Source organism: Dermochelys coriacea, chromosome 27 (genome assembly GCF_009764565.3).
Source record: "Dermochelys coriacea isolate rDerCor1 chromosome 27, rDerCor1.pri.v4, whole genome shotgun sequence".
Classification (NCBI taxonomy): Eukaryota; Metazoa; Chordata; order Testudines; family Dermochelyidae; genus Dermochelys; species Dermochelys coriacea.
Genome location: NC_050094.1, coordinates 2,559,674 through 2,678,834, shown reverse-complemented (window position 1 = coordinate 2,678,834; position 119,161 = coordinate 2,559,674). Strand labels below are relative to the sequence as shown.

General features: G+C 53.7%; 1 protein-coding gene and 1 pseudogene across 5 annotated transcripts; one reads left to right on the top strand and one right to left on the bottom strand.

Moving 5' to 3' along the window:
* Window positions 1-11,331: 11,331 nt before the first annotated feature.
* Window positions 11,332-61,815, top strand: ADAM11 (ADAM metallopeptidase domain 11). Of its 5 annotated transcripts, none has more exons than XM_038385905.2 (27): window positions 11,335-11,877; window positions 12,346-12,539; window positions 31,758-31,834; window positions 33,623-33,689; window positions 39,076-39,161; window positions 39,525-39,591; window positions 41,586-41,652; window positions 42,785-42,852; window positions 43,218-43,292; window positions 43,592-43,663; window positions 43,869-44,035; window positions 47,448-47,532; window positions 48,129-48,219; window positions 49,417-49,468; window positions 50,038-50,137; window positions 50,802-50,873; window positions 51,412-51,504; window positions 51,954-52,034; window positions 52,363-52,413; window positions 52,781-52,844; window positions 54,300-54,399; window positions 54,822-54,941; window positions 56,203-56,371; window positions 56,993-57,107; window positions 58,242-58,332; window positions 60,123-60,140; window positions 61,683-61,815. In XM_038385905.2, exons 1-27 carry the CDS (start codon window positions 11,820-11,822, stop codon window positions 61,696-61,698), a joined length of 2,316 nt encoding a protein of 771 aa, XP_038241833.1. In that variant the 5' UTR covers window positions 11,335-11,819; the 3' UTR covers window positions 61,699-61,815. The 5 variants fall into 5 exon arrangements, with proteins under 5 accessions (XP_038241840.1, XP_038241833.1, XP_043359386.1 ...); XM_043503451.1 differs by having other exon boundaries at window positions 11,336-11,877; window positions 12,349-12,451; XM_038385904.2 differs by having other exon boundaries at window positions 11,336-11,877; window positions 12,349-12,539.
* On the bottom strand, window positions 37,194-37,312 carry LOC119849195 (annotated as a pseudogene).
* Window positions 61,816-119,161: the final 57,346 nt, after the last annotated feature.

Here is a 119,161-nt window from a genome sequence, read left to right as displayed (position 1 = left end):
TCAGTGAATGGACTCCGGGAACAATGCCCCAACCCATTCCATGCTGCCACCTCCGCGTGGGCGTGTGTGGGGACATGAGCTGGTGTTCCTGGGGCCTGCGAAGCTGGGTGGGGCCCGAGGGGGCTGACCCAGGTGTGGGACCAGCATGTTCTCTGTGTGGCTCCCAGGCCAGCGCCTGCACCATTGCCCAGGTGTTACACACGACTGCTGCGGGGGCAGAGGGGCCTCATTCCTGTGGAGGCTAGAATACCTCCCCCCACCCCCTTAGCACGGTGGGTAAGTGACCCCAGCAGGGGGAAATAGCAGCCGAGGAGCCCAGCCAGTGGGTGGGCTGGGGGCGGCTGGGCTGGGGGAGCACAGAAGAGGCCCACAGGAGTTGCTAGGCCACATCTCATCAGGTGTGGTGTCCTGTGCCCTGCCGTGCTGCAGGAGGTCGCTGGGCCCCCTTTCAGTGACCCACACTGCTGGGTCCCAGGGTGGGAGCAAGCACCCCCCCCAATGTGTTGGGCCAGCTGGAGGATTCCTTCCTGAGCCCTCAATGCCCCCTCAGCTTATTGGAGCCTGGCCCTGCTCACCTTTGTCTGCTGGAGTCACAGGCTGTGTTGCAGCAGCTGGAGTGGGAGGTGCAGTTCTAGCAATAAGGGGGAGCTGGGGGTGCACAAGCTGCTGCCACCAGCAGGCCCTATGGAGCCCCCCATGGGGATTCAAATGGCTGTAGTGCTAATGGAGAGGGCCCCTGCTGTGCACCCCTCCAGAACAGTAGCCAGCCTCTGAGGGGGGCTTGGCCCAGCACCGCTGCTGTGGGCTTTGTACCCCTGGTTCTGCAGCACCTGGCCCTGCCCCGCCCAAGATGGGATGCTGGGCTCGCTGGGCCTTTTGTCTGCCCAGGCTTGTGTGCCCAGTGGGGCTCCGGTGCCAGGGGCCAGGCAGGAGAGAGCAATGAAGCCGCATTCCCCCGTAGATAGAGCGAGCGGAGCAGGGTGTGGCTGCAGCAAAGCATCCTCTCCCAGAGGGGCTAGTGCAGCCATGACGTAACCTTGGAGTGGGGGCTGGCATCGGGCTCAGTGGGGCTGACCCAGCATGCGGGGTTGCTGGGCCTGGTGCTGGGGGCCTTGACGAGCAGCTGGCCCCTGAGAATCCCCTTCTCCTGCTGGCCCCACTCCACCCCACGTGGACAGTGTCTTCCCAGGCAGGGCTACTGGTGCTGCAGCCGGTTGAGATGGGGGAGCTGACAGTTTCCATGTTCAATGAGCCTCCGCTCCAGCCCAGCCTGCAGCCAGGATGTTCCGTGTCCAAAGGGCAGACGCAAGGCAGCTGCTGCTGCTCGTTGTGAGGCTTTGAACTGACCCACGTGTGCTGCACGCTCCGGAGATGCTGGGGGAGGGGCGCGCTGGGAGAGACTGGCACAGAACAGGGCTTTTATCATCACACTGGCTGGCGGGAGCCAGGGCTGAGGCACTCACCCTCATCCCGGTGCACCCCTGCTCTGCTACTCTCTGACCCCACAAAGGCCCTTTGCCACCATCCCGTTCCCTACTCTTCCCCACAGGAGTCTGGCGCTGGAGCGCTGCTCCCCACGGAGTCATGGCAGCAGCCGGCCCTCCTCCTGCATGGCCAGTTGGGTAAAGGTACCCAGCACATCCTTGCAAAGCACCATGCAGACGCTGACAAGTCGCCTTGGGAGATACGCACGGAAGAGCTAAGGATTGCCTGCAATGCAGCCATGTCTGGGGTGGAACGCAGCAGCTGGTTAACAGTGCACAGTAACACTGCTCGCCAGTCAGGAAGTGAAGGAGGATGCTGTATCCAGCTGACGCTGCCATAAGGAGGAGTGTAGTTACCTGAGCTGGCGTGTGGCCAAACTCTCAGGGTCCTGAATGACCACCCGGGCTCAGCTCAGCACCTGTTTTTCATGCCCTTGGAAAGCTGGCACTGCCAGCAGCACAGCGTCCCCTAGCTCCATGCTGTGGCTTTGGCTCCACGCTGATCCAGTGGGAACAGCGCCAGCTATCAAGTCATGGCCCCCACCTGCTTCCTGGGTATTCTCTGGGCATCTCCCAACCAACAGGACCTGGCCCAACCCTCCTTTCATCTAGTTAGATTTCATGTTGTAAAAACCACCTGTTCAGGAGCTGGGAGTGTCCTGGGAATACGGAGACTAACCATCGCCGCCTGCAGCATCCTGCTGAGACCCCAGCCGGCAGCATCAGCTATTCAATGGCCAAGCCAAACGCCAGAAAGCTTTGTGGCCCCACGTGCCCTGGAACGCACCCTCATTGCCCCTCCAACACCAACATCCCAGGGGCCTTTCCAGCATGCCCAGCCAGCTAGCCAGGGAGCCTGTTCACCCAGGGCAGCGTCACAGCTCCTGGGGGTCGTGTCCCATTCACCCCTCCTCAAGGGCTCCTGGACTCCAGTTGGAATTTGGGGGTAGAATTTTCTGGGTTTATTTTTGATGCTGAAAACGAGCCACAGTGTTTGTAGTTGAACAACTCCTAGTGCTTCAATGGGACAGCAGCCTGCCTCCGAGGGCAGGAGCCTGGCTCAGCCACTTGCTGCCCTGGGCCTACTGCGCTGGTCCCGCTGCAGAGAGGAGGGATCCCAGGCGCACTGGAAAAGATTGGCTCAGACTTTTTAAGAAACCTTTGATGAAGCCTGAGCAGCTGGAAAGCGGGGTGTTGCTCGCCTTTCCCCTTTCTTTCCAGCCACGCTCCTCCCAGGCCTTCCCTTCTCTGTTCTGTTCTTTGCTCACCCCTTACATTTGTTACAAAATATTTGTCAGTAAAATAGCAATAAATGTTGTAAAAAGACCTTGGATTAAAATAATAAAGAAGAGCCTTGAATCCCTGCTATTCATATTTTAAAAAGTCCTGTGTGATCTACCTCTCTGCGGTACTTCTCTGCCTCCAGCACCAGCGTACCTCAGAATCGTTCAGGTGTTTGTCCTCACTCAGCCCTGGGAGGCAGGGCTGTGCTATTAACCACATTGTACAGATGGGAAACTGAGGCACAGAGCAACTAGGTGACTGCCCAAGGTCACACAGGACTATACCAATAAGCTACCAAATGCTCTCCTACCAGTGATACACCACCATCACACCAGTCCACCGCCCCAGCCCTTCAGTCAAGGCTGAGCTGTCTCCCGGCTCTCCAGGAAAAATAAGGAGGACACAACATTTCTAGGATTACACGCTCACAACCCCCAAAAAACTCATTGTAAAGAAGCCCCCATGGAGGCCCCTGCAAGGTGCCAGCACCTGATGTTGAAGAGGAACGTGCACACATGGATGGGGGCAGAGGGATTGACAGGGTTTGGGTTTGGGATGTTCAAAGGACCCCAGGGGATTTAGGCACCCAACACCGGTTGCATCCCAATGGAATTCCTAACACCCCATGGCTCCTTCAGACCGCCCAGCCTGGCCCTCCTGCTCCCACTATGGTGGCACCAGCCTCAACATCTCAACAATCCTGAGGCAGACTCCAAAATCATGAGATCGGCCCCAAATCATGAGATTGTTTGTTTTGTAAAAGAGACTCTTGTGGTTTTGATCGGTCTTGACTGGTGAACTCCACACACGTGCCCCTGCCTCAGTGGGCATCCTGCCAGCAGCCCCAGAGCACGGGGGGTTCTGGCCCATGGCAGCGCAGAACTGCCACCTTCTTCCCAACCCAACAACCTCATTAATCATTTCTGCTGCCCCAGCCCCACAGCCCCGCATCTGTCCCCCTGCCTGCCCCCAATCTGCCCCCACAGCCCCACATCTGCCCCCACCTTACACCTTTCCCACACAGCTCCACAGCTCCCCCACAGCCCTGTCTGTCCCACAGCCCCACATCTGCCCCCCTGGCTCTAGGTGCTCTTCACCCCACCCATCCCCCTGGATGCAGCAGGGACAGGGCAGAGGCACTGTCCTGTCCCCACTGCTCACAGGAGGGGTTGGGGAGGAAGGGGCAGAGCAGCTGGGGTCTTTCTGCTCCCCCATCCCCTACCCCAAAGCTCCACTCCTGGGGGAGGGGATCTGCCTGCCCCATGCAGTCACCCTGATTGGCTGCTCTCCCCCCAGAGGCAGGCCAGTGGGGAAGCAGCCAGATGGACGGGGGTCCCTGGCAGAGGTGGAGCGTCTCCTGTCCTTGTGCTTGGGTCACTGCACTGAGGCCAGTGGGGCAGGGGCCTGAGCCAAAGCTCACTGCAGTCAGTGACTGTCACGGAGTGTGGGGGAGTCTGGGGCCTGCACCCCTCTTCCTGGGATTCACTGTGAATCTCAGCCAGCCAGTAAAACGGAAGGTTTATTGGACAATAGGAACACAGTCTAAAACAGAGCTTTGGGGTACAACCAGGACCCCTCAGTCAAGTCCTTCTGGGGGGCAGGGAGCTTAGATCCCAGCCCTGGGGTTCCCTGCGTTCCACCACCCAGCCCCAAACTGAAACTAACCCCCCCCCCCTCGCAGGCTCTCTCCTGCAGCCTTTGTCCACATTCCCAGGGCAGAGGTGTTACCTCCCCCGCCCCCTCCTGGCTCAGGTTACAGGCTCTCAGGTCTCCCATCCCCAATGAAACTCCCCTGCCACATTCCCAGGTCAACACTCCCCCTCCCTGCTGCTTCACATCTCTCCCCCCTTCGAGACTGAGACTGAACTAATGGGCGTCACTCTGACCAGTGACCTGGGGAATTCAGGGCCCCCTCTCCGGGACAACACATCCGCTATCATGTTGGCACTTCCCTTCACATGGACCACGTCCATGTCATAGTCCTGCAGGAGCAGGCTCCACCTCAGGAGCTTGGTGTTCGCTCCTTTCATCTGGTGCAGCCAGGTCAGGGGAGAGTGGTTGGTTACACGGTGAAGTGTGGCCCGAAGAGATACGGCTCTAGTTTCTTGAGGGCCCACACCATGGCCAGGCACTCCTTCTCAATGGCCGCGTAGTGTTGCTCCCGGGGTAGCAACTTCTTGCTCAGGTAGACGATGGGGTGTCTCTCCCCCTTTTCATCCTCCTGCATTAACACCACCCCCAGTCCCGTGTCTGAGGCGTCTGTGAACACCATAAAGAGCTTGTCAAAGTCTGGGTTTGCCAGAACTGGACCACTGACCAGAGCCTCCTTCAGTGCCCGGAGAGCCTCCTGGCACTGCTCGGTCCAGACCACCTTGTCTGGCTTCCCCTTCTTGAATAGCTCAGTGATGAGGGTGGCTGTGGCGCTAAAGCAGGGCACAAACCTTTGGTAGTATCCTGCCAATCCAATAAAGGCTTGGACCTGTTTTTTGGTGTGGGGAGCGGGCCAGCCTCTGATCACCTCCACCTTAGCTGGTTCTGGCTTTAGGCGGCCGCTCCCCACCCGATGGCCCAGGTAAGATACTTCAGCCATCCCCACCTTGCACTTCTCCGCTTTTACAGTCAGCCCAGCCTCCTGGATTTGGTCCAGCACTTGTCTAACCTGGGACACGTGGTCCTCCCAGGTCCGGCTAAAGACACGGATGTCATCAATATACACCACAGCAAAACTCTCCATCCCCCTCAGTAGCTGATCCACCAGGCGCTGGAAGGTGGCCGGTGCTCCCTTAAGGCCGAAAGGCAGGAACTCATAGATCCCCAGAGGGGTGATAAAGGCTGATTTCATCTGCATCCAGTGGCACTTGCCAGTAGCCCTTTGTAAGGTCCATGGTGGTAAGATATCGAGCTGCTCCCAATTAGTCTAAGAGCTCATCAGGCCTGGGCACCGGGTAGGCATCAGATACAGTGATGGCATTGAGCTTCCAATAGTCCACACAGAACCGGATCGACCCGTCCTTTCTGGGGATCAGCACCACCGGCAAGGCCCAAGGGCTGGCAGATGGCTGGATCACCCCCAAAGCCAGCATGTCCCTGACCTCTCTTTCCAGGTCCTCAGCCGTTTTCCCTGTGACTCGGAAGGGGGAGCATCTTATCGGCGGGTGCGATCCCGTCTGCACCCGGTGGACAGTCAGATTAGTGTGTCCAGGCTGGTTGGAAAACAGCTGTCAGTATGGATGCAGCTTGCTCTCAGCTTGCTGGGCAGGGGTTAGCTGATCCGAGAGGGGAATTGTTTCCAGGGGTGAACCAGCTCTGGTCCCAGGGAATAGATCTACTAAAGGGTCATCTCCCTGCTCCTCCCAATGTCCACACACGGCCAACACCACATTCCCCCTGGCATAATATGACTTCATCATATTCACACGGTACACCCGGCGGTGGTACGCCCGGTTCGACAGCTCCACCGCATAGTTTACCTCATTTAGCTGCTTGACAACCTTGAAAGGGCCCTTCCAGGTGGCCTGTAGTTTGTTTTTTCTCATGGGGATGAGAACCATCACCGGATCCCCGGTGGCGTAGGCGCGAGCCCACGCCGTGCGGTCATACCAGACCTTCTGCTTCTTCTGGGCTCTGGCCAGATTCTCCCTGGCCAGGCCCATGAGTTCAGCAAGTCTCTCTCGGAAGATCAGGACATACTCCACCACTGACTCTCCATTGGGAGTGGCCTTCCCCTCCCATTCGTCTCTCATCAGGTCCAGGGGGCCCCTCACCCTCCTTCCATATAACAGTTCGAAAGGTGAAAATCTGGTAGACTCCTGGGGTACCTCCCTGTATGCGAACAGCAGGTGAGGTAAGTACTTGTCCCAGTCCTGCGGGTGCTGGTTCTTAAAGGTTTTCAGCATCATCTTTAGCGTCCCATTGAACCTCTCCACCAGCCCATTGGACTGGGGGTGATATGCTGAGGACCCCACATTTCTCCCACAAGCACCAGAGCAGGGCCGACATGAAGTTGGATCCTTGGTCTGTCAAGACTTCCTTGGGGAACCCCACTCGGCTGAAAATGGTCAGCAGCGCATCTGCCACGGTGTCTGCTTCAGTGGAAGCTCAGGGCACTGCCTAGGGGTAGCGGGTGGCAAAATCTACCATCACCAGAATGTATTTCTTCCCCAACCGGGTCGTCTTGCTGAGAGGTCCCACTATGTCCATGGCCACCTTCTGGAAAGGTTCCTCTATGATGAGCAAAGGTCTCAAAGCTGCTCTCCCCTTGTCCTGGGCCTTCCCCACCCTCTGACAAGGGGTCACAGGATCGGCAATACTGCCGGACAGTGGTAAAGACCCCAGGCCAGTAAAAGTTCTGTAGCAGCCTCTGCCGGGTGTGCCGGATTCCCTGGTGCCCTGAGCGGGGGATGTCATGGGCCAGGTACAGGAGCTTGCAGCGATACTTCTGGGGGACCACCAGCTGCCTCCTGACCCCACAGGACTCCACTTCCCCTGGGGGAGCCCATTCTCGGTACAGGAACCCCTTCTCCCACAGGAACCTCTCCTGGCAACCTCTCCTCATGGTCCGTACCACACTGAGATCGGCCAGGTCCCTGAGCTTCTGCAAGGAGGGATCTTTCTGCAACTCGGCCTGGAGCTCAGCGGCTGGGGAAGGGATGGGGCCCGGTTCCCTCTCATTGGCCGGGTTTGAGGCCACAGCCTCTCTGAGCTGTGCCCCTTGGTGCTCCCTTCCTACCAGGGTAGGGTCCTGCATCTCCGGTGTGGCACCCTCCCCAAGGTCAGGGTGCAGTGCCCCTCACCGGCTCTGGCTACGGGTCACAACCAGGGCGGTCTGGGGGTTGCTTGGCCAGTCCTCTAGGTCCCCCCATCAAAACCTCAGTGAGCAAATGGTGGTGCACCCCCACGTCCTTGGGGCCCTCTTTGGCCCCCCATTTCATGTGTACCCTTGCCACAGGCACCTTGAATGTGGTCCCACCCCACCCTACTGTCAGGGTCAGGTAGGTGTTGGGTACCATCCGATCTGGGGCCACCACCTTGGGCTGGGCTAGCGTCACCTCCGCGCCCGTATCCCAGTATCCATTGACCTTCCTCCCATCCACCTCCAGGGAAACAAGGCCCTCTCTCCAGAGGGACAGCCCCGCGCCCACCCTGTAAACCGAGAACTCTAATTCCAGAGCCTCCAGCCCTCTGGCGGAGCTGGCCGGGGGTATTCATCCCTCCTGAGCAGATGGTAAGCTTGCAGCCCCCCTTGCCTGGGCCATCTGCCCCTCATCCAGCTGGATCCTTACCCATTTAACCCTGGGTAGGTTGGGTCTGCTCAGTCTGTCTCTGAGCCTGGGGCACTGGGTCCATACGTGGCCTCTCTGGCCACAGTGATAGCAGCTCAGGTCACCTTGGTCCCCTCTAGCTGGTCAGAGGGTCCCGACGCCAGGCATTCCCCTTGGGAGGGGGTTCTCCATATTTCCCCTCTGGGAGGTCCCATGGTGACTCTCTCTCTGCATCGTGGGGGGCCTGTTCTTTTGGGACTCCTCCCTGCTACCCCCTGACCGAACTCGTCCCTGTTCACAAACTCGTTGGCCAGCTGCCCTGCGTGCTGTGGGTTCTCTAGCTTTTTGTCCACCAACCATAGCCTCAGGTCTGAAGGACACTGTTCATAGAGTTGCTCCAGTACAATTAGGTCAAGCAGGTCCTCTTTAGCTTGGGCCCCAGCTGTCCACTTGCGGGCATATCCCTGCATTCGGTTGACCAGTTGTAGGTATGTGACCTCAGGTGTTTTACGCTGACTCCGGAACCTTTTCCAGTACATCTCAGGGGTCAGCCCAAACTCACGGAGCAGGGCCTTTTTGAACAGTTCTTAGTCCCCTGCCTCCACCCTGTCATTCGGCTGTACACCTCCACGGCTTTGGGGTCCAGTAAGGGGGTGAGAAACTGGAACCTGTCTACAGTGTCAATCCCGTGCATCTCGCAGGCTTTCTCAAAGGCCATCAGGAAGCTATCTATGTCCTCCCCCTCCTTACGTTGGGCCAGGAAGCACTTATCAAAGCTCCTTGCAGTCTTGGGTCCCCCCTCACTCACCGCAGCTGGGGCCCCACTGCTCCTCAGCCTGGCCAGCTCCAGTTCATGCTGTCTCTGCTTCTCTTCATGCTGCCTCTGTTTCTCCTCCTCCTCCTGCTCATGCTGGCGTTGCCCCTCCTTCTCTTCCCGCTCATGCTGACGCTGCTTTTCATGGTCCTCCAGCTCCCTCATTTTTCTCTCCCTCTCCCATTCCAGCCACCTCCACTCCAGGGACGGGGGTTCCGCCGGGAGGATCCCCTGCTGGCTGCCGGGGTCAGGGTGCCCTCGGTATTCGCTCGGCTTCCCCCAACCCCTCCCCCAGGCATAGGCAGGAAGGGTCTCGGGATGTCCTCAGCAGCAGTCTGACGCCTCCCAGCCCAGTCAAGCTCCAGGGCCCACGCTGCATCCACCGGGCGCCTTCCCTCAGGGACAGGGATCGGGTCATCCAAGCGATCCCTCTCCTCCAACTGGGCAATCAGCTGTTCCTTGGTGGACCTCCCAATGCGCAGCCCCCTCTGCCTGCACAGCTCCACCAGGTCGCTCTTAAGGCGTTTAGCAAACTTCTCCCTGCTGGCCACTCGCAGACCTGGACAGCTTTCCATGGTTTCCAGGAAGAACCCCTAGGTTGCCAGTCCTTCTTGAAGTCACCCTCTCTTTGCCAGGGTCAAGCTGCAGACTCCTCCGCCCTTGGGACCGCTCGCTGCAATCCCCCGGGGGACCTTGTTACTGCAAAAGTTCTTCTCTCTGGTCACACATTCCCAGGGATTAACTGCCCCCGGAAACCGTCTCTCTCTGAATCTTCAGCACGCCTGGTCCCCGTCAATTCCCCTTCCTTTTACTGTTCCCCAGTCACTTACTGCAGGAAGTGCCGTTCACGGGGTGCAGTAGATCCCACTACTACCACCAGTTGTCATGGAGTGTGGGGGAGTCTGGGGCCTGCACCCCTCTTTCTGGGATTCATTGTGACTCTCAGCCAGCCAGTAAAACGGAAGGTTTATTGGACAATAGGAACACAGTCTAAAACAGAGCTTTGGGGTACAACCAGGACCCCTCAGTCAAGTCCTTCTGGGGGGCAGGGAGCTTAGATCCCAGCCCTGGGTTCCCTGCGTTCCACCACCCAGCCCCAAACTGAAACTAACCCCCCCCCCCCCCTCGCAGGCTCTCTCCTGCAGCCTTTGTCCACATTCCCAGGGCAGAGGTGTTACCTCCCCCTCCCCCTCCTGGCTCAGGTTACAGGCTCTCAGGTCTCCCATCCCCAATGAAACTCCCCTGCCACATTCCCAGGTCAACACTCCCCCTCCCTGCTGCTTCACAGTGACGGGAGCCCTATTCTGGACCAGGCCCTTGGCGCTGGTGTCCCCGACCCAGCCTGGGCCTGCTGCAAGCTCACTGGCTCGGACAGCAGCAGAGCCCTGCCGCCAGGCAGCCCTGGGCTGCTGCCCCGCTTATTAGCAAGTCAGTGACACAGTCTATGGCTATGTGCATGGCTGCTGGATTCCTCCCGGGCCCCTCTGGGCTCAGGCTACCTGCTGCAGCATCCCCCACCTACCCTACCCTCTGCCACACAGGCAGAGCCAGCTTCCACCCTGTGGGGCTGGGGCCAGCTCCCCTGTGTGCAGCCATCCCTGTCCCTCCACAGTAGGCCTGGGGTGTGCCACAATAACAGCACAGAGTGGCTGTGCCATGGCCAGGAGCCCGCTCCCCCAGCACTCCCTCGGGCGGCCTGAGCCATAGCTGAGCAGTGTCCTAGCACTGGGCACTTGGGCGGGACACTGGTTCGCTGGAGGGGGAGCTCAGTGGTTTGAGCTGCAGGTCAGTTATGCCCCCTCTCCCTGGAGCCCTAGGCTCAGATCCCGGCAGAGTGGGTCTAGGAGCCCTAGGAGCACTTTGTGGCTCTAACGAGAGCAGTCCTACATGGAGACACAGCTCCCCGAGTGAGACAAGCCATGGCCCAGGGGCTTCTGCCAGAACAGCTCTGTTGGTCAGAGATTGCACCTCGTCACACTTCTCCGACAGGGTCTGCCATGCAGCCCTAGCCGGTACATGCAGGGGGTCTTCAAAATCCCCAGCCTACATCATGCAGGCTGAGCTGTGGGCAGCAGGTGTGTAGGGTCGGGGGCGTCCTCTGGTGAGACCTGGGCCCTGCGCAGCTGCTAATGATTCCCTTGGCGCTTTTCCTAAGAGCAGGGCTTTGCTCTGTTGCATCTCTTGGCCAGCATGTCCAGTGGGCTGCTGCTCTCCACCCCAGAGTTGGCTGTTTTCAGCAGGGTTGAATGTTTCAAGTGGGCACAGGGCTTTGGGCTAGGTGTGGAGCAGTATTGTTAGAGATGTGCCTGGAGATGGTGTGTTAGAGGCATGAGTACAGCTCCCCACACAAACCAGGGTGCTGGCAGCAGAGATCCCTCTCAAACAGCTGGCACAGGACCCAGCGCGGGGGAGACCCATCTCTGTTTGGGGAGGGGGAAAGCCCCTGGCAGAGGTGGTCTGCGTGCGTGAGACTGTTCTTCCCGCCCTGCAGAGCAGCAGGGAAGGTGCAGGCTGCCTCGTAGCAGCTGTGGTTGCCTGCACTGGTGCATTGTGCATGTAGGTTGGAGCAGGTGCTTGTGAGAGCTCAGAGGATGCTGGCAGGCAGGGAGGGAGGGATCTGAGCAGCTCACGTGTCTCCTCTGCCTTTTTCCTCCTCTCGCCCTGATAATGTTGAGCTTTTCTCTCTGTCACTGCAGGCTCAGGATGGAGAACTAGCAGCCTCTGGGCACTGCAGCCTAGAACCCCCTGCCCCAGTTGCTGCTCCTCTCCCACACCCTCCATTTGAGCTGGTTTTCAAAGATCCATTTTCTCCCTCCCTCCTCATCTGGCAAAAGAAAGCAAAGGAAGAGCGCGCCCGCCTCTCAATGAGAAGCCACAAGAAGAAGAAAGGGCACGAAGGTCTCTCTCCAGAGCAGCGTGAGCCCAGCCAGGGCAGATCCCAGCACACGCTGAGCCTGGGGGGATTATGAGGCAAACATGAGCCTCCTGCAGAAATGGGTGTTAGCAGCTTTCATCTCCCTCGTGCCTCAGTCAGGTAAGTGCTGCCCAAGGCAGCCTCTCAACTTTGGGCTCCCCCTTCCCTCCAGGGATGTGTTTTGGTCCTGGCGCATGCAGGCTGGGGTTGCAGGTCAGGAGCTGACCTCCAGCACACCCCCAGACCCACTCCCCACATGCCTTCCCTGCTGGCAGTGAGCAGGGCCCGGCTGCCATCCCCCACCCCTTTTCTTTCCCTGCTCGGTTTTCCCCAGCCGTGACAGCAGTTCTCTTCTGCTGCATCCACATGCTTTTCTGCAGTGCCTCCCCCGACACCAAGGTGTGGGAGCAGGGAGTTCTTGAAGGACCTGTTTGGGGGCACAGGGGGGATTCCCCCAGGCTTGGCAGGCTCCGATTCCCTCGCTAGCTGAGCCCGGCCAGTCCACTCACCCCACTCCGCTGGCTAACGCCCAACCGCCCCTTGGTGAACCCTAATTCCGCTGCAGCGTCTGCTCTCCTTTGCACTCAGCAGGTCGCGCCAAGGCGGAGACGCAGCCTGGTGCTTTGCAGGGGAGGTTTCCCAGCCCCAGATGGGACACAAGGCCGGTCGCTTCAGAACTCACCCACCCCAGCAGGTTAGTGGGGCAGAGCGCGGGAGGAGAAGTCCAGAAGCATCAGCTGGACACCAGGGTCAGGAATGAGCCTCAAGGAGGAGGCAGCCCTGTAAGTGAATCTGTACAAGCATCCCCCTTCCACTCTGTCAGCGCCTTGCACCCAGGACTGCAAGTGCTCCCCGGGCCCCCCAAGCAGGGGTGGAGGAGAGGCATTCCCAGCTGGGGGCTGGGCTGGGGAGCCAGAGGGCCCACGGCCTACGCGCTGGGGTGGGTGGATGGCAAAGACCTCTTCAGAGAGGGGGCAAAAGCTGCTTCATGGCTCAGCTGCTAGAAATGCCCCAGGGAAGAGATGGTTGCTGTAGCCAGGTTCGGTGTAGCAGCGCCTTGCACCATCACTGCTCAGGGCCTAGTGCCGCGCCTCTCCTCAAGCATGTCCTGGGGACGGGGGCACCCTGCCCCTGCCCACGCTGTGCCCATCCTGGGCTTCCCCAGAGCTCTCAGGCCACTGGGGCTGCCTGGCACCTCCCACCAGCTGCCGAACCCCTAGCATAGCCCATTACAATCTGGGGCCTGCAGGTCTGGGGCGGGTTGGAGGGTTAAAGGGGAGCCCGCGGGCAGGGCTCATGCATAATGAATGGGAGACTCATTCCGGCACAGGAGAAGGAAGCACATTTGCTGTAACCAGGAGCAAGTTATCAACTCTCCCTGGTTAACTCCCTGGCCTTGCCGTGTGGGTGGACGCCGCCATGGGACCATGCTGAAACCCCACCTGCCTGCATTGCTTGGGAGCTGGGATCCAGCCCTGTGCAGAGACCTGCAGCCTGGGCCCATTTCACTCTGTTCCAGCAAACAGCCAGCCTTGAACCCTTTCCTGCGGCTGGATCCCACCCCTGCAGCAAGACAGATCCCCCCATGGGTCGCCCTGGCTGGAGCACACGGTGCCTAGGCGGGGGTGGGGTGGGGGCCGTGGTGCCCGAGCTCCAGCAAATTCAGAGGCTGGGGGGGGTGTATGTGTCGGGGGAGGACTTGGTCATGTTCTGGGCACCACCAAAAATTATACAAACCTGCCACCCCTGTTAGGGGCCCCCGCCACGCTCTGGGCCCTACCCTGTGAGCACACAGGCTGCTGGGTAGGATGTGCCTTGGCCTGCAGCACTTACCACACCCATCCGGTGCCTCGTCCTGGGGCTGACGGATCCGTTGAAGGGGGAACAGACCTGACAGGCTCTGGGAGAGCCCCGGGACCGTGGCAATCCACTGGCCAGTCATGGGCAGTTCCTGCTCGGGCATACTCAGTCCATACAGACTCTGGGCCCAGGAGGCTGCAGCCTGTGATGGAGCGATCCAGTGAGCCCAGCTCTGAATGCAGGCATCCAAGCTCCAGAACCCCACCAGGCCTCCCCCCAGCCCCACGCGTTTATCCCACTCCGCCCACGGCGCGCCCACAGGTTCCCCCTGCCCGCTGCCAATACAGCCCCACTACGCCAGTCTGCTCAAAACAGACCCAGCCAGCCCTTGGCTCTGGATCTCGGCCAGGAATCTGGGGGGCTCCCAGGGTAGAGGGCTTATGGGAGTAGGCTCCAAAATGGCTTTTCAATCTCCCAGCACGGGAGTCTCGGTGTCCCCTACTGGCTGATTCACTGAAGAATAATAACCTATTTTTGTGAACAGCTAATGGAGCTGCTCCTTTAGTGTGAGGGGTGGAGTCTATGGTGCAGGGTTGGAGGCCCCAGGTTCAAACCCTGCTGGCGACCCCGTAGGGGTTTCGTTAGAGCAGCTTCCCTGGCATTTAGGAAGCCAAGCAGGTTCTTTCTCTCTGACCCTCCCCGTGGGTAGCAAAGAGCTGCTGAGGTGCCAGGCAAAGTGCTCTGGAATCAGCCACCGGCTGAAAAAGGCCAGGCGTGTCCATGCCAGCTGGGGCTGCTTCTCTCTGCCTCAGCGAGGATCGGGGATGGACTCTGAGGGCAGCAGGCCTTGGAGCATGAGGGTGTCACCCAATTGGCACCTCCCACTGGCTGCAGCCCCTGGGGAAGGGGGGTTGCGGATTCCAGGTGCCACTAAATCACCAGGCAGGCTCAAGCCCTGGGACTGTGCCTACACCACCCCCAGCTGCACGCTGCCTACAATCTAGTCTGTGGCTGCTGCTGTCCCATGGTGCAGGGGCTGGATGCGGCACCACTGACGTCTGTGGAAAGACTCCCCGTGACCCCAGACCCCTGTTGGGAAGCTGCAGATCTGGAGGAGCCCTTCTTCTCTGCAGAGCATGGAGCAGGGCCTGGTGAGGGTCCCTGCTGTGTGATGGTGCAGATGCTGCATCCGAAGGACCCCCACGCTGCACAGCTGCAGACCTGCCCAAAGCTGGTTTCCAGGAGCCCAGACAACGCCCACCCTGCCCTGACTCACTCCGCTGGCTCAGGGGAGTCTTTCACTTCATGCTAGTGTTTTTACATCGCTTAGTAGCCCCCTTTTCCTTATGCTTATGACCCCTCTCCTGTCCACCCTCAGCCCCTGAGCTGGGTGCAGTTACACCACGCAGGCGCCTGACCCTGCTGCTTTATACGCTAGCCAGGGCTGTTTGGCCCAAAGGTCATTCAGTGCGGGAGCGGGCTGGGAATGGGACCGAGGCCAGTGTTATTGGCAATATCCTGCACTCCTCGAGCACCCCCATCCCAGTTGCTCCTTTAATTTTGCTGGCATTAGTGAGTCAATCCTTGAAACCCCCTCGGGCGGTGCGACAGGTCACGCTCCCCATTAGCCATCTGAGCAGACAGCGGTCGCACAGCTCAGTGGTGTCGTGCCAAGCCTAGCACCAAAATACCCTGACTCTCTGCCCCATCCACATCATCTGACCAGCTGCTCTTGCCGTGACCTTTGCCACTCAGCTGGATGTGCTGGTTTATTCTTGCCGGGTTGCTGAGAAGCACAGGGCTAGCCAGACTGGTTGTTAGCGTAGGGCTGCTCGTGACTTTGCAGCTTCCCACACTGATTAGCTACTGGGAAAGTAGCTCATGACTGCTGGGCTGCCCTCAATAAGTATTGTGGGACTGCTCAGGCACTCGGGGCTGACCTGGCTGGTTTGGTGTCGTGGGGTTGCTCAAGCGCTCGGGGCTGATCTGGCTGGTTTGGTGTCATCGGGTTGCTCATACATTTCTATTTTGCTGGCACCTTGTTTTAGAAAAAGTAGTGACCTATACAGGTCTAATTTGGGATCATCCCAATGCGACAAGACCAGGCACATGCTATATACTTAGACTTTTGTAATGCATTTGTTTGAGACCACATGGATTTTGATTAAAAATTTAGAATGATATAAAATGAACATGGCACACATTAAATAGATTAAAAAACTGGCTAACTGATAGATCTCGAAATGTAACTGTAAATGGGGAATTGTCACCAAACAGGTCGGCTTCCAGTAGGGTCCTGCAGGGATTGGTTCTTGGCCCTACGCTCTTTTCAATTACATTTGCAGATGACACAAAAATTGGGGGAGTGGTAAATAATGCACAGAACTGGTCAGTGATCCAGAGCAAGCTGGATCGCTTGGTAAGCTGGGCACAAGCAAACGATATGCGTTTTAATACAGCTAAATGTAAATATGTACCTGTAGGTAGAAGGACTAATTGCCATACTGCCACAGTGGGGGATTCTGGCCTGGGAAGCAGCGGCTCTGAACAAGATTTGGGTTTGGCGCTGGATAATCAGCTGAACATGAGCTCCCTGCCACACGCTGGACGAGAGGGCTAATGCCATCCTGGGATGTATAAACGGGAATCTCAGGGAGAGTAGAGAGGTTTATTTTTACCTGTGTATTTGATGCAATCGCTGCTGGAATCTGGTGCCCAGTTCCGGTGCCCACAATTCAAGGAGGATGTTGAAAAATTGCTGATGGTTCAGAGAAGAGCCACGAGAATGATTGGAAAACCTGCCTTCTAGCAATAGACTTGAGGAGCTCAATCTATTTAGCTTAACAAAGAGAAGGTTAAGGGAAGACTTGGTCACAGTCTGTAAGTAGCTACATGGGGAACAAAGGGGCTCTTCAGTCGAGCAGTGACAGGCATAACACTATCCAACGGCTGGAGGCTGACGCTGGCCAGATCCAGACTGGAAAGAAGGTGTATATTTTTTAAGAGTGAGGGTAGTTAACCACTGGAACAATTTCCCAAGGGCCAGGCTGGGTTCTCCGTCACTGACCGGTTTTAACTCAAGATGGGCTGGTTTTCTAGCTCTGCTCTAGGGATTACTGTGGGGCAGGTCTCCAGCCTGTGCTATGCAGGGGGTCAGACTGGATGATCACATGCTCCTTCTGGCCATGGGACCTAGGAATAGCCAACATTACTGGGAGCTGCTTACATCAAGGTCCTAAGACTTGATAGCCAGGGTCAGAGCCTCTATTGACCCAGACTGCCCTGCCCCGCATCCATCCAGCACTTCCCAAACCACCCCCAAGTCCTGCCCAGGCTGAGTGTAAAAGCTGGCCTGGATTCTCGGGGGCAGGGGTGCTGTCTCTTCCTTGCTTGTTCCAAAGCCCTGAAGGGAGCTGTTTCCAGGACATCACAGGTGCTTCTCCCACAGCAGCAAGGTTCTTTTACTGTAACAAGAATCAGAGTGGTAGCTGTGTTAGTTTGTATCAGCAAAAAAGAACACAGAGTCCTTGTGGCACCTTAGACACTAACAAATTTATTTATGCTCAAATAAATTTGTTAGTCTCTAAGGTGCCACAAGTACTCCTCGTTCTTGTAACAAGAATGTTACACGCCATAGGTAATCTGCTCCTGAGAGAGGACGTGTGATGGGTTGGACAGAGCAGAGGGACTGTGAGTCAGGACTCCCGGGTTCAATTCCCAGCTCTGCTACTAAGTCACTGTGTGATTTTGGGCAAGTACTTTGGCTCTTTGCCTTGGTTTCCCCATCTGCAAAGTGGGGAGAATATTGAACTACTCCACAGGAGGGTTCACTGTTGCACTCCCACCTATCTCTGTCCTTGAGCCTGGGTATAAGGCATGGTGGGCATGAAGGGCCTAGAGATGCCACAGAGCAAGAGCCACCCTGTGGCTCCCAGTCCTGGCAGCAGGGCCCTGTGGGGTCGGGGAGAATGTTTGTTCATGGGGAGAAGGCTGGGAATGGAAGGGGCTCATGGCTTCTTTGGGTCTCATGTTCAGAGCTTTGTCTTGTCAGTGTCCATTAGAAGTCAAGAGTCATGTGCTTCTGGAGGGGGAGACTGAAGGGCTGATGGCCCTTGGCCTGTGTCCCAAGTTATAGAATCATAGAATATTGGGGTTGGAAGGGAACTCAGGAGGTATCTAGTCCAACCCCCTGCTCAAAGCAGGACCAACCCTAACTAAATCATCCCAGCCAGGGCTTTGTCAAGCATGACCTCAAAGGAAGGAGATTCCACCATCTCCCTAGGTAACCCATTCCAGTGCTTCACCACCCTCCTAGTGAAAAAGTTTTTCCTAATATCCAACCTAAACCTCCCCCACTGCAACTTGAGACCATTACTCCTTGTTCTGTCATCTGCTACCACTGAGAACAGTCTAGATCCATCCTCTTTGGAACCCCCTTGCAGGTAGTTGAAAGCAGCTTTCAAATTTCCCCTCATTCTTCTCTTCCGCAGACTAAACAATCCCAGTTCCCTCAGCCTCTCCTCATAAGTCATGTGTTCCAGTCCCCTAATCATTTCTGTTGCCTTCCGCTGGACATTTTCCAATTTTTCCACATCCTTCTTGTAGTGTGGGGCCCAAAACTGGACACAGTACTCCAGACTAGGCCTCACCCACATCGAATAGAGGAGAACGATCACATCCTCGATCTGCTGGCAATGCCCCTACTTATACAGCCCAAAATGCCATTAGCCTTCTTGGCAACAAGGGCACACTTGTTGACTCAACAAGGTCCCAGAGTGCTGTGCACAGGCACCATTCACTCCGGTGTGGCGCAACCTGCTCCTGGGGGAGAGCTGCTTCCTCCTTGTGCCCCTTCAAACAAGCAATAGGAGGAATCAGGTCCCAAGAGCTGGAAAAGGTCGGCTAGAGTTCCTAGGGGATTTCCTGGGGGAGAGAAGAGGGCTGAACTGTACCAGGGATCATACCAGTTAGCTTCTGGGGAGGAGAAGGAGCACAGAAATAGAACAGCGCCTCATTCATTCATTCATTCATGCAGCAGCCAGCCCTTTACTCACTGGGCAAGCCTCCGCCAGCCATCTGCATACTAACCCCCTGATCCTTGGCCTCCGGCCTCACCTAGCTGCTCCCGCAAGCTGCAGGCAGATCATATGCTTGGCTCCCCCTCCTGACCCCGCCCGAGATAGCCCTATTGCTGTAACTCAGCACACGGAGGGTTTCGGTTTCCGAATCATCCAGGGATGGAATTGGATTCTCCGGTTCCTCTCATTAGTTGGCTGCTGACCTGGAATCTCTGCCTCTGACAGCGAAACACCTGACCCTGCATCCCTAAATCCAGTGCACAGCCCTGCCTCCTCTGTTCTGCTTGATTGGTGTGGCTAGCGCAGCTCTTCACTACTCTCATGGGGGCCTGGGCACTGCTAGGGGGCCAGAAGCATTGCAGACCAGCGTCTCCCACTAGCCAGCACCAGAGGCTGCAAGGGAAGGTTTGACCCTCTCCCTGAGTTCTGTAACAGGGCAGCCGTCCAAGGGCTCAGCACAGAGCGAGGTGACTCAGGCAGGGTTTGGCTCAGGGGACAAACTGAAAAACAACAATAAACTAAATTGTATAAAACGTGTTTCGTTTGAACTGAAGCTCAGGGGTTTCGTTTTTTCTTCTTCTGTTGACACAAACAAAACATTAAAAAAAATTTATTCCAGGTCAATTGAAACATTTTGTTTGACCTGAAAATAATTTGTGATTTTTTTTTGTTTTGGGTCATTTTCAGGTTTTTTTTATAAAAAACCCTTTTTAAAAAAATTAGCTAAATTTCAAAAAGAAACACAATTTCAAAGCAAACCCCCAAATAAACTGATTCAACTTTGGGGATTTTTCCCCCCATTTTATTTTTTGGGGCCAAAACAATTTGCTGAATTTGACCTGCGTTCCACCTGTCTTGGTAAATAGCTCGGGTGTCCCACCCCGCCCGATGACGTTTTGGGGTGAAAATTTGCTGAAAACATTTTGCTCGAATCTACTCATCACCCCCACCTTCAGAGTGCTGGGCTCTTTGGAAAACCTGGCCCTAGGGTTTGGGCTGAAGTTAGGGAAGCTGGGGGAGTCTTTCCAGTTTTCAGCAGGTGCTGGCTCAGGTCCTACCATGCCTCTGGGGGAAATAAGCCCAGGATGTCACTGATTGGTTTTTGCCAGGAGCATGAGACATGCCAGTACAGCCAGCCAGTGCATGGGCAGGTGCCATACTTATCACTCACGTCTGGGGCTGGCCCTTTCCTGGAGCCTGGTGAGCTGTTGGCCTCAGTGAGATCTTGGAGCTGAGAGTTCCACAGATCAACAAATTCCTTCTAGGAGAATTAACTGGTTTGATCTTGGTGTTGTTGCCATGTCTTTATGCCCCCACCCCCACCCCAGCTACAGACAAGTTGGCACAATTGTTGTGCTGCGTGTGTGTTGCAGGTCAGGACTCGGGTGTATTAACAGACTAGTGTGTGGGCCCAGGCGATCCTAGAATAACTAGACAGGGAGGTGTATGCTATTGTGTGGGACAAGGGTTTTGCTCCTCAGACATTACAGAATGGGGATAAATAGGGTTGGGAACAAATTTATTTACCCTCTGGAAGCTGGAGGTGTCGGGTTTTGTGAGCAGCAGCAATTCTGCTGACAACTCTCTTCCAATGAAGAGACTTTGATCCTTTTTCCCAAAGCCATGAGAGCCAGGTCTCTTAACCAGTAATGCATCATGCAGTTCCTCAGGTAATTATCACCCATCAAAGCACACAAATGATCTCTCCCATACAGCACTTGACGGAGGAATACTCACACTCATCACACAGAGTTTATGCAGATAGTGAGGGAAGTTTTGTATTTATTCGGAAAAGTTAGCAGCTGCAGCAAACTTTGTCTTGGACCTCTGCTCATCTTCCTAGCCTCCAATTCGTTTTGGCAAGTGTTTTACTGCAGCCTGCACACTGTCTCTGTCACCTCCCTACTGCTCTGCAAGTGGAGTCCCTAGTTGCAGAGGGTCAACTATTGACCAGCACAGCTTTCCAAGCATCCCTAGGGGCTGCAGACACTGCTGTTAGATCCGTCTCCACCACGGTACTTATGGAACCACAGGGTGTCCTGACTCCAACTTTCGGGGTTTCTGAAAGAACTTCAGAACACGGTAGAGCATCTCCCCTTTGATAGTCAGCTTTTCATGACCACAAATGACTCCCTGGACATGTTGAAGGACTCCCAGGTTTCCCTGGGCACTTATGCACCTATGAGCAAGACATGTTTTAATAGGTCTTGCCCAGAGGTCATACTCTGCTCAGTTCTTGAGGTACCATAGACCCATGGAACCCCCCAGAAAGAATAATAGAACTGGAAGGGACCTCGAGAGGTCCAGTCTCCTGCACTCATGGCAGGACTAAGTATTATCTAGACCAGAGGTGGGCAAACTACGGCCCGCGGGACCCTTCTGCCCGTCCCCTGAGCTCCTGGCCGGAGAGGCTAGCCCCTGGCCCCTCCCTCGCTGTTCCCCCCTCACCTGCAGCCTCAGCGCACTGCTGTTGCAGAGCTGCGGCCTGAGCCGGTGCTCCAGGCAGTGCGGTAAGGAGGCTGGGGGGGGGGGGGTTGGACGGTCAGAGGGCGGGGAGCCGGGGTGTTGGATGAGGCAGGGGTCCCGGGGGGGCAGTCAGGAATGAGGGGGGGTTGGATGGGGCAGCAGGGGATAGTCAGGGATGGGGGTCAGGGGATGGAGCGATGGATGGGGCAGGAGTCCTGAGGGGGGGCTGTCAGTGGACAGGGGGGTCAGATAGGAGGCAGGGGCCGGGCCACCCCTGCTGTTTGGGGAGACACAGCCTCCCCTAACCAGCCCTCCATACAATTTTGGAAACCTGATGTGGCCCTCAAGCCAAAAAGTTTGCCCTCCCCTGATCTAGACCATCCCTGACAGGTGTTTGTCTAACCTGCTCTTAAAAATCCCCGATGATGGGGTTCCACAACCTCCCTAGGCAATTTATTCCAGTGCTTCACCACCCTGACAGTTAGGAAGCTTTTCCTAATGTCCAACCTAAACCTCCCTTGCTGCAATTTAAGCCTATTGCTTCTTGTCCTAGCCTCAGAGGTTAAGAAGAATCTTCCCTCATAGGCCATGTTTTCTAGACCTTTAATCATTTTTGATGCTCTTCTCTGGACTCTCTCGTTTGTCCACATCTTTCCTGAAATGTGGCGCTCACAACTGCTATAGACCTCCGGGATCTAATTTGGATATGGATAGAGCCCTTTTTAATGTCTTTAATAAGTAAATACTAATGGAAACTGCGTGATCATGGGAGACTTTAACTTCCCAGATATAGACTGGAGGACCAGTGCTAGTAATAATAATAGGGCTCAGATTTTCCTACATGCGATAGCTGATGGATTCCTTCATCAAGTAGTTGCTGAACCGACTAGAGGGGATGCCATTTTAGATTTAATTTTGGTGAGTAGCGAGGACCTCATAGAAGAAATGGCTGTAGGGGATAATCTTGGCTCAAGTGATCATGAGCTAATTCAGTTCAAACTGAACAGAAGGATTAACAAAAATAAATCTGCAACTAGGGTTTTTGATTTCAAAAGGGCTGACTTTCAAAAATTAAGGAAATTAGTTAGGGAAGTGGATTGGACTGAAGAATTTATGTATCTAAAGGTAGAGGAGGCCTGGGATTACTTTAAATCAAAGCTGCAGAAGCTATTGGAAGCCTGTATCCCAAGAAAGGGGAAAAAATTAATAGGAAGGAGTTGCAGACCAAGCATCTTAGAGAGGTGATTAAGAAGAAGCAGAAAGCATACAGGGAGTGGAAGATGGGAGGGATCAGCAAGGAAAGCTACCTAATTGAGGTCAGAACATGTAGGGATAAAGTGAGACAGGCTAAAAGTCGAGTAGAGTTGGACCTTGCAAAGGGAATTAAAAGCAATAGTAAAAGGTTCTATAGCCATATAAATAAGAAGAAAACTAAGAAAGAAGAAGTGGGGCCGCTTAACACTGAGGATGGAGTGGAGGTTAAAGATAATCTAGGCATGGCCCAATATCTAAACAAATACTTTGCCTCAGTCTTTAATAAGGCTAAAGAGGATCTTAGGGATAATGGTAGCATGACAAATGGGAATGAGAATATGGAGGTAGATATTACCATATCTGAGGTAGAAGCGAAACTGAAACAGCTTAATGGGACTAAATCGGGGGGCCCAGATAATCTTCATCCAAGAATATTAAAGGAATTGGCACCTGAAATTGCAAACCCATTAGCAAGAATTTTTAAATGAATCTGTAAACTCAGGAGCTGTACCGAATGATTGGAGAATTGCTAATATAGTTCCTATTTTTAAGAAGAGAAAAAAAAGTGATCCAGGTAACTACAGGCCAGTTAGTTTGACATCTGTAGTATGCAAGGTCCTGGAAAAAATTTTGAAGGAGAAATTAGTTAAGGACATTGAAGTCAATGGTGAATGGGACAAAATACAACATGGTTTTACAAAAGGTAGATCGTGCCAAACCAACCTAATCTCCTTTTTTGAAAAAGTAACAGATTTTTAGATAAAGGAAATGCAGTGGATCTAATTTACCTAGATTTCAGTAAAGCATTTGATACCATGCCACATGGGGAATTAGTTAAATTGGAGAAGATGGGGATCAATATGAACATCAAAAGGTGGATAAGGAATTGGTTAAAGGGGAGACTGCAACGGGTCCTACTGAAAGGCGAACTGTCAGGTTGGAGGGAGGTTACCAGTGGAGTTCCTTAGGGATCGGTTTTGGGACCAATCTTATTTAATCTTTTTATTATTGACCCCCTTGGCACAAAAAGTGGGAGTGTGTATCATCTGCAAACTTTATTAGCAAAGCTGGGAGGTATTGCCAATTCGGAGAAGGATCGGGATATTATACAGGAGGATCTGGATGACCTTGTAAACTGGAGTAATAGTAATAGGATGAAATTTAATAGTGAGAAGTGTAAGGTTATGCATTTAGGGATTAACAACAAGAATTTTAGTTATAAGCTGGGGACGCATCAATTAGAAGTAACGGAAGAGGAGAAGGACCTTGGAGTATTGGTTGATCATAGGATGACTATGAGCTGCCAATGTGATATGGCTGTGAAAAAAGCTAATGCGGTCTTGGGATGCATCAGGAGAGGCATTTCCAGTAGGGATAAGGAGATTTTAGTACCATTATACAAGGTGAGACCTCACCTGGAATACTGTGTGCGGTTCTGGTCTCCCATGTTTAAAAAGGATGAATTCAAACTGGAGCAGGTACAGAGAAGGGCTACTAGGATGATCCGAGGAATGGAAAACTTGTCTTATGAAAGGAGACTTAAGGAGCTTGGCTTGTTTAGCCTAACTAAAAGAAGGTTGAGGGGAGATCTGATTGCTCTATAAATATATCAGAGGGATAAATACAGGAAAGGGAGAGGAATTATTTCAGCTCAGCACCAATGTGGACACAAGAACAAATGGGTATAAACTGGCCATCAGGAAGTTTAGACTTGAAATTAGACGAAGGTTTCTAACCATCAGAGGAGTGAAGTTTTGGAATAGCCTTCCAAGGGAAGCAGTGGGGGCAAAAGATCTATCTGGTTTTAAGATTCTACTCGATAAGTTTATGGAGGAGATGGTATGATGGGATAATGGGATTTTGGTAAGTAATTGATCTTTAAATATTCAGGGTAAATAGGCCTAATCCCCTGAGATGGGATATTAGATGGATGGGATCTGAGTTACCCAGGAAAGAATTTTCTGCAGTATCTGGCTGGTGAATCTTGCCCATATGCTCAGGGTTTAGCTGATCGCCATATTTGGGGTCAGGAAGGAATTTTCCTCCAGGGCAGATTGGAGAGGCCCTGGAGGTTTTTCGCCTTCCTCTCTAGCATGGGGCATGGTTGACTTGAGGGAGGCTTCTCTGCTCCTTGAAGTCTTTGAACCATGATTTAAGGACTTCAATAGCTCAGACATGGGTGAGGTTTTTCATAGGAGTGGGTGGGTGAGATTCTGTGGCCTGCGCTGTGCAGGAGGTCGGACTAGATGATCAGAATGGTCCCTTCTGACCTTAGTATCTATGAATCTATGAAACTGGACATAAACTGCAGTTGAGGCCTAATCAGCACGGAGAACAGCACAAGAATTACTTCTCATGTCTTGCTTACAACGCTCCTGCCAATACATCCCAGAATGATGTTTGCTTTCTTTGGAACAGCATTACATTGTTGACTCATATTTAGCTTATGATCCACTATGACCCCCAGATCCCTTTCCACAGGACTCCTTCCTAGGCAGTCATTTCCCATTTTGTATGTGTGCAACTGATTGTTCCTTCCTAAGTGGAGTACTTTGCATTTGTCTGTATTGAATTTCATCCTATTTACTTCAGACCATTCTCCAGATCATTTTGATTTTTAATCCTATCCTCTAAAGCACTTGCAGCCTCTCCCATCTTGGTATCATCCTGCAAACTTTATAAGTGTACTCTCTATGCCATTATCTAAATCATTGAGGAGACTGCTTAATCAAGAGACAGCTTTCAGAGGAAGAGGGCCACCCAACCACCCTCCACAACCGCTCAAGCATCATCTAAACAGCAGTTTTGATGGGTTGGTCAAGGGTTCGAATCCTCCCACTCCTCTGGATTTACAGATGCATCTTTAGCCCCCCCTCACTCCCTTTGGGGACTGCCTTGCCCATTTACACTAGGCTGGGGAATGGATCACCATGGAGCAGTGGGTCTCAGAGGTCATAATGTCGGGCTATACCATCCATTTTCTGTCTCTTCCCTCCCTCTCTCCTCTGACTAGGAACAATAGAATTGGTCCTTTCCCCTCACAGAGGCAGGGGGTTCTCCTCAATATATTTCCTACTGGCAAAGACAGACGGAGGTTGGAGACCCATCTTAGATAGCTGAACATGTTCGTAAAGCCTCAAAAGTTCCTAATGGTGACTCTGGCGACTATATTTCTTTTACTGGAGGAAGAAAATTGGTTTTTGTCCCTCAATCTAGAAGATTCCTACTTCCATGTAACGATACACCCTTCACATCAGAAATACCTATGCTTCACCATAGGCCAAGACCATTTCCAGTACCAAGTGCTCTGCTGCAGCCTATCCTCAGCCCCAGTGGTATTTTCAAAGGTCCTAGTGGTAGCGGCAGCTTACCTTTGGGAGGAAGCGATCCTGATCTTCTCATCCCTCAATGACACTCTCACGATTCAGGGCAGCTGGACGGCCTGCAAAACTAGGTTCCAGTTCAACCCATTGGAGCTCAGGGCAACCAGGAACACTTGTCTCAATTCCTGCCCTTCATCCTGGCAAGGCAAACTGGGTCATGAAAGGCAACGTGTCCTGCATCTTCTACATCAACAAGCAGGGAGCAGGAAGATCCCCCTCCTTGTGCCCCACAGCCTTAAAAGCTCTGGAGCTGGTGGATAGCCCACCATATCCAGAGCTCAGCAGCCTACCTCCCAGGCATGCAGAACACCACAGCCATTGCCTTCAGCTGACACTTCTCCCACAACTACGAATGGGAGCCAGACACGCAGGTTCTCCGCAGCATATTCCAGAGATGGGGATGGCCAGAAATCCATCTTTTCACCATCTCCAGGAACAGGAAGTGCCTTAGCTTCTGTTCAAGGGTGGGCCTAGGTCACCCCACCCCTCACCCTTCCTTCTGCCATGGAAGAAGAGTCTGGTCTATGCCTTTCCCCAACACCCTTAATTCGAAGGGTGCCGAACAGGTCAGGCAGGACAAGGCCAAAGTCATTCTCATAGCACCTCCCTGGCCAGGGCAAGCTTGGTACCCTGACCTGCTTCAGCTCTGTGTCCAGCGGCCAGTTCAGTTCAGTTCCCGACCATCCCTCGTCTTCTGTCTCAGGATGCGGGTCGCACGTGTCATCCAGCCCAAGTAGTACTTCACCTCAGAGCCCGGCTCCTGGATGGTTCTCAGGGACAGAGGCTTCCTGCTCTATGGATGGGAAGTTGGTGCTATTAAACAGTAGGAAAACATCAACCTGCATTACTTACTTGCAGAATTGGTTCCCCTTTCCCTCATCCTAGATTACCTGCTGGAGCTGAAGTCATCTGGGTTATCCATCAGCTCAGTCAAGGTACACCTGGCCGCCATATCAGCCTTTCATTCCCTGGTCAAGAGAGTCTCCATTTTTGCTCAGCCCCCTTTCATGTCAGGTGTAAGCCTGCTTTCCTTTCAGTTCTTACAACAGGGTGGCACCCGCCTCTCGCGAGCGCTCCCCTGGCTGATGGTTCTTTCAGTGGGTCTTCAGTGACACAGCCCTCCCACCAAGTCACACACACCGTCCCCCCTTCTAGGTATACAGTCTTTACTTCTTTCTGATGGCCCTGATATGGGGCCATAGCACCAAGGCTCCCTTCCTGGAGACACTGCTTTCCTTAACAGCCCAACAGGGGCCCATCTCGATACCCTTTCAGCAGCCCTCACTTGGGCTCAGTCTTCAACCAGCCCAGCAGGGCCCATTATGGTAGCCTTGCTTGGTCTGGCTAGGTTCTGGGCTCTGCCTGCCCACACTGATCTGTCCATCAGCCTGCTGCTCTCCCACCCAGCTAGGCACCCAGCTCCCGCTCTTCCAGCTCCAGGCAGCAACTGACTGCTCTGCCTCTGTTGCCTCCTTTTATATGGCCCTTCTGGCTCCTGATAGGTCACTCCAATAGCTCCTCTGATTGGCTGCTCCCCTGCAGCCACTCTAGGCTGCCTGGAAGACTTCTCTTCTGCTCTTTTCTGGGGCAGGGTGAGTCAGGGCCGCGAAGCCTCTATCAGGGGGCCTCCAGATCTACTCCACCTCATCACAGACTGTGTAAACTCTTCCCTCACATTATATACTGCATTCCATGTTGGGATCTTAACCTGGTTCTCAACCACCTTATGAGACCTCCATTCAAACCAATGGTGACCTGATCCCTACTGTTTATCTATGAAGACGGACTTCTTAGTTGCCATAACTTTGGCCCATAGGGTTGGGGAGATTGGAGTCTTGATGGCAGATCCCCTCCTTTACGATGCTCTTCAACAAGGTCTCTTTACATCCACATCCTAAATTCCCATCAAAGGCTACAAAGGAAGACAATAAAGTCAAATACTGAGCTAAGACCTTGTATACCTACTGCCCTGTCACCTCTGTGATTGTCACAAGAATGCATGAAATTGTCTTTTCATAGCATTACAAGCAGAAACTTGGCATGCCCATCAAATGTCACAGAGCTTCTTCAATGCCAAGACTTTATTTTTGGGATGTGCTTTCTTTTGAATGGCTGTGAATTTAGTATGTGCAGCTGACCCAGAGAGAAAAGTGTACATAAATTTCTCCAGGACGGTGAAAAAAATTCAGTGCATGTTTGTTTCCTTTGCACACATCAACAAAAGCTAAATTATACCTGTGCTTGAAACAGTGAACATACAATGCTTGAGGTACCACTTCCTGCAAGAGAGCTTGCACACCATGAAGATTTCTACTCATAACATTGGCACTATGAGAACTCTGGGTACTACCGATCTGTATATCAGTACCACACCATAGCGATATGGTCTTCATGTACTGAAGGAGAGGGTTTGCAGCAAGTGACTTGGCGGGATGGAAACCAACATCCTTCACTGCTGGAGAACACTGGCTATTGTCCCATTGACTGCAGCCGACCATCCCAGTGGCTGGAAACAAGCAGATTCCAGGATCTTCCTTGCCCCACATGCTCCTCCTGCGACCCCCTCAGAACCCAGCACCCCTAGCCTGCTGTCTGGGACTGACTTGCTGGGTGCCCTGGGGCAAGCCTCTTCCTCTCTGTGCTGGTGGCCCATCTGCACTGTGGGGCCTCACTGCTCTGCAGGGGGAGGGGAGGGAGTGGTGAGCTTCACTCCTTAGTGTTTATAAAGGGCTTTGGGGTCAGGCAGGAAGGGCTGGCCTAGCCTGGGACTCTGGAGAGCCGGGTTCAGGTCCCAGCTCTGCTACAGGCTCCCTGTGAAACACGGAGATGCTTTGGAAATTCCCATCCAGCTCTATGCCTCAGTTTCCTCACCTGTATCATGGGGACAATGGTCCTTCGACTTCCCCACCCTTTGTTTGTCTTATCTAGTTGGACTGAGAGCTCTTAGGGGCAGGGCTGTCCCTCACTCTGTGTGGACACTTAATTGTGGGCATAAGGCTCCAGGGCCAACCCTCCACTGCAATGAATGAGGGCAGTTTACTTCTCTCTGAGCTGTGGTTTCAGGCTGTCTGCAGACTCAGGCACTATTGCTCAGCTCACATTTGGGCTTTTTCTGCACAACCATAAGAACTAGAATTTGTTTCTAGGAACATGGGACTCACCAGACTGGATGAGTCCAGGGTCTGTCTAGCACAGGTGACTGTCTCCAGCCGTGGCCAGCACCAGCTGCTCCAGGAAGAGGTGCAAGAATCTTCCCTCCAGTGAACAGCTGCAGAATAACTTCCTGATCAATTAGTGTTTTTCCTGAAGCAGGAGGGTCAATATCCCTTATAAGAAAATGGGATCAGCTCTACTACAACTTCAGACTTCCTCATTAACCATAGCCACACCAAGTCCTGCTAAGCTGTCAGCCTCAATCAGACCTTGTGGCAGTGAGTTCCTCAGGCTAATTGTGTGTTGTTCATTGACTGTCCCTATTTTATTAGCAGACAGGGTGAAATGTGGCACCTGATCCCCCTGCTCTGTCCCACTCATGTTTTGAGTCCTTCTATCATGGACCCTCTTCTTTGTCTGCTTCCAAAACCAAACAGTCCTGACTGTTTCGGTCTCTCCAGACCTCCCACTCTGAACCCCATCATTCTGATTTGCCCATTCTGGAGAGGGGGAGGGACCAGCACTGAGCAGTGTGGGGGGTGGGACCCACTGAGGGTGACAGTACAGTGTTTCCAGGGGTGGTAAATGGGTGCTGAGACTTGGAGCTAGGCGCGGATTCTGTGGGGCATTGCATGCAGCAGAGCGTGGCTTGCAGCATGGGAGCCTGAGCATTTGCTCTCTTTTTATGGCGTCTGGGAGAAAACTGGTGTTTTCCTGCCGTCTGACCTGGGATGGGTTTGGCTCAGTCGAGGGTGTGCAGCAGCCTGGCCCCGGTGGCCGCGTCGTGGGCTAGCCATGCTTGGCTGGCCTTGCGGGGGTCTCTGGCGGCTCCCCAAGCAGGAGTCACCATTTTTGCGGGACTAGGGTTGGCAACTTTCTAATTGCACAAAACCGAACACCCCTGTCCCACCCCTTCCCCAAGGCCCCGCCCCTGCTCACTCCATCCCCCCTCCCTCCGTCGCTCGCTCTCCCTCACCCTCACTCACTTTCACCGGGCTGGGGTGGGGGTTATGTGTGTGGGGGGGTGAGGGCTCTTGCTGTGGGTGCAGGCTCTGGTGTGGGCCAAAAATGAGGGGCTCAGGGTACGGGCTGGGGCAGGGGTTTGGGATGCAGAGCAGGGGAGATATCCTGCTGAGGGTGTGGGCTCTAGGATGGGGCCAGGGATGAGGAGTTTGGGGTGCACTAGGGGGCTGGGCAGGGAGTTGAGATGTTGGGGGGGGTTCAGGCTCTGGGAGGGAGGTTGGGTGCAGGAGAGGACTCTGGGCTGGGGCAGGGGGTTGGGATGCGGGAGGGGGTTGGGATGTGGGGTCCCAGCGGCACTTACCACGGCTCCTGGGAAGCGGCCGCCAGGTCCCTGCAGCCCCAGGCCCATGGGCGGCCGGGGAGGCTCCGCACACTGCCCTCGTTCCCGCAGGCGCCACCCTCGCAGCTCCCACTGGTCGTGGTTCCCAGCCAATGGGAGCTGCAGAGCTGGCATTCGGAGCAAGGGCAGCACCTCCCTGGCTGCCCATGCGTCTAGGGACCACTAGGACCTGGCGGCCGCTTCCGGGAACTGCATGGAGCTAAAGCAGTCAGGGAGCCTGCCTTAGCCCTGGACCCCTCTGCACCGCTGACCGGACTTTTAACAGAGCCGCCAGGGTCCCTTTTCAACTGGGCGTTCCACTCAAAAACAGATGCCTGGCAACCCTAAGCAGGACCCACAGGAAAGGGCGCAATGCTTTGTACTCTCTCTCCAGCTGCAGCACTGCCACCGCAGTCAGAGCTCCCCAGCTGGCTCTGCAGTGACCCCAGCCTGCATGAGTGAATCTATCGGGGCATGGCTCTTGCCGCCATGGCTCGCTGTGCAGAGAGAAACCGTTAGCGTCTAAACGTGTTGACCCAGACAGTGCCTTGTGTCAGCACAGACACCACTCATCTCCCCCGAGAGGGCAGTGGCATAGCGATGCCCCCTCCAGCCCCTCTCTGCAGATGGGGGGGCTGCAGTACTGGGGATAGGGAGGTTATAGTGTTGGGGTGATGCAGTGGTGGGGCAGTGCAGTGCCAGGAGTTTGCAGTGATTGGGGGGTTGCTGTGCATGGGGCATGAATTGTGGGGCATGCAGTGCTGGGGTGCAGTGTCAGACGTCTACATTGTGGGGTGTGCAATGCCAGGAGAGTGCTTTGTTGGGGGTTTCAGTGCCAGGGGGGTATAATGCCAGGTGCATCATTGCCAGGGGATGCAGTGTAAGGGGGTGGATTGCCAGGAGGGTACTTTGTTGGGGTTACAGTGACAAGGGGTGATGGGGTTAGAGTGCCAGGGACATGCATTGTGGGGGGTTCAGTGCCAGGGGCATGCAGTGCCAGGGGGTGCATTGCAGGACTTGCAGTGCCAGGAGGGTGCTTTGTTAGGGGTTGCAGTGCCAGGGTGTGCAGTGCCAGGGAGTGCATTGTGGGGGTTGCAGTGCCAGGAAGGTGCTTTTGGGGGGGTTGCAATGCTAAGGGGTACAGTGCCAGGGCTGTGCATTGCAAGGAGTGCAGTGCCAGGGGGTGCATTGAAAGGCGTGTAGTGCCAGGAGGGTACTTAGTTGGGGGTTGCGATGACAGGGGGTAAAGTGCCAGGGTCATGCCTTGCTGGGGACGCAGTGCCAGGGTTGTGCATTGCTGGGGAACCCATTGTCAAGGGCGTGCATTGCCGGGGACGCAGTGCCAGGGGCGTGCATTGCTGGGGATGCAGTGCTGGGGTGTGCAATGCTGGGGGACCCAGTGTCAAGGGTGTGCATTGCTGGGGATGCAGTGCCAGGGGTGTGCATTGCTCGGGGACCCAGTGTCAGGGCCGTGCATTGCTGGACAGAGTGTGTTTTAACTCTGCTTCTCTCCGGTTCTTGCAGTTTGTGCACCTGGCCCAGGTGAGCTTCCTCATTCATGCCTTTGGTTCGGCCTTCACCTTGGACCTGGAGCTGAACCAGTAAGTGCTTCCCTGGGGCTGTGGGTGCGCTGGCTCAGTGCCCCAAGGGCTGGCCCCCATGAGTCAGAACTGAGGCCCAGGGCAGGCTGGGGTGGAAGCAGGTGACGCGTGGCCTGTTGCTGCCTGTGAGACAGCTCCACCAGCCGGGGATCCACCCCGCAGTGCTGGAACTTGTGGGTCATGAGTTTGGTGGGGCTCAGCCCAGGTGCCAGCAATCAGGGATCCACAGCATAAAGGGCACAATAGCCCCCACTACTGATTGCAGCAGAGGAGCTGTGGGCTCCGTGGTGTCAGCCTGGACCCACGGCAGTACGAGGCCACGTGTGTGGGGGAGGCTCTGAGCACGTGTGCAGGAGACGCTCGGGGGGGGGGGGGTGCCGCGTGCCCTGGCACCGTACTGGGCTGGCTCCAAGCTCTGGCATCGGGTGAAAGCTGCCCCCTTCATATTTCATGGAGCCCTCTGGAGCCACCCAGCTCTGACACTGAAGCCCAAGGCCCAGGTGAGCTCCAGAGCTTGGGTGTAACGGGAGCCGGCGAGATCAGCCCGAGTGGCTGGCGATTGGGTTTCTGTGCCGCGGAGTGAACCTGCAGAGCTCCCGGGGGGTCCCCGACAGCCCAGCCCCACCCTGACCTCACTCCAATGTGCCTCCCAGTGAGCCCAGCCCATTGCAAGGGCCCCCAGTGAAGAGCAGGTGCAGCGTGGACAGCGTGTACTCTGTGTGTGCAGTGAGAGCGCAGCTGTGGACATTGTGTGTGTGTGTGTATGTGTGTGTGTAGTGAGAGCACAGCTGTGTACAGTGCGCAATGTGTGTGTGTGTGGCAAGAGCGCAGCAGTGGACTCTGTGTGTGTGTGTGTGTAGCAAGAGTGCACCTGTGGACAGTGCGCAGTGTGTGTGTGTATGTGTGTGTGTGTGTGGGGTGAGAGCGCAGCTGTGGACAGTGCGCAGTATGTGTGTGTGTGTGTGTATGTGTGTAGCGAGAGAGCAGCTGTGGACAGTATGTGTGTGTGTGTGTGTGTGTGTGTAGTGAGAGCGCAGCTGTGGACAGTGTGTGTGTATGTGTGTGTAGAGAGAGTGCAGTTGTGAACAGTGCACAGTGTGTGTGTGTATGTGTGTGTAGTGAGAGCACACCGGTGGACAGTGCGCAGTGTGTGTGTGTGTGTGGTGAGAGCGCAGCTGTTGACAGTGTGTGTATGTGTATGTGTAGTGAGAGCGCAGCTGTGGACAGTGTCTGTGTGTGTATGTGTGTGTAGTGAGAGCACACCGGTGGACAGTGCGCAGTGTGTGTGTGTGTGTGGTGAGAGCGCAGCTGTTGACAGTGTGTGTATGTGTATGTGTAGTGAGAGCGCAGCTGTGGACAGTGTCTGTGTGTGTATGTGTGTGTAGTGAGAGCACACCGGTGGACAGTGCGCAGTGTGTGTGTGTGTGTGGTGAGAGCACAGGTGTTGACAGTGTGTGTATGTGTGTGTGTAGTGAGAGCGCAGCTGTGGACAGTGTCTGTGTGTGTGTGTGTGTGTGTGTGTGTGTGTGTAGCGAGAGCGCACCTGTGGACAGTGCGCACTGTGTCTTTTTGTGGGTACGGGAGTGGGAGCGGAAGGGGAGCAGGGCTGGTTGGGTACAAGGTCTGGGCGGCTGAGCCTGCAGTCACAGGGGAAAGGCCAGTGGATGCTCTGCCACATGGATGGCACCAGCCCAGCACATCAGGGGACTGGTTAGTCTGACCCCCTCGCCCCCCACCTGCCCCAGCCAGCAGCAGCTCCTCATCTGCCCCCCCTCATTTCCCCGGCAGCCACCTGCTCTCCTCGCGCTATGTGGAGCGGCACTTTGGCCAGGATGGGAACAGCAGCCACAGTCCGGTGAGTGGGAGCGGCACAGGGTGGGTGGGCTTTGCTGGGTGCTGCTGGAGAGCAAGCTTGGAGAAGGCCCCTGCCATCAGGACTGAGGGGCCAGGCAGAGTCTTTCAGGAGGCAGATGTAGAGCTGCAGGATGAGACTGGCCAGGAGCAGGTGTTGGGGTGGCCCAGCCCCACCGTGCTGCAGCATGGGCTGGGCAAGAGCAGCCCTTGTGAGAGCTGCAGTAGCAAAGCAGGTGTGGCCAGGCTGCTGCCGAGAGTCAGGTGAGCGGGCGGGTCCTGGCTGCCTGGTGTCTAGAATGGGAATGAAATTAGCAAAATTAAATGAATGATGAAACGTCTCATGAAATGAATAGGTGGCAAATTTAAAACTCAGCTAAGAAAATACTTTTACACCCCGTGATATTTAGCCGGTGGAACTCACTGCCACAGGGTGGCCTTGAGACCAAGAACGTAGCAAGATTCAAACAGGGACCAGGCATTTCTACAGTACAAGAGTATCTTAATGAATGAATTGTGGCAGGATAGGTTTCAGAGTAGCAGCCATGTTAGTCTGTATTTGCAAAAAGAAAAGGAGGACTTGTGGCACCTTAGAGACTAACCAATTTATTTGAGCATAAGCTTTCGTGAGCTACAGCTCACTTCATGAAACCGTAGCTCACAAAAGCTTATGCTCAAATAAATTGGTTAGTCTCTAAGGTGCCACAAGTCCTCCTTTTCTTTTTGTGGCAGGATAGTAACCCTGGTGCTTCGGGTCTTGAGCCCATCTCTGACTAGGATGAGACCTATTGTGGGGCAGATTATCCCTTTCCCGCTGTGTGGAGTTCCTCCAACTTCTTCTGCAGCGTCTGGTTCTGGCCCCTGCCGGAGACAGGGCACCAGGCTAGCTGGGCCTGGGGCTGACCCAGCTCGGTGCTGCCGGTGCTGCTGGGCGAGTCGCTGCCAGGCCAGGAAGCTGGTGCCGGGAGGGGAAGCGGAGCGGCACTCCCATCAGGGTAGAAATCAAAGCGAGTTTTGCATGCTGTGACACACAAGGCCAGAGAGTAGCAGGTCATGGCGACGCCACACTTCTGCCTGGCTCAGCGACGTGGAGCTGGCAGGGAGCTGGGGAAAGGGGACCCAGTGCAAATGCAGCCAGCAGCCTCTCGATGTCAAGGGGAGGGGGATGGGAGCACAGGCCCGACGGAACAATGCGGGGTCATTTTGGCTGGAAGGATCCCCAGAGCCCCCTGCGTCCAGGCCTGAAATGGCCAGCACCAGAGGCAGCTCTGTTCAGAGGAGCCTGGCTCAGTGCAGCCCCAGACCAGCGGAGGGGACCTGCCGTAGGCAGGGCTCCAGCCAGAGCCCAGCTAAGGTGGGCATGGAGATCCAGGCCAGGTCTTCCTCCTCCCCTGTAGCTGTGGCCACTCCAGGCCATGGGCTCAGCAGCTGGGGGGCTGGTGATGGTGAACTGGGTTGTGGTGTGATCACACCAATATTAAGAGCACCGGCTGTTAGTACCAGTCAGCAGAACAAATGAGGCCCTGTCCCTTTAACTGCACGCCACCTGAGCTACCCTGGCACCAGCCACTGTGGTACAGTCTGGGTCCTGGGCCCTTGTCTCCAAAAGGGTCAATGGCTGTGAGTGCCCACTCCCCACCCTGGCCTTGTGCCGCTCAGGGGTATGGCCCATGGCAGCTTCTTCAGCAAACATGCAACATGAAAGGTTAATGTCACAGTCCAGTTGGCCCAAGTACCAGGTCCGCGCCCCCCCTCCCCTGCCCTGGCCCCGCCACCCCATGACTTGCCTTCCCCCATCCTGCCTGCTACAGCTCAGAGGCATCTGGACCAGTACCACCCTCACCTGCTCTGGCCCAAGCCCCCTGTGACTGAGGGACGGGAATTGCCTGCTGCTTGGCACCCTCTACCACTGACCAGCCTGTGTCCTCCCCTGGGGTTATAGGTGGGGGGCTGCAGCTTGGCCACCCCAGTATGAGCCCCCCTGGTGCAGAGGCTAGTAAATGAGGGGGGGCAGGACAGGACCGCTCTCCTGTGCTCACATCTCCTGGCCAGGCTTTGGGGGAGGAGAGGGATGTTTTCTGGCCCAGCCCCTGCCTTTCCTGGAGGTGCAGGAACGTGGCTGGGCTGGGCCTCCTGACCTTGGCTGTGATCCATCTTCTGCCATGATCCATCTCTTCCTCCTTCCGTTTGGAGTCATGCGTGTCGTGGTTCTGACTTTCCTCTTGTTTCCTGCGGCTCCCTGTGTTTAGAGCTCTCCAGGGTGGGTTTGTGGCATGCTAAGTCCCAAACAGGTGGGCCCCCGAGTCGGACCGTGCCTGCATTCCCAGCAGAGCAATACCCCATGGCAAGCCTGGCTCCATTGGTGCTGAAGGCCCAGCATGGAGCACAGCGAGTCACTGCTGCAGACAGGGCGCAGCTGGGCTACAGATCCCTCCTCCCCACCTGCCGCTCCAGCCCAGAGCACTAGTCAGAGCCACAGATGGTCAGACAGACAGACAGCCGCGGGCATGCAATCCAGCAGGCTACGAAACAGCCTCACTCCCAAGCTGCTCCCTCTGGCTCCTTACTGAGAAACTCCCGGGCTTCTCCTCTTATGGAGGATGCAGGGATGCCCCAGAAGATCACCAAAGGAGAGCAGTGACCAGAGAGGTTTGCAGCCTGTGGTTGGGCACATGAGGGGTTTTCTGAGATGGGGTGGTGGGGATGGGGGTTGGGGGGCAGGGAGCTAGATGGGACCTGCCATGGTCAATCCCAAGCAGGCTGGGAACGTTGGTTAGCTTTGGCACGTCTGAGAAGTAGAGATTTGTGCAGACGTGTACTCTATTGAAGTGAAACGACTGGCCGTTCCGAGCGGGGCGGGGAGTTCTCCTTCTCTTGGTGTCTGCGGCTCCAGACCTTTCTGGAAGATGCGTTAATCAAGCACAAGCCGTTGGGCTCCGCACAGCGAGAACGGGGTAAAGTAATGACCTGTGCTACCCCGGAAGTCACTAGATGATCTAATGGCCCCGTCTGACTTCGAACGCTGTGAATCTACAAATCCACACCAGGCGGGTGAGGTGGCTCTGGCCTGCCCGGGCACCACCTCTACAGATCAGCTCACCTGGGCTCTTTAGTGTCCTAGTGCAGTGGTGCCTGCAGACCCCAATCGGGGATCAAGGCCATTGTGCTGGGTGCTGCACAGACACATGACACAGACCCCTCCCCAGAGAGCTCAGGGGGGAGCGAGCTAGTCCCGACAGTAGCACCACGGCCACATGGCTCAGCCGTCGATTAATGCCAGCCAACACCGGGGCAGTCAGCACAGGGGGTTCAACTGAGTTAGAATCCTAGAATATCAGGGTTGGAAGGGATCTCAGGAGGTATCTAGTCCAACCCCCTGCTCAAAGCAGGACCAATCCCCAATTTTTGCCCCAGATTCCTAAACCCCTCAACGATTGAGCTCACATCAAACTTGCATGGGTTGAGCAGGCCAGTGCTCAAACTACTGAGCTATCCCTCCTGCCATTAAAGCCTACAGCACCCAGCAGTCCCAGTAGGTCTCCCATCCAAGTACTAACCAGGCCCAACCCTGCTTAGCTTCTGAGATCAGATGAGATTGGGCGTGTTTAGGGTGGTCTGGCCAAAGACACATGGCCACAGAGTTCCAGCTGTCAGTAATCGAGACCCACCAAGCAATCAGAGAGGACTGAGTGCAAGGGTCCGTCTCTACTTAGGAAAGCCCCAGGGGCTGGGGTAACAGGGGGCTGTGGGTCAGGATTGAGGGGCCCTGGCTGAGCTGTGTGGAGGGGAGGCCACGCCTGGGATAGCCGATGGGAGGTGTCCTGATGCATCTGGACTTTGCCCCCAGAATAGATCAGCAGGGCTGTAAAGATATTTCCCTTCCAGGAGGTTGTGTGTATTGGGGGTGGGGGTCACGCAGGCTGCTCCTATTGCTCTGGCCCGCTGGCAGAGAGATCACAGCACACTTCCCCAGCCTGGGGCAGGAGGGCAGCCCCCTTAATGCACGTGGGAGGGAAGCAGAATGACACCAGGTTGCTGGGACTCTTGCCTACAGCCAGCGGAGGGGCGGGGGAGCGGGCCACGGCAGGCGCTGCCAGGTTAAAAAGATGAATGGGTCCTTCCATAAATAGCCTGGCAGGTCTCTCGCCCGGCAACCCCGCCTGTCATGCAGATTTCATGGTGTCGCTCAGCACAAAGCCGGCCCTGGAAGTGGAGCAGCAGTAATGCTGAGGGAATGTGAAACAAAGGACAGGCGGGGAGGGGCTGGGCTGCCTGCTCCACCCTGCCCCGCCAGGGCCTCCTCTGCCCTCCCCCTCTCCCTGCCCTTCTGGGCCGCCCTGCTCATGCCCGGCCTCTCCTCAAGTCCTCTGAGTGCTCTGTGCCAGCCTGCGGCTGTGGTGACTGGGGACCCCATCTGCCCCTGGATGCCCAAGGCTGGGGCTCTGTAACCTGTGCAGGGATGGTTCCTATAAATAGACACAATGGAGCAATGCTGCTGTTAGTGCGTCATGCCAGCCTGTGGAGATGGAGCTGCACACACGTGCACAGGCATCTGGAGAAGAAGGGCGCTGTACACACAGACAAGGGCATCTGTGCACTGCTATTGGCAAACATGGACTTTCACATAAGTGTGAACACGGCGCACATGCAGACAGGTGCACGCACACATCTGGGCAAACATGCATGCATGCCTACATGCAAGGACATGCATGCACATGCAGACAGGTGTGCAGGTAGGGGAAAGCCTATCTAGGAATGCACAGGGACATTGACGTGGGAATGAAAATGAGAGCAAAGGACCCACCCTCTCTAGGACACGCATACAGGCAGCTACATGCAAAGACCAGACAAACAACCACACGGAGGATAAAAGACCCTGCCCCCACACAGACACAGCACAGCATACACGCAGATTGGTACGTACCCAGACATAGAGACTCACACTTGCACATGCATGGGCACACACATGGAGTACAAGCACATGTGGGTACACGTGCAGATGGGCTTGTCCATCTGACAGAAGCTGTCGTTACAATCTGAGAGGTGTGCACGGGGACCCCAATACCGGTGCAGCGAATGTTGGTGTGTGTAAACACATGGCACCCTAAACCAAGAAGTGGCTGCAAGATGTTATCCCATGTTCCAAGTTGGGGGGAACTGAGGCACAGAAAAGGGCTGGGACTTGCCCAAGATCAGAGCCAGGAATAGCACCATGAGTCCTGACTCCCAGTCTCTTGCTCTCTTCACTAGACTGTGTTCCCTCCCAGAGCTGGGGACTAGAACCCAGGAGTCCTGGCTCCCAATCTCCTCCTCCAGTCATTAGCCCATGCTCCCTCTCTGCTGCAGTCCTGGTGGCTGATGACTCTCCTTGCCCCATTGTTCTGTTGCAGGGAGCGGGGGAGCACTGTTACTATCAGGGCAAACTCCGAGGGGACAAGAGGTCCTTGGCAGCTCTGTCCAGCTGCCGTGGTCTGCAGTAAGTACCACCGTGGGCACAGGGTGGGAGCGGATTGAGCCGGTACAGGGACAGAGCCCCCAGGAGGCTCTGATGCTGGAGTGGCAGTGGGGAGGGAGGGAGCACTCTTGCAAGGCTGCTCACCCTAGGGGGTTTCGGATGAGGGTGGGTGTCATGGCCCTGCCCTGCTGGGCAGTCCAGAGTGCTGCATTGGCTTTGGGTACAGGGACTGGGAGAGGTGCTTCTCTTCTGCAGGGCAGCAAACTGGCTGGGGAATTGTGTTGCAGGTCCCTCGCTGCCCAGTGGTGCTGGAAGGTTCGGGGGGGGGGGCGGGGAGTGGATCTGCATCCATCTGTGACAAAGGGGTGTCTGCTTTCCCTGCAGCGGTGTCTTCTCAGACGGGAGGGATATGTACCTGATTGAGCCCCGCAGAGCAGCCGAGCGTTGGCAGGTAAGGGCTGGGCTGGAATTCCATCACCCCCTGTGCTGCCTACTTGGGTTCCCGCTCACCCGGCTCCTGTTCCCCGGGGAGGTGAAGGGGAGGCTTAGGGTCACAGCACGGCCAGACACCAGGGCACAAGCCCAGCCTTTCTGGGGCTCAGACTCTGGTGCTGGTTCTGGGCACTCGGACACCAGTGCTGCTGGGTTCTGGGTGCTCAGACGCAGGCGCCAGGTTCTGGGCGCTCGGATGGGTGCTCAGACGCTGGCGCCAGGTTCTGGGCGCTCGGATGGGTGCTCAGATTTTGACGCCAGGTTCTGGTATCGCCCGCACTGGCCCATTTAAATCCAAAGCCCTGCAGCTGAGGCTGCAGCCAGAGGGATTTCCCAGAGTGCTTCCTTTCCCCTTGTTGCCATGGCAGCAAATGGAAGGAGATTCCATTGACATCTGCTCCCCATCCGGTCATTAGCTTCCCCCTCCCTCCCGCTCCTTCAGTCCATGGAGTGTCTCCCCGCCCCCAGCCTTGCCTCAGTTTCCCCAGCCCCACACCATCCCCGCAGGATGGGCAGGCTGTGCCTACAAGGGCTGCTGGGGTGAGAGCCCCTGGGGGGTCCATGAGGCCCTCAAGCACCGGTGGGTGGGGTAATGGTGTGGGGCCATGAGGGGCCGCCCCCACTCCTTCCCCTGCTCTCACCCGCATGTGTCCCGAGGCTGATAACCCAGCAGCCTGGCAGCATGGAATGGCTGAAACCCTAACCCTGCTACCCTGCTGCCGGCCCAGCCGGAAACTGGCCCCTCCAGCTGCAGGTCATCAATTAATGATCCCCGGTGTCAGTGTGGAGGCAAGGGCTGAAACACAGCGGGTTGGCCTGGTGTTGCCTCCTCTGGCTTGGGAGATGGATTCTGTCCCTGGGACTCGCACTTCTGGGTGTGGATAATGGGCCTTGGTGCTGGGACCCCGGTCCCTGGGTGGGGCAGCTCCCATCGAGCTGGTGCTGGGACTCCAGGCCCTGGGCTGGAGGGGATGCTGGTGTCATGGGAGGCACAACCAGTGTGGATTGTGTTGGACACACACACAGTCTGCAGAGACCTTGCTACACATCCTCTCTGGTGGTGAAGCCCTCGCTCCCAGGGTTCCCATGGGCATGGCTCCCCAGTACAGGCTAGGGATCCCCCAGCCAATAGGCAAGGGCAGCTGGTGCTGGGGACCCACTCCCTGGGGCAGTCGGGGCTGGGGAGCCCTCTCTCCCCCCCTTGTTCCTGTCTCCCTTGCAGAGAGCCTCTGTGGGCAAGTTCACCCAGGGGAACTCCAGGGCCGTGCTCATCCTCCTGTTGCCTGGGGCTGGGGTCTGTGTGGGGGGTGGGGCTGTAAAACCTGGAGCTGGAACCTGTTTCTCTGACTCCTCCTTATAGTCCAGAGCTCCGGCCCTCTGCTCAGCTCCTCGGCCAGGTGGGCAGAGCCTAAGAAGGGTCTCCCTCCTCTGCTCCTTGGCTCCTGGATGACACAGTAGGGACCTTTTCTGAAAGGCTCAGATGAAAACCTGAACTCATTGTCCCAGATCCAGGACCACCCCCATGGTGCCACCCTCAGGAGAGAGAACTGGGCAGGGAGGCATTCCTCATACCTCATTCTGGGAGCCTCTGTCACACTGAAGGATCCCACAGATGCAGCCCCTCTGGGGTGGAGCAGAGTGGAGAACAATCCCACTCCACTGGAGTTGTCCCCTATTCTGCACCCAAGGCCCCAGTGATAAACAGGAAGCAATCCTGCAGTGCAGGCAAGTCCCGGGAGGCAGGGTGGAATTACCTGAGCAGTAGTTGGCCCGTGCACTGGCGTTACCCACCCGTCCATGGGGGCATCCTCCCCCTCCTGCCACACACTCAGGAAACCAAGGCGCGGTAGCTTCTAGCCCCAGCCTGCCCTGCGAAGGGGGCTGTGGCCCAGGCTGGAGGTTGGAGCTGGGAAAGCCACCGGTGACCTTCCTGCTCTCTTGTTCCCTGCGCAGGGGCCCCTGCCTCACCTGATCCAGCGCATGCCTGCTCCCCACCCCCCTCAGGGGTGCACAGAGCCAGGTGAGTGGTGCATGCGAGCCCCGCTCCCCATGACACAGTGGCCCTTAGGTTGTGTTAGGGCCATTGAGCCGAGAAGCCGGTGGGAAGCAGATCTACAGAAGCTGCTTCGGCCCCATGCCCATTCTATGGCTTCCCTCAAGGTGGGTTTGCCTCCCCGGCACGCCCAGCCGTCTGCCTGTGTTGAGAGCTAGCTGCTGTCTCACCTGGTGTCGGATCCACAGCTATGCCCCAGCTTTGGAACCCGCTCTGGGAGGAGCCCTTCAGTGTGCCAGACCCCATGGGTCTCATTCTTCCTTCAGGTGGGGCACACGGCCTCACCACCTCCTGAGCCTGGTCCTCTGGGGGGTCACCCCGGGCACTCTGCTCAGCTAATCCCACTGCCCTGGACTCTGGTTAGGGACTTGCCCCTCAGCAGGGACTGATATACCTCCCCAGGTATTCCCAGTGGGGCTCGCAGCCTTGCCAGAGCAGGCAGGGTGATTAGTCAGCTGGAACCCAGCACAGGGAGCCCTTAGGGAAGCCCAGAGAACAGCAGATTAAAGCATTGTCCCTTCTGACCAGCCCAGAGCCCTGCCAAGATGCAGTGACCTTCACTTTCAGCCTTTGTCTCTCTGACTCCTTCCTTGGTCAGTTCCCAGGGGAGAGGGCCCCCAAGTGCCTTGCAGAGCCCCCACCTCCCAGCCCTTTGTTCTGGAGCAGGAGTCTCTGCTCCGCTTCCCTGCTGAGAGGCAGGAAAAGCCCCCTCCCTCTGGGCGGTGGGCTGCTGAGTGTCAATGTCTTGGTGACTGGGTTTTCCGTGGTCGTCTTGGATTTTCCACTGATATGGGTCAGCCGTGGCCAGTCCTTTTTAAGGACCGGTCAGTCCGCTCAAGGCGACCCCCCCGCACATGTCTCTGAGCCTGCCTGGAGGGCAAACCTGTTCCCAGCCAGGCACACGCAGGAGTCACACAAAGTATTGCAAAAAGTTCCCACTTCATCACACCTGGTCACTTCCACCCCGCCCAGCAGCAGCCCTGGCTCTGCCTCCCACTGGATCCTGGCTGGAGGATCCAGCCCTGTGACCGTCTGCCTTGGCCCTGCCTGTCAGCCCCATCATCACCCCCACCTGACCCCACTGCGCTTCTGCCCCTAGGCTGCCTGTTCGCTGCCCTGAGTCAGCAGGGCCCAGACACCCGTCCCAGACTGAGGAGAAGGCGGCAGGTAGGGCTCTGCTCAGCCAGCGGGCGGGGGGGGAGGAACTGAGGGCTCGGGGGTGGGCTGGGGAGCTGAGCACTTGGGGTGGGCTGGGGGGGAGCTGAATGCTCAGGCTGGTGGAGGGAGGGGAGCTGAGAGTCCAGCAGTGGGGGGAGGCGAGCAGGGGGCTCTGGGGCCAGGGGAGGGGTGCTGAGCTTTCCAGGGCCAGCCGTGCAGGGCCCAGACTGGCCAAGAACCAAAGGCTGTTCAGTCCCAGCGAGAGGCCCAGGCCAGTGTCCCCAGAGGGGACCGTGGGCCCTGTCCGTGCCCCGCAGCCCAGAGGGTTCCCTCGGCCCCGTGCTCTCGCTCACGTCTCTCTCTGCGTCCCCCAGGTGCGGCGAGCCCAGCGCACCGTGCACAGCGAGACCAAGTACATCGAGCTGGTGGTGGTCAACGACCATCAGCTGGTGAGTGCGTGGCCCGGGGCCCTCTCCCCTGCAGAGACGGGACGGCCCGGCCCTGGGGCCAGCCAGGGTCTCCGCTGTGCTCAGGGTAAGAGGCAGGCTGAACACAACAGCCTACCCAGGGCACAGCACCTGCCTGTCCCAGCAGGGGGCGCTGTGGGGAGCGGGGCAGGAGCGCTGGCTGGGGGGAGGGGGGGTGGAACTCCTGGCTGCTCCAGCCCCGGCCTCTCCCAGCAGGGGGCACTGTGGCGGGTGGGGTGAGAGCCACCCTGCATTGCTCTCCTGTGTGTCTTCTTTTCCAGTTCGAACAGTTGCGCCGGTCTGTGGTCCTCACCAGCAACTTTGCCAAGTCCGTGGTGAACCTGGCGGACATGGTGAGTGCTGGCTGTGCTGGGACGTCCGGCTCGCTGCCTCTCCCGCTGCCGGCTGACCTGCTTGGATGAGTGCGTGGGGGGGTCCCGCTGAGAGAGCAGGGGTGCCTGGGGAGGGCCATGCACCACCCTCATGTCACAGGAGCCTGGGGAGGTTGCAAAGGCAGCTGGGATTGTAATGGCCTGCCCCCTTCCTCTGCCACTGCAGATATACAAGGAGCAGCTGAACACGCGCATCGTGCTGGTGGCCATGGAAACATGGGCCTCCAAGGACAAGATCCACGTGGAGGAGGATTCGTTGCAGACGCTGAGCGAGTTCATGAGATACCGGACGGAGGCGCTGCCGGAGCAGAGCGATGCTGTCCACCTCTTCTCGTGAGAGCTGGGACGGCCATGCAGCCCTCCTAACTCCCCCGCAGCCGGCACTCCTGCCCTGCTGCCCACAGTGCCCCCTTCTGGGAGGGGCCGGGAGTGGAGTAGCCGAGAGCTCCCCCGCAGCCGGCACTCCTGCCCTCCTGCCCACAGTGCCCCCTGCTGGGAGGGGCCGGGAGTGGAGTAGCCGAGAGCTCCCCCGCAGCCGGCACTCCTGCCCTGCTGCCCACAGTGCCCCCTGCTGGGAGGGGCCGGGACTGGAGTAGCCGAGAGCTCCCCCACAACCAATGCCCCTACCCTGCTCCCTGCAGCGCCCCTTCCTGGAGAGGCTCATGTTGAGAATACACATAGTACTTTGCAATTTTAACTCTGATTAACTAATCCTCACAGTCCTCTATGAGGTAGGGCAGGGTCATCATCCCCATTTTATAGATGGGGAAACTGAGGAAATGCAGTAGATCTCATCTACCTGGATTCCAGTAAAACATTTGATATAATTCTACATGGGAAATTATTGGTTAATGTGGAGAAGATGGAGGTTAATATGAGTATTGAAAGGTGAGTAAGGAACTGGTTAAAGGGGAGATTAGAGCAGGTCACACTGAAAGATGAACTATCAGGCTGGAGGGAGGTTACAAGTGGAGTTCCTCCAGGATTGGTCCTGGGACCAAACTTATTTAACATTTTCAATGACCTTGGCACAAAAAGTGGAGTGTGCTAATTAAATTTGCAGATGACAGGAAGTTGGGAGGAGGACTGGAGTATCCTACAAGAAGATTTGAATGACTTTTGAAAACTGGAGTAATAGCCATGGGATAAAATTGAATAGTGCAGAGTACAAAGGCATGCATTTAGGAACTAAACAACAAAAACTTCTGCTATAAGTGAGGGACTTCTCAGTTGGAAGTGACAAAGGAGGAGAAAGACCTGGTATATTGGTTGATCACAGGAGGTCTATGAGCTGCCAATGTGATGTGGCTGTGAAAAAGGCTAATACGATCCTAGGATGCATTAGGCGAGGTATTTCCAGTAGAGACAGGGAAGTTTTATTGCCATTATACAAGGCAATGGTGAAACCACATCTGGAATACTGTGTGCATGTCTGGTCTCCCATGTTTAAGAAAGATGAATTCAAACCAGGACAGGTGCAGAGAAGGGCTGCTAGGATGATCCAAGGAATGGAAAACCTACCTTAGGAGAGAAGACTTAAGAAGCTTGGCTTGTTTAGCCTAATCAAACAAAAGCTGAAGGGAGATCTGATCGCTCTCTAAAAATACATCAGAGGGATAAACACCTGGGAGGGAGAAGAGTAACTTAAGTTAAAGGCCAATGTTGGCACAAGAACAAATGGCTGTAAACTGGCCATCAAATGTTTAGGCTTGAAACTAGGCCAAGGTTTCTACCCATCAGAGGAGTGAAGTTCTGGAGCAGCCTCCCAAGGGGAGCAGCGGGGGCAAAAACCCTAACTGACTTCAAGACTGAGCTTGACGTGTTTATGGAGGGGATGGGATGATGAAACTGCCGACAGTGGCATGTGGCCCACGCGCACCTGTTATTATCAAATATCCCCAATGACTGGTGATGGGACACTAGATGGGGAGAGCTCTGAGTTACTCCAGAGAATTCTTTCCCAGGTCTCTGGCTGATGAATCTTGCCCACATGTTCAGGATCATCATATCGGGCTGGAAAGAAACCCCCCCCCAGGTCAGATTGGCAGAGACTCTGAGGGGTTTTCACCTTCCTCTGCAGCATGGGGCACGGGTCACTTGCTGGTTTGAACTAGTGTAAATGGTGGGTTCTCTGTAACCTTGACATCTTTAAACCATGATTTGAGGATTTCAGTAACTCAGCCAGAGTTTCTGGGTCTGTTACTGGAGGGGGTGGGTGAGGTTCTGTGGCCTGCAATGTGCAGGAGGGCAGACTAGAGGATCACGATGGTCCCTGCTGGCCTTAAATGTATGGGTCTATGAGACATGGAGGGGGAAGCCTGAAGCTGTTAGTCAGTGGCAAATCCAGGAAGAGAACCAGGAAGATATTATACAGGAAGATCTGGATGACCTTGTAAACTGGAGTAATAGTAATAGGATGAAATTTAATAGTGAGAAGTGTAAGGTTATGCATTTAGGGATTAACAACAAGAATTTTAGTTATAAGATGGGGACGCATCAATTAGAAGTAACGGAAGAGGAGAAGGACCTTGGAGTATTGGTTGATCATAGGATGACTATGAGCTGCCAATGTGATATGGCTGTGAAAAAAGCTAATGCGGTTTTGGGATGCATCAGGAGAGGCATTTCCAGTAGGGATAAGGAGGTTTTAGTACTGTTATACAAGGCACTGGTGAGACCTCACCTGGAATACTGTGTGCAGTTCTGGTCTCCCATGTTTAAAAAGGATGAATTGAACCTGAAGCAGGTACAGAGAAGGGCTACTAGGATGATCCGAGGAATGGAAAACTTGTCTTATGAAAGGAGACTTAAGGAGCTTGGCTTGTTTAGCCTAACTAAAAGAAGGTTGAGGGGAGATCTGATTGCTCTCTATAAATATATCAGAGGGATAAATACAGGAGAGGGAGAGGAATTATTTCAGCTCAGCACCAATGTGGACACAAGAACAAATGGGTATAAACTGGCCACCAGGAAGTTTAGACTTAAAATCAGACGAAGGTTTTTAACCATCAGAGGAGTAAAGTTTTGGAATAGCCTTCCCAGGGAAGCAGTGGGGGCAAAAGATCTATCTGGCTTTAAGATTTTACTCAATAAGTTTATGGAGGAGATGGTATGATGGGATAATGGGATTTTGGTAATTAATTGATCTTTAAATATTCAGGGTAAATAGGCCTAATCCCCTGAGATGGGATATTAGATGGATGGGATCTGAGTTACCCAGGAAAGAATTTTCTGTAGTATCTGGCTGGTGAATCTTGCCCATATGCTCAGGGTTTAGCTGATCGCCATATTTGGGGTCGGGAAGGAATTTTCCTCCAGGGCAGATTGGAGAGGCCCTGGAGGTTTTTCGCCTTCCTCTGTAGCATGGGGCACGGGTCACTTGAGGGAGGATTCTCTGCTCCTTGAAGTCTTTAAACCACAATTTGAGGACTTCAATAGCTCAGACATAGGTGAGGTTTTTCGTAGGAGTGGGTGGGTGAGATTCTGTGGCCTGCGCTGTGCAGGAGGTCAGACTAGATGATCAGAATGGTCCCTTCTGACCTTAGTATCTATGAATCTATGAACCCAGGAGTCCTGGCTCCCAGGCCTGGCTTTTGACAGGAGAGCATGTTGTCTTTCCATTCCCTCCTCCATGGAAGGTTCCTTTCACAAGACCAGCCAGGACTGAGCCCTTGAGTGCAAGTGACACTAAGAGCTAGGCAGTTGGGCTGCCACCCTCACCTCCTCCCTCTTTGCTCCCTTGCAGCGGGAGGACGTTCCAGAACAGCCGCAGCGGGACTGCCTACATCGGAGGGATCTGCTCACTCACCCGGGGTGGGGGTGTCAATGAGGTGGGTGGGGAAGAGAATCCTGCCTGTTTTGGGGCAGAGGAGTCCAGGGTCTTGGAGGGAACGTGGTCCTCTCCATGCAACTTTGACCCTCAGCCTAACACAGCCTCCACCTTGGAGATAGGACGTGGGGGGAGCAGTGGGAGGGTGCTGGGCTACAGAGCAGGATACTGAGAGGCTGTGGGACTGCACTGGGAGGCCATGGGATTATGGGGCAGGATTGTAAGGGGTTGTGGGGCTGCAGGATCTGGGGGGGGTATGGGATTGTGGGGCAGGGTTCTGGGAGGTTGTGGGATCGGGGGGGCATAGGATTGTGGGGCAGGGTTCTGGGAGGTTGTGGGATCGGGGGGGCATAGGATTGTGGGGCAAGGTTCTGGGAGGTTGTGGGGCTGCAGGATCTGGCATGGGGGCTGGAGCCTGATGCTGGGGGAGGCAATGGATAAGGGACTGTGAAGGGGGCTCGTGGGAGCTCAGGGAGCCCCACTTGCAGAGGCTTGCACTGTTCCCCATGGGGATGAGCACACAGACCAGGGCTGCTGGAGTCTCTCCCCTCCCAGCAGCTCTGATGGCTTTGTCGTTTCCCTCGCCGCCCCACGCAGTACGGGAACGTTGGCGCCATGGCTGTGACTCTGGCTCAGACCCTCGGGCAGAACATCGGCATGATGTGGAACAAGTACCGGAGCTCTGCGGGTAAGGTGCGCAGAGAAGGGCTGAATGTTTGGCTCTGACACCTGCAAGGGGTGCCAAGAGCAGCTGGCACTGCCATTCAGTCAGCATGTGTGCAAGGTCACAGGCTGCAGCTGTACCATCAGGGGCTGGGCATGTACTAAGCAGGGGACAGCTAGGCCACTCCTTGGTTGGGGAACCTAGGTGCTGCAGGAAGAGTAGTGCATCAGTAGGGGGCACCCTTCTGAGCCTTTACTGAACCCACTTTCCCAGCTTGGTGCTAGGGGCGCTGGTACCTCCTTCAGGTGAGACATCAACTCAGCTCCTGGCTACATCAGGTGGCGAAGCACTGGAATGCGTTACCTAGGGAGGTGGTGGAATCTCCATCCTTGGAGGTTTTTAAGGCCCGGCTTGACAAAGCCCTGGCTGGGATGATTTAGTTGGGGTTGGTCCTGCTTTGAGCCGGGGGTTGGACAAGATGATCTCCTGAGGTCCCTTCCAACCCTGATAGTCTATGATACTATGTGTGATCAGTTCAAGATCCCCTGGGCTGGGTGTTGTGGTGTTAACCCTCCTCAAACATCATGGCAGCTCCGTGTGCCTGGTAAGTGCCATGGGGCAGAGAGCCCTGCAGAGCTAGAGGCTGGAGTGTGAGTACAGGTGGAGTGTTGGCTGCGTGTGTGCAGTGGGCAGGGGAGGAGCGGGTGTTAGAAGTGACTGACCGGGGAAAGCAGGCTGGGCTGGGGTGGGTGGCTGGGCGATGGGGCCAAGCAGGGGTTTGGAGAGTCAGGTGGCAGGGGCAGTGAGAAGTGCCTGCTACTCTCTCCAAGGTGCAAGGAGGAACAGGCTGCAGAGCTGGGGGTGGGATAGCCCCATTGCCAGCATGTACAGTCTGGGGGGCTCTGAATGATGGTCAGCCCTGGGGACGGGGTACCAGACCAGTGGGGCCTGGTGCTGGGGAGATAGGTCAGGGTTCCGATCCAAGCAGCACGTTAGAAAATCCTGGCATTGAGGACTTAGGAAGCCGATTTGGGGCTGCATTCTGAAATGACAGAAGGGGGTGCCGTGTCCCCATTGCTGGGGCAGCTGAGCCTGCTGCTTTGCAACCCACTGCGGCCTGGGGAGTGCCGGGGGTGGAGCGGGAGTGAGATGCCCCGGGCAGGCTCAATGTCTGGGCCTTAGGCCCCATGATTGCAAGGGCTGCCACATGTCTCTCCGCAGGGGACTGCCGGTGTCCAGATTCCTGGCTGGGGTGCATCATGGAAGACACAGGGTGAGTTCCCTTCTGGATTCAGTGGGTGGGAGCAGGGGGGAGGGCTGATCTCGCTGGTGACACCTGTGTTGCTGTGCAGAGCGGCACGGCTCCTAGGCTGGCCTGACAGTGAGGTGACCAGCAGCCACACGTTAAGTTCACCGGTTGTGTGCTCAGAGTCTCCTCCCAGACCCCACTCAGCCCTGGGCTGGTGTGTGACCCTCACTATCCGCTGCCGAGGGACCGAGCTAAGCCTGCAGCAGCCAGGATGTGGTCAGTCCGGCCTGACCCCCGGGGGCACCCCCCTCTCCCTTGCTGTCACAGCTGATGCTGCAGGAGCCTCAGCAGAGGGACTGGCCTGCAACCCCTGGGCACTACAGGGCTGGGAATGCCCAGCCGGCAGGTGACTCTAGGCATCTGCTCAGCTAGTGTGTGTCTCATCCTGAGCTGGGTAGGATGCAGAGTGTAGTAGGAAATAGGGGCAGGCCCACGGCCCTGGCTGGCTGGGGGGTGGGGTAGCACATGGCACTGGGTGCCCATCCCAGTGCACTGAGCATGGCAGCTGTAACGGTGCTGTCTCCTCCCCCCAGGTATTACCTCCCGCGCAAGTTCTCCCGCTGCAGCATCGAGGAGTACAGCCAGTTCCTGCAGGAGGGTGGGGGCAGCTGCCTCTTTAACAAACCCTTAAAGGTAACGCCCCCTCCCCCCCCGCCCGGGGCCAGGCCTCCTAACTGCCCTGGCAGCACAGTCCCGAGAGCTGTTCCCCTTCGCTGGGCTTGGTGGCTCTCCCGCCTCCCAGCTCCTGGGCCACCAGTGTCCACAGCAGAACACAAGCTCCTGGCCAGCTGGCTGAGCAGACAGGCCCAGGTCTGAAAGGGCCCCAGGAGTGGGGTCGCCTTAGGGCAGGGTGGGTGCCTAGGCGGGGGCTCCCAAGGCTCCAGAAGCGCTGGCTTGCAGGGCAGGAGCAGGGGCACCGAGCCCCCAGCAGATGGAGAGCTGGAGTGGAGAGTTCCCCCCTTCCTGTCGTGTGGGGCCAGGGTGGGATCAGCAGCAAAGCAGCCAGATGTTCGTCTCCCCGACTGCATTTCCCAGGGCCGCAGAGCCCTCGGGACGAGCCCGGCCCGGCCCGGCCCAGCTTCCCGGCACAGGGGACGCGGGTCCAGGAAGGCCTTGGAAACACATCCTGCACCCCAGCTGCCTGGCTCCCTCCTGCCCAGTCACATGGGGAGCCCTGGGCAGGGCCCAGATCCCCTGTGTCTGTGCCGTGCTTGGCCCCAGCGCGTGCCCCATAGTGTGGCCCACGCCTGCACCAGGACAGTTGCAGGAACCGTCTCCTCTCTCTTCTCCCCTGCAGCTGCTGGACCCCCCTGAGTGTGGCAATGGCTTTGTGCAGGCCGGAGAGGAATGCGACTGCGGCTCGCTTGCGGTGAGGGGCTGCACAAGAGGGCGGTGCCTGTTTTCAGTCCCTCCCCAGGCCCCCCATGAGCCACTTGGGTGGAGGACATTGGGGGAGGGGCACAGTTGTGGGATGGGGACACTGGGGGCTGGGCACCTGCCCCCAGTCCTGATCAGGGACCAGGTGTTGTAATGTGGGGCTGAGGGAGAGGTGGGGAGAGACCTGGGCTACTGGGGCTGTTGCCAGGCCTTGGGGTGCATGCTGGGGCCTGCCCCCACCCCCTGCAGTTCAGCAGGAGCGAAGACACACGTCAGAGGCTAAGGAGGATTCCTGGAGTCTGGCCCTGCTGCTCCCGGCCTGCAACTCGGGCTCAGGCACTGGGGAGGCCGGGACGGGGCGGGTCAGCTCGTGAGTGCTGGGCCTCGGGGAGGGCACGGGGGGGCATTCGGGAGCAGGCATTGCTGGCTGCTTGGAGGATTGCAGCCTTAACCCCGCCGCCCACAAGCATGAGTATGCGCTGTCTGACACTGACCACCCACGGGCACCTGCTTGTGTCTCTCCTTGGCAGGAGTGTGCAAAGGGCGGTGGCAAGTGCTGCAAGAAATGCACCCTGACCCACGATGCCATGTGCAGCGACGGGCTCTGCTGCAAAGGCTGCAAGGTGAGACTGGCGAGAGCGAGCTGCGGTCTCACCCAGTGGCTAATGCAGACTGCGGGCACTAGAGGGTGATGTAGTCACAAGCGCCTGGGCAGGGCCCCTCCAGGGGCAGGACAGGTTATTAATGAACCATTTATGTGCCAGAGCCAGTCCCTGCCCTGGCCTTCCCACACAGAGCAGGGAGCCTGGTATCCTGGCAGGGCAGGGAGGGACAGAGCCAGCCAATGGGCCCCAGGGAGTGAGTCACCAAAGGACCCCCAGGAGCCCGGACCCAGGGTCACGGCACTGAGGGGCTGAGCACATGCCCTTCCGGTCCCTGCGTCCTGGCCAGCCAGCCTGGAGGGGGGATTTCTGCCTTGGGGACTCGGCAGTGCTGATGCTGGCTCCTCTGTTGCCTGTCCTCCCCCCCCACCCCCCGCATCAGTCATGGCCTTCGCTCCCATCTCTTTCAGTACGAGCCGCGGGGCACACCGTGCCGGGAAGCCGTGAATGAGTGCGACATCCCGGAGAGCTGCACTGGGGACTCCAGCCAGGTGAGAAGGGGCTGGGGGGGCAGGGGCGGGAGCTCAGCCAGGACTCCTGCCTGGCCGCTGTGCAGTGGCTTTGGAGCCAAGTGCCTCCAGCACATGGGCTGTGCTGTGCCCGGCCCTGCCCCAGGCGGCACTGCTCCCAGCTGCCGATGCCAGAGCCCCAGCTCTGACTCTGGAGGAGCCGAGGGGGTGCTTGCCAGGCAGAGCGGGGGCAGGGACCTGGCCTGGGAGCTGTGGCTGAGGGGGACTGGTGGTGTGCGGTGTGGGGGGTCAGGGCTGCGGGGCACTGGCAGAGTTGTGTGTGAGCAGGGCTCCCTTTCTTTCTCTGCAGTGCCCACCCAACCTGCACAAGCTGGACGGCTACTTCTGTGACCACAAGCAGGTAACAGCCCCACATCCCCGCGCCCACTCCCCATACAGGCTGGTTGGCACAGCCCCACACCCACTCCCCGGACAGGCAGATGTGCCTGCTCCCACAGACAGGCTCCCTGACACAGCTGCTTGTGCACACACACTGGCACACCTGCTCCATTAAACATGCTCCCAGTGACTCCCATACACAGCCCAGCCTGACGCATGGCCTGAGGCAGCCGGTGGCCGGCCAGGGACACGGCTGCTCCAGCGAACTCTTTCAAGCCTGTCCTCATGCTGTCTGGGTGCGGTCCCCATGCCAGGCCTGGGAGCATGTCAACACGCGTGTGCCCATCTGCAAGTGCTGCTGTGTGAAATTGGCTCTCTCTGCTCCACAGGGCCGGTGCTTTGGGGGCAGCTGCAGAAGCAGGGACAAACAGTGCAATGCACTCTGGGGGCGTGGTAAGTGCCTGGCTGAGCTCTCCAGCTGGCCTGGGGGTGCAGAGCTGCAGTGAGATGAGGGAGTGCATGCACAGGGCAGGGGTACCGTGGGGGGCATGTGTGCAGAGCAGGCTGGAGGCTGAATGCCAGCACAGGGCAATAAGTGCAGCACTGGCAGCTCTGGAGTCTGAGGCCCTGTGAGCTGATCTCTGCCCTGGGCGCTCTGGGTGCACTGCCCTCGGCAACCCTCTAACCCTCCACCGGCTGACGCAGACAGACTCCAGCTCTCCCTGTGTGTCTGTCACTCCCTGCCTGCCGGCCTCGCTACCCGGATTCCAGTAGAGTCACTTCCAGGGCACCGCACGGTCAGTGAGAGCAGAATCGGGCCCTTTGCTTACGCTCAAACAAAACCACATCAACCCCCGATTCACTTCCAGCGATTTCACACGGCAGATCCCCCTGTGGCCACGCTTCTCCTTGGCCAGCAGAGACACAGCTGGAAGCTCTCAGTTAAAGGGAACCTGCCAAAGGAAACATCTTGGCCCCCACCCTAGGCTGGCTTCCCTCCTCTCACTGTCAGTGCATCAGTGCCGAGGAGGTGTGATGCACCTGCCTTCAGATGGGACCTCTGGCACCATCAGAACAGGTGGCGCAGGGTGGAGGGCAATGGAGAACCTGGCCCAGATATTTTCAATAAACCACTGTGGATGTTAAGGGTCAAGGCCCATTGAAATGAGTGAGGCCAGGACATCCTGATGGGCTAGTTCTCTTCTTGCCATGGACCCCAACAGGTCTGGCTGTGCTCCCATTGCCTCCCATGCAGTGACACACCCCAGTGTAAGGGCCTGGGGGACAGGCCTGCGGCTTGTCAGACACTGCCTGGCTGATCAGTGGTCCCGGCTCATGCCCTCTTCGTGCTCTGCAGGTCACTCTGCACTCACGGCTAGTCCCTCTCCCGGTGCCTAAAGCCCTGCCCTGCTCTGCAGAAACCCTGGTGCCCCTGGAGTGTGTGGGAAGGAAGCGGCCCTGCCAGCCGCACCCCTAACATTGGAGCTGAGCCCCGGCATGGCCCTTGAGGGCTGTCCGCTTGCTCATTCTCAGCCACGGGGCTCAGTGAATGCAGCCATTGTGGGACCCGGCCTGGCCAGTCATGATGCTGCACATGTGGCTGCTGTGGCCAGTACCTTCTGTTCCTGGCTCTGGCACTGACTCAGCTAACGCTCCCTGCCCCACCACTAAGGGACATTTTTGTAAAGCACAAGCGTGGTGGCTGAATCCCCCCACATGCTCCCACACTGGCATGCCTGGCCCACACACTCCCAGGTGTGCTCTGCCAGGCAGGCACTTGGTACTGGCGGGGCTGAGCCTGGCCTGTGAGCACACGCCTCTGCTCCCACTCCGCCCTGCCTGGGGCTGATGGGGGAAGGGCAGGGCCATGTCTGCAGGTGACCCCCCCCTTGCTCCCTCCCATCCCAGCTGCTGCCGACCGGTTCTGCTACGAGAAGCTGAACGTGGAAGGGACCGAGAGAGGGAACTGTGGGCGCAAAGGCCCAGCCTGGGTGCAGTGCAGCAAGCAGTAAGTGCTGGGGCCCACTCTGCTGGGTGGGTCATGGGCATCACAGCATCCTCTGTCCATGCCAGCTGCAGCCTGCAGCCCCAGTGCACATGGCCCCCGGCGCTGGCCTTCCTCTACCTCCTCCCATCCCCCTTCATGCTCTGCCACCATCTGCTTGGCACCTACTCTGGGCCAGGAATGGTCTTATCCCCACCCCCCAGGGAACACCAACCCCTCTCCTGCCACGGGGCCCAGCCCCTGTAACCTGGCTGCAAGGGCAGCAGGGCATGGCCACGCGGCAATTGGCAGCTGTCAAATCAGTTGTATTGCTGGGGCTCCTTGCTCTCCCTCCCACAACTGGGCTGGGGCCGGGGCCAGGGCTAGATCGGGGTGGGAGTGGGTACCCTGGGCCCACCGCTGTGCACTTTGTACCTGCCTCGCAGAGATGTCCTGTGTGGCTACCTGCTGTGCACGAATGTCACGGGCGCGCCGCGGCGGGGCGAGCTCAGCGGGGAGATCACCACGATGACCTTCTATCACCAGAACAGACCCGTCGACTGCAGGTGGGTCAGTGCCAGCGGCCTGACTTGGCTTAGTGCACTCAGTGCCTGGGCCCGCCTGGGCCAGACCAGCTCCCCAGCACCGGGGGCCCAGTGTGAGGCAAAGGAGTGGGGCCTTACTGGGGGAGCACTCATTGCTGCTCCAGGGCAGGGCTGGCCACGGTGGGATCGGCTCGATTGCCCTCTCCTGGCTCAGCGCATCCCATATGACCCTGATTCTAAGTGGCCCCCTCAGTGCACCTACCCCAGGGCACATGGCACTATCTCAGTGCCCTGTGGGGTGGGGGAAGGGCAGCAGCTGAGCTGGGCTTTGGGAGAACCCCATTGTGGCCTGTCAGTTCAGCTGGCCCCGGAGCCTAGCGTTCCCCTGCAGGCACCGGCTGTTACAGCCTCTTCTGTGGTCATCAGATCCATAGCCTGGGCCCCCCTGTGCTGCTCAGCCTCCTGGCTCTGGGCACTGCCAGGTCCCCGGTGCAGGCCCCGGAAGCAGGGCCTCAGCTGTCCACAGCCCCAGTCACTTCGATACGTCCCCGAGGGCCCTGGCTCTGGGAGCCCTGGGGGGTCTCAATTGAGCCCTTCAGAGGGAGTGTGGCAGAGAGGAAGGAGACCCAGACTAGGGCATGTGTACGCTACAGCCGCCCTGCTCGGTGCCGGGATGCAGAGGCTTCCTACAGCACGGGGCCGGGGGGGGCAGATCTTCCATTGCTGTCGTTAATCCACCTCCCCGGAAACAGAAACCTCCTGCTGGCGACTTCTGCTAATCGTACACATGTAACAGGCTCCTAACTACAGACACTTCCCCTCACAGCTCGCTGGGAACCAGCGCCCTGGCCTGGGCCCACCTGTGAAACGGGGTTTGGCCAGCATCTGTTGGCAGGCAGCTCTTCTCGCGTGGCAGTCAAATGCCCCTTTTACTAACATGCTTCAGCTTGGGGGGTCCAGGCGCCAGCCCCCGTTTCTGCTGCAGTGTGGAGAGCTGTTCAGAGGCAGTGCCCTGGTGGCATCAGGCAGTGCCAATGGCCCTGCAGAGCTCTGCACAGCTCCCCAGCCAGAGTTGGCGGAGCCCCTGCTACCGGTGGAGGCTCTGATCCTTTCAGGAGGCAGTGGTGCACGAGGGGGTTCACGATTGACACACAGATATGCCCCCAGCCTGCACCCCATTGGATCCCAGGCAAGGAGCTGGGGCCTTGGGGCATGTTAGCCACACCCTGGGGCATGGACAGTGTCACCTGCCCCCTCCCTCAGCTGTTCTTCCCCTCCCCAGAGGTGGGCACGTCCAGCTGGTGGATGGGTCGGATCTGAGCTATGTGGAGGACGGCACTCCCTGCGGCCCCAGCATGCTGTGTCTTGACCACAAATGCCTTCCCACGGCAGCCTTTAATTTCAGCTCCTGCCCTAGCAGCTGGGACGGGATGATCTGCTTTGACCATGGGGTGAGTCCTTGCTGGGGGCTGGGACATGCCAGGCCTCCCTCTGCCCACAGGGAGAAGCTCTGCGGGGCAGAAGGTCTCACAACATGGGAGCACAGAGGTGGCACCTTGCCCAGGGGCACCCAGCCTCTCCCATCTTCACTGCCCCCAGTACCTGATTTCCACCCTGCAGGGGAGCAGCTTGTCTCCTCCCTGTGCTGAGCCCTGGCCTCTGGCCTTTCCCTCTCCTGTGCTCTGAGGTGCACGCATGTCACTGCCTGAGGGGGGCGCTGCATGGGGACGCCCTGAATCGCCTGCTCCTGGCGCCGACCCGTGGCAGTGGATTAGACTGATTGGATGGCTAGCATGGGGCAGGGTGGGAACCCTGGTAGGAGGTGTCCCTGCCCTGGGGCGCCTGAAGCCTGGGCTGTGGAAGAGACCACAGTCCCCCTGCTCTAATGTTCAGGGCTCAGTCTGTGGGGCATCCCCTGGGGAGCCCCAGCATTGAGGAGCAGAGCTGCCGAAGGCCAGAGCGCCCCCATCGCAGCCCCAGTGAGGCCCCATGGCCCGGGCGAGCATAGGGCCTGGCTGGGGATAGACTCAACTCCCTGCGGCAGTCACCCACCTCCCGTTCCTTTGTCGCAGGTCTGCAGCAATGAGGGCAAGTGCATCTGCCATGCTGACTGGACGGGGAAGGACTGCAGCGTCTACGACCCCATCCCGGAGCCCAAGCCCACCAGCGAAACCGAGAGATACAAGGGTCCGTGTCCCCCATCCACCAGGCATCTCAGTGCCGAGAGCCCCCTGGTGGTTCCCAGCTGCTGCCGGCCCCCACCTCCCTGCATGGGCCAGGCGCTGTGAACCCAGATGTGGAACCCTGCCCAGAACATTGGTCCCCCTCCCTTAGAGCCAGGGCACATCCCCACTCCACTTCCTGCCCAGCCTGATCCCACTCCCTGCAACCCAGCACTGCCCCAGGAACACCCCCCTCCCCGGATCCCCTGCTGGGAACCCCCCCCCATCCTTCCTTGCCCCCCCCGAGCCCCCAAACCCATGCCAGGAGCTGTCCCCCGCCCATGGAAGCCATGGCACCATGTGCCGCAGGACAGCTGGGCCTGGTGGGTTGAGGCTGGGGCTGCTCCATCTCCGGAGCTCCCTGGCCCCAGCCCACCCAGCTCTCTCAGTAGATCCAAATTCCTTTCTCTCGCACTCCACCCACCCAGCCTCTCGGTCTGTCGAGCGGGCTTGGGGGGGTCCCAGCTAGAGGGGCACCTCCACAGGAGACCTGGGTTTGTGTTATTTGTCACTGTGGCTTGCCCCCAGGCCTAGAGCCACGAGCTATTGCTGGGGTCCCAGGGGGGCGAGACGGCCCCGCCACAGAGCCCATGGTGCCATGGCATGTGCTTACAAAGGGTGTGGGCCGGGCAGCCAGGAGAGCGCCCCCTGCTGACTGAAGCCACCTGGTGGAATCCCTCTGCCCTGCTGGCTGCAGGGAGCCAGGGTGGCATGGGCAGGCCGAGGAACAGCAGAGCCGGGCTCTGCTCAGGGCATCCCCGTGTGTGGCTGGACGTCAGGGCTCTGGATGGGAATTGGGGGAGGTCCATTTGCTGAGCCCTCAGGGTGGGGGTGGGACCCTGTGGTGCCCATTCCCCATGGTCCCTCCTAGGGTGGCCCCTGGCATTCAGAGACGCTGAGGTCGTGCCAGGCTCGCCATCAGGAGAGCAGAGCGGGGGGGGTGCACTGCCCCCTCTGGCACCCCTTGCTCCCGGCTCAGCCGCCACAGGGGCGAAGCTACTGCGGAGTCCGTGCGGTGCCCTGCCTGCACCATGCCCCTCACCCAGCCAGTGCCCACGCCCCGCACCTGACCTGTGCTCTCCTCCCCTCTCCGTCGCAGGTCCCAGCGGCACCAACATCATTATCGGTTCCATTGCTGGCGCTGTGCTGGTGGCGGCCATCGTCCTAGGGGGAACTGGCTGGGGATTTAAGTAAGAAACACCGTGTGCCTCTTCCTGATTGCAGCCTTCTGCCATGCCTGGGCTGGGGACCGGGCCACAGACCCTGCCCTGCTCAGAGGCTGAGGGAGGGAGGCATTTCCTGGGCCAGGGGAGCCCTTGCATTCCATGGACTTGGCCAGTCTGACCCACTGGAGGCAGATCTCCCCACGGCTGGGCCTGGCCCTGACAACTGTGGGGCAGTGCGGCTCCTGTGCTATGGGGGGAGGGGCCGAAGGAAGGGGGCTGGGCATGAGGGGGGTGCCCCACACTGCTAATCCCCAGCCCTGTCCCCTGGGAATTTCCCCCTAACTGGGCTCAGGAAGGGGAGTGAGGCAGTGCGGGGCTTCCCCCAGCTGCCTGCGACCTCTGGGGGCACTCTGCTCACACGCCACAATGCACATCGCTCCGGGGGTTTGCCTGGGGCCCTGCCAGCCAGGAGGCAGCTCAGCTGCTGCACGCAGGGGGCTGGCAGAGGACGAGGGCTCTGGGCAAGAGGCCAGCAGAGTGCTGGGCAGGGGAAAGCAGACTGGGGGGGCAGAAGGAGCAGCATGCAGCTGGGAGGGGGGGCAGAGGGACACTGGGCCACCAGGGCAGGAGGGAGACAGGCAGAAATAACTCAGCAAGGAGCCTGCTCCCTGCACTCACACCCAATGTCCCCGGTGTGGGGCAGGGGGTGCTGGGGGGGGTGCTCTGTCTGCTGTGCCCTCGCAGCCCAAGGAGTGGTGTGCTCCGCCTTGCCTCACATGGAGGGTGGTGAGAACCCTGGCCCTGAACCCACGCACCAGCTATCGGCAACAGGCCCCAGGCCTGGCTGCAGCGAGAGGCACAGGGCCAGAGGTCCCTGCCTTGGGGCTGTGACAGGGAGCTCCCTGGGCCAGCCCTGACTGATGGTGCTGGCCCACTGCTGCACTGCCATCTTGGCATGGGGTGGCTCTCGCGATGGGCAGCCTTGGGCCCAGCCACTGGGGCCTTGCAGGCTGGGCTGCCCGCCCCCCCCCGGGCTGTTGGTGTTGGGCTGCCAAACGCTTGGTGTGTGTTCTGCTGAGTGCGGCTGACGGGCCGAGCCCTGCTGCTGCTCCAGCATTCGGACCCTGTCCTGGTGCTGGGGGGGGGGTCTGTGCACGGGGGGAGGGGGGTGCACCGTGGGAGCAGCCAGTGTCCAGGCTTGGCGCTCCGGGCGGCACCGGCGCTGGGCTGAGCGAGAGCATGGCTTTCCGGAGAGTGGGCGCGCTCAGTGGAAAGGCTCCTGGGGCTGGAGAATGCGCCATGGCCCACAAGCACAGGCTGCAATGCTCCCTCCCTGGGAAAACCTGCCCCACTTTACCCACTTCCGCCCAAGCCCCGGCACTGGCCCAGCGCGGCCCTGCTCCCTTGTTATTGGCTCCGTTGGCACGTTCATGCCCTAGCCGCACGGGTGCTGCCCAGAGCTGCACCCAAAACACATGGTACTGGGCTCCAAGCAGGATCTGATGGATACCCACTGGCATGGGGCAACCCCTCCGCCCTGGTAAGTCCCACTGCTTGTGGGGGCTGAGATTTTCCCTAGCACAAGGGCCGGACCTTTCAGCACCCAGCACCCACCAAAGTGAGCCCTGCCTGGCTAGCCCAAGCCCAGTGCACTGTGCCAGGCCTGCAAAGCCCCTGGCACTCAGCCACATGCCACCCAGAGCAAGACTCTGGCGGGGTCGGGGCAGAGCCGGGCAGGATCAGACACACACAGCAGGGCTGCCCCCGGAGGCCTCGCTAACCGTCCCCCTCTCTGTGTCCTCTCTCCTCGCCAGGAACATCCGGAGAGGAAGGTATGACCCGGCTCAGCCGGGGCTGGCATAGCCCTCCTCACTCATCTGCCCTCCATCGCCATCCCATCCCCTCCCCTCGCTCTCCCCCGGCTGCTGGGACGCTACCGTCGCCTTCTGCTGGTTGCTGCACCTGCCTGCCTGGAACCTGCTGCATGGGCCATGACCATCACTCCTGCTCCTCCATGGGGCTGTGCCCCCCTCCCTGTGCGGAGGCCTTGGGGCTCTACCGGGCCGGCGGGAGGGTGATGGCAGGAGAGCCCCTCCATTGCCAGTGTGTCCTGGGTGCTCGGGCTGGGCCAGGCAGCAGAGGGGACTGCACTACTTCCATGTCATGCTGCGTCAGCCCATTGTGCTGGGAGGGATCCTGCCTGCCTCTCCCTGCGGGGTGCACTCTGCCCAGGGGCCAGGCCTGGCTGAACCCCGCCCTGGCACCGCTCCAGTGGTCAGCTAGCTCCCTGCCTCAAGCAGTGGCTGGCAGCTGATGTTCTCCCTCCGTCGGCTGCCCTAAGCTGCGCCCCATTCACACGGCGAGATGTGTTTGCAGGAAGCAGAGCAGCCTGCTCCTCAGGCACCCCCGGGCAGGGATGGGGTGGGGCGGAGCGGGTGCGGGATCGTGCCCCCAATGTGAACCTCGCGCCACATGTCACTGTCTGTGTCCATCTCGTCACCCCCCTGGGGCCATGCCCATCTTTGTGCCTGCATCACTCACCATCCGTGGGAAGCTTGCCACTGAGGGGCAGCCCCGCCTGCCCCAGGGCACTGCCCCACCCGTGGGGTGGAGGTGAGCGAAGCAGGGTCACTCGCCTAGAGGCCTGAGCTATCCTGTGGTAGGTGCCCCTGATGGCTGCGGTTCCAGGTTAGCGGGCATCAGGTCACCCCCGGCCTGTGTGGATGGCCCAGGGCAGGGCCAGGCCCACCGCCTCAACCCATGTGTGCACCAGCCCAGGAGATGGGGGGCTGGCCCAGCTGGGCTTGGGCCTGACCACGGCCCACAGAGCCTCTGACTCGAGGTGGCCAGTTCAAACCCACCCTGGCCAGTTCTCAGCAGGTGCCTGTTCTGGGCCCACACCAGAGGCAGGTTTCGGGGGGGGGGGGTGGCTGGCAGAGGCCATTGAGCCAGCACCCCCCAACCAGCCTCCTGTTTGCACCCAGAGAGGCAGAGCCCAGGCTGCAGTGCTGCAGCCAGGAGCGTCCCAGCCAGTGTGGGGACCGGAGCACGGTGCCTGCCCAGCCCCCGCAGTGCCGCCCCCTCACCCCAGTCGGCACATGGCTCCTGCAGGTGGGCCCCAGACATGCCCCCCCATAGTGCTCAGGCGAGTCTCGGGGTTCCCAGGTTGGGGTGGGGAGGTGAGGCCTGGGTAGGAGTCTTGGGGTGGAGAGCAGCGTTGAGGCCTCCGGGCCCTGAGCAACTCAGTTGGTTTGGGACTAGCCAGCCCCTGACACCGCGTCTGCACCAGCTCTTGGACCACGTTGGGGTCACCCTCACCCTCATTGCCCATGCACGGTGCCAGCACTAACATGCCCCTCATTTCTGTGTTGCAGGTCGGGAGGGGCCTAGTCTGGCCACCCCGCTCTGGCGGCTCTCTGGCTGTCCGCCTGCCCTGCCACGGGGGCAGGGAGAAATCTCCTTAAATAACAAACCAGTCACCAAATAATGATGCGACGAGATGGGTGAACAATCAGTGATGTCTTCCACTGCTGCCTGCTGCGGCCCTGGCTGCACCTGCCGAGGCCGGGGGGGGGGCCCCTCACGCAACCTTGCACTGGAGAGACCTGGATGGCACAGACCCCGCAGCCTTGTGCACAGCTGGCCAAGTGCACTGTCTCCTCGACAGGCCGGCTGCTGCCCGACCCTGCCTGAATGTAGCTTCCACCCCCTCCGCACCGTACTACCACCAAGGAATGTACCCGCTCGCCGTCCCACAGACCACGGCACGCCACCCACCTGCCGCCCTTCCACTTCCCTGTTGCACAGGAACTGGGCAGCGCAGCTAACAGCGGGCAAAGGAGCGCTGGGAACAGGCGAAGAGCCGGCTGGAATGGAGTCAGAGCCACCCCTGTCCAAGTGGCTGCCAGGGCTCCCCTCATTCGCGTGGCCTGGTCTCAGCCCTCAGCATGTCTCCAGTGTGACCTGGTGCCCGCACCAGCTGCTGGGGGCTTGGTGCCCTGCCGTACCGATGGGGCTGGGATTCTGCCAGGGATACTTTTTAATGCAAAGCAACACAATGAATGTAGCCTGGGGGCAGCACGGAGCTGGGTGTGTGCTGGGAGCGGCAGGAAGAGGAGTTAGACATTTGTCTCTCGTTGCCCGCTCACCCCACCCAACGGCTGCAAACTGGTGGGGTGGCAAAGATACACCTATGCCTCCCTCCAGTTCAACCCTGCCCAGCCCCACCACCTCAGGGGGCTGCTCCCAGGGGAGCCCAGACCCCCTCCCAGCACAGCCCTGCACTGGGGAACAGGGACCAAGCCCACCGGCAAACCAAACCCAAACTGCCATGGAGAACCCAGGTGGGGGCAGTCACGGCGCGAATAGCCCAGCGTCTGCGCCGGTAAGCGCCAAAGCTGCTCTCGCACCAACACACGCTGGGCCAGTACCAGCGATCCCCTCCCAGACCTTGTCTCTCTAATTCCTGGGCCAGACACGGCTACACCGCTGCCGACAAACTGCCATGGGACACTCACGCCACCGGCCACCACCAGCCTTGGGCTGACAGCCCATGGTCTGCACGGCTGGCTTCCTCTGGCCAGCAGCTGGCACATCCAACACTACATCCCACCCTCTCTCAAGCTCTTGTGCCCGACTGTGAGTCAGGACGCCTGGTTCTCTGCCCAGCTCAGCCACTGACTCACTGTGCAGCCTCAGGCAAATCACTTCCCCTTCCTGTGCCTCAGGTTCCCCATCAAACACAGAGGTTTGAAGATGCTGAGCTGCCAGGAGGGACGGTGCTGGCTCAGCCTGTCACTGTCCAGGGCCCTCCTGTCTGAGAAGAGGCTCTTCCATTACAGTCATTTCTCCTGGCTCCTCTGAGTCCAAGCGCCCACCACTTCAGCCCCTGCTTCTGGGATGGGAATCTGCCTCCCTCCCTGCTCCCTCTGGGAGAAAATGCCAGGCAGCGAATTGCTTCCTTAGCAGGTCCATGGCCAGCCAACACCTCCGCAGGGGCCCTTGGAGCCGGAGACCCAGCCATTCAGCCCAGGCCAGCCAGGCCCCTCCCAGCCGCTGTGCCACTGCTCTGGCAGCAGGAGAACCAGCCCAGCAGGGGCCACTGGAGCAGTCCTCACTGGCCCCCAGAACGTGACTTGTCTGGCTTGGCAAGTGGAGTATGGTGGGTTTCCAGCCCCAGGGCGTAGGCTTGGGGCCCGCGGCTGGTGGCCTTGCAGGCCTGGGTAGAATAACCAGATAATGTCCAGAGGAGGATGGTGACCTCTTGCAGCAGGGCTGAGCAGAGTGTTCTTCATTCCCCAGAGCCCTGGCAGCCCCAGCAGCCCAAATCCTGCTGGCCAGCAGCGCCCTCACCCTGCACACACTCCACAGCTTGGGCTGCCTTGCCGTCTGCCTCAGGTCTTGAGCAGCCTTTGCTGGCCCCCAAAGGCCGAGCTCTGCTGCAGACGGGGCCTTCACCTGGGCGGGTGAGCGAGGGGCTCACACAGTGACAGCTGGGGCTGCGGCATGGGGCAGACGCTGCCAACTACTGATGGCCCTTTAGCCGGGGGCAGCCTGGCCCAAGTAAAAGCCAGGCCCCCTCCCAGCTGGACACGGTTGGGGGGAGGGGGGTTGCTTGTGAGTTGGTTCGAGGGCACCCTGCTCTCTGCGGTGGGCATTGCATTTCCCATGAGCTTGGACTGGGGAGGTTTTACTTACAGCATAAAAAAAATCACTTTGTTCTGCTCTCAGTTGTGCTGGTGTGAAGGTGGCCTAAGCACCATAGACGTCAGTGGGGTAACGCCAGCTTTACACCACCTGGCAGGATCTGGCCCAGAAATAGTGTGTTGCCACCTCTGTTTGGTGTCGAAGTCCCACTCCTCCACGTGGCTTCCCGTGGTACGTGGGGCCAAGCACCGCAGCAAGCCCCTGCTCTGAGGCCAGAACGGTTCATTCCAGACACAGCCCAGTCAGCATGTCTGGCCCAAACGGTCAGACGCAGGAGCCTTGAGGTAGGTTCCTAAAGCCGTAGTGAGGTGCCTAAAATGGTTGGATTATCAAACGTGCAGAGCACCCCCGCTCCCACTGCAGCCAGCGGGGACTCAGCACCATTGGAAATAGACGCAGTTTATGGAGGTACCTAAATAGGGGGTTTGGTGCCTAACTTTAAACTCCCAACTTTTTACGTGCGGGCGCATTGGAACAGTGCCCTCAGTAACCAGCTACCTCGGCTCAGTGCGAATGGCAGAGGTTAAAGTCAGCCTGCTTCCGGGCACTTCATCTCAGGCCACTTGGACAGTGACCTGTGGCCCCTCCATCTGGGCTGCAGACACAGCACACAGCCAGTTTGTTAATTCAGGGAAAAAAGCTTCTTTTGGGGAAAAAAAGTTCTTGGAAACATTTGAAAAACCTAAACTTGAGGCCATGTTTGCTGGGGTGGCAGCAGCCTCAAGCAAAGCCCTGCAGTGTTTGCAAGCCCAAGTGCAGGATGCGGGTGCAGGACCAGACAGTGGAAGTGACCTGACCCACGGTCAAACTGCCTAGTCTCTACGTACTGTCAGCGCAATGACAGAAAGCAGTAACCCAGCAGCATCGGGGTGGGGGGAACGTGGGGTGTTAAAATCCAGCTAGGTTGTGAGTACCACAGGGCAAACAACGCGATCCCAACATGGAGGTGACAGTGTCCCTGCTTCAGTGCCTTTGAGTCGGGAGTGAAGATACACAGCCCCAAATCCTGACCTCACCTATGGGCCTACCACTCCGGCTGATGGCCCGGGGGTGAAGGGAGAATGTAGGCCAGAGATCTGTGCTCAGAGCAGCCAGCTTGTTGCTGGGTCACCTTATTCCAGACACACAGAAATGGGGCAGATCCTGCCATCGCCCATCTATTGAGCAGCCAACCCAGTATCCTGGAGGTACAAAACAGGTATAAAGCCCCCTACTGCCACCTCCTGTGCTGCCCTTCTGGCCTCAGTTTCCACCAGAAGCCAGAGCTTCTCCGTGGCCGGAGGCGGGCTCGGCCGTGGGACCTGCACCCTGGAGGCAGGAACCTTCCTGTGTCTGGTGCCACGGCCAGCAGCAGGGAGGCCTGGCGGCTCTGCAGACAAAGGTGGCTGCACTTCCTTGCCCTGTGCTCAGCTGTTGGCACCTCTGGGGGCCTGAGTGACCCCTAGCACTGTGGCCACCTTGTTCCCTGCCCCAAGCGGGTGCTGAGGGTTTGGGTGTCATGGCCTGGTTAGTGACTAGGGCTAAGGCAGCTGGGGGATGGGACCCTGGCACGTGCTGGGAGCTTCAGAGGCCAAGTGGAGCTTATGTAACAAATGTGCCCTAAAGTGGCTGGTGCACCCCTGCCCCCGCCCTGTGCTGCCGTTTCCACAGCTGCCGGTTTCTGGGCAGTGCCCGCCTGGCTCTCACCTGGACAAAACCTGGAAGCCCCTTTCTTGGGACAGAGGTTTGTACCCTGGCAGCAAAATTGTCCCTGATGGTGGCAGCATTGACTGACCAGAGCTAGGTCACGTCTCCAGGGCAGGACGCCCCCGTGCATTGCTGTGGTGGTGCCTTGCACAGATCATAGGGGGGCTGGGTGGTGTCTGGCCATGAGGGTGGGGCTGCACCATGGGAGAGGGGCTAATGGACACCATGCTCACCCGGAGCAAATCTGAATCCTTTGTTAACATTACCCAGGAGCAGCCCCCCTAACTGCCAAGTGTCCAGCTGGAGCATGAGGTAGAGGGACCCTCCCTACCCCCGGCCCCCTGCACCTGCCAGGTTGGAAGCCCTACCCCCGAAGGTCATTTCCACAGATGACCCCACTGTGTCCTGGGCCCACGGGCCACCCCATTTCCCAGCACTCTTCGGGGGACCCAGAGCCCTGCAGAGGGGCCCAGCGTAGGGCTGGCGCACCAGGGCTGGTGTGGAGATTTTTAAGGGGCTCAGTACAAACCCCACATGGATGCTGGATGTACCCATTGTCCCGGCATTGCACATGGGGACGGGTGAAAGCCGGGATCGTGGGCTGGGGGTGGGGTTCTGGGAGGGTTGAGAACATGGGGAGGAGGGAGGGGTTCTGGGAGGGTCAGGATCATGGGGGGCAGGAGAGGGGTTCTGGGATGGTTGGGATCATGAGGGGGTCTGGAGGGTTGGGATCATGGGGAGAAGAAAGGGGTTCGAGGAGGGTTGGGATCATGGGGGGGTTCTGGGAGGGTTGGGATGGGGGGGGCTTTAGGGAGGTCAGGCAAGTCCTTCCAGTGCCATGATTCTGTGGCAGCTGGAGAACTAGCGAAAGGGCCGTGCGAGCGCCGGGCAGGGGAGCCAGGCCGGGGTTTTCAGCCAGGCTGCAGGGAGGCTCCTGCTGGGTGTTTGCCACCCTCTGCCTGTACCCAGTACCTGCCATTCGGGAGAGATGACGCCCCACTTCAAGTCTCCCCCCATGAGTGTGTGGGGCTCCCAAGGCCCTCCCTCAGGTCCAGGCCATGCTGCGGCCAATTTGGCTGCAGATTGAGACAAGCAAGGCAAAAGCGCTGAAAGGACTAACCCAACCCCTTCGACTGGACCATGGAGCAGGAAAAGGCACAAGCCCGGGGGGGTTCAGATGCTCCCAGGTGGCTGCAAGTCCCTTCCGGCGGCAGCGTCACGCAGGCACCAGCTTCAGCACTTGCGCTCGATGACCCAACACAGTCATGTAAACTCTCAGCCCAGCCGCGTCACCCAAGGATCCCTTGCCCCAGCACTGAGCGCCCCAGGGCGCACGCATGCTTTGCGCCAGTGGTGCTAGGACTTGCACTAGCAATCGTTGCGTGTCCCAGGCCCAAGCTGCTGAGGGAGGTGGATGTGTTAAGATTTGCACATCCATGCACCGTGCTGACACTAGCAGCTGCAAATGCACCATGCTGCAGCTGGGCTCCAGGTAGCCAGGTGGGGAGTCTCTCTGCAGCGCCCCCAGCTCCAGGCCGACGGGAAGCTTCCCTGGACTCTTCAAATGTCGTTCCCAATAAAACATCCTTGAAAAGCAACCAGAAGCCACTGAACCCTCATTTTAGCCCAGCCATTTTGGCTCTAGCTCCTGGCTGCGGGGCTGAGCACATGGTGCTCAGGAGGTGAATCTCCTGCCAGAGGAGAGGTTAACTGCACTAGCATTCCTGGGGCACCATAGGGGGAGAAAACAGAACAAATATGTGGGCACCTACTATTAGTCTGCAGCATATCATGACTGCTCAGAATGCGCAGTGGCAGTGGGGGCAGAATTCCATCCTCCTGCTTCAAAAAACCTCAGCTAAAGGAGAATCTCCACTAGCAGTATAGTCCCTATGGTATGCATTTAAGCAGTTCCAATTCAATCCAGCAGAGGGAAACACTGCACATGCCCCCCTCAACACACACTAGTGCACACAGGCCGGTGACAGAGGTCTGGCATTAGCACTGCACGCGTGCTGCTTAGCTGCCCCGGGTGCTGAGCTCCAACCCATGGCTGGGTTCACAGCACGATTGGTAAACCTGAGCCTGAAGCAACCAGCCTACGCCCAGCATGGCGATGGACAGTCCAGCTCCCGGCATGCTCCAGGGGCCCTGCGGGCTGGACTGGGCACTAGCTCTTTGCTGTAGCATGTCTTGGTCACACAACCACCTGCAGCGAGAGCAACCACTGCTCGGTGTCACACACACAGGCTGAGCATTGGGGCTGGGCCCCTTCACTCCAGACTGTCTTCTAGAAGGTTTCTCTGCCCAGCTGGGGCTCATTTCAGCCACCTCTAGGGCTGGCAGCTGGGCACTGACACAGCTGCCAGAGGAGCATCACTGCTGGAGGGAAGCCCCCTTCTAGGAGCTCTAGCGCTTGTGGCAAGTGGCCAGGGTGCTCTAGACGGATCGGGGAAGCTCTAGAGGACTCGTTTGCTTTAACCCAAGGATGAGGTGGGCGTAGCTGGGAGCGCTAGGGGCCCAGGGAGCGCTAGGGGTCCAGGCCTGACACTCAGACATTGTCGTCAGCACAAATCCTTGCTGCTGAAGAAGAAAAACCTCATTCGGTGACTTTCCTGCCAGTGGCTCAGCAGAGGGGCATTGTGTTCCTACTTCGCTCCTGGCATCTGAGCAGCCCTCTGCTCGGAGCTGAACCAGGGCAGGAGACAGCAGCTGCCTGGGTGAGTCAGTCACTCCTGAGCTGAGCAGGAAGGAGACAGGAGCTCCAGCCCATGGGCAGGGCCCCAGAGCAGCTCGGGTGAGTCACGCCCCCATAAGTCAGAGCCTGGGGGCTGATGGCCGCAGGCCCAATCCCCAGGGCCAAGCTCGGAGCACTGCTCTAGGCAGGAGGGGTGTGCAGTCCGCCCTCAGCTCCAAGGGAAAGGGGCAGGTGGCAGAGATGTTGGGGACTTGGCTCTGTGGGTAACTGCAAGGTCAGCTAAGGCCATAGCCAAAGTGATTGGAATCACGGTTGCTCCAGAGAGGCTCACCAGGGTGCAGTGAGACCAGCTGATCCCTGCTAACTGTGACTGCAATTCCAGGACCTCTGCAGCCCTCAAACGCCCCGCTAGCCGCAATCAAGTCCAGGCCAGCATTTCAGGTGCTCTGGTGGGGGACCCCCCCTTACACAGCACAAGCTGGATTCATCCATCTGCCTGTGCCCAGCACCCTCCAGAACAAATCCTCACGGTTCCCCGTCTCCTCCTTTTTATCCCACCAGGCAGAGGTTTGCAAACAGACCTTTGGGGAGGAATGATCGGGGAGGAGAGAGGCTGAGAGGCAATGTGGGCCAAACCCATGGGGGGCAGGGAGGGAGCACCATGAGCCTACCTCCACCCTCTGATTCACCTCAGCAGACTCCCGAGCCTGTGGGTCACCATCTGCCATGGGCATGCCGATTTCCATCCCCAGCAGTCGCCGCACCCAGCACAGACTCCACCTCCAGAGACCTTCCCAAGTGCCTTTCCCCACCCTGAAAACCCAAGGGGAGAGAGAGAGGGGCATGTTTTGGACCTGCCTTAGTGGTGCAGCCTGGCTGCAAGGCTGAAACAGCTGCTGCTGGGGAAGGCTGGGCTGAGCTGTTGGTCTGTCCTTGGTATTTGAAGCATAGAGGTGTAGGGGGTTGAATTAAAGCTGTGCCAAGGGCTCTGTTAGGGTTATGCGCAGGCTATCAAGCATACTTTTGCATGTGTGTATTGTGGTCTGGGTTGAGGGGGATGCAACCAAGAACTGTCACTCAAAGGGAAGGGGCTCAGCTCAAAAAGTTTGAAAACCACTGCCATATTTTGCAAATTGATGCACATAGATCATGTCACCCACCACTGAAAAGCAGCCACCTCTGGGATGGAAGAGGGCTGCTGTGTAATGGTGCTCAGCAAACTGCACAACAGTGTGGGGCAGGACGCGAAGGAGTCTCCAGCCCTGCAGGGGGGACATTGTTCTTCCTTTAGCAGTTGAGAAGAGGTTGAATTCTACTGATCTGTTCTTCTCTTGCAATGGGTGGAAGGGAAGCCAGAGCTGGGGCTCAGCAGCCCCAGCCCTGGGTAGAGCTTGATCCTGATCTGGCTCCGCTGGCTCGGGCTGTTGCTGACCAGAATCCTGAGCAAGCAGCAGCTGCTGGAACAGCTGATGGGCTTTGTCCACCAGCCACCACAAGGGGGGGCTCCAAGTCCATGCAGCTCCTTGCCCTTGGTTACTCTGCCATGGATCCCGAGCTTTCCCCTTGGGTCGGCAGACACCTGGGGGGTGAGCAGGGAGCTGCCCAGCCACGTCCCATCCCTGCAGAGCCCTGAGCCTGCTCCAGCTCAGCACCTCCAATCCAGGTGTAGCCAGGTGGAAAAGGGGAGTGTTTCCTGGGGACCCCACAGCCCCCCGCCCTATGGCATTCCAGGCCACTCAGCCACAGGGCCTCTCCGAGTTCAGGGTGCGCAGCGGCTGCCCATCCCGGCCTCTAGCACCTCCCATGTAGCACAGTGGCAAGAGGGGTCCCTGTAGGGCTCAGTCTGAGGGGCTCCGTGGGGCAGCGGGGGAAGCAGCTGTGTTGGGACCACGCTTCTGGGGCAGGATGGTTTTGCCGCGTTCCCCGAGGCTGCTCAGGCTCTGGATCCAGCTAAACTCCTCCAGGAGCTGGCTCCGCTGCCCTCTGTCCTCGCTCTGCCCAGCACTGGGATCTGCATGGTCCCTTGGTTGGACAGGGGGCCCCCGATCAAGCTGGCAATGTCAGCCCAGAGGTTCGCTGCCTCAAGGGCCTGGCCCTCCACAGGGAAGGCAGGAGCCATTCCATGGGCACCAGTGGGGTGACAGGGAGCGAGCGGAGAGCCAGGCCCCAGGCTGGTGTGCCGAGTCAGAGCCTCCTTGCATGCTGGCCAACTCCCCTCCCCATGGTGGTAGAGCTGTGACTGGGTGGGACCCAGCCAGGGCGTTTTGTGCCCTCCTTGCCCTACCTCTATCAGGAGAGCCAGCAACCACACAGGCACAGCCACCAGGGCTGGTCTCTTGCAAGCTCCCACGATTCAGGGCCTTTCAACTGCAAAATCAATGAGCACAGAATATCCTCTGGGGAACACTGGACTTACTGTGCCATGGGCTTCACACCCAGCCTCCCTCGTTTGGGAGGTCAAGGAGGTATTTGGTGGGGAATGAAATCAAAGCTTCCCAGCCCTAGCTTTCTCCCTGCTTGGATCAGGGACAGGGGCAGTGTCAGAGCAGGCTTGGCTCTCCCAGCTTTGCCTTGCCAAGCACAGCACCCAAGCTGGGCTATGACTCCCAGGGGGTCCTCCCATTTGCTGGCCAATCTAACCTTGCCAATGACAAGACAAGCTCACTCACCCATGAGGACAGATTTGAAATGACAAACCTGGGGCAGCAGGAGCTGGCTGTGCAAAGACGGTTCCAGCACTTGAAGCTGCAGGAAAGAGCTAATGGTTCCCAGTGCCTCTTTCCCCCCCCCCCCCCCCCGCCCCATGCAGCCTCCTCCAGTGGCAGGCTGGAGCAGGGCTGCACACCCACCTGCCTGGACAGAGAGCTGCACGATGAAAAAGCAACTCTGCATGAAGAACAAGAGCAGCAGCCTGATGCAGCTTCCTGATGCACCAAGCCTGTGTCACCATGTTACCCTGGCCTTGGTAGAGAGAGGCACTAGCCTGTTAGCCACCTGCCACCCAACCTCCTTGGGGCTGTGCCAGCCTTTGCTCCACCCTGCAGGGAACACTGAGGTGTGCAGGCCCTGGGCACACCCAGCCATGGCTCCCTGTGGGGTCCAGTCCTGGTAGTGGACACTCACAGGAAATACCCAGGCCACTGTCCCGAGAAAGCTTTGTCCACACAGCTGAGGGGTCCAACTCAGGGCATGTCCTTCCTAACAGTGCTCTATGATCTAAGATGATACAAGCAGGCTGCAGATTCTTAAGGGGCAAGCTGCAATCCCCAGGTGTTTCATTCACAGGCTAGAAATCCCTTTAGCCTGGATCCAGCACTTCCCCCAGTTCAGTCTTTGTTCCTCAGGTCATGTATGTCTTTGGGGTTTTGAAGAGGTAAGGATAAGACAGGACCTTGCATGTTACTGGCTGGCCCCCTGTGGAGCTGCATTCTATCTCTGGGGCTATACGCATGCAAAAAATCCACACCCCACTCCTAGGGTTTCCTTGTGATTGTCACTCCCAGCACTGGGACTTTCCCCACCCCCTTTTCCTAGGGGGTTGTGGTCTTTCAGCAGCTTTTCCTTAGCTGCTTGGTGGCTCTTACCCACCCAGGAAATTGCTTCCTCCTCTCCTTTCTCAGATGGGTCATTAGCATTTTCACTGACACTCAAGTCTTTAGTAGGATTCCCATCCTGGCTTAAAAAGAGACAGAGTTAGCTGTGATAAGTACATCAGGAACTGTATTTTGCAAAAGTGGGACTTGGATTGGGGTACACTGTCACCCCTTTCTCTATCCCCAAGTGGTTAGTTGTGTGACTGCTCCCCTCAGAGGTCAGTTACATAGTTCCCTCTTAAAACCTGATCCTCAGGTTGGATGTCTGGGAGCACAGAAGCTGGAACAGCTGTTCTGTCCTGGGCAATCCCCCTCCCCCCATGTAATCAGTGAGGAGACATTTTTGTACTCCCACCAATTCTCTCAACTTCCCCTCTGTCTCCCCCCCCCCAAGACACACACCTCTGTGCTCTCTAGAGTGGGATCTATCCCTCGTTCAGCTGTGAAGGGCTCTCAGCTAACAGCCAGAACAGTTCTTTCACTGGCAGGGACCACCCTCTCCCCTCCCTTTGAATTGGGTTTGCCTCCAGCTACAGAGTCCATGGAACCGTCGCCCACCACAGTGATCTCTAGGATTCCATCCCCCTCCTCCAGCCTTCCCTCTAGGACACATCTCCCTATGCACCCTAGAGAGAGGTCTGCCCCCTGTTCAACTGCAGCCTTCTGGCAACCAGCAACCTGGATAGTTTCCTCACTGACAAAAAACACACTCCCCTGCCCCAGAGGAGACGCTGCCTTTAACCACCACACCCGCCCCGGTAGCAGACTTTTCCATTGCTGCAGAGGAATTAAAGAGAGACACTCCCATTCCTCCAGCAGTTCCTGGGACTTCACTCTTTCCCTCTGGTGTTCTAGCATAAAATTTCTCCTTGAAGGCCCGAGCTAAATGACAAATCATTCCCCAGCCACAAAGCAATCTGGTTATTATTTACCACAGCCAATACAGCTTCCAAATGCTCAGTTTCCATGTGCACTTTAGCCAAAGTCACAAGGATTTTGTAACCTTCCACTAACAGCTCTGCCATCTGTCCTGGCAGTAAGTCACTCTCCTGCACGACACTCCTCCACACCACAGAAACGTCTGCCCTTGTGTCTTCCCACCCCAGGTGTTCTCTGCCATTAGTCCTGACAACTTGTGTGTGCTTCCTGCCTGGCTGGGCAGAGGCTATTTTTACAAACCCTGTATGGTAAATGGCAATTGCCCAAGGTGCGTCTGTGCTCTGGGTAGCAGCATTCCCATAAGTTGTTTCCTGCCTGTTCCCTCCCAGCACAGAGCATTTAGTCCACAGGTGCTCAGTGGAATTACAGTGATAGTACCTTCTGCGCTTCTGTTTTTACAGGAGATTTGGGACAAGGACTAGAGGAATGGACTTGGGGAGGTGAGCGCCCGGCCTCCCATCCACCCTCCTTCCCAGGAGTAAATCATGAACCCTGCTTTCCACCAGGTCTAAACTCCTCTGTTTGCAATAGATGCTTGAGTTTGCTCAAATTGATCAGCTAGAGTAGCAAGTTCATCAACAGTTTCCCCTTTTTATCCAACAAACACCGTTTTATATCATTACATATACTCAGAAAATGTTCCTGAGCAACAGGATCACAAATTCCTTCAAAGCTTGTAATACCTTTCCCCCTTACCCATCAAATCTTTTGTCTGATTTACATATGCCACATTACTCATCGCAGGATCCCTCTGAAGGCTTCTAAATTTTACACTACATTTCATGTGTAATCTGAAACTGTTTTAAAACCATTTCTTTGAATTTACCATAATCTGCAGCATCTCTAATTGGCATCTTATTGCCTATATCCAGGGCTCTCCCAGACAACTTGGCAACCAAAGTGGGCATCTTTTGGTCCTCAGGAATCCCATGGAGTACACAGCCTCTCAAAGATGATGAAATATTCAGCAATGTCTCCTGTCTCACTGTATGCAGGACCCAACTTTTCCCATTTGTGGATTTTTGGAGAGGTGGGACTCCCTGGTGTGTGGGGGTTCTGGTTCTGCTTCTCTATCAAGTCCAGCTGGTGCTCTCTTTTTCCTTCTCCCCTATGGAAAGTTTCTGGGCCTCAATTTCTTTGGTTTGCAGTTCCATGGCCCTTTGATGAGCAGTTTCTTGTGCATCAATTTCCATCTGCTTTAATTACACAAGTCTTTTGTGTTCTTTCCCCCTCTCTTCTGCCTGCAATCTGAAACAGCTCCAGATTCTTACTAGTTTCACTTTTACCCATTTTGCTGCTTTTCTGTCCCTATTTCCATTTCCCGAAATAAGCAAACAAAATAAACTGATAACCTCTGACTGATCTCAAACCATCACACTTAAAACTCACATAAAATCACCACCAGTGTCTGAAGTGCAAGTCTCACTCAGAAGAAGCTGTACATATGACCCTGCTCGCTGTGGCACTGTCACCATGCCTCAGTGGGTCACAACTGAGAATACCAAATCATAACTTTTCCAGACAGCTTACATGCCACTTTGTAGAAGATTTTTTGCAATTATATAACAGTGTTAGCAACAATGATCTACATGCTCATATTTAATACGATAACATCACACATGGTATCTAATTCCTGCCAGATGGCCTCCCACATCTTCCTCGGGAGGGGTCAGTGGGCATCATGGATCTTTTGGCCTGGTAGGATGGCTATATGGTGGCTCATGACTTCCATCCACTCAAGGCAGGTGGATAAGACTTCAGGGAAGGCCTGTAAGACCCACTGTAGCTGTCTTCACTGCTCAGGGCTTACTTCAGCAGCCATCATGGATGGTCCTGACTCTACAGGTCTGTCAAATAGTGGCCCTAGATCAGGCTCTGGAGGGAAAGGGGTGACAAGCAGGTGGTAGGTCTCAGGACTGATGCCTGCTTGGTCTAGGATAGTGGCCTTTATCTTCATCTGATCAGGGAGAGGAGCCCCTCCAGGTTGCAACAATTGAATCATTTGCTGCACCAACCTCTCCTGCAGCCAGCTCATGCACCAGCTACTGCTGCACGGTGATCTGCAGCATTAACTTCACTTGACACTATTGCTGCTGAGTTGCCTTAATTGTTGGCTCTCTAACAGCCACTTCAATAGATTATCAGGTTCCATCTTGCTTTGCAGCAGTTAACAAGTGGGAGAACCCTGAGCTTACTTTGGGCAGTCTCCCCTCACTTGGGTCCTTTTAGCAGGTCCCAACCATTGCCTGCATTCTCCATCACACCTTGCAGGGCATGTACAGCTCATCACCCTGGGGTGGGGCAAGGGCATAGTAGCCCTGCAATTAAAGTCAGTATGGCTACCCTTAGCTTCAGGGCTGTGTGACCCAAGGGCTGACATCAATAGGACACTCCTTAGCTACAGGGAAGTGTAGTCTAATGGCCAGGGTCAGTAGAACTCCCCTGGACCACAAGGAAGCACAGCCCCTTTGTCAGAGTCAGTAAGACTCCCCTTGGCTGCAGGGAAGTACAGGCCAATAGTCAGAGTCAGTAGGACTCTCCTGGACAATAAGGAAGTTCAACCTAATGGCCAGAGTCAATAGGAAAGAGTTTCATGGGTTGCCCCTCAAAGGGGGCAGCCAGGATAGCAGGACCCAGGCCCTCCCTGCTCCACTGGATCCCAGTCCAGGGGCCTGGCAGTGGCAAATGGGTTCACCACCAAGTTGGCAGAGAATCTGCCCACAACACATCAACTGCTGCAGGGACACCAGCTCATCCCTCCCTAGGCTACTCCCTACCAGGACTCCTGCACTTGAAGTCAGGGTGTCTTTGGAGTCTCTGGGCTCCTTGGGCAACAACTGCAATCTCCCCAGGGCATCCACAGATACCTGGGCACCTGCCTGGGCTGCAGCATCTTCCACTCCTAAAGCCCAGGGTCCCGGCTGCTTCTCCACTGAAGCCAGCAAGGTGCATCCTTCCTCCTTAGCAGTCAGCCCAGGCTGACCTTGGCTGCTCCCTTTTATACTGCAGCAGCAGTTGGAGCATGCCCAGTAGGGTTGAGGTGGCGGGGCTTCTGCTGCAAAGAGTGCTGCCTTAACCCCTGCTGCTCCAGTGTGGGGCAAGTGCACCCCGTCATGGATGGTTACACATAAACCAAACTGTACAACACACCTGCCCTACACGGCTTCCGGGCCACCTTTCCTACTCTCGCCAGGAGTCAGTCTTTGAGAGCTGCTAGTTTTCAGTCACCGCAGGATCCAGTTTTTCATGATTCTCCTGCCTCCTACAAGGGGTTCCCTTAGGAAATGGATCCCAAAGTGATTCTCTTTTCTTCTTCCTGTAGGCCAGCCAACCTCTGACAGGCATCCTTGGCCATGCGCCCCCAGAGAAGAATTTCCTCTCCTGTTTGCTGGCCCCCTGCTGCCTCCACATCTCCGCTAACTTGTTTTCTTGTTTACTTCATTTATAACTATCACGCCTTTTGTATTTGGCCTCCCAATGGTAATGTGCAGTAGCCCAGGGATGGGTGAATAGACGTGCGTCTGTCCAGCAGACCTGTTTGTCCATCTGCCTCATTACAGGCTTGAGAACACCATTCCTTAGTTTCTGTACAGACATTTCCCAGCAACAGTATTGCCCAGGGTGCCACCAGCCTTTCTCTGACACCTTACAAAACACTCCTTGGATAAATAGTGTGAAACTGGTGTGTTGGGTATAATGAGTTTGTCAGGCCTGATAGGAGCTGCTGAAACAGAGCAGTGAACCACCATTGGGCCTCTGGGTCCCAGGCAGCAGCTTAGGAAGCTGGACACAGACCCCTGTGCCAGCAGAGCCCACTGAGGCTCAGTTAGGCAGTGGGTAGCCCCCAAAGGGAACAGCAAATCCTCCAGTAATGGGGGTTACCTCTCTGCACAGAGACCCCTGGAGGCACTGCACATGCTCCCACAGTGAGACTCAGGGTGTACTTGGGAGAGGGCACAGAATCCTCCAGCCCCAGAGCAGGAGGAAGCTAGAGCTCCTGGGACCAGTGGGAAGTCCCCTAGAGGCAGGGTGGGGTCCTGTATGTGGGAGCCACTCCTCCAGCACCCCACACAGCAGGGGCCAGCCTGGCAGCTAGTGTCCATGCACACCAGGCAGCCCCTCCAAGCATGACCCCACAGATCTTTACGCACCTGCTGCAGGATCCCCTGCCAGGCTGGAGGGGGTGTCTCACCCCTGCTGCTGAGCTCCTCATGCTGCCCCTCCATCACCAGCCCTCCTTGACATTCCCTGGGCATATCTGGCAGCTGTGTGATGGATGAGACTCCAGCCCAGCTCCTGGGGGAAGGCCCCTGTGACCTGATCCCTCTCAAAGAGCGAAGAGGTGGCAGCAGGGCTGGTCCCCTGGTCCCCGTCTTTGATCCTCTCTGAGTCCTATAGTGTCCCCAGCCATACACTGTTCCCAACCCCAGCAATGGCTAATTTCCACCAGGGAATCAACAGCCAGGAAGCAGGTGACCCCTCTCTCCCCAGCATGCTTGTTAGCACACGAATCATGAGGCTGGTTTGCCCTGTCCTGGTCCTGCTCATGTCACTGCTGCAAGATGAGCGAAGAGGCCCAGGGCTCAAGTGGCAGATCTTCCAGCCGATGTCAGAGTTCATTCACCAAGGCCAAGGAATCAGTGGCTGGTGTAGGCACTGACTTTTAGTTCTCCCTGGAGGTGCTGCAATCCCGCTGTGCCCCAAGGTCCAGCCCTTGCTCCACCTCTTCCCACCCTCGCTCCGCTCCCTCCACGATGCCTCTGCCCACCTGCCATTCACTGCTCTCTGCCCTCCTCCAATCCCCTCTCCGAGCCTCCAAACAGCTGTTTCGTGGTGCCGCCGATCAGCTGTGACCGGTGAGTGCTGAGCACCCACTATTTTCCCTGTGGGTGCTCTGGGGCTGGAGCACCCACAGAGTTGGTACCTATGGTGGCTGACTTCCCAGACACCCCATTAACACGGGGCTCTTCCCGGCAAATCCCGAGAGCGTTAGGCTAAGCAGGAGTGAGCAGGAAGCCAACGAGCGGTCAGGAGAAAGCGCTTTGCAAAGATCGTGTGGCTGGTAACAGCTGCTGCCCTGTGAGTGATTCACCAATTGCTGCACAAGGGCTTCTATGAGGCACAGGGGTGCCCTCATGCTGTCAGCCAGGATCCCCGTGCCCAGCCCAGGCAACGCCAGGGTGGGCTAGAGGAGCCACAGCCACAGAATGTCACTGTGTCCTCTTTGCCAGAGGGGAGATGGGCCTGTGGGAAGGACACTGGCTGTGTCCCTGCCACAGACTCCGATGTTGGGCAGGTCCCATGGGACCAGACACTTAAGTGCTGAGCACCCACAGCTGGGCCAGGCATTCACAGGAGCTCACAGCTCACCTGTGACAGAGATGGCAATTCCCTGCAGAAAGGTTACATGTCTTTGGAGTTCCTTGTATTAAAAATGTGAATGCCTGTGCAATATTGTGGGCTTGCAGGTAACATCTCTGGGGGAGACTTGGCTGGTGGAAATGCGGGTAGTGGTATGAGCCTCAAAGGACTCTTTTTAACAAGGTACCTCCCCTCTCCAGCTATTCAAAACACCCCAGTCTGCTCAACACCTCTGGGCTGGAGACAAGATCTGTGTAAAGTGACTCTCTGGTGCCTGGGGTGCTGGTACAGAACCATCTCACCACAGAACTTGGAACCACAGAAACCCCTGGGCGGGGGAGGTTGAAGGGCTGAGCACCGGCCAGAGCCCTTGCTGGAGTCGGGGGATCTCTGGGACGCCGATTGGCCTGCATGCAGGTTCCTTTCTCTTTCTAATATTTTCTCTGTAATGCTCTTGTAACGCCAACACACCCCAGTCATCGGCCAGCAGGATCGAACCGGGGACCTCTGGAGCTTAGTGCATGAGCCACTACAGCATGAGCTCAAAGCCAACTGGCTGTTAGCTAAGGCTGTAGAAGACTCATTTTATCTCTCTCTTTAAGTGGTCTCGGTGTCCCTAGATGGGACAGGTTTCAGAGTAGCAGCCACGTTAGTCTGTATCTGCAAAAAGAAAAGGAGGACTTGTGGCACCTTAGAGACTAACAAATTTATTTGAGCATAAGCTTTCGTGAGCTACAGCTCACTTCATTGGATGCATTCAGTGGAAAATACAGTGGGGAGATTTATGTACACACACAGAGAACATGAAACAATGGGTGTTACCATACACACTGTAACAAGAGTGATCAGGTAAGGTGAGCTATTACCAGCAGGAGAGAATTCTTACAACTACAATACCCACCTGCTGAAGTGAAGAAACAGATTGACAGAGTCAGAAGAGTACCCAGAAGTCACCTACTACAGGACAGGCCCAACAAAGAAAATAACAGAACGCCACTAGCCATCACCTTCAGCCACCAACTAAAACCTCTCCAGCGCATCATCAAGGATCTACAACCTATCCTGAAGGACGACCCATCACTCTCACAGATCTTGGGAGACAGACCAGTCCTTGCTTGCAGACAGCCCCCCAACCTGAAGCAAATACTCACCAGCAACCACACAACAGAACCACTAACCCAGGAACCTATCGTTGCAACAAAGCCCGTTGCCAACTCTGCCCACATATCTATTCAGGGGACACCATCATAGCCACACTATCAGAGGCTCGTTCACCTGCACATCTACCAATGTGATATATGCCATCGTGTGCCAGCAATGCCCCTCTGCCATGTACATTGGCCAAACTGGACAATCTCTACGTAAAAGAATAAATGGACACAAATCACATGTCAAGAATTATAACATTCAAAAACCAGTCAGAGAATACTTCAATCTCTTTGGTCACTCGATTACAGACCTAAAAGTGGCAATTCTTCAACGAAAAATCTTCAGAAACAGACTCCGACGAGAGCCTGCTGAATTGGAATTAATTTGCAAACTGGATACAACGAACTTAGGCTTGAATAAAGACTGGGAGTGGATGAGTCATTACAAAAAGTAAAACTATTTCCCTATGTTTATTCCACTCCCCCCACCCCACTGCTCCTCAGACGTTCTTGTCAACTGCTGGAAATGGCCTACCTTGATTATTTCTCTCCTGCTGGTAATAGCTCACCTTCCCTGGTCACTCTCGTTACAGTGTGTATGGTAACACCCATTGTTTCATGTTCTCTGTGTATATAAATCTCCCCACTGTATTTTCCACTGAATGCATCCAATGAAGTGAGCTGTAGCTCACAAAAGCTTATGCTCAAATAAATTTGTTAGTCTGTAAGGTGCCACAAGTCCTCCTTTTCTTTTTCCTAGATGGGACAGAGCACCACCCCCAGGAGGTGTGTACGTTACACTGGCACCTTCAAAGAATTGTGCTCGATTTACCACACAGTCTTTCTAAGCAGCTATGGCAATTACACTGTTTATAGCCTCTGAGGAAAAGACAAAGCAGCCAGCTGAGACCATCTGGCCTGCTGGGAAACTCACAGTGTAGGCAGGGAGCTGTTCAGCCGGAAAACCCCAGTGGAGGGAGAGAGGCAGGTCTCTGCCCAAGAGAGGTGCCGGCTGAGGAGCCGGGAGCCTAGTGTGGGTGTCGTGCTGGACCATGGAGGGGGAAGTGCAGTTGCCCTGAACTGTGACACCAACAGGCTGAGCAACTTTGAGAATCCAGCCTCTAACCCCCTCCACCTGCGGTACCATCTGAGCCCCGGGAACCGGCCTTGCCTTTGGCTCAGTTCCGGGGGCCGGGCCTGTCTCTCCCAGGGAAGTGCCCCGCTCCAGCAGGCCCAGATCGCCCTAGAAGAGGCGATACCGACAATGGAGCTGGCTCGTAGCTACCCTCCAGGGGATCCATGGGCTGCTTTGTCTTGGAATCATAGCTACCAGGGGTGGCAGGGACCTCAGGAGGTCTCTAATCCAACCCCCTGCTCAGAGCAGGACCAATTCCCAGAGCTGGGTGTCACGAGGAAGTGGCTGCATCCATCCCCTCTGGATGGCCAGTGGTTGGAAGTCCTGTTTACAGGCGACACTCAGCTCAATAGTCCAAATACTGATGAGCTAATCCTCAGGGACCCCCGTGTCCAACTTCAGCACTGGTGGAAGTGGGCATGCCAGCCACGGAAAGAGGGCGGTGCCCACTCGCGCTAGAGCTGACTTGCCTGCAGAGCAAACCCTGAGCACGCAGCGGTTGAGAAACGCAAGGAAGTTCCCCCTTCTGTCCCAGAGAGTCAACTTGTGGGCGGGGGGGGAACAGCTTGGCAGCTGTGAAACAGCAGAGCCAGGCCTTTGAAAACAGGGTATTAAACCAGTCCACAGCCTAAGCCCCTCAAGGCATGTGTCCAGCACAGCCCAGCATTCAGGAGGCCCCTACACAATGAACCCAAGGCGATTCTCCAAGGAAGAGAGCACATGCTTTTACTGCACACAAAAGGCTATTCTATTGCACAGGCCATGCAGTGTGCTCCTGAGACCCACCACACACTCCATGGCAGGAGAACACTGCCAAGCTGCAGAGCCAGGCCATGACCCCCCTGTCTCCTGCCTCCTGGCCTGGGGAATTGATCATCAGAGGTTACGCTGGAACTAACTGTTTGAACAAGACTGAGGTAAGGGACCAGGGTGGAGGCAGTCTGGCCTAGCAGTCACTGGGGTTGCCAACCCTCCAGGATTTCCTGCAGTCTCCAGGAACTACAGCTTAATCTTTAATTAAATATGATGTCATGTGGTGAAATCTCCAGGAATACGTCCAACTGAAATTGGCAACCCCAGCAGGGCTGGGGCCTGCACGTTAGGGACAGTAGGCTCTGAGCAGGAGTTGGAGGAATTCCAAGAGCCAGGTTCAGTGAGCAAGAGTTGGGGTCAGAGCCAGAGACTGGCGGTCACAGGTACCAGGCTGGAATCAGGGTCAGAGTCAGGGTGAGATCAGAGACCGGAGATCAAGTGAGGTCTGGAGTTGCAACAGGCCAAAGTCTGTGTGGCTGCCCAGACAACTTCTTGTGCCTCGGGGTTATATAGGGTGCTTGGCCGATCAGAAGGCTGCAGGATGCTGTCTTTCTGGCTCCCAGGGGTGGTCCTTCCTGCGGCGTGTGCTCTCCACAGCGCTCCTGGGGGTGGCTATACACAGCTTCCTGCTGGCACTGTGGGACCATCAGTTCCCCCCCCCCCAGCTCTTTAGACCCGGGTTCTAATCCCCAGACCCTGCCCGCAAGGCCTCTGCCTTACCATAGCTAGGCCTGGAGGCTCTTGTTACTGACCTCTCAGTGAGCGAGCCCATGGTTTGTTTCTGATGCCGAACAGAGAAGTTTTGAGCTGGGGGAAATCATTAGCCAGTTTAATTAGGAGGAAGGAGGGTGACAACAGGCCCCCAAGGTGGAGAATCATGGAAATCAGCTCTGGGAAGGAGCGACTGTCTAGGGCCCTAGCCAATCCCTGGGAGCCACAGGCCAGTGCAGGACCCTGCCATGTGTATTGCCCAGGCTTGGCTCATCATTTGGATATGGGGATCCAGGCCTGTTCCAGGCCCTTGGAGCTCTCACCTGCCTTTGACCAATGGCTATGTTTACAGGCTTCCTCGCTCCTTCGCTGCCCTGCGGTATGGAAACCCTAGGTCAATTCAGGCCGGGACTCCTGGAAGCCATCTTTGGCACATGCTCTGCAGGTGGGGGCAAAGGATGTGGGGGTTCACTGGGCTGCTGCAAACTTCTGTGGTTTCAGAGTAGCAGCCGTGTTAGTCAGTATTTGCAAAAAGAAAAGGAGTACTTGTGGCACCTTAGAGACTAACACATTTATTTGAACATAAGCTTTCGTGAGCTACAGCTCACTTCATCGGGTCACTTTCTAGCACGCTGGCATTTCTTGGTCCTTTGCCCTTGCCGAAGATAAGCCGGGAGGGAGAAATGCAGCTGTTAGGCGTTTGAACATCCCTGGCTCCCAGTGGGCTCCCTGGGCTGTTAGAAACACCACTGACTAGTGCTGTGGCTGGTGAGGCAGGAGGTGCCTAAGGAAGCTGATGAATTATGGGGCATCTACGTTATTAACAGATAGCCAGATCACCCAGGGCCTCAATTTCCATCCTCGGGAGACGCTCTCCCATCACTCCAGCATCACAATTCCCCCAGGCCACGCTCTGATGAGCCGGCGTCACAGCTTTGCCCCCATCACCCTTTTCTCCCCGAAAACAAGGAATGTCCAGAGCTGCTCACGCCAGTGTGAACACAGAATGTCCTCAGTGAAGGGCAGGCTGGCACCGGAGCAGAATCTGGCCCTTAATACCAGCTGACCCCAAGACTCCAGAATAAATGAGGACACAAAACCCCACTGCCTACAACAGTGGTCCCCAAACTTTTTACCTTGGCCCCCCACCTTCATCCCCCTGGAGCCTGGCTGTGGCTCCAGGAGGGGGGACATGGACAGGGATAAGGGGGCTGAGGCCTAAATGAACTGATTCTACAGCATCCAAGAGTGTGGTAGGGGCTCTGCAGAACACACAGGCAGCCCCAGTACCCAGCTCTACTCTTGACCCGCCCCCTTGAGTTCAGTGGAGTCACCCCAATATGTACCAGTATAAGCAAAAGGAGAAGCAGGCCCATGGCCCATTGCCTCCAAGAGCTCACCAGCTAACAATTGATGCAAGAAGTTGAGGGGGAAGCAAGGAGGGGACAGGATGAGGAAAGACAAAGTTTCCTCCAGGTACTTAGATACACAGTGATGAGGAAGGAAAAAGAACCCAAGTAACCTCTGACCTGCTCTGGGTCTGAGGGTGAGTCCCTGCCCCACTCTGGGCTTGTAGCCCCTTCTATCCATTGTTTGTTCAGACCGTGAACCCTTTGGGGCAGGACCTGTCTCGCCCTGTGTCTGAGCAGTGCCCAGTGGGAAGGGCCCTGAGTGCAAGTCCAGACATTCGGTGCAGATGTTGCTCGCGTGGAATGGAGCATAGCAGAGTAGGAGGGTGGCTGCAATACAGCACTGGGGGGACTCCGCACAGCATGTGCACCGCAGTGGGTCAAGGTCTGTTGGGTTTTCTGATCATCTCTGTGACGTTACACCCCCTCATCTTCATAGAAATATTGTTATAATATGAGTATGGCATAACTAAGATGTGTTTTATGCAAGATGGGTCATGTAAGGTATCATTGGAAAGGTTCTGATTTACTGAATGTGTTTATCCAATGTGTATGTATGTATCATTTCTGTATCTAAAGTTAGGAATATTATCTATGTAACAATTATAACTGTGGATATGTGCTTTGGAAATGCCCCCAGACATTAAGCAACTGCCTTACTAGCCCAGTAGGAAAAGACAATGAGTCTTTGAAGATGTGGATCCCACATCTTCCCAGAAGTTCCTTCCTGTGGACCTTGCATATAAACCTTGTCTCATGGTTGCCCTAACACTGCAAGGTCATGTGATGTCACCTGGTACAAAATACCACTGTGGGCACTGCTGGTACTTGTCCACTGGAAACCAAGCCTTCCCACCTTATGTAAATTCTATTTATGGCTGGGAAGCAAGGCATTCAGGGCTCTCCATTTGCCTCCCCACCCAAGAAGGAAGACTGCTGAAAGCTCCTGAAGAAACCAAGGAATTAAGCTAGGGAAGGCAAGGGCTGAGTCCAGGGGTCTTGCCTGTAAATAGACATAACTGGAACTCTGAGCTGCAGAAACTCTACAGCCTGCCTAAACAACATTTAAGGTGAGAAATTACTATATGTAACTTGTTTCTTTAGTGTATTAAGCTTAGTTGGCATGTTTTGTTTTATTTGTTCAGTAATCTGCTGTGTTCTGTTTGCTATCCCTTATAATCTCTTAACATTTACCTTTTGTAGTTAATAAACTTATTTCTTGTTTATTTCAAAACCCAGTTTGTACAATTCATATCGGGGGTGGGGGCGGGGAGCTGTGCATATCTCTCTCCATATTGAGGGAGAGGGTGAATTTTATGAGCTTGCGCTGTGCAGATCTTTCTATATAGTCCAAGACATTATTATTTTGGGTTTATACCCCAAAGGAGGTGTGCAGGTGAGTGCTGGGCAATCCTCAAGCTGATCCTTCCCACACAGAGCTGATCTCAGTGTCTCTGTCCATTTGCAGCTGGGTGTGTTCCTACCGGTGTCTGTGTGCTGGAGAAGGCTTGAGGGCCTGGCCCAACAGAACAGGGTGAGGAAACCCAGGCTGGTGGAAAGGGTGGGCTCAGTGAGACCCCAGCACATCAGGTAACATCCCAGACAGGGGGTTCAATCTATCACAATTTCCTCTGCTGCCCTGCGTCCTTTGGGCGTGGGGGAAGGAGTGAGCCGCTGGTGGGGGGTGAATGAGACGAATCTGGGCAGAGTTGCATAGGGAGCAGCATGGGAAAAGGCCGAGATGCTGTGAGAGCAGCAGGCAAACAGGTCATTGAGGCTAGTGCCACTGGCAGAACAAGGGGCTGTGCCGTCGTAGCCAGAAAATGGGTCTGGTAAGTGAGCAGGGACCTACCCATATCATAATTTCTGCAGCTTAAACATGTCCCCAGCTTACATCTTGCAGAGACTTGGAGCATAGCTCAGCCTAAGGATAACTGGACACTGCAAAAACTTCGGCTTCTCAAGTGCAGGCTGGTGCTAGAAGGCCAGAGTCCCAGGAGATTCCCTGCTGGTACAGTTCAGCCTAGAACACGGACTCATGTCCAACTTTGCTGGCAGGGCAGGCAGCTTTGTAAAGCAAGGAGGAGTTCCCAAAGGCACCTGTTTCACCCTTAGAAGAGAAGCAGAAGGTCAAGGCACATTTCCATACAGCAAGATGGTGGGGAGGCCTGTTCTGAACAACGAGAGACTTTGGCTTGGGGAAGGATCTCACATGGCAGATCGGGGCTTCAAGTTTTGGTTAGCACTAAGGGATTTGTTACTAGGCTCATTGGTAGCTTGAGTGCCCCTGCTCAGGGCTGGCCTGGGGCTATATATGGCAAAGTGCTGGTCTTGGCCAGGACTCCCAGAAGGGCCTAGTGTCCACAGCACATCAGGTGCTGAGCTCCTTGGAAATCCACCACTCAGGGTCCCAGTGGGAGCTGCTGGTTGCTCAGTGCTTGGATATCCAGGCCCATGTAACCAAATCCTCCTGGTGGTGAAAGCTGCGGGAAGGCGGGAGAAATTGTCCCCCCGATACAATCCTCTCGTTTTCATTAAAAGACAGTGCAATGTGTTCAGGCCAGGATCTCTCCACGTGCAGTCAGCTCACCCCACACAGCAGAGCTCAGAGTCCCGTCTGTGCACGCATTCACCTTCTTGGTGCAGTCATGTAGCTCAAGCAATTTTAGAACCCACAGACCCAGCCATCCTTGTTGCTTCTGCTCCCAGTGGGACGTCCAGGGCCCTACGTCACACTTCAGGAGGGGAAATCTCATTGGATTATCTGAGGTCACGAAAGCTTCCCCCATTTCTCCTGGCTTTGGAAAGGTCAGCCCTGGCTTATTAAAGCAATAACCTTCATCTGCTGGCTCTGTCCCCTTCAGCTACTTCCTTTCAGATGGCAGCACAGGGGTCGGGAAGATGCTGCCAGACAGTGTGGAAGATTAGGGACAACAGGAAAGCCAGGAGGAGCCTAGTGAAATTGCAGCTGCTGCAAGAATGGGGAGATGAGGCAGCCCCAGGTCTCGGGCTGTGCAGAATGATCTGTCAGGCAGCAGCTCTGGAGCCACCACTGTCTCTCCCCTTTGCTGAACGCCGGGACATTCCAGGTTTCTTCCAGTTTTACACCAGAGCAGGTTTTCCAAGGAAAATCTTGTAAGACCAGAGTGCAAATTTAAAGTCTGTAAAATTTTCAAAAAGTTATGGGAAGTGAGACATATAAAGGCCACTCCCTATCATCCCAAAACTAATGGTCTGGTAGAAAGATTCAATGGGGCTTTGAAGTCTATGCTGAGGATGTACATTACTCAGAGAAAGAATGACTAGGATGCGTGGCTTCCTTATTAGTTATTTGTGTACAGGAGTGCATACAGGGGCTCTGGAACGGGGGAGGGGGAGACCAGCACCCTACCACTTTTTACCAGATATAAGGGTGACAACTGGGGGTGGGGAGGAGTGAGCGGAGCCTCAGAGGAAGGGGTGGGGGCTCAGGGAGAAGGGGCGACACAGGGAGGCAAGGCCACAGTTCAGGAGCTGGTGGTCCCCCGCTTTTAAAAAGCTTTCAATACTCCTGAGTGTACCCCAAAAGTCTAGGGGCTTGCCCCCCTTTCATCTACTTTACAAGAGAGGGGACCCCTAGCTTTATTTTGAGGCTCTTGAGAGGGAGTACAGGAGAGTCAGGACAGTGTGGAGGGGAGTATGTCACTTGTTTTAAAAAGAATGTAAAAGCTACGGTGGACTTAGCGGATCAGAACCTTGGAAGGACCTGGTGTCCCAAAGCTTGGTGTGACAGGCACTCCGGAGACAGATGCTTTATCTAGAATAGGGGAAGCCCGAGGCATATTCAGGAGAGCCCGAGACCCCCCTTCCTACACTGTTTTTGCACTGCGGGTGTGATGCTGGCAGACCAGCTGAATCTTGCCCATATACTCAGGGTTTAGCTGATCGCCATATTTGGGGTCGGGAAGGAATTTTCCTCCCAGGCAGATTGGAAGAGGCCCTGGAGGTTTTTCGCCTTCCTCTGTAGCATGGGGCACGGGTCACTTGAGGGAGGATTCTCTGCTCCTTGAAGTCTTTAAACCACGATTTGAGGACTTCAATAGCTCAGACGTAGGTCAGGTTTTTCGTAGGAGTGGGTGGGTGAGATTCTGTGGCCTGCGTGGTGCAGGAGGTCGGACTAGATGATCAGAATGTTCCCTTCTGACCTTAGTATCTATGAATCTATAAGGTCCCCATGACTCAGCTGAACCCTGACAAACACAGAGCTGGAATCAGGCTGGCTACCATGTAATATTGTTAAATCAGGTATCAGGGTTATACAAATGTGTTTACCGTTTATAGACTTTACTGAATGCTTGTGAGCTACTGCCTGCATTAATCTCACTTATAAAAAATGGTTACCTACCTTTTGTAACTGTTGTTCTTCTACACGTGTTGCTCATGTCCATTCCATGTTAGATTTGTGCGCGCCCATGTGCATGGCTGTTGGAAATTTTTCCCTTAGTGGTATCCATAGGGCCAGCTGTGGCAACCCCGGGAGCTGCTCAGGTGCCAATATATGAGGTGCCACTGGTCCTGCACCCTCTCAGTTCCTTCTTGCCGGCAACTCCTACAGTGGGGACGGAGGATGGATCATGGAATGGACACAGCAACACATCTTGAAGAACAACAGTTACGAAAGGTAGGTAACCGTCTTTTCTTCTTTGCGTGCTTGCTCATGTCGATCCATGTTAGGTGACTCACAAGCAGTAACCCTGGAGGTGTGGTGGGAGTTCAGAGATGGCTCGGCAGCAGTTCTGCAGAAAAGGACTTAGGGGTTACAGTGGAAGAGAAGCTGGATATGAGTCAACAGTGTGCCCTTGTTGCCAAGAAGGCCAATGGCATTTTGGGCTGTATAAGTAGGGGCATTGCCAGCTGATCGAGGGACATGATCGTTCCCCTCTATTCGACACTGGTGAGGCTTCATCTGGAGTACTGGGTCCTGTTTTGGGCCCCATACTACAAGAAGGATGTGGAAAAATTGGAAAGAATCCAGCGGAGGGGAACAAAAATGATTAGGGGACTGGAACACATGACTTATGAGGAGAGGCTGAGGGAACTGGGATTGTTTAGTCTACAGAAGAGAAGAATGAGGGGGGATTTGATAGCTGCTTTCAACTACCTGAAAGGGGGTTCCAAAAAGGACGGATCTAGACTGTTCTCAGTGGTAGCAGATGACAGAACAAGGAGTAATGGTCTCAAGTTGCAGAGGGGGAGGTTTAGGTTGGATATTAGGAAAAAAAATTTCACTAGGAGGGTGGTGAAACACTGGAATGCGTTACCTAGGGAGGTGGTGGAATCTCCTTCCTTAGACGTTTTTAAGGTCAGGCTTGACAAAGCCCTGGCTGGGATGATTTAGTTGGGGATTGGTCCTGCTTTAGACAGGGGGTTGGACTAGATACCTCCTGAGGTCCCTTCCAACCCTGATATTCTATGATTCTATGATTCTATGTGCAGCTTGCAACACTGCTCTGCTGAAGCTGGATGATGGTGTAGTGGGACGCAAAGGTATGGACAGACGACCAGGTAGTGGCTGTACAGATGTCTTGAATCAGCACCTGGGCCATGAAGGCTGCTGATGAGGCTTGTGCTTTGTTGGAATGGGTGGTTACAATCGCCAGCGGTGACACCTTTGCCTGTTCATAACAAAACTTGATGCAGGCAATTATCCGCAAAGAGATTCCCTGAGAAGAGACCGGTAAACCTTTCAACCAATCTGCCATGGCAACAAAGAGCTGTGCTGACTTGCGGAAGGGTCTGGTCCTCTCGATGTAGAAGGCTGAGGCCCACCTAATATCCAGGGTGTGCAATCTGCGTTCCTTACCAGATTTACAAGGTTTGGGAAAGGACACTGGAAGAAATATGTCCTGATTATTGTGAAACTGTGACACAAACCTTTGGTAAGAAGGCAGGGTGAGGTCGCAGCTGGACCTTATTCTTGTAGAACACTGTGTAGGGTAGTTCTTATGTAAGCACTCTAATTTTGGAGATTCTTCAGCCTGAAGTAATTGCAACCAGGAAGGAGACCTTCCACAAGAGAAGTAGCAGCGATCATGAAGCTAACGGCTCGAAGGGGTGCCCGTGAGCTTTGCCAGTACCAGGTTTGGGTTCCAAGGCAGAACAGGGTCACAAACTTGAGGACAAAATCATTCCAGGCCTTTCTGAAATCTTATTGTCATATCATTGGAAAAAATGGATCTACCCTGAACAGAAGATGGAAGGCCAAGATGGCTGACAAGTGAACTTTGATAGACGAGAGCACTAGACATTGCTGCTTGAGATATTACAGGTAATCTAGGATGGATTGTAGTGAGGTCCAGTCAGCAGACGGATTCTGGTCCAAGGCCCAACATGAAAAACGTTTCCTGGTGCAGGACTTAGCATGCTTTCTCCTCGACATTCAGCCAAGCAGCAGCCACACTGTCAGGGGTAGGGATGCTGGGTTCTGGTGCAGCAGACGGTCGTGGCTCTCGGACAGTAAGTCCGGCCGGAGTGGGAGCTCTAGTGGCAATGCTATCGAGAGCTGCAACACTGTGCCGAACCAGTGCTGGGATGGCCTCGTTGGAGCTATCAGGACAACCTTTGCCCTGCCCCTCTTGATCTTCAAGAGTACTCTGTACACCAGTGGTATTGGCAGGAAGGCATAGAGTCGTACTCCCAACCCTGGAAACAAGAAGGCGTCAGACAGGCAACCTCTGTTAAGCCAGTGGATCGAACGGAACTGGTGGCACTTCCTGTTCCATCTGGATATGAACAGGTCCACCTGGGGAGTCCCCCACCTCGGGAAGATCACACTCACCACCTCTGCGTGGCATGACCACTCGTGGCGAGATGAGAAGGATCTTCTGAGATCTGCTAATGTGTTCCTGGCACCCAAGAGGTGCAAAGCCATGAGATGAATGGCATGCTGTCAAGGTTCTCTCCCCACTCTGAACTCTAGGGTACAGATGTGGGGACCTGCATGAAAAACCCCCTAAGCTTATTTCTACCAGCTTAGGTTAAAAACTTCCCCGAGGCACAAATCCTTCCTTGTCCTTGGATGGGTACTTGGATGCCACCACCAAGTGAGTTACACAAAGATTCAGCAAAAGGACCACTTTGAGTTCCTGTTCCCTAAAATATCCCCCCCAAGCCCCTGCACCCCCTTTCCTGGGGAGGCTTGAGAATAATATACCAACCAAATAGGTAAACCAGATTCTTAAAAAACAGAACTTTATTATAAAGAAAAAAAGTAAAAGAAGCACCTCTGTAAAATCAGGATGGAAGGTAACTTTACAGGGTAATCAGATTCAAAACACAGAAGATTCCCCTCTAGGCAAAACTTTAAAGTTACAAAAAACAGGGATAAACCTCCCTCTAAGCATAGGGAAAATTCACAAACTAAAAAAAAAGAGATAATCTAACACACCTTGCCTTATTTACTTACTCTTCTTGCAATATTGAGACTCATTTTAGGATGATTTTAGGAGGAGGAGTTTTCTGACCTGATGCTTCTCTGCTTCCCCAGAGAACACACAACACAGAGCACAAACAAAGCCTTCCCCCCCTTGCACCTCCCAGATTTGAAAGTATCTTCTTTCCCCATTGGTCCTTTTGGTCAGGTGCCAACCAGGTTATTTGAGCTTCTTAACCCCTTACAGGTAAGGAGGAATTCTAGGCTACCCTTAGCTGTATGTTTATGACACATGCTGAATACAGAAGTCCCATAACCGGAGAGCCTCCTGGAAAACGATGAACAGGCTCCGCCTTGCTTGTTGATGCAGATCATCATGGCGGTATTGTCCGTCAGGATTTGGACCACTCTGTCCTTTAGGTAGGAAAGGAATGCTAGGCAGGCCAAATGTATCACCCTGAGCACCTTGACATTTATATGGAGGGAACGATCTTCCTGCAGCCAGAGCCTTTGCATGCTGATATTGTAGAGGTGGGTTCCCAACCCCAGGTTCGAAGCGTCGGAGACCAACATCACTGATGGAGATGAGATCACGAAAGGAATCGCTTCCAACATTGATTGGAGGTCCATCCACCTCTCCAGGGATGGCAGAATGTGTGGCGGTATGTGATGACTAGGTCCAGATGGTGCTTGCTGGGAGCATAGACCAATGCTAGCCCCATCTGCAGGGGTCTGAGATGTAGCCACATAAGTCCATATGGCCCAGCGGGCTGAGGCAGACCCAGGCAGCTGTGGGGGGGGGGGGGCTCTTACATGGGTGATAAGGTTCGAAATGGCCCTGAATTACAACACTGGTAGGAAGGCCCTGGCCTGGGTAGAGTCGAGCACTACCCCTAAAAACTCTATCCACTGAACTGGGGTCAGAGTTGATTTCTGTTCATTTATAAGTAGATCCAGATCCTGACAGATGGCCCACACACCAGATTGAGGCTGCGCTGAACCTGTGCTTGAAACCAGCCTCTGACGAGCCAGTCATTAAGGTATAAGTAGATCTGAACACCCCGGCACCTTAGATAAGCTGCCGCTACTGCCATACAGTTCATGAACACCCTTTGGGCAGAAGAAAGGCTGAACGGCAGCGTCGTAAACTGGCAAGGATGTCGACCCATTATAAAGCATAAGAACCTCCTGGGTCCATGGAAAATGGAGATATGGAAGTAAGGGTCCTTTAAGTCGAGGGCAGTGAACCAGTCTCCCGGATCCAGAGATGGGATGATGGAGGACCGGGAGACCAGACGGAACCTCAACTTCTTGAGATACTTGTTGAGGTGATGCAGGTCTAGGATGGGCCTGAGGCCCCCCTTGGCCTTTGGGATTAGGAAGTATCAGGAATAGAATCCCTTTCCCCTCTCGTCCTGAGGAACTTCCCCCACAGCCCCTATCTGTAGGAGGGTTTCCACCTCCTGGGTGAGAAGCTGCTCACGAGAAGGATCTCTGAAGAGGGATGGGGAAGGGGGTGGGAGGGAGAGAAGGAGGAAAACAGCAAGGTGTAGCCAGATGTTATGGTGCTGAGCACCCAACGGTCTGAGGTAATTCGGGCTCATGCAGTAAGGAACTGGGATAACCGGTCCAGAAAGAGAGGATGGGGTAGATCCTGAAAAGAGTTCGGTGCATCGCCCTCGGGCACACCCTCAAAATGCTTGTCATTGGCCACTTTGTTGGCAAGCAGGGCCTGACTGTGGGGCTGAGGAAGACTGGGTTGAGTGGCGCTGCTCAAACCATCTGTCTTTCCTCCTGCAGCAGCTTTGCCAAGGAGGACCTGAGTACCTGGATGGCGGTGGAGATGGCTGGAACTGCTGCCTTGCGACTTAAGGGGCATAGAGGCCATGAGAATGCAAGGTAGCCCACGAGTCTTTCAGTCCATGCAGCCTGGTGGTCACGGTGACATAGTAGATGAGGGCAGGCAGTGGCCAGAGCCTCTCTCCAAGTGGCACTGGATTCAGCAGCACGCTCCATGACCTTGGGTGTCACCATGCGGCGCAGTTCATGGCTGCAGTCCTTGGGGCTCTCAAATGAGGTCCAGCTCTCCAACCAGGATCTCCCATCTGCTGGGAGAACAAAGCATCACCCTCAAAGGGTGGGGCCTCTGTCCGGTTCCGAGTCGGTCTCCGGTACTGGTCATTGCATACACTGTATGTGAACCTCTGAAACCACGGAGGGCACTTGTTGGGAGTATGTGCCCAGCCCAAGAGGGAACCTCCAGGAGGTCCAATACTGCCATTGGAATGGCCATTGGGCAGGTGGCCAGGGGCCCGATGGTGGGCCTGCTGCAGACTCTTGTCCATAGGATCAGTAGCATCGATGCTTCAATGGCGAGCTAGGCTCACTCTCAGACCCTGAGGAGGACTCCTCCCTGGGAGACCAGGATGGAGCTGTTGCAGCCGCGTGCTGACTGTGGCATGCTGGAAAGTGGTGCTGTGCTGGGAAGCAGTGCCACGGTGCTGGTGACCGATGCCACAATGCCAGAGTCATGCTGTGTGGCACTGTGGGGACTGCCATCACGGGGCTGGAGCCATACTGCATAGTGCCAGAGACGTGCTGCAAGGGGCTGGGGAGCAGTGTTGGGACAGTGAGGACCAGTGACCAGCAGAGACAGTCTTTGTGAAGGGGAATGTCGAGCTGGTGACCAGTGCTACGATGGCAATCGGTGCCACGCAGGAGGTGGGCCCATCGTGGATTTCCCTTTAGAGGGAAGTGCTCTGGAGGGCTCCCCCAAAACTCGGCCCAGTCGTGAGGTGTGGGTCGAAAGGGGAGAAACATTAAGTCCTTTGCAGCCTGAAAAGCCTCACAGATCTTGGGAGACAGGCCAGTCCTTGCTTACAGACAGCCCCCCAACCTGAAGCAAATAGTCACCAGCAACCACACACCACACAACAGAACCACTAACCCAGGAACCTATCCTTGCAACAAAGCCCGTTGCCAACTCTGTCCACATATCTATTCAGGGGACACCGTTATAGGGCCTAATCACATCAGCCACACTATCAGAGGCTCGTTCACCTGCGCATCTACCAATGTGATCTATGCCATCATGTGCCAGCAATGCCCCTCTGCCATGTACATTGGCCAAACTGGACAGTCTCTACATAAAAGAATAAATGGACGCAAATCAGATGTCAAGAATTATAACATTCAAAAACCAGACGGAGAACACTTCAATCTCTCCGGTCAATCGATTACAGACCTGAGGGTGGCTATCCTTCAAAAAACAAACTTCAAAAACAGACTCCAACGAGAGACTGCTGAATTGGAATTAATTTGCAAACTGGATACAATTAACTTAGGCTTGAATAGAGCCTGGGAGTGGATGGGTCATTACACAAAGTAAAACTATTTCCCCATGTTTATTTCCCCCCCCCCCAACTGTTCCTCAGATGTTCTTGTCAACTGCTGGAAATGGCCCACCTTGATTATCACTACAAAAGGTTTTCTTCCTCCCCCCTCCCCTTCTGCTGGTAATAGCTCATCTTAAGTGATCACTCTCCTTACATTTTCAGAGTAGCAGCCGTGTTAGTCTGTATTCGCAAAAAGAAAAGCAGTACTTGTGGCACCTTAGATACTAACAAATTTATTAGAGCATAAGCTTTCGTGAGCACCCATTGTTTCATGTTCTCTGTATATATAAATCATCTCCCCACTGTATTTTCCACTGAATGCATCCAATGAAATGAGCTGTAGCTCAGAAAAGCTTATGCTCAAATAAATTTGTTAGTCTCTAAGGTGCCACAAATACTCCTTTTCTTTTTGCGAATACAGACTAACTCGGCTGCTACTCTGAACAGCAGATTAATGTGGGAAGGACAAAAGACTTTGTTGTTCAGTTGTTCCTCCCATGGAGATGAGTCATGCAAGTGGATTCCTCCCATCAGCTGAGTTTGCACATGGCGGGGTGGGATGGGGGGAAGGTAAGAGAATAAAACCCCCTAACAAGAACGATGTGAACTGGCTCTCTAGGCTGCTTGAATTCTGGAGGCAAAGTTTCTAGCCAGAGCAAGGGATCCTCAGCTGCTTAGCCTGGGTTGGCTCGACAGGACGTTATTATAGAAGCTTTTCTAATCTTTTGAAATTTAAGATTGTAACTCGTGTGTATCCATGTTTACCTGCTTTAACCTTGTCAATAACTCTTGTTTCCCTTTCCTACTAATGAATCTTTAGATAGCATATTACACGATTGGGAGATCTAAGGTGCAACTGACCTGGGATAAGGGACTGGTCCTTTGCATCCAGAAGTAACTTGAATATTGCTGTGATTCTTGGTATAAGAGACCATTGGTCACAAACGTTGGCTTATTGGTGGCAAGACATGGAACACCCAAGAGACTGTCTGTGACTCCTTGCTAAGGCTGTTATAGTGCCTGGTGAGTTTACACTTGATGGTGAAATCTAAATACAGAACTCACAGCCAGTTTGGCATTTGTGCCCTGCTACTTGAGGTTGTCACTCACACTCTTGAGCCACTGCAAGACAGGCTTGATAGCATGTACCTGGCTTGGATTTGCCACACCGCCCATGGGCCCTCCGTCCTGTATTTAGTTTGATTGGGCCAGTGTCAACGTGCAGTCAGCTCTCACACGTGGGCCAACGAGAGGCTCCCACAGGCAATGTCACACATCACTGACACCAGCCTCTGACCAAATTCGAGGGGGGGCTGTGGGCCCTGCACTTGGTGGATGAGGCTGCTGCAAATTGGCCTGGCAAGCTCTGCATCTGCTAGGAAGAGCAGTTCAATCACACCAACCCAGACATTTCCAGTCAATCTGTGCTCAGCCCCATCTCTGGAAAGAGGTTAACCCCTCCACATCCAGACAGGAGAAGGTCACTGCATGAGTCACACAGACTTTTAATAAACATAACACAGAAACTTCCCACATTCTTCATGGGCACATTTATCAAAGCAATGATTGTTTTATCCCGTATAAGGTCAGACATCCACCCCTCCATCTTATCATTGAGAACAACAGGCTAAGTAGCTGCTAAGAGTTACAGCACCATCTAGAGCAGATTAAAAACCTCTTAAAAGGAAAAAAAAAATTATTTATAGGGGTGAAAAAAGTGTATTCTTAGCAAGCGCCATGCAGATCCCTGCTATTTCGTAATGAGAAATTTCTGAACTTAGCAACTCCTTTGTTCCTCTGATTCCAGAACTTACTATAGACCATCTGGCTGTGATTTTTCAATCATGACTGAATGGAGCGAGCAAAACAAAATCCATTTCCCTGTCTGGCCTTGCACACGGAAAAAGAAAAATTATTTGGGACTCCCCAACAGCCTCATAAATCCAGGGAGTCCGTTAGGACTGCGACATCAGAGGCCTAGTGCAACATAGGTAAGTCAACCTACCCCCCTACTGGAGCCAAAGCTAGGTCAATGGAAGAATTCTTCCGTCTCCCTAGCACCACCTCTCAAGGAGATGGATTCACTACAGAAATGGAAAAACCCTTTGCGCTGCTGTAGTCAGTGTCTACAATACAGTGGCGTAGCTGCAGCACTGCTGATGTGGTGCTTATAGCATAGACACACTCGAACATCTTTCATCTCTCGCACAAAAAAGGGTTGTTGTCACCATGTTGGTTCCAATCTATTAGAGTTACCAGGTGTGTGAAGGTGGGGGTGAGGGGGGGCAGGGGAACAGGGTTTTCCCCAGGAATTTAAATGTGTGGGGGGGTTCGAATTTACAGGGCGCGGGGAGATCCGGGCCAATGAGGGGTGACACCGTGAGGGTGGAGATGGCTCTATGGCACCATAGTAAAAACTGAAAAATGTCCATTTTATTAGATTTAACTCATGTTTTAAAATCATCACACAAATTAAAATTGGCTACTCAAGCCTTCTATGAAGCACTACATCTACATCCTTCTTGGTTTCTTGTTATAATTTTGCACAACTCTGTTAATGAACTTCTTGAATGCAATGCGTTCATCTTTGATGGCTTCTCATGTGTCCAGTACTTCCATTCCTTCAATTGATATGCTCATTAGTTCATTCACTTGATCAGGCAGAAGGCGACTTCTTTCAGAACACAAAATTCTATTCAATGATGAAAAAGAACGCTCAACTGTAGCCATTGTGACAGTAAGTAACAAGAGATGAATTCCTACTTCTTTCATCCCAGGAAACATAGCACAAAGATCGGGTCGAGCCACTAGTGATGATAAAAAAGAAGCTGAAGCCAAATCTTCATTCATTCATCATATGATATTCCACTGTGTGTTCAAATTCTCTATTCTGTCCTGAGCACATGGCAGCCCCATTGCTGATAGTGCCTCGCTCCACTCAACTGTCGGTGTTTAATAGGACAGGATCTGGAAAAGCTCCATAGAGGTTGAGTCGAATCTAGAAGTCGCTGTTGTAGATTTTTAAGAATCAAGTCTCTGTACTTTTTCAGTTGTCTTAACAAACACTTCTTGTCCTCTTCACTTAAGGATTCAATATAAATGCCTTCATTACTCAACTTCTGGACTGAAGTCTTTGCTTCTTTCAGTACATTTTCAATGGATAGTTCTCCGATTGATCCAATTGTAGCTTCTATTGCTGGACAAAGATCTACTACAGTTGTAGCAGATGCCTGGATGGCATTGTTTAATGACCCAAGTGGTTTCAACAGTAGATTTACAAGAGAGAGAATGGTAATAGTCTTCTCTGAACATAGTAGTAAAAGTAATCCACCAGCTTCACAACTTAGATCCATCCCATCTTGGTAGATACTTTCCAAAGCCAGTAATAACGGCTGGAGTAATTTTAAGACAACAGCCAAGGATCACTCATGAGAAAGCCAGAGGGTTTTCCCAGGTTGGACTAATTTGAACTTCAGTCCAGTGTATCTTCTATATTTTCCAAGATATTCAGTCTTTTTGGACTCTTGCTGAAAAAAGAATATAATGTAGACATTAAATGTATAGCTTTTTAAAAGTCTTTTGAAGAGTCTGCAGCTCGTATTAGCGCTAGTTGGAGTAGATGGCCTCTGCAGTGTGTACAGGAGAGATTAGGGTTACACTTTTCTCTGAGCAAAGCTGGTACTTCACCATGTCTTCCAGAGAAGTTTGCAGCTCCATCACATGCACGAGCAACCATCTGTTTGGGGTCCAATTGACAAGCATTAAACTCTTCTAAGATGTGGGTTGTCACAGATGCAGCCGATATGTCTTCTAGAACTTGAACATCTAGAAATGCTCACGAAAGCTTATGCTCTAATAAATTTGTTAGTCTCTAAGGTGCCACAAGTACTCCTTTTCTTTTTGCGAATACAGACTAACACGGCTGCTACTCTGAAAACTGTCCCCACTGCAGGTCTCCTGATTATCAGTGATTTCAGCTATAGTGATCACTTAACAGAACAAAAGACTATCTATGGAGCCTAATCAGCTCTGTCTTTAAACAGCGGAGAGGGGCAGGTCAACTATTACTTGTGACTCAGGCAGACCATCAAGCAAAACACCTGTCCCCACCCTCTCTCTTGATGCCCTCAATCAGCACAGGGCTAAGGACAGTTCTACTGCCCTTTACTCATACAATAAGAACAACAACATTCCCCCCCCCCGCATCCAAGTGACTTGTAACCCAACCCCAGCCAAAATCTATCACTTGGGCAACACAGCTCTGTTTGCTGGATACCTAGGTAGATTAGGTGTGAATATAAATACAATCTGGTCCTGAAGCCTTTCCCCTCCAGCTCATCACTAGATGTCAGGGAGAGCTCATTTAGACTTTGCTTACAAATCATAATTTGAAATTATTAGACTGGCCAATGTCACCGAAATGAATGCACTGATATTGTCATAAAAACAACAGCTGTATAAGGAAGCTAGTCTATTTCATACTTTTTAAATCTATTATACTTTTTCAGATACATCTGTTTTTATCATATACTGTATATGCTTTTAAAGTGTGTATTAAAGTATCATATACTGTGTATGCTTTTAAAGTGTGTATTTCAATTTCAATTCAAATGACCGAACAATCACTAAATTGGCAACACTGCATGTAACTAGTTCACAAAACTGGGGGAATGTTGGGGAAATTCGGGGGGGGTGTATGGAAATCCCTGGGGGGGATTACCTTTTATTGGACCATCTTCTGTTGGTGAAAGAGTTAAGCTTTCGAGTTCTTCTTCAGGACTGGGGAAGGTACTCAGAGCATCACAGCTAAATATACGATGGAACAGATTATTTAGCATAAGAAGGTAACACACACTGTAAGAGACCATTCAGAGTGAAGTGGCCCCTTAACACCTCAACAGTCATAGGACAAAAAGGGGGGCTAGTGGATTACAGATTGCTGTAAGAAGCCATAAATTCAATGACTTTATTAAAACCACGATTTATAGCATCTAGCAAAGTTATGAATTTTTATCTCCCAGACTCTTCTTTTGAAAGTGTCATGTCAACTTTGAGGATGAGGACTGAGAGGTCAGATATAGAGTGATCACTTTTCACAACATGTTCATCCATGGGTGATAGGGTGTTTTTGTTTTTTATCATTTGTCTCTGAGAGTTCATTTGAGAGTGCAGTGACTGTCTGGTTTCACCCACATCATTGCCACTGAAACATTTAGTGCACCGGATGAGGTACACCACATGAGATAGGCACGTGTGTAGGATCCATAGATATTGAAAGGTGTGTTGTGGGAGGTGTTGATCATTGTAGGAGTGGAGATATGTCTGCAGGTTACATCTGTTGTTCTGGCAGGGTCTGGTGCCACTTTGAGGTTGGGTGTCCTGGTCTGGGGGAACTTATTCCTGATGAAGAGCTTGGCAGACGGGGGGGGGGGGTTGTTTGAAGGCCTGAAGAGGAGGTTCAGAAGGATTTTGTTCAGGAGGGGTCCCCATCAAATATGGTTTATAATTGTTTGATGATACCCTGTAAGGGAGCTTAAATTCATAACTTTGCTAGACACTCAAAAACATGGTCTTAATAAGACACTGGGTTTATGGCTTATTACAACAATCTGTAACCCACTAACCCCCTCCTTTATTGTGGTCTGACTGTAAAAGTGTTAACAAGCCACTTCACTCTGAATGGTCTCTTACAATATGTGTTAACTACTTATGCTAAGCAATCTGTTCTACCTTGTATTTAGCTGTGACACTCTGAGGGCTTCTCCACACTTAAAATTCTACAGTGGCAAAGCTGGATATGTGTAGCACTTCCACGTAGATGGTGCCTATGCTGACCAGGGGTTCTCCCATCAGTGTAGTTAACCCACCTACCCGAAATGTGGTAGCTGGGTTTGATGGAAGAATTCTTCTGTTGACCTAATGCTGTCCACACAGGGACTTAGGTTGGCTTAACTCCTGCACTCGGGGTGTGAATTTTTCATACCCCTGAGCAATGTAGGTTTCAGAGTAGCAGCCATGTTAGTCTGTATTCGCAAAAAGAAAAGGAGTAAAAAGTGAGCTGTAGCTCACGAAAGCTTATGCTCAAATAAATTTGTTAGTCTCTAAGGTGCCACAAGTACTCCTTTTCTGAGCAATGTAGTTATGCTGACCTAATTTTCTAGCAAAAAAACCGAGTACTTGTGACACCTTAGACACTAACAAATTTATTTGAGCATAAGCTTTCGTGGGCTAAAACCCACTTCATCGGATGCATGCAGTGGAAAATACAGTAGGAAGATATATATACACAGAACTTGAAAAAATGGGTGTTGCCATACCAACTGTAACAAGACTAATCAATTAAGATGAGCTATTATCAGCAGGAAAAAAAAACTTTTATAGTAATAATCAGGATGGCCCATTTCAAACAGCTGACAAGAAGGTGTGAGTAACAGTAGGGGAAAAAATTAGCATGGGGTAACAGTTTTTACTTTGTGTAATGACCCATCCATTCCCAGTCTTTATTCAAGCCTAATTTAATGGTGTCCAGTTTGCAAATTAATTCCAATTTTGTAGTTTCTCATTGGAGTCTGTTTCTGGACGTTTTTTCGTTGGAGAATTGAGACTTTTAGGTCTGAAACTGAGTGATCAGAGAGGTTGAAGTGTTCTCTGACTGGCTTTTGACTGTTATAATTCTTGACGTTTGATTTGTGTCCATTTATTCTTTTGCATAGAGATTGTCCAGTTATTGCCAATGTACATGGCAGAGTGGCATTACTGGCACATGATGACATATATCACATTGGTAGATGTGCAGGTGAACAAGCCTTTTATGGTGTGGCTGATATGATTAGGTCCTATGCTGGTGTCCCCTGAATAGATATGAGGACAGAGTTGGCAATGGGCTTTATTGCAAGGATAGGTTCCTGGGTTAGTGTTTTTGTTGTGTGGTTGCTGGTGAGTATTTGCTTCAGGTTGGGGGGCTGTATGTAAGCAAGGATTGGCCTGTCTCCCAAGATCTGTGAGTGTGAGGGATCGTCCTTCAGGATAGGTTGTAGATCCTTGATGATGCACTAGAGAGGTTTTAGTTGGGGGCTGAAGGTGATGGCGCTCTGTTACTTTCTTTGTTGGGCCTATCCTGGAGTAGGTGACTTCTGCATACTCTTCTGGCTCTGTCAATCTCTTTCTTCACTTCAGCAGGTGGGTATTGTAGTTTTAAGAACACTTGATAGAGATCTTGTAGATGTTTGTCTCTTTCTGAGGGATTGGAGCAAATGTGGTTGTATTTTAGAGCTTGGTTGTAGACAGTGGATCATGTGATGTGGTCTGGATGAAAGCTGGAGGCATGTAGGTAAGTATGGTGGTCAGTAGGTTTCCGGTATAGGGTGGTGTTTATGTTACCATCGCTTATTAGCACTGTAGTGTCCAGGAAGTGGATCTCTTGTGTGGACTGGTCCAGGCTAAGGTTGATGGTGGGATGGAAATTGTTGAAATCATGGTGGAATTCTTCAAGGGCTTCTTTTCCATGGGTCCAGATGATGAAGAGGTCATCAATGTAGCATAAGTAAAGTAGGGGCGTTAGGGGACAAGAGCTGAGGAAGTATTGTTCTAAGTCAGCCATAAAAATGTTGGCATACTGTGGGGCCATGCGCATACCCATAGCAGTGCCGCTGATTTGAAGGTATACATTGTCCCCAAATGTGAAATATTTGTGAGTGAGGACAAAATCACGAAGTTCAGCCATTAGGTTTGCCGTGACAGTATCGGGGATAGTGTTCCTGACGGCTTGTAGTCCATCTTTGTGTGGAATGTTGGTGTAGAGGCTTCTACATCCATAGTGGCCAGGATGGTGTTTTCTGGAAGATCACCAGTGGATTGTAGTTTCCTCAGGAAGTCAGTGGTGTCTCGAAGATAGCTAGGAGTGCTGGTAGTGTAGGGCCTGAGGAGAGAGTCTATATAGCCAGACAATCCTGCTGTCAGGATAGCATAGACCAAGCCTAAGTACCTTTCCCAGAGCTGAAGAGCTCTGTGGAGCTCGAAAGCTTGTCTCTGTCACCACTGAAATTGTCCCACTAAAGATATTACCTCACCTCTCTTGTCTCACAAATAAAAAAAGATCAATCAGCTGATATAATGCATGTTCAGGGCCTGAAGGGGATGTCAAATGATCAGAAGACAATGCTGCAGTGGGAAATGAAACGGTTAGACGTCATCCCCAAGAGGAGGCCATTAAAAGCATGAATGCTGGATTCTGTAGCCTTTTATTTTATTTAAAGTGAATTTTGTAATATGGTATTATACCACTATGGGGTAGGCTTTGGTGGCTACAGTTTCAAGTTTAACAGAGTGAAAGTCACCTCTGCTACTTGCTTCAGAGTTAGAGTCTCTAGGAATACACAAAGACCAAGGGTAGTGACCACACATACAATCATAAGTACAAAGTCTACTCTATTTTACAAGATGTATTAAAGTTACAGTTAAAGTTATGATTACCCAAACATATAGAAATTCTACACAGATCTATGCACAAGTTACAATATAGTTATACTCACATCCTTAACAGTAGTGTTAAGGTCTGATGGGTCTCATGGCTTGATCACCAGTAGAGGGATGGTTCCTGCTGGAGTCTCCCAAAGGGAGCTCAATTTTCCCGTTCTGGGCATCCCCTTTTTTTAATGTGATTCTGTCTATACCTACATTCTGTGCATATTCATAAAAGTGTCAACCCTCTTCTCTCTTATTGGTCTGTGTCCCCTGGAAACTTAGGGGGACCCCAATTTTCTATAGGCTGTGTAAGTTCCCTTTGTTCTCATTAGCATTGATGCACAACCTGTATCCCGTGGTTTAAGACACATGTCTGAGACCGATGCGCCTTGGAGTATTTTTATGATCTAATAATCTTCTGGATAATTTTGCACAGTATTACCATTTGGTATCTCTTTTACCATAATCTTAGGACATTGGGTTATTTCTTGGTCATTGACTTAAGTCATCATTTCTTGTCTCCAAGGCCTAAAATAGCTAAGCTAAAGTCTTGCAGGCCTCAGACTACGGGTACTTGCATTTCAGCTTGTCTTACTCATGTTTAATACTTGGTTCCTCTAAATACTGATCAGTCTTATACTTTTATTATCCTACAAATTCATTCTAATTAACATACAATGAATATGTGTAATATAACATATTGATTAATCATAACATCACACAATAAATGGATACTAAACTAAAATCATTGGTTACAACTCACACATCACACACACAGCCCTCATGCACTCACAAACTGTGCCCTTGTTTCCAACTAGGAAAGGACACACACAGGTCAGTGGCTTTGAGACTCAGTAGAAGCAGTTGCACAAATGCTCTTTGCCTACAGCAGGGGTCGGCAACCTTTCAGAAGTGGTGTGCCAAGTCTTCACTTATTCACTTTAATTTAAGGTTTCACGTGCCGGTAATATATTTTAATGTTTTTAGAAGGTCTCTCTCTATGTATAAAAGTCTATATATTACATAACTAAACTATTGTCGTATGTAAACAAGGTTTTCAAATGTTTAAGAAGCTTCATTTAAAATTAAATTAAAATGTTGATCTTATGCCGCTGGCCCGCTCAGCCCGCTGCTGGTCTGGGGTTCTGTTCACCTAGGCTGGCAGCGTGCCATTAAAAATGACACCCTGGCATGCAGCAGCGTGCCATTAAAAATGGGCTCGCATGCTGTCTTTGGTACATGTGCTATGTTGCCGACCCCTGGCCCACAGGGAGCTGCAGGTAGCAGCAGGGAGCAGGTGCCAATCCCCTCCCCAAATCCAGCACATTTGGGATGAGAGATGCCCTAGCAGGAAGCATTTCCACGCAGTGCATGGGGAGTGCAGGTAACAGATCAGCTGATGAGGCTGATCTGTTAACACCTGTAGTCTCGCACCTTCACAGCCTCAATCAGGCCCTTTGCTGCACACAGGCAGTGGGGCTCCCAGATACAGGGGGGGCAGCAGTCTGCACATGTGTACTGAATTGCAGAATCAGGATCTAATTCCAAACCCGCCCTGTAAGGTGCAGTAGGTGTGAGCCACATTGGAGGGAATGGCTTATGCCCTCAGTTTGCCCAGAAGCTAAGCATCTGCAACTTCCATTACTATTATGTGCATTCAAGTAGCACCTAATGCCCACACTGAGATTGGTACCCCATTACACTAGCTGTCTACCTCCCATAGTAAGAGGTGGTTCCTACATCACAGCGCTCACAGTCTGAAAAGGCAAGACAGCCAAAGGAAGCACTGTTATCTTCATGTTACATATGTGGAATTGGGGCCTAGCGGGATTAAATGACTTGGGCCATGGTCACATTGCTAGCCTGTGGCAGAACTACAACCAGAGCCCAGATTTCCTGGGTTGCAGTCCAGAGCTTTAACTGCAAGATTCTTCTTCCTCTCTACATAGCTGAGCACGGGCTGCTTGTCTGAGGAAAGACTGCCCAAACAGGACCTTCATTTCTCCTGTCCAGTACAACGTGGTAGTTGGTGAAGTATTGGAAAATTCCCTGGGGCTGGGGTTCTTTCCCCCCTGCTGTCGGAAGTTTGCTAATTAGGCTCCAGCTGCAAGCATGAGCAATCAAGGCACAGGCAGGAAGCAGCATGGGGAAAAGCTGGTTCCTTTCTCTGGAAGGCAGTGAAACCTGTCAAGCAGCATATGCAGCACTGTCAGTCCGAACCACACTTCAGTCCTGCTGCTGCAGCCACAGCATGTGTGCTCAACAGAAGCCTGGCCCTGCATTTTGGGTACAGCTCCAGCCTGAGATCGGGGTTAATGTACTAAGCATGAAACGTCCGAAAGGAGGGTTTACGTATCCAGTTTCTGGTGACTGTTAAGAATCCGGGGTATGCTGGGATGGCCTCTCACTCCAGCTGTATGCTGGGTCAAAGGTGGGGAGTGTGAAGAGCTTGCAGAATCTTGATGTATTTTCACAGTAGCTTCACAGTTACAATGGGTCAGTCAGAAAGCAACTGTAACCCATCCTCTGAATTCTCTCCTGCTCGTCCCTTAGTCACACACATTTAGAATAACAAACAAGCATCCTTGGCCTTAGCTCCCACTGATGTCAATGGAGACTGTAGAGACTCAGTGCCCTTGAAAAGTCAGGCTCCCAGGCTCCTTAATTAAGAGGCCAATTCTGAACATTTGGGTCTAAATGACTTTCCCAAGATCACACAGTGATTTGGGGCAGAGCCAGGAGTAAAATCCAGGGATTCCCTGCCTCCCTGTCTCATGCTGCTTCCAAGACACTGAAGTAGCGTGGCATGCTTCAGTTGGTTTGAGTATGGGATCTAGGGCTTACAAATAGGTTTTATCCTCTCTCTCTTTATGGTTCCATGGGAAGGAGGGTCCTGACACATTTTAGTGTTGTAACATGGGGTCACAGTGTGAAAAAAGGTTGAGAAGCAAACCACATTTTCTGTAAAATTGGAAGCCTGTTCTCTGGAGCTCAGCTGAGCCCATTGAGAGCAGCAGCAAAAGTCCAAATGGGAGCAGGATCCAAGCTCTCACCATCCAGCATTACTGCTTATATAACACAGTCAAGCAGCAGCAACCTGATGGACTGAAGTGAGGGTCAACGCCTGTTTGATCCTGTATGAGTATGACTCCAAAGTGGGACATACTTGTGCTACCGGCAAGATCAGCTTCTCTGTCAAAATGCTGCTGCATCAGTAAGGAGAGGTTATTTACTGCACAGTAACTTGAGCCCTTCAAGATGTTTTGTCCCTGTGTGTGCTCCACTGTGAGATGCATGCGCACCTGGGCGCTCTCAACCGGAGAAGGCAAAGCAGAGTTTGTGGGGCCAGGCCTGCACAGAGCAGCACCACGTGCCTCCAAGCAAGGGCATACAAGGAGGCATGGGCCTGTTGGCACTCATTCCCTCCAGTTACAAGTGTTTGTCTCTCTGTGTATTGCACTAGCTGCACTCCTTCCCCTCTGCTCCGGGTCCTGTTGGATTGTGGTGTTCCGAGTGGAGGAGGGTGCAAGGAAGTTGGTAGCAGGGATGCTTGTAGTGTTGCCGTTCCTATCCGCAGCTGCAGCTCCAGTGACAGCGCAGTGAGAAGCGAATAAGCGGACAGAGCACCAAGCTGCACATGGTCCTCTAGCAGAATGTCCAATAAGGATGCCGTAGAGGCCACCTGTGCTTGCCTGGCGTGAGCTGTAATATAACCAAGAGGGGGAAGCTTTGCTATTTTGTAGCATTCTCATATGCATCCTGAAACCCACTTAGAAATCCTCTGGGAGGATATGTCCTGTCCAGGTGACCATTCTGCTATGGCAACAGAGTCCCAGAGATTTTCTAATGGTTTGGTTCTTGGCAGGTAGAACAACAAGGCACACGTGACGTCGAGGGAGTGAAGTCTCTTGGCTGTGGAAGAGGCAGGGGTTTCGGGAAAAATACAGGTAAGTGAATCGATCGATCGATATGGAACTCAGAAACAATCTTGGGGAGGAATTTGGGGTATAACCTAAGGGAGACCTTCTCCTTGTGGAATATTATATACGGAGGGCTTACATCATGGCCCCTAGCTCACTGACTTATGACCAAAGCTATGGCCACTAAGAACACCACCTTCATAAACAGGTGGGTCATGGCACATAAACAGGTGGGTCTAGGCTCGAAGGGCAGCCCTTTGAGTGCTGACATGACAAGGTTAAGGTCCCATTGAGCTGTAGATTTAATGACTGTTGGAAAGGTCCTGATCAAGCTCTGGGCTGCGGTGGGGACAGGAGAGACGCCTCTCCCCCGTCCCAGCTCTGGGGCTGTCCAGGATGCCTAGAACTTTAAGGAAAGGAGATAGTCTAGGATGCCTTTCTCCTGGCCCCAGCTCCAGGGCTGCAGAGGGGATGGGAGAAAAACCTCTACCCTGGCCCCAACGTGAAGAGACACCTCTCCCACAGCTCTGGGGCTGCGGCGGGGAGAGACACCTTTCTTCCAGCTCCAGGACTGCAGCAGGGTTGGAAGAGATGCCTCTCCCCTGGCCCCAGGGTGGAAAGACACCCCTCCCACAGCTCTGGGGCTGTGGCGGGGATAGGACAGATGCCTCTCCCCCTCTTTGCTTTAAAAAATTAAGCTTTCTAAGTAACATTCTCTAACTAGCTTATATCTTTTGCATGGCTTTTGTTTTACGTGTATACAATTTTGCCTAACAGTTTAAAAGTCAAGTGATGTAAAACTTCTAAAGTATTCATTAAAATCTTGGTGTTTTAGAGTCTAGTGAATGGTATTGGCCGGTAGGAGGGTAGGAACAGAGGAGGAAGGTGGCTAAAAGATTTTAGTGATGAGAAATGGCTGGCATTAGCTGCTGGTCTGAATGTTCAAAATATGTAGAACTTGCAGTAGAACAACTCAAAACTCAGTAATTGAAATTTAAAATTTCTTTATTTTTATATTGCTATTATCAGTAAAATTAGAAGCTGTAAATCCCTTGCATTACAATGAATGATTTCTTTACTTGTTGGCATAAAGAGCCATTTCCCTTCACTTTTAGCCCTAGCATTTGAGGATGCACCATCATTAGAGTGTATTTTGAGAATCCAGAGTAGCAGCCGTGTTAGTCTGTATTCGCAAAAAGAAAAGGAGGACTTGTGGCACCTTAGAGACTAACAAATTTATTTGAGCATAAGCTTTCGTGAGCTACAGCTCACTTCATCGGATGCATTCGATGGAAAATACAGTGGGGAGATTTATATACACAGAGAACATGAAACAATGGGTTTTATCATACACACTGTAAGGAGAGTGATCACTTAAGATGAGCCATCACCAGCGGGGCGGGGGGGGGAGGAGGAAAACCTTTCATGGTGACAAGCAAGGTGGACCATTTCCAGCAGTTAACAAGAACGTCTGAGGAACAGTGGGGGGTAGGGTGGGGAACGAGAAATAACATGGGGAAATAGTTTTACTTTGTGTAATGACTCATCCACTCCCAGTCTCTATTCAAGCCTAAGTTAATTGTAACCAGTTTGCAAATTAATTCCAATTCAGCAGTCTCTCGCTGGAGTCTGTTTTTGAAGTTTTTTTTGTTATATATTTAAATCAGACGTCAAGAATTATAACATTCAAAAACCAGTCGGAGAACACTTCAATCTCTCCGGTCACTCGATTACAGACCTGAGAGTGGCTATCCTTCAACAAAAAAACTTCAAAAACAGACTCCAACGAGAGACTGCTGAATTGGAATTAATTTGCAAACTGGATACAATTAACTTAGGCTTGAATAGAGACTGGGAGTGGATGAGTCATTACACAAAGTAAAGCTATTTCCCCATGGAATTTCTCCCCCCCCCACCCCACCCCCCACTGTTCCTCAGATGTTCTTGTTAACTGCTGGAAATGACCCACCTTGCTTGTCACCATGAAAGGTTTTCCTCCTTCCCCCCCACATCCTGCTGCTGGTGATGGCTCATCTTAAGTGATCACTCTCCTTACAGTGTGTATGATAAAACCATTGTTTCATGTTCTCTGTGTGTGTATATCAATCTCCCCTCTGTATTTTCCACCAAATGCATCTGATGAAGTGAGCTGTAGCTCACGAAAGCTTCTGCTCAAATAAATTTGTTAGTCTCTAAGGTGCCACAAGTACTCCTTTTCTTTTTGAGAATCTGGACACCTCAGAGCAGCATTACCTAAAAAGAAACATTTTTACATTTATGGGGGCAGGTATTAGGGTTCATACTAAATAAACATCTCAAGCAGTGCGCCTTGTTATTTATCCCTTGTTTTAATGTTCTGTCTTCTTCCATACCTGTGTAAGCAGAGTCAGGACGAGCTCTACCCTGACATCTGGTGGCGACTCATGGTGGGTTATGGAAAAGAACTTAAGGGGCTGATCTCATTTGCATAGGCACCCCCCCCCCGGTCATTTTGGCTGCTGTAGGAGCCCCAGTTTCTCTATTATTGGGGCAGGAAGAATAAACTGTTATTATCCTGATTACGTGAATCAAGGACAGTGGAACTGTACTTGGCCTTTTGTTATGATGGAGGGACTCACCATTAACTAAGCAGCACTCGCTAGGCAAGGGTCATGGGTTCCAAAACCCACTAAATTGAGAGAGAGGCTGGGGGCAGTTATGGGTCCTGGTGAGTGCCCTACATGCCAATTGTATTGTCTTCTCTCTCCATGGTAGAATATCAGAGCTAGTTTTGATTCCGCTAGGAGTCTAGTTACAGGCTGCTGAGCTGACTTCACTTTGGGCCAATGGTGTACCAGCACTGAGGCTCCCCTACTACAAGCTGAAATCACTTAAGAGCTAAAATTACTAAGAGCTGAAATCACCGAGCGTTGTGTTAAGTAGTGGGAGGGGGCCTGAAGATATATTGTGGAGCTGTTTGTGGGACGGCTGGAGCGGCTCACAGGACAGCAAGCGGAGCGGAGGGCAGAGCAGAACAATTTGTGGGCTGGCTGGTGGAGCAGAGCGGAGCCCCACAGAGAGGTTGGGCAGTTGGCTTCGGACTACATAAGGTGTCCTTTAATGCCTCCCCCCCCATTTCCACGCAGGTTGGGAGGTAAAACTCTGCAGATAAACTTTTGAACTCTGGTGCTGCACTGACCAGGGACATGCATCCAATGAAGTGAGCTGTAACTCACAAAAACTTATGCTCAAATAAATTTGTTAGTCTCTAAGGTGCCACAAGTACTCCTTTTCTTTTTTGACCAGGGACAGAGACTTTTGGGTTGTTGGACTCAAGAACCAACGGGAAAAGACACGGCCCAATTTGCTTGGGGTGGATTTTGGTTCATGGGTTGTGTTATGAATCCTGTTGGTGGGATTTCCCCAACATAATGCCACATTGTTTCTCTCTGTTATTAAAAGGCTTTTGCTACACTCAGACTCTGTGCTGGTGAGAGGGGAAGCATTGCCTCTTAGAGGTGCCCAGCGGGGGTGCTATATATTTGTCCCAGGTCACTGGGTGGGGCTCGAGCCGGTTTTGCATTGTGTTATTGGAATGGAACCCCTAGATACTGAACCCGGCCCTTGTTGCTGCCAACTCTGATGGGCAGAAGGGTTACACCTGTGGTAACTTTTAAAAAATATTGTATCTAGGTTTTTTTGTTTCTACTGATGGCACACATCCACACATTACCTCAGTATTGGTGCTGCGCATAACAAAATTCATTCCACACATGGGTGGAAAAAATTAGAGGGAACACTGATCATGTCCGTTCCCCCCTCCCCTTTAATCTCTTTTCCAAACTAAACTTACCCAGTTCCTTCAGCCTTTGCTCGTACGGCTGCATTCCATCCCTCTGATCATCTTTGTTTGTCACCTCTGGAGCCTTTCCAGTTTCTCCACATCCGTTCTATACACTGGTGACCAAAATTGGACACAGTACTCCAGCTGAGACCTAACCAGAGCTGAGTACAGCAGTAAGAGATTGAAGGCCAGGACCTCCATGGTAGCAGTCTCTGAAATGCTTCCAGTTCCATGCGCAGGGCCAGTTAGACAGGCAGAGCTGCAGGGTCTCAATGCGTGGATGAGATAATGGTGTTTACGTTTTAGGTTTCTTAGGGGTTTAGGTTTCTTAGGAACTGGGGAGACTTTTTGGAAAGGGGGAGCCTGTACAGGAAGGATGGGCTCCACCTACACCAAAATGGAACCAGATTGCTGGCACTTAATATTAAAAGGGTCGTAGAGCAGTTTTTAAATTGAGGGCTGTGGAGGGAAACCGACAGATGTGGAGGAAAACATGGTTTGGACAGAGACATCCCTTAGGGGAGGATCTATTAATGGAGATTCACTATGTCCTACAAAGGAGAAGAGGCTGGGAGATGATAAAATACGGGTAGGATCTGATGAGAAACAGTCAAATGGAAAAAAGAAAAGGAGTACTTGTGGCACCTTAGAGACTAACAAATTTATTAGAGCATAAGCTTTCATGAGTTGTAGCTCACGAAAGCTTATGCTCTAATAAATTTGTTAGTCTCTAAGGTGCCACAAGTACTCCTTTTCTTTTTGCGAATACAGACTAACACGGCTGCTACTCTGAAACCTGTCAAATGGAAAAGAGTCCCATTCAATTACATCATGCAATGACAGCTAAAAAGTGACAAGTTTTTAAAGTACTTATATACAAATGCTAGAAGTCTAAATAATAAGATGGGTGAACTAGAGTGCCTGGTATTAAATGAGGATATTGATATAATAGGCATCACAGAAACTTGGTGGAATGAGGATAATCAATGGGACACAGTAATACCAGGGTACAAAATACATCAGAAAGACAGAACCGATTGTGCTGGTGGGGGCGTGGCACTATATGTGAAAGAAAGTGTAGAATCAAATGAAGTAAAAATCTTAAATGAATGAAACTGTACTACAGAATCACTATGAATAGAAATTCCATGCTCTAATAATAAGAATATAGCAGTAGGGATATATTACCAACCACCTGACCAGGATGGGGATAGTGACTATGAAATGCTCAGGGAGATTAGAGTGGTTATAAAAATAAAAAAATCTTTAACAATGGGGATTTCAACTATCCCCATATTGACTGGGTACATGTCACCTCAGGATGGGATACAGAGTTTAAGTTTCTTGACACCTTAAATGACTGCTTCTTGGAGCAGCTAGTCCTGGAACCCACCAAGAGGAGGGGCAATTCTTGATTTGGTCCCAAGTGGAGCATAGGATTTGGTCCAAGAGGTGAATATAGCTGGACCGCTTGGTGATAGTGACCACAATATAATTAAATTTAACATCCCTGTGGCAGGGAAAACACCACAGCAGTCCAACACTGTGGCATTTAATTTCAGAAAGGGGGACTACACAAAAATGAGGAAGATAGTTAAACAGAAATTAAAAGGCACAGCACAAAAAGTAAAATCTCTGCAAGCTGCATGAAAACTTTTTAAAGACACCATAATAGAGGCTCAACTTAAATGTATACCCCAAATTAAAAAACATAGTAAGAGAACCAAAAAAGTGCCACCATGGCTAAACAACAAAGTAAAAGAAGCAGTGAGAGACAAAAAGGCATCCTTTAAAAAGTGGAAATTAAATACTAATGTGGAAAATAGAAAGGAGCATAAACTCTGACAAGTGAAGTGTAAAAAGATAATTAGGAAGGCCAAACAGCTAGCCAAAGACTCAAAAAGTAATAGCAAAAATATAAGTACATCAGAAGCAGGAAGCCTGCTAAACAACCAGTGGGGCCACTGGATGATCAAGATGCTAAAGGAGCACTCAAGGACGATAAGGCCATTGTGGAGAAACTAAATGAATTCTTTGCATTGGTCTTCATGACTGAGAAGGTGAGGGAGATTCCCAAACCTGAGCCATTCTTTTTAGATGACAAATCTGAGGAACTGTCCCAGATTGAGGTGTCATTAGAGGAGGTTTTGGAACAAATTGATAAACTAAACAGTAATAAGTCACCAGGACCAGATGGTATTCCCTCAAGAGTTCTGAAGGAACTCAAATGTGAAATTGCAGAACTACTAACTGTAGTTTGTAATCTATCATTTAAATCAGCTTCAGATGACGGGAGATAGCTAATGTGACTCCCAGAGACCTAAGCCTCACTGTCTAGATTCAACACCTGCAGCTTCCTGGCACTTCATGTCTCAACTGTCTCTTTGCAACAACTGTGGCTTCGCTTGAAGTTGGACTTCAAACAGCAGCCAGTATTTCATAGGACACACGTTTTCAAATGTTTTGAGCTGAGTCCCCCCCTTTGAGTTACAATTTTTGGTTGCGCCCCCAACTCAGACAGGCTGGGTGGCCCACTGAGGTGAGTCAGGGGGTGCAAGTGGCACTCTGAGCCCCACTGTGTGGGGACTGCCTGAACCATCTGCCTCTGGCATTGCTGCTCCCCCACCTGCCCCCACAGTGTTCCTCCACACCCCCCAGTTTGAAAACCTCTGATTCCGAGTCACACAGCAGAAAGGAAACTGTCATAAATATAAAGAGAAGGGTAATCACCTTTCTGTATACAGTGCTATAAAATCCCTCCTGGCCAGAGGCAAAATCTTTTCACCTGTAAAGGGTTAAGAACCTAACGTAACCCCGCTGGCAGCTGACACAAAATGGCCAATGAGGGGACAAAATTCTTTCAAATCTGGGGGGGGGACGGACGACAACAACAAAGTGTTTGGTCTGTCTGTGTGATGTTTTGCCGGGAACATCAGAAATGCAAGCCTTCCAACTCCTGTTAAGTTAGTAAATAATCTAGCTAGAAAATGTATTAGATTTTCTTTTGTTTAATGGCTGGTAAAATAAGCTGTGCTGGAGGGAATGTAGATTCCTGTTTTTGTGTCTTTTTGTAACTTAAGGTTTTGCCTAAAGGGATTCTCTATGTTTTGAATCTGATTACCCTGTAAGGTATTTACCATCCTGATTTTACAGAGGTGAATCTTTTACCTTTTCTTTAATTAAAATTCTTCTTTTAAGAATCTGATTGATTTTTCATTGTTCTTAAGATCCAAGGGTTTGGGTCTGTGTTCACCTGTACCACTTGGTGAGGATTATTATCAAGCCTTGCCCAGGAAAGGGGATGTAGGGCTTGGGGGGAAATTTTGGGGGGAAAGACGTCTCCAAGTGGTCTCTTTCCCTGTTCTTTGTTTAAAACGCTTGGTGGTGGCAGCATACTGTTCAAGAACAAGGCAAAGTTTGTACCTTGGGGAAGTTTTTAACCTAAGCTGGTAAGAATAAGCTTAGGGGGTCTTTCATGCAGGTCCCCCCACATCTGTACCCTGTAGTTCAGAATGGGGAAGGAACCTTGACAGAAACATACACCAATATGGCTGTAGTTTTAATTGAATGGAGATTATTAAATACTGATTAGATTACCAAGTCTTACTAAACAAAATGCGTTGTCCCCCATTACAGGATTTTTCTCGCGTACTCCAGTTTGAAAATGACTGGTCTAGCGGACAGCCTGAGGTTAGCAGCCTTGGGGGCTGTTCCCAGCTCTTCTTCTGACTGGATTTTACACCAAGGGCACATCACTTTGCCTCTCTGTGCCTCAATTACCCTATCCACTTTTTGCCTGTCCTCTTTGGGGCAGGGACAGTATCTATGTGTTTATACATCATCCTATTAAAATAGGTCCTCAATTTCAGCAGGAGCTGCTAGATGCGACCACAAATAGTAACAGAAATAAAAATTAAACATCTAGAGCTACATCACTAGCACAGTATTTGAACCACACTGTCTGTATCGCATTCAGATTGCATGCGCGTTGGAGCAGGAGTCATGTTTTCCTATTTATGCATTGCCTAGTATGCTTCATTCAACAAAATAATTTGTTTGACATAATTCAGTCCACATTAATAACTACTCAAAACAAAGGTTTCAGAGTAGCAGCCGTGTTAGTTTGTATTCGCAAAAAGAAAAGGAGGACTTGTGGCACCTTAGACTAAATTTGTTAGTCTCTAAGGTGCCACAAGTACTCCTTTTTATTTTTTTTTTTACTCAAAACAAAACATTTTGTTTGCCACAGTGCACAGATAAAATAATTATCTTGGCAAGAATCCAAAAGTTAATCCAAGCCATCAGTTCCCGAGTCCATTGACCACTGGTAGCCATGGACCACTGATGGTCTGTGGAATGCTAGCTGCGCACATAATCCACCTCCTCATTCCCAGGGGCTAATCTGCACTCAAAGGTAAAAGTCTATTAAACACTCCTAGTGTTACTGTTACTTTGGAACATAAGCAATTGCCACAGTAGCGTTATGTGATTGTGAACAGGGGCGCCAGGTTTGTATAATTTTTGGTGATGCCCAGAATGGGCACCCCCTTCCTCACAGCTGCCTTATAAACCAATATATTTCTTTTTAAATAATGTAAAAATGGACTGGAAACAGTAAGCGTTTAACAGTTCCCCAATATTGCACAATGTGTGGGGGACAAGGGCTCTGGCTGGGGGTGAGGGCTCTGGGGTTTGGGGTGTGGGAGGGGGCTCAGGCTGGGGCTGAGGGGTTTGGGAGGGGCTCAGGATTAGGGTAGAGGGTTGTGGTGCGAGAGCTAGGGCTGCAGGGTGGGGCCAGGGATGAGGGGTTCAGGAGGGGGCTCAGGGCTGGGGCAGAGGGTTGGGATGTGGGGGGGATGAGGGCTCTGGCTGGGGCTGAGGGGTTTGGGGTGGGGCCAGGGATTAGGAGTTTGGGGTGCAGGCAGGCTGCCCGGGGGCTGGGGCCAGAGGACTCACCCCAGCCCTCTCCACACCCGCAGCAGCGAGCTCTGGGGGAGGGCCCCCCCCACGCTGACCAGGCCTGCCGACAGGGAGGTAAAGGAGGCAATTGCCCAGGGGCCCGGGTGATTTAAAAGGGTCTGGGGGCCCCGGCCGCTGCAGCTCTGCCTGCTCTGGGGAACAGGGTGTCTTGATTAAGACACTTTTGATATGCCCCATGCAGGTTCCAGGGAGACTAAGGCAAGGGAGTAGCAAATACAGCTGCCTTAGCTGCCCTGGACCCTGTATGGGGCATATCAAAAGTGTCTTTGAATCAAGAGACGCTGCGGCTTTTAACCCAGAGCAGGTTGGTTGATGCGCCGCAGCAGCGGCTGCCCTGAGGCTCCTCCACACAGGTGTGTGTGGGGGTGCTCGGGGCTTCTTCGGGAGGGGCAGTGGAAGGGGCTTGTGGCCCTGGCCAAGGGAGGGGGACAGGGAGAGGCCTGGCCCTGAACATTGGTGGAGCCGGGCCCCCATGCACGAGCACCACAGGCCCATATAGATTCATAGATATTAAGGTCAGAAGGGACCATTCTGATCATCTAGTCCGACCTCCTGCACAGCGCAGGCCACAGAATCTCACCCACCCACTCCTGCGAAAAACCTCACCTATGTCTGAGCTACTGAAGTCCTCAAATCGTGGTTTAAAGACTTCAAGGAGCAGAGAATCCTCCAGCAAGTGACCCATGTCCCGTGCTACAGAGGAAGACAAAAAACCTCCAGGGCCTCTTCCAATCTGGCCTGGAGGAAAATTCCTTCCCGACCCCAAATATGGCAATCAGCTAACTCGCTGCCTAGGGTGTGAAGGGTAAGATGTGGGCCATGCTATGAAAGTTTGAAAACATACGTCCTGAGCTAACTGCCCTTTGTTCCTCCCCTTAACGTGCCTGAAGGCAAGAGGTTAGATCATAGGCCTGATTAACTATGTTGCTCAGGAGTGTGAAAAATCCACACCCCTCAACAACGCTGTTAAGCCGCCTAAGTCCCCATGTACACAGTGTTAGGTCAACAGAATTCTCCCATTGCCGTAGCTACTGCCTCTCAGGGAGGCAGATGGAGAACGCCTGTCCCCGCCCCACTAAAGTCGGCCATGTTTACACTGAAGCCCTGGCACTGTAGTGGCACAGCTGGGCTGCTGTAGCACTCTCAGCGTAGAGAAGCCCATAAGAACGGCCACACTGGGCCAGACACTGGGTCCATCTAGCCCAGGATCCTGTCTTCCGACAGTGGCCAATGCCTGGTGCTTCAGAGGAAATAAATAGAACCGGGCAATTATCAAGAGATCCATCCTATTGTCCAGTCCTAGCTTCTGGCAGTCAGAGGTTTAGAGACCCCAGAGCATGCGGTTGCATCCCTGCCCATCTTGGCTAACAGCCATTAATGGACCTATCCTCCATGAACTTAGCTAATTCAAGGTATCCAGACACCTGCAGTAGGATTCAGCAGACATGGCTAAAATGGAGAAAGCCTGCATAAACCTCTGCAATGAAAAGCAACTTTGTTGTAAGCGGCTCCGTACTGCATACAGGGAAAACATCTGCCCTGTTTCAATAGTCTCACTAGGATAAATCACTAGCTAATTCACATTTGCCCTATATTATTATTCATACAACAGTAGCATCCAAAGCCATGACTGTTGCCGTATTATTCGATAGTGAGAGAAAGCCTGTGCCCTTAAGGGATTACAATCTAAGGAGCCACGACAAAGGAAGGACCACTCCGCCCATTTAACCAATGGGGAATTGAGGCCCAGAGATTAAGTGACACGTGGTATCTATGGCAAATGGTGGGACCTGACCCCAGACCTCGTGAATCCAGTTCAGTCTCTTAGCCACAAGACCATCCTCTTTCTCTGCAGGAGTCTCATAGATTTATAGACTTTAAAGTCAGACGTGAGCATAGTGATCACCTAGTCTGCGCCTCCTGCACATTGCTAGCCACAGAACCTCACCCAGCCACTTCACTTTTACAACCTTAGTTATTTCAAGTTTCTGCACAAATCATGCTTTGCAGTTACTATGGGAACATAACGGATGGGGATACATACTTATACATAAGTTACTTTGGAGTTAAGCTTGAAGGCTGTGGATTTGTCTCAACTGCAAACCCACAGAATCTACGTGCAGTTGATGTAATCCAAATGTCTCAATGTTTTAAAAGCTGTCTGAACTCTTAACAACTTTATTACCAAATATGGTTGACTAATCTGACTTTTTCTGATTCATGCTTTTCTTGTTAGACAAAGGGGTCTGTCGGTTCTATCTGAATGGTCTTTCTTGGCTCAGTGGAAAGCTATTTCATTCTCAAGAGAAGATTTGAAGGACATTGTACAGAGGCCAGATTCTCACACACACAACTTCCCTGCCAATACTTAATTTGTACTATGGGTCTTCAAATTAGCCAGGAAAATGGTTAATGAAAAGCAGTATTTTGCTGAACCAGCTCAAGTAAATACAATTTCCACATGCCAAAATGTCCAGTTGCAGCTCTCTCCTTGTGCTCCTCTCTTCTCCCTAAGGCAAGGGACTCTAGAATCAAGCTGATCTGAGAATGGGGTCATGGAGCTTTCACCTTAACTTCTCCTCCCTGCATTTCCACAAGCACAATAGCCAGCTGCAGTGCAGCACTTGCTGGGTGAAAGGGCTGACATGCTTTTCCAGCCCATAACACCATTTTAAACTGACTTCCAGGAAACACGTGTGAGTGTGAAAAAAATTCAATCTTGCACTACTTTGCACTTATACAGAATTTTGCACTTATACAGAATTTTGCACTTATACAGAATTTTGCATCAGAGGATCTCAACACGTTTACAACCCATCCTTGGGGTAATTCCACTGAAGTCAATGGAGTTTATTAGGGATAAATTTGGTACATTAGGTCTCAATACTGTGAGGCAGGTAAGCAATATATAACAATCACTTCACCCATCACTGAAATGCCAGGTTTTTTAACACTGCTTAGCAACATGTTCCAGCAGTTTCAGACAAAGTGAATACCACTATTATACAGTTAAAATGCAAGAGGAATTTAGGTTGGCAAAATGTAATTACTTGAATTAAAATCCAGTCCGGACACAGGGATTTAGATCCCCCACCTCTTACAAAAATGACAGGGAATCTTTAATGGTAAGAGTGGTTAGGTCAATCAAAAAGCATTAGCATACAGTAAATATTTAGTGTTACAATTAATATAAGTGCACTAACAACAACGTGGTCCATACAGAATAGGATAAATTACCAGTATTCTAAAGTTTTCTTGTAGCTGATTTCAGCTTGTTTCATTTTTTGGGGAAAAGATGCACAAACCACAAGATAAATCTTTAAAAACTGTGTTCAGGACTCACAAAAAATTCTTTCAGATGTGTAATTTTATTCTTTCAAAGTGTGTTATTTTAGCGTTTTGACTGGTCTATGCATTTCATAAATTTTATTTCTCTATTACACTTAAATTTAATTTGAGTAGTGAGTTCTAAAATGCCTAACCTGTCCTGGCTGGAGTAATTATCCCTATGGTAACTTTTTAAAAATATGTATTATATCTAAGTTTTTTGTTTCTACTGGTGGCGTACATCTGCACATACCTTGGTGCACATAACAAAATTTATTCCGTGCATGGATGGAAAATATTAGAGGGAACATTGCTGGGCACTCATCTTCCATAGG

Coding starts and splice junctions, on each gene's coding strand:
- ADAM11 (XM_038385905.2), top strand. CDS start 11,820: ATGAGCCTCCTGCAGAAATGGGTGTTAGCAGCTTTCATCTCCCTCGTG. Junction 41,653..42,784: donor TCAGGGGTGCACAGAGCCAG/GTGAGTGGTGCA, acceptor TTCTGCCCCTAG/GCTGCCTGTTCGCTGCCCTG. Junction 52,414..52,780: donor ACTTCTGTGACCACAAGCAG/GTAACAGCCCCA, acceptor TCTGCTCCACAG/GGCCGGTGCTTTGGGGGCAG.